Source organism: Pseudorca crassidens, chromosome 3, assembly GCF_039906515.1.
Source record: "Pseudorca crassidens isolate mPseCra1 chromosome 3, mPseCra1.hap1, whole genome shotgun sequence".
Taxonomy (NCBI): Eukaryota; Metazoa; Chordata; class Mammalia; order Artiodactyla; family Delphinidae; genus Pseudorca; species Pseudorca crassidens.
Genome location: NC_090298.1, coordinates 43,536,551 through 43,680,729, shown reverse-complemented (window position 1 = coordinate 43,680,729; position 144,179 = coordinate 43,536,551). Strand labels below are relative to the sequence as shown.

Below are 144,179 nucleotides of genomic sequence, written 5' to 3'. Positions count from 1 at the left end.
CAAGCCTGGCTGTAATGCAGGTCTAAATTCCAACTGATTTGAATATAAGGACCCAGATATAAGTGAGAATGACATGCCTTCTCCATGAGAGCACTTGCACTTATTGTTACAGGGCACACAAATACTGCTTAGTGCAAATGTAGTAATTGTGAGGGCTCCTTACATGAGGGCAGCACTCTGCAGGGATCCCAGCCCATGGATTCAGAAACCCTGGTTCAGCATAAGGTGCCATTGCAAGACAGAGAAGGAAAATCCCACCCATCCATTATAGACCCCACTTCCTCAGTTTTACAAAAGGGAGAATTGGGGTCATCATGCCAGCTCTTCTAAGGGAAAAAACCGTCTCCTCCCTCTTCCTCTGTGTCCCAGAATGGCAGAATCTGACCCTCATGATTACATTCTTGCCTCACTCGATTTCATCTCTTTCATTCCCCACCCCCATTCCCCCTTGTGCCAAATTCCTCCTCCTGATGAGTCAGGGATTAAAAATGCTTGGCATCCTTGCTGAGTAAATAGTATTTGTCCACAGTGATACTGGCCAATGGCAAACTGCCTTTGCTCTGTGATAAGGAGGTGTGAGCACAAAAGTTGACTGTTTAGGACTGACATGGCCAGGACAGGAGCAGGCCTCTGGTCCTATGTGGGCGTTGAACTCATGTCCTTGGCCTTGCTTAGACTCTGCTCCACCTAGCTGGGCTGCTTGCATAAAAGGGAAGGAGAAAATGAAGGAGGCAGGAAGAGGGAGAGGAAAGGAGTGGAAATGAATGTGCTGGTTTCATGAATCTTCTACCCCTTGATCATACCTGTGCTGTTGGATGATCATTCCCATTTTACAGATCCAGAGAAATCAAGTCACTTGCTAAGTTTGCAAGCAGCAGAAAAGCTAGAATTTGAACTCTCATTTTCTTAGTGGGAGCCTGTTGTCCTTTGTGCTGCATCAGGCCACTGACAGAAGTGAGCAGGCAATGGGCCCTGTTTCTGCCTGCCTCAGGGCATCTGGGAGATCTGCCCCAGGTGTAATGGGAGTTGCAATGGGCATCAGACAGCATTGGCCTCTTCCCTCTTGTCCTGGGGTCAAGCTGTCCCGGGGCGGGGGGGGGTCTGTTGCGCTTTAGGTAGCAATGGAAAACGCATTTCCCCTGGAGTGCTGGACACAAAAGCCACCTGCTACGCCTGCAGATCCCACTGGGGTGGAGGTGGGGGAGGGAGGGCAGCCATGACAGGTTCTGACGATCCTGGGTGCCTGTGTTAGCTCAGGAAGCTGCAGTATCCTTGCTGCCATGCAGACTTTTTTTAAATTTCTCTTCTTTTCAGAGCTTCAGGAACTTCTCTGAATGCTTTTTGAGACTCAGAAACTCTCATGGTTCATTCCCTCCCAAAGATTCCATTTGTGTTTGAGCCCAACATTTTACACACAGGGCGGCCAAGTTTCAGAGAAGTAAAAGGACTTCCTCAAGCTCACGCAGCTGGTGAGTGACAGAACCAGGGCCATTATTTAGTCAGTCATTCAACAGATACTCCCCGAGGGCTGATTATCCACTAGGTACCATTCCAGGCCCGGATGCTAGGTGTTTCATTACAAACATACCATGCTGCTCTCGCTGGCTCTTCCCTGCTCCCCTCTCCTGGATGTTTTCTATTCTCAGCCCCAGAGTCTAACCCCAAGACCACCAGGGCCACTCACCATGGCTTTCTTAAAGACAGACTCGGTGCCTTTGTGTGCTGCCTTTTCCTCCAAGACCCTAGAATGCACGTTACAGGCCTTGCTGATTTATAGCCTTGTTGCCTTTCAGAGAATTCCCTGGCCTGCGTTAAGTCAACAGATATGAGAAAAGGCTTGTTACAAGTTCTGTCCCAGGAGCCAGTTGTTCCTTGTGTTAGCAGGATGCTTTCTTTAACCCCCGCCCCTGAGGCCTGTAACAGCACACCCTGGTCCTACAATGAACTGCTCAGGATCTGCATGTAAACATGGAAACTCCCTGCAGTATAAATTTATTACCTGTCTCTCCAGCCTTGCCACTCCTTCCAACAGCCCTGTGTCTCTCTTCTCCCATTTGCTACTTTTTGTTTTTTTACAATTCTGAACCGTCTTCAAGGTTTCTGTGATTACGTTGGCCTATTTTCTATTTTTACACTCTAGTCATTCTGCTTGCCAACTGGGAAGGGTGGCTGCATCCTGTCTGTGCATGCTGACCTTTCTGGAAAGGAACTCATTCCTTCATTCGTACACTCATTTATTCATTCATCCACCCATCCAGTCAATAATTCTGACCCTGTTCTGAGAGCCGGGGATACAGCAATAGACAAAGATCCTGCTACAGTGACTGCTGCCGGGATGCACTGCCCAGATCCACCATTCAGGACCATGCTGCAGCAAGAGGACCCACAGCTGAGGCCTCCTAGGAATTGCCATTGGCCTAAGGCAGCTGTGTCACCCAACATAATGCCCCTTCCCTGGTGCAGCCTGCATCCCATGACCGGTTGCTCTGTGGCTACAAAGGCGCAGCCCCCTTTGTCTCTATTCAGGACATCGCTGAAGCACTGTCCCAGCTTCACGGCTCCCCTCAGGATTAGCTGAGACCTCTGTTGCAACTGCAACTCCACTCTCTGCCCAGTCCTGCTGCCTCAGTCCCTTGTGGCTGCTGTTCCTGAGATCAACATCCCCTGCACACAAATCTCATCTCAAGAGTTTTTTTCTCAGGGAACTTGTCCTACAACACCTGCCATTATGAAGTTTATCTAATGGAGGAGAGAGACAGAAAATAAACACAATAAACAGTAACACACGTGTGAAAAGTAACATTGCTATGGGGAAAAGGTGGAATAGGGTCAGAGGACCAGGGATATGGAATGGAGAGATAATTAATTTTCATTTTTGATAGAGTAATCAGAATAGCCTCTCTGAGAATGTGACCTTTGAAGAAAGACTTAAAATTAGCAAACTAAGTGATCAAAAGCTTCTGAATCCGAAATTGCTGCTGTATCAGTCAAGGTTCTCCAGAGCAACAGAACCAATAGAATATGTGTGTGTGTATACATACACATACACAAATGTGTGTATGTATATGTGTGTATACACACACACACACACAAAGGGATTTGTTTCAAGGGCATGGCTCACTTTGGATTTGTTTTCTGCCTCCTCATGATTGATTCAGGTGTGTTTATGCACTTTTGGCAGGATGATCACAGATGTGATGCTGGATCTTTTCACTGCATCCCATAATATGACACATGGTCTTGGTTTATCCTATCACTAGTGATGTCAACTTTGATCTCTTGAGTAGTATGGTATATACCAGTGTTCTCTGCTATAGAGTTATTCTTTTTTTCCCCTGCAGTTAATGTTTTGTGGAAAGATATTCTGAGACCACGTAAATATGATATTCTTCATCTGACTTTCACCCACTACTTTTAGTATCTATTGATACTTTTTGCTTAAAATAATTTCACTATAAGTCTCAAATTATGCTTTTCTAATTCCATAATTCCTTCAACATTTATTAGCTGGAATTATACTGTAGGGAGGAATATTCTTTTCCCATTATGTGTTCATTTACTTATTTTTTTTAAATTTTTATTGGAGTATAGTTGCTTTACAATGTTGTATTAGTTTCTGCTGTACAGCAAAGTGAATCAGTTATACACATATCCCTTCTTTTTTAGATTTCCTTCCCATTTAAGTCACCACAGAGCATTGAGCAGAGTTCCCTGTGCTATACAGTAGGTTCTCATTAGTTTTCTGTTTTATAATATAGTAGTATATATATATGTCAATCCCAATTTCCCAATTCATCCCACCCCTGCTCCCCTCCTCGGTATCCATAAGATTGTTCTCTACATCTGTGTCTCTGTTTCTGCTTTGCAAATAAGGTCATCTGTACCATTTCTCTAGATTCCATGTACAAGTGATATCACATGACATTTGTTTTTCTCTTTCTGACTTACTTTACTCTGTATGACAGTCTCTAGATCCATCCATGTCTCTGCAAATGGCACTATTTCGTTCCTTTTTATGGCTGAGTAACATTCCATTGTATATATATACCACATTTTCTTTATCCATTCCTTTATTGATGGACATTTAGGTTGCTTCCATGACTTGGCTATTGTAAATAGTGCTGCAATAAACATTGGGGTGCATGTAGCTTTTTGAATTGTGGTTTTCTCTGGGTATATGCCCAGGAGTGGTATTGCTGGGTCATATGGTAGTTCTATATTTAGTTTTTTAAGGAACCTCCATACTGTTCTCCATAGTGGTTGTACCAGTTTACATTCCCACCAACACTGCAGGAGGCTTCCCTTTTCTCCACACCCTCTCCAGCATTTATTGTTTGTAGATTTTTTGATGATGGCCATTCTGACCAGTGTGAGGTGATACTTTATTTACATGAGGATAAATTAATGGATGCCTATTTTAGTCAGTGGGATATAATCTGATATTATGATTTCTTTGACACTCAAATCATCCCATACTGGACCAGTTGCACCTCTTTGAGCTATCTTTTGTGTCCTTTGGACATGTCTCCAATGCTTTTTTTTTTTTTTTTGGCTGTGTTGGGTCTTTGTTGAGTGGCGAGCGGGGGCTACTCTTCATTGTGGTGCACGGGTTTCTCATTGTGGTGGCTTCTCTTGTTGCGGAGCATGGGCTCTAGGCACATAGCCTTCAGTAGTTGCAGCATGTGGGCTCTAGAGTGCTTGGGCTCCAGTAGTTGTGGCATGTAGGCTCAGTAGTTGTGGCTTGCAGGCTCTAGAGTGCAGGCTCAGTAGTTGTGGTGCACAGGCTTAGTTGCTCTGCGGCGTGTGGGATCTTCCCGGACCAGGGCTCAAACCCGTGTCCCTTGCATTGGCAGGCGGATTCTTAACCACCACCAGGGAAGTCCCTCCATCGCTTTTTGATTACTTGCTTATCTCCTAGAATAATGAGATGTTCTGAACTTGCCTTATATTTTTCCTACTTCATCCCTGGAGTCAACCGTTTCTCCAAAGAACCCTGTTTCCTTTTATTGGAGAATGGTATCTAGAAACCAAGATCTGGGCTCTAGGCAGGCTCATCGTTATTGGGGTTTCACTATTCCCAAGCTCAGTCAGGGACAGAGCTAGGAAATAGATGTATTTATGTATGTGTGCACATGTGTATGCATGTGCATATGTATGAAGATATAGATGTGCATACTTACACAGAACTGTACATCAGTATTTATTTCTGCATCTAACTCTCCGTATTAAGATCTCTAAGTTTAAACCAAAACTTCTGGTTCTAATCCTATACCACATGGCTCATTCCAGCTTTCTCTCTTTCTATATTCATACTCGCTTCTCTTAGTGAGAAATCTGGCTCTCATTACCCCATTATATTGACTTGTTTCCTCAATCTTCCTTGTTCCCTGCTTTTTCTTTCTTTATTGACGTATAGTTGATTTACAATGTTGTATTAGTTTCTGGTGTACAGCAAATTGATTCATATATATATATATATATATCCACAAATATATATATGTATATATATACAAATACTATATGATATCTAAAAATATAAATGTGGAATCTAAAAAATAATACAAATGAATCTATATACAAAACAGAAACAGACTCACAGACATAGAAACAAACTTATGGTTACCAAAGGGGAAAGGGAGAGAGGGATAAATTAGGAGTTTGGGATTAACAGATACAAACTACTACACATAAAATAGATAAGCAACAAGGATTTACTGTATAGTATAGGGAATTATATTCAATATCTTGTGATAACCTGTAATAGAATATAATCAGAAAAAAACTGAATCACTATGCTGTACACCTGAAACTAACACAATATAGTAAATCAACTATACTTCAATTTAAAAAATAGTAATTCAAAAAAAATAATAAGTGAAGAGAATCACACCAAGGGCAGAAAAAAAAGAGTCCTGATTTGCAGCATTTGCTTCTTTCTGTGGTGTAAGTACTCCCACCATGGCCAATGTCAAGCTACCAACATGATATCACTTAACTTGGTGGTAGGAAGAAATGTACACAATTAGCTCTCATGAGTATGTATGAGCACTTCCAGCCTGGATACATACACCCATAAACTAGTTAGATCACCCACCAACTTAAGCATTGTCTTCAGACTGCCACTGACTTAAAAGAGATACAGGTTGGGGAACTCGATTAGACTCCATGCTTCCGAGTGTCCATAGACTTGACTTTAAGAGACATGACTGCCTTTATCCATGACCAACAGGTTCTTGTTGGAAGCAAGTGGAATGGAAAGAGAGCAAGTGCAAGAAGATAGAAAACAAGCAAATTGTTTCCAAGTCAAAACCAAACTTTATGGTGAAGCATCTGAGATCAGCCACCTCCTGTTTTCATGGTCCTGCTCTTCCTGGAAAGAAGTTTGAACTCCAGGGGAGCTCCAGCTGGGTTCCCATTAGCAGGATTTGTAGGTCTTGAGGTTAAAGGTGTCGAACAGTAGACGCAGCCTGAACTCTCTCTAAAACATAGAACACCTCTGACCCCCACTGGCTGCTAGGATGTGTTGCATCTCAGAGATGGCCAAGGCCCCTTCAGAGCACTGCCCGTTCCCTGACTGCACAGGAGTCCTCCTCAGGGGTTGCCTAATTCCATGTTCGCTGTATTGTCAGAATTTCCTACCTGATGCCATCTATTTCTCATTGATGTTCCTTAAATTTTTAAAACTCTTCATCTGTTTCTCCTCTGGAGTGGTAGATATTTCTACTCTCATTATATTGCATATGGATTTCATTTTGTTTGATCAGAAAATGAACCAAGAGAAGGTTTAAGGTTGTTACCTGGGTGGTTGGTTTTGATTTCCATTGTTCTGGTCCTTTGGGTGACAAACACTAGGCCTTCCTCCTTTGTTTATAAGAAGCCCTTCAGCCACCTATCCTGGGTTGGCACCTGAGCCCATGTTTTCTTGTTGTCTCTCTAACAGAGCAAAAGCACCAGCCACAGCAACAAAGTAGGCAGAGGCCAAGCCCTAAAGCTCTGTAGGAAGCTAGGGCGGTTAACAAAACGGACCACAAAGCCCAGTCCATAATTAGGATGTTGCATCTATTGAGCACGCTGGAGTGTCCGATTCCATCCATTCACTTTGGTATTTCTATGGTACTTCTCACCATGGTACCTTGGTAATCTGACTCATGAATTAGACTAGACTGAAGCAAGCTGGGGGAAGGGCAGAGTGCTTGTAGGTGAGCAGCACGCCTTCCAGTGGGTTTACACGAACAGATTGAGCAATGTCTGCTGATTTCTGATCTTGCACTGAAAACGAACTACAGCTGTACATTACAGGTATTCCTCAAAGGAGATTTTTTTTTTCAGTACTCTGTATTAGATTAATTTTTATTTTTGGATTGAGACCTGAATCCAGTTGTTAGTCCTTTTTGTGGAGGGAAACTTGTGTTGCTATTGCTAGCTCGGTCTTCTCTCCTCATTTTATACCATAACCCAAGTACGACTGTCCCAACCGAACAGGAACATTCTTGTCTCTATGTATTACCTTCAAAGACAAAATTCATAGTTTCTTATCCCAAAGAACTGCTTTCTGCTCTTGTTTCTCACAGCCAGCAGAGGGACCCCAGGGTAAGGCTCAGACCCAGTGTGAGATCAAGCTACTTTGTTGTGGTGAAAGATCCCCTAACTCTCTAGAGAAGTGACATTTCACCCTAGGGTTTCCCAGCACACATACAAAAGGCTTGAGAAATAGAGCTGAATCTCCTGAGACCACAGGTACAATCATCTTCATTTGGGGCTGAGAAGAGCTTTGCAACCATATCCACCCCTGGCAGGGAAAGAAAAAGCAGTTTAGTGCTTCTTTTGAGAATCCTGGAAACTAAAGGAGAAAAGCAGCAGAATCCTGGACCTGGGCCATTATTCATCACTGACATCACAAAACCCCAGAGCTGGGGTGTGGGGAAAGAAGATATTCCACTCAATCTCATTATCCTCTCTTGGTAAACTGTAAAAATATCCTATTCTTCATCAATATCATTTGGTCACTTGTCACATTTTTCTCCTTTTTCGCTTCTTTCCTATCCTACAGATAATGCCAAATTGTGTAGAAAATAATCTCTTTGTTTTAATTAAATGTATATTACAGTTATACAGACTGCTGTATGGATTTTGAATGGCCAGTGTCTAATGATCAGAAGACTCTGTAGAGATTCTTGGCATGTGGCAATGGCATCTTCAACCAGTATCTACGTGGCTTTGCGAAAAGTTAACTTGAGGATCAGTTTTACTTCTTACTATAAGGTAAGACTGACTGAGCAATAACAAGTTGTGGTACACCTCTCTTGTTAAGGGAATGCACAGGGCAATGCCAGGGCCACAGAGAAACATAAAATATGGTCTCTGAATACAGGAAGCTGACAGTCTTCCTAGGAGGAGGAGGCATAATCCAAAAAGGCAGTAAAGAAATATCAAGTAATGTGTTTAATGATAATAATGGTAATCGTAATAGCTACTGTGTACTGAGTCCTTACTCTATTCCAGGTATTGTGTCGAATGCTTTATATACATTATCTCATTAAATCCTCAAAACAGCTTTATGAAGTAGGACTATTATTATTCTTATTTTAAGGGTAAGGAAACTGAGGCACACAAAGTTTATATAACTTGGAGGATTTGATTCCAGGATGTTTGACACCAAAGACCATGTCTTTAAATATTCAGTGACCTATACTGCCTCATAAGAGCAGTGGGAGTTCTAAGGGGGGAGATCAATGTGGGCTAGAGGAAGCCTTCTTGGAGGAGAGATCGTGAAGAATGAGTGTGGTTCGGGGGGAAAGAGAAGAAGGAGAGAGAGTGAGAGCACACACAGGCAGAGATGTGAACATGCACAAGACAAGCTGGGGTTCCCAGAGTCAACCTGCTGCAGATGCTCTGTGCATGGACATGAGCGGGTGGGAAATGGTGGTCAGAGGGGAAAGCAGACTGAAGCTAGGTTATGGGAGGACCTCCTGGAATAATACCTTTAGAAACTTGGATTGAGGAAGGTAGAATTGGAGCCAGGACAGACAATAAGTATCAATAGATCACTTCAGTGATTCTCCATGTTCAGTGATGAAGATAAGTACTTGAGCTGTGGGCAGGAAATGACAACCAGAGGTGAAATGTCCCTAGTGGGGTCTGCCTAAATTCTGGTTCCAGGTACTTTATATTCTAATCCCTATGAGAAAGTATCAACCACTAATATATTTTACAACTTTGCCCGGTCACCTAAAAGTAACACCTATCTCTAACAGGTGCTTTACAAGTCCTTTTCATATGCCTTTCATTCTCACAACCAGTGAGCTTAAGAATTATCATCATCATCACCAGCATCATTATCCTCAGTGTGCTGCCAATGAGGAAACTGAGACTTAGAAAGCAAATGACTTACTAAGAGCCTCCCAAATAGGAAATGACCAAGTCAAAGCTCAAACCCAGATCATCTTACTTCAAGTAATTCACAAATGTACTCTACAAATACCCAGCACGGTGCCTGGCGTTGGGTGCCCAAAGGTAAGTAACTCCTACCCTCTGCTTTAGGAAGCTCATGGTGATTAAGTGAATAAAACGATAGAATTGAGAACAATAGCTGACAATATCTGTCCTAAGGATCTTAACATTTGTAACTGGGATGAATGTGTATGAAATATATGAGAGCACCTTTCAAAAGTAAAAAGGTGAATTCAAACGCAGTTTATTTCATCCCTCAGTTCATACATGACAGCAGCTGAAAAGGGTCAGCTGCTCTTCCTACGGAGTGGGACCAAAAAGTGATGAGTCTGATTTCTACAGTTTTCCAGGAAAATCATTCTCACCCCTTTATCGCTTCCTCACAAGTAAAGAAGGCAAGCGCTGAATGATACCAACCTGCCACCTGCTGGAGCAGAGCAGAACTAACCCAACGTTCCAGGGCAGCTTGGTGACGGGTGTGGGCCAACAAACAACAGACAGCTCTTTCCTGCAGATCTTAGAGTGTGAATTGACACCTTGCAATGGCTCCCAGCCACTCCTTTTTTCAATAGGCTAAGCTTGGTGAAAGAGAACACCAGGAAGCTTTCAGGAAAGGAAGTCATAAGAGATTTGCAAAGAGTGGAGTCAGACAGACCTAAGCACAAATCTAATTTCTCCACTTACTAGTTGTGTCACTTTGAACATTATTCAACCTCTCTAAACCTCATTTTCATTGTCTGTAAAATGAGATTACTGGCAATCAAATATATGTTGACTGAGAGAATAAATGAAGAACATGCATGACTACATTTTTGTTAGCAGGATTAGAAAAAAATATATGTAAAGCACCTATTGTATAATATAGCACCTGAGATATTATCAATACTGTAGACCTTACACCAAGGAAGAGAGACTGTTCTACCCACTTGACTGTATACACTTTGATAGGACTTTGCCATCCATTAGTGTGTGTCTATGAGATACTCAGAGACTTTAAAAACAAGTCTTGGGGGAATTTTTGGAGAAATAATCTATGGATTATTCTATTTAATCCTTATAACAACCCTATAAACCAGATGCTATTATTCCCACATGCTGCACATAAAGAAAATGAGGTTCAGCAAATTTAAGTGTAGTGGACACCAGTGGTTGTTTACCCAATAAGCTCCTTCCTTGTTGGCAGAGTTTAAATTTAATTCAAATGTCCATCCCTCCCCAGGTGACTCTGGCTTGTACACAGATTTGAGAGGAACCCCATTCTCCTTGCTGGGGTTTGGCTTAGGTGGGAACAAGTGACCTAGTTATTTTCAGTAATTAATGAGATGAGGTCTCCTGGGGGCTTCTGGGAAAGGATTACTAGCTAATAAAAAGAGATAAGCAGGAAGAAAATTTTCTTTTTCTTCCATTGGATGTTGTGTCTGGATGTGACTCAGGGAACCAAGAAAAGTAGCTAAAGATGATACTGATACATAAAGATGACAGAGTAGAAAGATGGAAAGAAGATAACATCTTCATGATGTTATCGAGACAATTAACCCACTCTAAAGATGTTGTAACTTGGACTTCTTATTATTTAAGATAATAAGTTACTCTTCTTGTTTAAGCCTTTGAGACTTGGTTTCCATTTACTTGCAATCAAAAGGTTCTTAACAGATTCATTAAGTAACTTGGTGAAGGTCACAAGCCAGTAAATGGCAAATCTAGCTCTTAAATTCCACACCCTCTGTCCTAGTCCCCTTGCTAACAACAGGCCTGGGATCACAGGACTGGGAACCCTGAGTAGCATCAGGACCCTAGGTGCCTTGGGAGGGTCACTGCGTAGAAGGGGAGGAGACACAGAAAGCTGGATTGTATCATCCCTGGGATGACTCTTACAGCCACTCCTGTTCCCTATATCAATGCTCTTGCACATCTGAGAAACCCACCACCTTAAGAATTTATCTACTCTTTTCCTTTCCACTTCACCCTCCCTACGTTGCCTGTACAAACGTTCTTGCCATACCTCTGAGTTCTTAAGAGTTCATTGTTTTAAGTAACTTTTACCTCAAAGTTTTAGGTCAGTTATGGTTATGTGTGCTTTTCCTTTTAACTCCCATTGAGCCATGTGAATTTGCCCAACTAAAGTCATGACAAGTTATGTTTTAAAATAATTTTCAGCAGAAAGTGCTGGAGCCACATGTGGTTTCATGTTTTTCCCTTTGAAAATGAGTATGAAGAAGCATGAGTTTGATTCATTGTTATCAGGGTTAATCCTTTAAATTTAATTTTCATAATGTTTTCAAAGGTTAGAAAGTCATTTATGTACTGCCTGAGCTTCATCCTGAATGAATAATAATTTATCTTTTCTTCTTTCCCCTTACGTCCCACCCTAACCTCAGATCTTAGATGAGTTGATGCATCTGAAAAAGGGATTTAGGGCAATTTTTGTTATATTTTTCCACAAAAATAGTCCTGCAATACACAGCCATGGTGGAATAGCTGGCATCATACTAACCCTGACTGAAAAAACAACTTTAAGTGTCAGACAAAATACATAAAACAATTGTCTGAGGCATTGGAGACAACAAACACAGACAAGACTTGAAGGAAAGGCCACATTTATCTGAGCTATTTCCCTGAAGACATTTATAAATGGGGGTATAGAAAACAACAGTCTTACTGGGCTGAAGAGGCAGAAGTCAGAGTTTGGAGTAGTTTAGAGTTTGCTACTAGAGAGCAAAGTCCCGGAAAAATGAGAACATCAGAGAAGGAACCTAAAATTCTGCATACACATTTCCCTAAAGTGATGGATTCCTAAGCTGAGCTTGCACAGGGTGAAACTAAAAGGCAGGGGTGGGGTGGGGGCGGGGACGGGAAGAGAAGAAAGCACCTGGATAGCTAAAGAGCTGATCCAAGATTTCAGTAGTACCAGGGAAGCAGAAATCATAATTAAAGCCTTGCTAAGGGGGAAGTATTTTGGTAAATATCCCAGGCTTTGAACTGAAACCTCAGAAGGGTCATGCCCTAAGAGTAAGAGCCATTCCTTAGGAATAAAAACCAATCTATAAAAAGAGGGGAAAATTGAAATAAATTAGCCCCAAAAAGCATGAAACCAGGTTTTCACAAGACTTGTCTATTTGCCTACAAGAAGAAAACAACCTTGGAAGAAAACATCATCTCAAGTCTCTATAATTTTTCATTAATGACATCTGGCATTTAACTAAAATTTTCAATGCATGCAAAAATATAATAAAAAATTTAAAAACTGAATTACTGAAATCCAAATGAAAAATATATTTAATGGAGAAAGATTTATAGGCAAGTTAGATATTGACATGAACTGACAGGGAGTTTAAAATAACCATGATTAATATGTTCAAGAAAATGTAGGAAATGTTAGTCAAAATAGAAGAAAAGTTGAAGAATTTCAACAGAGAAGTAACTCTATTTTTGAAAAAGCAGGCCTAACACAACATTGTAAATCAACTATACTCCAATAAAAATTTTTTTAAAAAAAAGAAGCGAGCAACTAGATAGTAAAATTTTGAAAGCACCAAAAGCATCAGTTATGTCGAATAAATCAAATGAAAGATGACCAGAAATTCTACACTGAAATATATGGAAAATTGCTGAGGAAAGTAAAAGAAAACCTAAATAAATGAAGGAATATACCATGAACATGGAATTCAAAGATGTAAGATTTTTAAGATATCAGTTCTCTCCAATTCATCTATAAATTCAAAGCAATCCCAATACAGATCTCAGCAGTTTTTTTTAATTGGTGGAAATTGACAAGCTATTTGTAAAATTTATATGGAAATACAAAGGACCTATTATAACTAAGGTAATCATGAAGAGGAAAAACAAACCAAATATCAAAGCTAGACTAATTTTAAAGTGTGGTCTTGGTACAAGAATAGACAATAGACCATGGAATAGAATAGAGTTTAGGAACAGATCCATACGTATATGATCAATCACTTGATTTACAATGAAGACATTACAGAAATTCAGCGGAAGAAGGATGGTCTTTTCAGTAAATTGTGCTGGCTCAAATGGATATCCATATGGGAAAAAAAGGAAACTTGACCCTTTTTCACACCATACACAGAAATTAACTCAAGATGGATCATAAAAGTATAAAGTAAAACAATAAAGATTCTAGAAGAAAACACAGGAAATATTTTCAGGACTTTGGGGTAGGCCATAGTTTCTTAAACAGAACACAACAAAATATCGATAAGTTGGATTTAATTGATAAATTAAGAAATTCCATTCAATGAACGACACTATTCAGAGAAAAGAAAAAGAAAACTTGAGACTGGCGCATGCGCGTGTGCACACCCACACACATATACATACACACACCTGGCAAAGCATTTATATCTAGAAAATACTCTTCTTTAGAAATTCTACACAATTTTTTAAATTGGGCAAGAATCCTGACCAGGTACTTCACAAAAGAGGATACCAAAATAGTCAGCATACAACTGAAAAGATTCTTAGCAACATTACTCACCAGGGAAATGCAAAATAAACCACATCTTGATACCATATGTTGCTTGTAGTCCAGAAACATCAGTATTTCTCCTAGAGAAAGCAGTTGCAAAACCACAGCTCTGAATACCAGAAAGTGAGTTAGAGTAGGTGTCAATAATTATAAACAGCCTAGTTTAATTTGAAGAGTGAGGTTTCTATTAAAGATTTTCATCATGCAGTGTAATGAATTTTAATTCCCCATTGTCATTATGTCAGTTACATTTGCCAGCCTAGTACAAAATGTGAAAAGCTATAACAGAAACCTCACTCTTGAAATTAAACATTACTGTTCACAATTACTGAAATATGTCCAAATTCACTTTTTGATATTCAAAGTTGTGGTTTTACCATTGCTTTTTCATGAAGGAATATTAGAGAGACAAGGCCACACGATCTTGCAAAATAACCTCTCCCAGATGCAGGAATTTAGTCCCATTAGATGTGATAACATGGCAAGAATGTGTCTATTTAGTGAGCAATGAGAAAGTCTATTTATTACAGAGCAACACGAAGAACTAGTATGTGGAAATACATAGCACAATGAAAATACATATGGAGGTTCCTTAAAAAACTAAAAATAGAACTACCATATGACCCAGCAATCCCACTACTGGGCATATACCCTGATAAAACCATAATTCAAAAAAACACATGCACCTCAATGTTCATTGCAGCTCTGTTTACAATAGCCAGGACATGGAAGCAACCTAAATGTCCATCAACAGAGGAATGGATAAAGAAGATGTGGTACATATATACAATGGACTATTACTCAGCCATAAAAAGGAACAAAACTGGGTCATTTGTAGAGATGTGGATGGACCTAGAGTCTGTCATACAAAGTGAAGTAAGTCAGAAACAGAAAAACAAATATTGTATATTAATGCATATATGTGGAATCTAGAAAAATGGTACAGATGAACCTATTTGCCGGGCAGGAATAGAGACGCAGACATAGAGAATGGACATATGGAAATGGGGGGGAAGGGGAGGGTGGGATGAATTGGAAGATTAGGATTGACATATATACTACCATGTGTAAAATAGATAGCTAGTGGGAACCTGCTGAATAGCACAGGGAGCTCAGCTTGGTGCTCTGTGGTGACCTAGATGGGTGGGATGGCAGAGGGTGTTGGGAGGGATGTCCAAGAGGGAGGGGTCATATGTATGCATAGAGCTGATTCACTTCATTATACAGCAGAAACTAACACAACACTGTAAAGCAATTACACTCCAATTAAAAGTAAATACGTAACATTTACACTCTCTGGGACTGAGACATTGGGTTTGGAGAGCTCTGGAAATGAGAAGCAGTTTGCACTTACATCCACTTGGTTTCCTACAACTCTGGCCCCTCTGTGCCCACTGCACTTCTCCTCCATTGTCACTGGTTCTCAAAGTGGCGATCTCTATGATGTCTTATGACCTGATAACTTCAAAAAGAGACTTTTTCCATTACCATATAGCTGGAGACTACTTTCCAAGTTCATTAGTACTGTATAAGGGAACATGCGTGGGACTGAGAAACTGAAGAGCCAGCAGAAGCATGGGTTAATTCATTGTGCATCATTTAGCAAGCCATTACTCTCTGCCTAACTGTAAAATGGCTTAACGATATCTGCTCCATCCTGTCACGTGCTACAACATGGTGAACTGTGAGGAACTTATGCTAAGTGAAATAAGACAAATATTGCATTATTCCACTTTTACAACATACTTAAAGTGGTTAAATTTATAGGAAAAGAAAGCAGAACGGTGATTGCCAAGGACTGAGAGGAAGAGGAAGTGGGAGTTAATGTTTAATGGATATAGAGTTTAAGTTTTGCAAGATGAAAAAGTCCTGGAGATTTGTTACACAGCAGCGTGAGTATGCTTAACACTACTGAATTTTACGCTTAAAAATGGTTAAGATAGTAAACTTTATATGTTTTTACTGCAATTAAAAATAAAAGAAAAATGGGGCTTCCCTGGTGGCGCAGTGGTTGAGGGTCCACCTGCCGATGCAGGGGACACGGGTTCGTGCCCTGGTCCAGGGGGATCCCACATGCCGCGGAGCAGCTGGGCCCGTGAGCCATGGCCGCTGGACCTGCGCATCCGGAGCCTGTGCTCCGCTGTTCATGCTCAGCCCTACTTCAAAATTACTGTAGTTATCAAAGCTACCGCTAAATCATGCTATGTAATGTGTTAATACAGATGCTTATATACTACCATATTACAACATTTTAAAACTTTTTTTTTTACTATATTGCTGTATAATTGGTTTTCTTTGCAATTGTACACTTGTTCTTTTATGCATTTATCCTAATAAGGAGTCTATAGGTTTTACTAGATTGCCAAAGAGGTCCCTGGCACCAAAAAAAAAAAAAAGAAAGAAAGAAAAGACTAAGACTCTCACCATAGCCTATTATTGACTTATTGTTTTGTCATGCTCATCATACAATGTGTCACTGACATGTGTTATGTAAATGTCCAGACACCTCATCTAGACTGGAAGCCCCATCCTTCATAGAGCCTGGCTGAATGTCTTGCATATAGTCAATGCTCAAAGTGTTTTTGTTGATTTATTAATAGTACAATTCAGAGCTTAGGTCTGCAGTTAGGCTACCTCTGTTCAAACTCTGACTCCTGAACTTTGGGCAAGTGACTTAACCCCTCCAAGCCTTACTATCCCCATCTGAAAATGGAGCTATTCATGCTACCTATCTCCTTGGGTTCTTGTGAGAATTAAATGAAACAATACTCATAAAGAGCCTAGCATAGCCTCTGTCCCATCATAAACTCTTAATACAAATTATCTGTTCTTTATAAACATATTATTATCCATGGGAGTTGTGATTGAAATCATGAAAGCAAGATAGCAAGGGGGGATCATGGACATTAAAGGGAGGTGAAAGGTAGGGGAGAGGCAAGGATTTGGGTTGGCGCCTTCAGAGATTATTCAGACTCAGGGGGCCAAGCAGAGCAATCAATGCTTATAGGGGTGACTCGCACCTGGTGGTAAACAGATCTGTGTGTTCAAAAGTGTAATAAGTGATTCGTGTCCCCTCATAGTGCCCGGCTCTTAAAGTCACAGGTCCTCATATAAGGTATCATCCCCAGAAGTCACCTGTGATAATAAACTAATGTTGATTTCCACTCACAGAGCAAGAGACCATAGGGAGCAGTGGAGAAAGCACTGGCTTGGGTCAACACACCTCTGTGGTCTTGGTTTTCTCCCTTCTCAGAATGTGGGACTGTTTGCCCTTAAAGTTCTTTCTACTCTAAACCTCTGTAATCATCTGAAGGAATCTGTGTTTATTTGAGAGGATGATTGTATCCACAGAGCTGGGTCTTAGAATACCTAACCACTGACATCTGACTCACAGGTGCTGGCCTTGAAGGGTAAGTATACCTGTCCAAGGGGCAGGAAGGCTTCTGAGCATATAGGACTTGTTCTGGAAAGTGGTCCAGGGAGGTCAGAATGTGTGAGACTCATGAGCCAGCAGAAGAGGTGAATAAAATTGAAAATAGGACATCAGAAGATGAAAGATGGACAGGGGGTGACCAGAGACAGAATGTATACTTAGTTTATACCTATCCATGCATACAAAACTGGATTTTTAAAAAGAAAAAATATTTCTCATTTCTGATTATTGGGGGGGTTAGAGGTGTAGTAGGTCATAGAATAGCAGCTCATTTACAAAGCACGTTGGGATAGTGAATCAGGCCAAGCACTCAACGAGTGCTCGATACCCATTTATTGATCAGTAGTCAATGAATGATCTTCTCCAAGTCAGCTATTTGGTTTTTCACTAAGAGAAGAACTTAAGAATTCTGATTTGGATCTCTATTTGCACATGACAAGCATAGAATTTAATACACATGAGTCTGTCTCATGCAAACAGAATTATGTAAACAGCACTTATAGAGGCTGATTTCCTCTTGTGGAAATCTTCTATCATTGCCAGAAGGGGATTCAGAAATCACCAAAGCCACCTCTTGTTCCCATCAAATATTATTAGTAGGCTAATAATGAAAATCGCTTCTCTCATAGCCCGTCAAGCAGATAGCTAAAGGCTTCCCCAGTGTGTTTTTTGTATCTTGAATTATAACAGAGAGAATATGACACTGATACTCCTATGCCCGTAGAATTTCAGTTTGTTTATTTAACTGGGTGAAGGAAAGCTTGAGCCTGTTACCTGGAGAGTCAGAGATGAATTCAGATGTAGCCCTTGAAAACAATTGTTTTGTCTCCCTAAACCTAGCCATGCCAAAAACTTCATGTTGCAAATTGAGTTCTCCTTTCCTCCTCATATCTCAGTTTTGGTTTCAATACAGTTTCTTTCCCTGAGGGAAAGAGAGGGAAATGTCAGAATATAAGCTCTGGAAGCTTAAATCCTTGATGATAGGTGAAATATTCCATCAAGCTAAACTTGCCTAAAGACTGATCTATTGCTGCATGTATAACTCCTTCAGCAAATTTCTCACAGACAAATAGGACAAATCAGGCCAAGGAAGGATTCAGGCATTGTTTCTCCCAGAAACATATGAGTTGGGTCTGCATGATACCAAAAAGATGGTCATGTTAGGGACCCAAAGCCTGTCATCAAACAAGCTGTTTAACGTAATGTAGATCAAATAAAATACACAATGGCTGACTAAAATTTTAATTTTCTGCTCTGTAAGCTTAATATAAATCTGTTCACCCCAGCACTATTTTCAGGGGGAAGAAAATAAGATTTTTGTAAAGTTGTGTCTTACAAAAAGACTGTGAAATCAAAAAAGGGATTGCTGTTAACACACAGCATTGCAAAACTTATCTGGCAAAACCTCATGTGAAAACATCCTTTTGGACAGGATATAAAGGAAACCGCCAAACCCTTGATGTCATTAAATTGTTGATGCTGTATTCATGCACCACAGTGTCGCCTCAACCAGCCAGGCAATAATCCAAACTTCCTTATTTTTCTTCCTACAAATAAAAGAAAAATGTTTTCTCTGATGATTACTGGTTTAGTTATCAACTCCCTTGTTCTGTTTGTAAAAGAAGGATGGTTAAGATAGCTTTTTGTTCTAATCTGGTTTATGCTTCTCTGGACAGTGAGATTTCTTTTTTGCAAGACATATGACAGGAAGAATTCAAGAGTTAAATTTCTCCCGAGAGGAAAAGGAGATTAGAGGCAGAGCTAAAGAGAGAAGAGATATATAAATGATACCTGAGAAATGCCAGACTGGCTTCAAGCAGGAGAGGATTCCATCTGAACCCCATTTCTCTATTTAAGGGTGGAATCTGGGTCCTGTGGCCAACTTCAGCCCTTCATCTCCCTGCCTTAATCTCCTTCAGAGAGAAAATCCTTTTAAAGCCCCTGGGTTTATTCATTCCAGCACGTAGAGGCCTGAGTTACAGGTCCAGACATCCAACCTCCGTTCAAGCTCTGTCACGAGTCAGACCCAACCTGGACAGCTGGTGTATTAGGATAAAAATAAGAAGGCAAGAGTCCTGAGTGATTTGCTGAGCAAATAATTCATTTCAGTTAAGTACTGACAGAGTATCTGCCATGTGTACAGAAGAAGGAGAACTTGAGCCCAGGTCTTGTGACAGCAAAATTCACCATTATTTCCACCATGCAACATTGCCACGGCTAAACTGCCAAGGTCCCACCTCCATCCCTAAAATAATGCTGATGCTTAAGTGGTAAAAGCCCTGAGATTTAAGGAAAATATTATTTGAGCCTGTATGTTTTTCATAGCAGATATTCTCAATCAACTCCCCCAGCCATTGGAAACCTAAGTGTGGTCACTGGTGAAGTAAATCCTAACAGGTCCATCAGAACAAGTGCTTATCAGTGCTTATCTGCGCAGCAGTGCCTGCTCTCAGCAGCTATAGAGCTGAAATTGGACCAAGGAGAGATAGGGTAGTCAGGAAGGAAAGAACAAATGTAGGCTTTTTTTTTTTCCCTAAAATTACATCAGGAAAGGAAGAATAGACCTGTTTGAAGAAACATCACAGTTTTGTTTTTATATTGTGTTTGTTTTTAAGAATTGAAAGATATGAGCGTACATATAGGCTAGGAAAAAGAATCGAGAGAAAACTATGAAGTTGCAAAAGAGATGGAATAATTGATGGAAAAAATAATAGGAAATGTACAAGAGAATTACTATGGGTAAAGCATTGCTCTCAGAGCTTGACATATTTAAATCAATTTAATTCACTCCAAAATTTTATGAGAAACTTGCTAGTAGTATTCTGATTTTACAGATAGGAAAATAAGCCATAGCTTGAACAGTGTCAAGTTACAAGACTGGGGTTTAAACCTAGCATTCAGGCTCCAGAGTCCAAACTCTTAATGCTTGTGCAAATCTGCTTCTCTAGGGAAAGTTTTTATGTAGGTTGAGGTGAACTAATGGTAGCCTAGCAGAAGGAAATAAGGAGAGGCTAGGGGAAGGAACAGAGAAATTTAGAAGCATAGGAGAGAAAAGTTGAGGGCATTCACATTAGGTGGCTATGCTGATTCTTAAGGTCCCTTATGTTCAAAATCAGGCTGTCAGCACAAACACACAGAAGAAAATCACCTCCTCACCTACTATGACAGGGTTCATTTTCCAATTAATCTACCAGCTACAATTACTTAGACAAATGTGTGAAAACTTGTGACTGGGCCACAAATCTAGTCTATAGAGCTCATATATATTCTGTTCCTACCTGTTCTGATTCAGGCATACTTATCATTGGACATATTTTGGAAAGACATTAATATCCTGGGATCTACCCTGAGATTGTTCAGTTTGTTCTCTGATGTTTCCTGTGGAGAGGATCAAAGCTGTTAGAGCTGTGTATTCCAAAAATTCTGAAAGTATGCTCAGTGTTTTCCTTGGAGAGGTGAAAGAGCAAGGCATTGATCAGTCATGAGATGTGACAGAATATGGTCACACCTTTGAGAGACTCTATAACTCTTGAGAAGAACTCAATTACAGAATTTTTTAAAGAAGGAGCCTGGCATGGAATATGCAGTGCTAAATGATGTGTTTCAAATGACAAGTGCTGGAGTAATTCAGAAAAGGTAGCTAAGATGGTAGTAACTTACATTTATTGAGCTCTTTTAGGTACTTTACACAGAGGGATATGCTGGTAAATCAGTGCTCAAAAAAAAAAAGAGGCCCCGACTTGTAGCATTTGCCAGTTCCCCTGGTGTAAATACTCCTACCACAGCCAATTTCAAGCCATAGAATTCCTGACTGTCTTTCAGTCAGCCGGTAGGAGCCGGTAGGAGCTGACTCCAGCACACCATCATTTTGTTATCCCATTTCATCCTCACAACAACCTGTGAAGGTGGGTACCATTATTATCTCCAGTGTACATATTAGGAAAAATATTCAGAGGTTTCATAATTTGCACGGGTGCGCAGAGCTACAACGAAGCAGAGCTCTGAGGGAAGCTCAGACTGTGTGACTCTAATAACATCTAGCCATAGGCCTACCCCTTCTTTACCCTAAAAATAGCCATGGAGATTCAAGGTGGTAATGGCCACCAGTCATTAACCAATCTCCACCTCTGGCTCACTTCTGTTACAGGTAGATTTTCTGAGACCCCTTGGGGACTGAGTTTATATTTCTAGGTTTTTACTGTTCAGTAGAGAATCTCTGGGTAAAAGTCCATAAGTGTATATTTTACTTAATATTAGAAAAATATTCTAGCCCCTTGCTACACAAAGGATGAACCACCTACCTGCATCATCTGGGTACTTGCTAGAAATCCAGAGTCTCTTGTTCCTACCTAGATCTACTAAATCAGAACTTGCATCTTAAGACAATCCCCAGGTGATATGTGTGCCTGTTAAAATTTAAGAAACTTTAGCCTACAGGATCATACTGGGGCTTTCATGTACCAAGAGTGTCTCACATTGTATGCTGTTCTTCTTGCAGTTGGCAGGGACTGGCACTGATACAACAATACACTCGAACTTGTCCTGTCCCTTTTGTGGCTGTTAAGGGTACAGTCTATGGTCATAAAACAGAGTGACTCTATCGAGTGAGACTTCGGCCTCCTCAGCAACATTTCTAAGCAAACAGCTAGAGGTTTCTCTTCCATTAACCTGCTTAGTAACCTCAAATTTTGTTTTTCTAACTGTACAAGAAACTTTAGAGAGCCAAGTTCAACTAGATTTCTCACAAGGATTTCCTCTCAGAAAAATTAATGCAATGAAAATTATCTTCTAAACCCTCCAGAGTCTGCCAGGAAGGGGAGGAGGAGAGCAGTGAGATTGCTGGAGCCAGGCCTCTATGACGTGTGCCAATTTAATTCAAACCACAGGGCTTCATTTGAACTTGGCCAATAATTCATGAGTTGAAAATAGAAGGAAAGGGTATGTGGCCAAAGTTAGAACTTTTTAAAAATACTTTTGAGATGTTCAGCAAATTCACCATCCACAGATATTTAAAAGCACTGTGGGTTGGGCTTGTATCAGATTTTCTTTTCTGTATTTTCCCAAATCCATTGCATTACTGAGGGAGTGGCCACAATCCAGATGCAATTGAATGTAAATCCTCCACTCTTTCCAGTTGAGGTGGAAATCTAAAAACAAAACAAATGCAATTCAGAGAACGAAAAAATTTCAAAAATATCAACTCTAGATTTCAAAAGTAAAGACCAAAATTATTCTAATGTGTGGACACCTATGGTAAGAGCATGTCTACCAGCTAATACTAGCTTAAATACATTCAACTGGAATAACAGGGTGAGGAATCCCTTTACATTTTTCATCTGGGCAAGGTAGGCTAGAAAACTTGCCTCTTAGAGAGGCAGGGAAGAGGGATAAAAGGAAGAGCATTCTCCCTGCCCAGACGTTGGTCATTCAGAGATATTTCCTCAGGCTTCTGGTGACCAAGAATAGCATCCAAGGACTCTGAGATGCCAGAAGACCACAGAAGAAGGCCTCCTAAATCATCCCTAAACTGAAAGCTTCTCATGAATGGGGATCACATCTCTATTTTAGTTATCATATGACTGATGAATAAATAAAGCCATTGCTACAGATTAACCTGAGCATGCTAGAAATACCTGATACTCACCAAATTCCCATCATGATATGCATGAAAATAAAATTTAAAGTAGCCTGAAAACTAAAAATAAAAGGAAAACATAGGACAAAGTCAGAAATGGGGGTGTATGCACTAACCAGGAATGGGATTGTGCAGACTGGGAAGGGGAGGAGGAAAGGAATACTTACTGTGGTGTCAGAAGGCTTCCATCACCTGCTTCACCATTTTGCCAAAAGTTGGATTTGTCCATTTGGGCACTTGACATTTAGTGTTTAACAAACCAGTATCTGTTACTGGCTACTGACTATATGAGTAGCACTGTTTTGGCACTGTGAGAGACAGAAGACATATCTTTCAGATCATACCTTCTGGGAACCTAAAACTTGGTGATGGACTCCTGGGTTATATAACAATGATGGTAACAATGAAAATAATGATAATGGCTTCTCTGGGTGCTTCAGTATTCCATGCTCTTCAGTGTGGCCATGCTTCCTTTCCTCCTCCCCTACCCTCTTTCAAACTGTGCCCCATCAATCCTGCTGAAAGTAAGGAATATGGCTCAGCCAGTCAGCTAAACAGCCTTTCCTAAAGATCACTCCAAGATCTTATAAAATAGCACAGTCCAATAGAAATAAAATGCAGTCCATGTGTGTAGTATTAATTTTTCTAGTAATCATATTCAAAAATAAGTAGAAAGAAACAGGTAAAATTAATTTTAGTGATATACTGTATTTAACACAGTTTATCTAAAATATTATCATCATCATATAAAATTAACATAAAATGTATTAAGGGGACATTTTGTGTTGTTTTTTCATACTAAGTCTTCAAAATCCAGTATGTATTTTACACTTAAAGCACATCTCAATTTGGAGTAGCCACATTTTAAATGCTCAATAGCCACATATATTAGCTGATAGCTACCTTATTGAACAGTACAGCTCTAGAAGCTCTGAAATGACCACTTAAAAGGATCCAATTAAAATCTCAAAAAAAAAAAAACAGTCTTTTTAAGAGCACTAATCCTATTTATGAGGGCTCCACCCTCATGACCTAATTACCTCCCAAAGGCCACACCTCCAAATACCATTATACAGGGGACTAGGTTTCAACACATGAATTTTGGCGGAACGCAAACATTCAGTCTATAGCAAGCACTGTGGAAACATGAAAAAACCTGAATTATTTAAGTTGGTATTGATTAAAATGATAATTGAAATTAACATATCATGAATCTTAATGAAAAGTTTTAAATAGAGAAGATATTGACCAAACTACTTTGAGAATGCAAAGTACTGTTTAGTTATTGGCCTTTATGTCAATTTTAAAATAAGAAGGTTCAAAAAAATTATGTGCCAGTTACCATAAAATTTAAATTTAATCTACACTTACCTGTCACCTTAGCATTATAGAGTCTGCTTAATAATGGGAAAAGCGATAGAATATTGAAAGTTTTATTTGGTAGATCCAAGAACTTCTGACTTTACAACCTTTTATTTGTTATAAGAATTTACAGATTTTAGAAAGTTTGTGGTAGAGAACTATATTTGTTCACTTAAAGTTGTAACCATGTTTGTTTTAAGAGATTGATTTTTCTCGTGAGTCTTATGAATAATTAACCTACTAACTGATTTCTTTGGTCTCCTTTTAATTAACCAGGAAGAAAGACTATGCATATCCTTCTAAAATCAGAAACAAACCTAAAGGCATTTTTCAGTAAAATAGTTAAGTGACTTCAACAGATTGCTTTAAAACCAATGCATAATCTCAGTTTTTCACAATAGCACTTTACATATATTACTGGGTTTTAACTCTTACAACAACCCTACGAGATTAGTATTTTTTATTCTCGTTTATAACTGTGGTTAAGTAATTTGCTCAGTATCACAAAGCTAGAAATGTGCTGAGCTGGAACTTAAACTCAGGGCTGTGTCATGTCCAAGCCCCCATCACTGCCTACATAGCCGCCATTATAGTTCCCACTTCCGTAACTTGAGCACGTTGCGGAGAAGCCTCTGGTTTCACCCGAATAAAATGTAGGACTACATAAAACCTCTCTGTAAATGTACGCTAGGTTTACAACACTATCAGAATATCATTAAAACATAGAAGCACATCTGAAATTCTCAAATATATGGTTTCTTGTTTACATGGGAAAATGTCAAGGTCATCAGAAGTCCTCACCAGAAAGTTCTTAATAAGGAATTACCCCAATAAGTGATGGTTAATTGGGTCCTAATGCAACATTGTCAGTGAACAAATCATCAACTTTGGCAAGGAAAGTCCTCCAGTGAAGTCCTTCTTTCACTAAATATTTATTAGCACTTCCTCTGCTTCATTCTGAATTGGACTGGAGTCACAGAGTGGGCAAAGCAGACAAGGGCCCTGTCCTTACGAAGTTTACCCTCTACTGGAGAAGTGTCTTAATTTGAGTTTTCCCAGAAGCAGATCCTGGAACAATGATTCCAATGCAAGTAGCTTATTGAGAAGTGCAGGAAATACCATGGGGTAGGAAGGGTGGGTGGGGAGATGTCATACAGGTAGGGAATGGCAGCCCATAAAAAGTGTGTTATTAAACCAGTTATCACAGGTGGCAGTGGAGCTTATTTCTTAAAGGGTAACATTGGGAAATGGAGCAAAACAGCACACCTCAGAATCATTACATCTAAAGGCAAGGCAGCTGGTGTCTATAGGCCAGCTCCCAAGGGTCACTGGTTGAGGGTTGCTGTGGGTTGGGGAAGGGGGTGATTAGCTCCCTGGCACTTCTGGCCTAGCCCACAGAGCTGGCAAAGTGACCTTCTGTATTCTGGGAAAATGCCCTCAGACCAAGACACAGACACAGATATTTGAAAGGCAGCTGAAACACATTGAAAAGTCTGGGGAACAACAGCATAGACTACAAGGAGACAGATAATGAAGATATAATGAAGTACAAGTTAATTACAGAGAGTGACAGTTACAAGAAGGGAACAATGAGGACATTTTATTAACTGTAATTAGGGTTGGGCTGGGAGGCAACTGCTGCTTTACATGGAATATAGAGGTTGGGTAAGGCCTCTCTGAGCCGAGACCTGGATGGTAGGAGGAAGCCCGCCATGGGAAGAGTCAAAGGAAGAGGAACTTAAACCAGCCCTGTGCAAGGTGTGGGCCACAGCTGGTGCCAGTCCAGGAACTGCTTGTCACCAGTTCGAGACAAGGTATGTTCAAAAACTGAGAGTACTTCTAAACGTAACCATTTAGAAATTGTTACAGCAATTAGACATTGCCACACCTCCAAGCCTGTGGTAATGGACTTGTCTCTGTGAACGTGGTGTAGACCACTTTGGGTGCTGTCAAACTTGTGTGGAAAGTCAGGCACAGTAGGATAGTGTTAAATACATGATATTTTAAGGTTAGTTCATGCACTATAACCTAATTGTGTATACAGATCTCAGAAAAATAAGCACTTATTTATTTTTCTTTCTTCTTTCCTTCCCCAACCCCCTTCCCTCTGGCAACCACCTGTTTGTTCTCTGTATCTGTGAGTCTTTTTCTATTTTGTTACGTTTGTTCATTTGTTTTTTAGGTTCCACATATAAGTGAAATCAATACAGTATTTGTCTTTCTCTGTATGACTTATTTCACTTAACATAGTACCCTCCAGGCCCATCCTGTTGTCTCAAATGACAAGAGTTTTTTGGTTTTTTTAAATTTATTTTTGACTGCGTTGGGTCTTCATTGCTGCACTTAGGCTTTCTCTAGTTGTGGTGAATGGGGGCTACTCTTTGTTGCGGTGCACAGGCTCTAGGTGCGTGGGCTCAGTAGTTGTGGCTCATGGGCTCTAGAGCGCAGGCTCAGTAGTTGTGGCACACGAGGTTAGTTGCTCCGCAGCATGTGGGATCTTCCTGGACCAGGGCTCGAACCTGTGTCCCCTGCATTGGCAGGAGGATTCTTAACCACCACACCACCAGGGAAGTCCTCAAATGACAAGAGTTCATTTTTATGGCTGGGTAATACTTCATTCTATATATACCACATCTTCTTTATCCATTCATCTGTTGATGGGCACTTAGGTAGTTTCCATATCTTGGCTATTGTAAATAATGCAGCAATGAACATAGGGGTACATGTATCTTTTCGAATTAGTGGGGGTTTTTTTCCTTCAGATAAATACCCAGGAATGGAATTGCTGGATCATATGGTAGCTCTATTTTTAATTTTTTGAGGAGTCTCCATTACTGTTTTCCACAGTAGCTGTACCAATTAACATTCCCACCAATAGTGTACAAGGGTTTCCTTTTGTCCACATCCTTCCCAACACTTGTTATCTGATGTCTTTTGGATAATAGCCACTCTGACAGGTGTGAGGTGATATCTCATTGTGGTTTTGATTTGCATTTCCCTGATGATTAGTTATGTTGTGCATCTTTTCATGTGGCTGTTGGCTATCTGTAAATCTTCTTTGGGAAAATGCCTATTCAGATCCTCTGCCATTTTTTAAATAGGTTGTGTGATTTTTTTTTATGTTAATTGAGTTGTACGAGTTCTTTGTATATTTTGGATATTAGCCACTTATCAGATATATCATTTGCAAGTATCTTCTCCCATACAGTAGGTGACCTTTTCCTTTTGTAGATAGTTTCTTTCACTGTGCAAAAATTTTTTTAGTTTGATATAGTCACATCTGTTTATTTTTGCTTTGGTTTCCCTTGCCTGAGGAGAGATAGCCAAAAAAACAATACTACAACCTTTGTCAAAGAGAGTACTACCTATGTTTTCTTCACCCTTATTTATTTTTAAAACTTGCTATTTTCAATCATTTTAATTTTTAACAAGTGTGTTTTAAAACATATTTTAGGATAATATTATTAGTTAAATTATAGAAGTAAAATTTATATTGTTTGTTCTTTCAGGTTTATTGAGGTATGATTTAGTAATCTTCTCCTTTTGGAGGGGTTTTAGTTCTCTGAGTTTGTCAAGTGAATAGAGAGTGTATAACCATCACCACAGTCAAGATAGAGAGTATTTCCATCACTCCAGAAGTTCTCTCTGGTCTCTTTGTAGTTTATTCCCTCCCTGCTGGAAAGCACTCCTCTGGTTTCTATCTCTGTATCTTTTGCCAGGATGCCTTCTAAAGAGAATCTTGCGGTATGTAGTCTTTTGTGTCTGGCTTCTTTCACTCAATCAAGTGCATTTAAGATCCACTCATTTCTTGCATGTATCAGTGCTTCATTCCTTTTCATTGCTGAGTAGTATTCCATCATATAGATGTACCACAGCTTGTTCATTCATTTACCGGTTGATGAACATTTGGGTAGTTTCCAATTTGGGGTGATAATAGAATTGCTATAAACATTCACATATAGGTATTTGTGAAAACATATGTTTTCATTTCTCTTAAGTAAATGCCAGGGAGTTGGATTGCTGGGCCATATTTGTGTTTACTTTATAAGAAACAGCCAAACTGTTTTCCAAAATAGCTGGGTTATTTTGCCTTCCCATCAGCAATGTGTCAGAGTTCTATCATCACCAGCACACAGTGTGTTTTTAGCTTTTTTAAAGCCATTCCAATAGGTGTGTAGTGGTATTTCATTGTGATTTTAATTTATACTTTCCAATGAGTAATAATGCTGAGCATCTTTTCATAGACTTATTTGCCATCTATATGTTTTCTTTGGTGACATGTCTGTTCAAATCTCTGTGCTTTTTAAAATTAGGGTTTTTTTATTACTAGGTTTTGATAATTCTTTGTGTATTCTGGATACCAGTCCTTTATCAGATATGTTTTACAAATATTTTCTTCCTGTCTGTGGTTTGTCTTTTTGTTTTCTCACCAGCATCTCTTAAAGAACAAGAAGTTTTTAATTATGACAAAGTACAATCACAGTGGCTGCTGTGATTGAGGAAATAAATTTTTTATTTTATTAAATTTTAACTTAAATAGCAATATGTAGCTAGTGATGACCATATTGGACAGCACAGCATATTAATGCCTAAATGTACTTTCAATGAACAGCGTGTACATTTTAAAAATTCTTTGATTATTCTATGTTTTGATTACATCTTTTGATGTAACTTTATGCTTGTTTGAATCTAATAATAAAGATTGGGGGTTGCATTCTGTAAATCTTATTTTTTTCTTTTTCAATTATTAATTTTCATTATATTTTATTAATGTATCAGTTCCATGATGCTTTGGAAATTTAAAAACCTGGTCCTTCACCACAGGTAGTCTGAAAAGCCCTGAACTAGACAGATGTTGTACATAGGCAAAGTCTCCTGTCTCCCTGATGGGGATATTCCTCATTATTAACCCACAAAGTGGCATTCTAGAGAAGGAAGTGACAGATGGGGTAAAGGAATGAAAGACTATTTTAGAAAATGTGGTCAGAGAAAGCCTCTGTGAAATGGTGACGTTTGAACTGGGGAAAGAACATTCCAAGTGGTGGGATATAATAGCAAAGTTTTGGGAGTTTGGGAAAGGGCATGGCATGTTCGAGGAACAGAAAGCAGACCAGTGTGGCCGGATGTGAGAACGGAGGGAGGGTGGTGAGAGATGAGCTGGAGAGGCAGCACAGAGCCCGATTTTGCAGTCACACAGACCTTCTCCTCTCTTCCCCTCCTACGTTGTAGATAAGAATTAATGAACCACAGGCACCTGGTATGTGTGAAAAGTGTGTGAATATGTCTGAATAAGGGCCTTATTCAAAACGCACTTGAAAAAAACAACCAAATGTTATCTTACACTTGGCTTTGGTTGTATAGAAAGAATTATCTCTATGTTTGCAGCCTGGGAAGTGGACTGAACAATAATAACTCTCACAAGAATTTAGGGGGTGGGGTCCCCATACCACAGATTAAGACACTGAGGCTCAAAAAGTTATATAATTTGCCCAAATCACACAGTTAACAAGAAATAGACTCAAACTCATGTCCTCTCCACTCTATTTGACTACCTTTTTTCAAAATGAGTCCAAAACAGCCCTTTTACAAGTGTGAAATTGTCTACATTTTAATTTGGTTTTGGTAATGATATAAATGGGCACAGAAATATAACAGTTATAGAGACTGCATCTATTTTGAGAAGTCCTCCTCTGTGTTAGTTTCTTGAAGCTTCTGTAACAAATTAGCACAGACTTGGTGGCTGAGAACCCAGAAATTTATTTTCTCACAATTCTGGAAACCAGAAGTTCAAAATCAAGGTGTCAACAGCACCATACTATCTCTGAAGGCTCAAGGGGCAATCTGTTCCTTGCCTCTTCCAGCTTCTAGTGGCTCCAAGTGTACCTTGGCTTGTGGCTGCATCATTCCTATCTCCGGTCACATGAGCTCCACTTCACTATGTGTGTCTCTTATAAGGACACTTGTCATTGAATTTAGGGCCCACTCAGATAATCTAGGGTGAGTTCAACTTGAGATCCTTAATTTGATTACATAGGCCAAGACCCCTTTTCCAAATAAGGTCACATTCACAGATTCTGAAAATTAAGATGTGGATGCATCTTTGGGGTGGAAGGGCACCACTGAACCCACCACACCCTCCCTGCGCTTCAGCCTGGAAACTCTTCCCAAGCAGTCAGTTGGGGACTCATCAGGCTCAGCTCTCTTGTTTCTTTTCTCCCAGGGATCTCTGGCCTGGACTGCCTGCTGTCTGAAAAATATCATTTCAAATATTTTGCTTAGTTTTCTAGCTGTTTAAGCAGGAGGGTAAATCCAGTCCCTATTACTCCAGCATAGCCAGAAGCAGAAGCTGCACCAAAGTGAAGTTCATTGAGCATAAAGACCTTTCCTGTCTTACTGATGGCTGCATCATCAGTGCCTATCAAAATGACTGGAGCATAGTAATATTTCCATAGCAACTGATGAATTAATGAACAAATGAATTAAAAGGAGGTTAATCTATTCAGTTGGCGGAAAAGTGCCTTTGGTTTTTAAGTAAAAATAAAAGACACATTTTTCATTTTCACCAAGAACTTCATTGAACAACGTATTCACCCTTTTGTTCCACTACCTTCTGCCATTTTTCAGGCAACTTCATAATTCCATCTTCCCAAAACTTTTTATCTTTTTTGAGCAAAGAACTGTTCCAGGTGCCTTTTACAGTCTTCCAGGGAATTGAAAATTTTTCCATTAAGAGAATTTTGTAAAGAGCAAAATAAATGGAAATCCAAAGGTGCAATGTTTGGTGAATATGGCGGATGAATCAGAACTTCCCAGCCAAGCTGTAACAGTTTTTGCCTCATCAAAGAAACATGCGGTCTTGCGTTATCCTGATGGAAGATTATGCGTTTTCTGTTGACTAATTCTGGACGCTTTTCTTCGAGTGCTGCTCTCAGTTGGTCTAATTGGGAGCAGCACTTGTTGGGATTAACCGTTTGGGTTCCCAGAAGGAGCTCATAATAGAGGACGCCCTTCCAACCCCACCATTGACACAACATCACCTTTGGATGAAGACCGGCCTTTGGTGTGGTTGGTGGTGGCTCATTTCGCTTGCCCCATGATCTCTTCTGCTCCACATTATTGTACAGTATCCACTTTTCATCACCCGTGACAATTTGTTTCAAAAACAGAACGTTTTCATTACGTTTCAGTAGAGAATTGCATGCGGAAATACGGTCAAGAAGGTTTTTTTCGCTTGACTTAGGTGGAACCCAAACATCAAAGCGACTTACATAACCAAGCTGGGGCAAATGATTTTCAACGCTTGATTTGGGTATTTTGAGGACGTCGGCTATCTCCCGTGTGGTATAACGCTGATTGTTCTCAATTAATGTCTCAACTTGATTGCTATAAACTTCAATTGGTCTACCCAACCCTGGAGCATCGTCCAGCGAGAAATCTCCAGCATGAAACTTCGCAAACCACTTTTGACATGTTTGATCAGTCACAGCACCTTCTCCATACACTGCACAAATCTTTTTTTTTCCTTTTTTTCCTCTGTTTTTACCTTTCTTGAAATAATAAAGCATAATATATCGAAAATGTTGCTTTTTTTCTTCCATCTTCAATATTAAAATGCCTACACAAAAATTCACCAACTTTGAGAGAGTGGCATGGACATATATACACTACCAAATGTAAAATAGATAGCTAGTGGGAAGCAGCCGCATAGCACAGGGGGATCAGCTCGGTGCTTTGTGACCACCTAGAGGGGTGGGATAGGGAGGGTGGGAGGGAGATGCAAGAGGGAGGGGATATGGGGATATATGTGTACGTATAGCTGATTCACTTTGTTATACAGCAGAAACTAACACCACTGTAAAGCAATTATACTCCAATAAAGATGTTAAAAAAAATTCACCAACTTTGATGTCTTTTTTTAAATGCACGCTGATAATGACAGCTGTTACAATACAGTCTAACAAAATTGTTTCAAATAAAGTTAAAGACAACTAAGTGCTGCTAGAGCCATCTTACGGGAAAAAACGAACGAACATTTTGACCAACCAAATAAATCCTTGATTTTGCTCGTGTTTGGGACCAAGTGACCACAGCTCCTCTTACCTCAGTCAGTTGGGTGAGCTTAAGCCATCTCTCCTTAACTGAATATCTGCTAGTGTAAGCCAAAGTGTCTTCACCAATTCACTCTCGGCCTCCAAAGTCTGGCTTTCATGGTTAATGCAAAAAAAAAAAAAAAAAAAACCAGCCCTGGGAAATTTAAGAAATTTATCTACGGAGCACATTTTGCGTAATGATTTATAAGAAGTAGGTTCTGCCCATGTTTTAAATAAAATGAACACAGGGTGTTTGTAGGGGAAAGGCTGATGTGAGGAAGGTAAGTGGGTCCTAATATTGTCACAAGGGAACTGAGCCCAGACTGTCTGTTGATGGGGAAAATATGAGAGGCAAGAGATAAGAAAGAAGGCTGTCTATGGAAAAACACAGTCCATATCAGTAGATCAAAACAAATGTGGCCATATACGAAGAAAAATGGTTTCTGCTTTTATTTCCATAGTCACACACTAATTAAGTTAAAAAAATTTATTATCATTATCAACAGCATTTACAAGATCATCTTCTATATGACTATTTGACTTATCCAAAAACCTGATTGTCTTGATTGTAGAGCTTTGTTTTGAATTTATTATACCAGATTTTTAATAACAAATATAAAACAACAGGCTTGTTTTAATAAGCCTAAAAATACAGAGGTAGATAAAGAACAAGATAGAAATCTCCTACTTTAATTGCAATCCCCTGAGGTAACCAATATTAACAGTATATCTTCATACATCTTCCTCTGTTCCTATGAACATACATGAACATATTTACATATACCGTGGGTGGTTGCTGGTTTTATAAAGATGTGAACAAATGAAATATATAACTTTTTTCATTTAATAATAGATTAGAGTCATCCTACCAGATAAATTCATATAGATTTACTTCAGAGTTTTAAATCTAGAGTATGAATTTACTACCATTTATTCAACTGCTCCTCAAATGATATACATTTGGGTGATTTGAGGTTTTTCCACAACATATAATACTGCACTAAACACCCTTGTGATTGCACACTGTTTTAATTTTATCGCCATGGATATCTGAGCCCTGAAATCCAACCTTTCAAACGCTACTTCCTTCCCCCCATCCTCCCTGTCATTTGGAGAAAAGAGCTGAAGGGAGACTAAAGATGAGCTGTGAAAGCCAGTAATTATTCCATACAGCACATGGCCAGCAGCCTCCTGCTACAATATTTACGTGCTATTCCGTTGAGATGGCACTCTGCTCACATGACCCAAATGCAGTTCTCACTCCACCAAGAACACAGCTGAATCCAAACTGCATTGGCAGCTTTGCACATGCTCCGTCTGGCCCTGTGAATCCTCACTCACCCATTGAGATTTCTTTTGGTTTAAAACAACACACCAGCTGCTGAGGCTCCGTTACCTCCAGTATTTTCCTGGCCCAGATCCAAGGCAGGTGGCCCTCTATGAAAACCATTTTTCAAGGTTTTAGCTTTTTTTTTCTGTATTTGTTGGGGGATAGAGTGTGTATAATATTTACACGTGGGTATAGCTGATGAGTGAGACCATAGGAAGTAACTCTTTTTCCTGTCAGGTATTACAGGAATAACATTTACCTATTTCCATCATTTGCCTTGACAAAGACCGGCAGCTCTAATGCACCCTTAATTCTCAAACAGAGGTCTTGGCAAGGGATGCTGTAACTGACTGTTGTGTTGACTGTAATGTGTAAGATGGTGTTTTCTCCTCTCTAGAGACCTGGATGCTTTTTGCCATTCTGGTGGTAAATGATGAGACAGGCAACCATGGATTTCAGCACTCCATCTGTGTTTGATCAGCAAAAAGGTAAAAACGCTGCTTTAACTCACCCTTCGTTCTTTGCATCTTTAGTCCAACGGTAGGGATTTGCACTTGTACAGGGAGAGAGAGTAATGTGTGTGTGTGTCTGTGTGTGGGTGTGGGTGTGTGGGTGTGATGTGGGAAGAGGATTTCACATAGGAAACAAACCTGTTCTAAATGTTCACTTCTCATTTGATAAGCATTTAGAAGGGAAAAATAAGCTTATGGTCTATTAGTCTTGCTAAAGTGCTCCTACTACAAATTTTAAAAATTGGGTTTCAAGCACACCAGATATTTCAGATAGTATCATCTTTATTCTCATTAGCTTTTTGTTCAAATCTTTAAAATATATACATTATAATAAGTAACATAAACCCAATATCTCATTGCTATAGTTTCATAAATATCTCTTGATTCCCTTCAGGAATATATGTTGCCCAGATTTATGCTGTAGTTGATATATTATCTCATCCGAGGTTGTGTAATGACTTATCACTATGTTATTATTTGCAGTGAAAGGATATATCTTTCTTACTCATAATTCCCAGTGTGGAAGTAATTTTCCACACAAAACGATTGCTGTGAAATTGATCCATCCTTATAAAAAACATGTATTCAGCCATTCAGTCTGTGCCTGTACATTTTGCATATGAAGTGTGTGTGTGTATGCATATATATGTATATTATATATATACCTATGTGTAATTATGCATCTTTTCTCTGTAAGTACAGAAAATTTCCATTCTTTAAATGTAAGTAATATTTTAGGAGATTTTTTAAAAACATATCTGATATCTAAACCACTTGCAATACCCTCTGAGTATTCCTCAGAATCCTAAGATCCTTTGGTCATTTACCTGTTTTGGCTACACCGTGAAAATGGTGGTCTGCGAAAGCCTCATTAAGAAAAGTCATTGCTTCTTTCCTTTTCCCTTTTCCTGCTCTAGGCCATAGTGTGTTTACTACCTACCCTTCAAGCTACATCTGGTTTCATGGGTGAATTAGTTCAGTGCTTTGTCAGGTTACAGACTTACATTTAGATTTCTGAGTAACTACTGTGTGTGTGTGTGTGTGTGTGTGTGTGTGTGTGTGTGTGTGTGTGCGCGCGCATCTTCAGGATGTGCCAGTTTACACAGCATTGGGCTAGGAACACCATAGAGAAAGTGATTGTTACAGTTGTGCCCACCACATCCTTTGTACAGTTTGTATCACTGACGGCAATCAGCAAAAGTGAAAATATGCTTAGATCCAAAGACCTCATACTGGCTAAAAAATGACATTTTTGAGCTGTGCAGTTCAAAGAGAAACACAATGGGTTTATTTTTTAAGACTAATTTGAGGGAGCTAGAACTGACTGCAGAGAACTAGCCCCTTGTAATGAATCCATCTGTTCCAGTGTTGTGTCTCCTAACAGGACTGAGCCCAAAACATAGTTAAAATATTAATTTATAATATTTATTTTCTTAAAACACCTTTCATGTGAGCAATTCACAGCTATTTCTCCACCCTAGACCTGATTCTTCCCCTTGTAAGTTAACCCTCTCCCTGACACGTCCATCTCTATTTTTCAGTCATTTCTCTCCAGAGGTGCTGTGGTATGGTGGAAATAGCATGGGCGACGTAGGTTAGAATGGCAGAATAACTACTTCTTAGCTGTGTGATCTTAGCAAGTTACCTGACCTCTCTGGGCCTTAATTGCCTCAGCAGTAAAATAAAGGAAACGATGCTCACCTAGCAAGGTTGTTGTGAGAATCTAAAATAATGTACAAAAAGCACCTGTCACATTGCCTGATATGCATTAACTGCTTTCAAACTGTGGCTGCTTTTGTTATTATCATTGCTGTTTTAATTATTACCACCCTCGACTGTGAGTTCCTCAAATGTGAAAGACTATTCACCTCTCTATCTCTAGCTTGAATTTAGCAGTCCTCAGAACAAATGAGGGTTTAGTTAAGGCCAGTTGACTATACTACATTAATTATTTTCTTTAGAACTCCAGAGTACCATTTAGAGCAACCCCTAGAACAACAGTTAACTAAATGATACCCGAATAGTTCTATTATCACATTAACCCTTCCACCTTCTTAAAAGCATGAAAGGCCATAATAGGTTTAGACCATTGCATAGATTCTAAATACCATATTGTTGGGCAAAACCATGGTGAAGTGACTTTCTCCTGAAAAGTTGAGTATGGGTAGGGCTTTAGTAGAGGATTTTCCTTGAATTCCTAATATCCGGGGAATCAAAGCTCTAGTGTCCACTAGCTTTACATGCAGATGTTGACGAAAGACATTACATCTGGAAAGATCTTAGAAGTCTTGTAAGACCGCTGCGACGGCATCGCCTTTATGGAATGTAGATATCGGCATTTAGGTATGACTTTGTGTCCTATTTTACTTTGCCTTCAAAAGAAAAACACTATCAAAAACCAAGGAAGTCCATGGTGTTCTCCACAGCTGGTTGGCATTTGACTTGTTTGAATTATGTATGGAAAGTCATTGACTGTGGATTGTTCCCGAGGTTGGCTTGATTTTTATTTTTGATTCTGAGCCATTGCATCCTCTACCAGCTGTTAATTCATCATGGGAGTGGGGGGGGGAAGGAAATGTTGCATTGCTGTCCGTAAGCTTTTTAATTATTTTTTTATTAGAATTATTAAAGACTTGGCTTTCTCCTTTCATCACTGTGAGATTACAGATCTACCTGAAATGTAACACTGAAAAGAAAAACTTGGCCACATATAAAAATCACCTAGGCAGTTTTTGAAAATCTTGATGCCTGGATTCCACCACTGGATATTCCAGTTTATTTGGTGAGGGGCATGGCCAGACAAAGCTCCCCAGGAAGTTCTAATGTACAGCAAAGATTGAGAACCGCTCATTCCATCCATCCCCCTAAGATCTCAGATGGGAAAAGTGAAGCACTGAGAGGTTAAAATGGGGGCCAATTTATGATCATAACACACAGCTAATTAGTAACAGAGGGGACTGAGACCCAGGTGTTCGCTATCCAGACAGCAGACTAAGAAGTTTCTTTCCAAGGGCAATCTCTGGTCTTAACAGCTACTTTTAGGTGGAGGTAGGGCTCAGGCAGCTCTGGCTTATGGTTGCCCAGAGAATGGTCAGGAACGTGCACTTGGAAACTATGATGAATAATGACCTTCAGTTTGGCTCAAACCAAAACCAGGTGGATTTGGTAAGTCTGAGTCCCTCCAATTGCATTTTTCTATTTTTCTCTTTAGCAGAGGTAATAAGACAACCCCATGCCAGGGGCTTGGGGACAGATAGACATTTGCTCTAGTCCAGTCTCAGTCCTCATCCCAGTTGCACGGACTTGGACAGACTGGTTGATCTTCTCATCTGTGAAATGTGGATAATATTATACATTCACAGGGTTGCTAGGAGGCTTAAAGATTGTGTTATCTTCCTGGCCAAGAGGATTCGGCTGTGTCTCTGGCTTGCCCTGTGAAGCTGTGAGGGAGGAAGCCTGGGTCTTCAGAGCTCTCCACTCCGGCTTTGTGCTTCTTACTTTCACCACGGCAACATCTCTCTGGTCCCACGTGTTCTCCCTGGCTGTCTTCCCTCTCAAAGCCCACACGCAGAAAAGGACCTGTAGTAAAATCATTTACTACAGAACACAGAGGTTCCTACTGAAGTTGAGACTTCAGTTATGTAACCAAAGATCCCTGCATGAGGAGGAACCCAGGCCTCAGAGAGAAAATAGAAACGACAAGGGAGGTCCCAAGGGCCTCACCCAGCCCAGCCCTGCCCCAGCTCTGTAAGAAGGGTTTGAGGAAGCTGAGCGGTGTGTCTGCAGGCACCTCTGGGGGGTGTGGCCCACCCTTACAGGTTTTTCTCTGGTAGAGCTGTTGTGAGAATGCGAGGAGGGGCTCGGCCCTCCAGCCCAGATTTATACAGAGCATCGTGTCCTAGGGCTGCTCTAACAAATTACCATAAACTGAGTGGCTTCAGACAAGAGAAATGCAATCTCTCACAGCTCTGGAAGCCAGCAGTATGAAATCAAGATGTCAGCAGGGCGTGTGCTCCTTCCGAAGGCTCTAGGGAAGAGTCCTTCCTTGTCTCCTCCAGCTTCTGACTGCCGTGGCTTCATCACCCCAATCCGCCTCCATCTTCACGTGGCCTTTTCCTCTGCATGTGTGTCTGAGAACTCCCTCTGCCTCTCTCTTATAACAGTACATGTGCTTGCATTTAGGGCCCACCCAGATACGCCAGGATAAGCTTCTACTCTCAAAATCCTTAACTCAGTCTTTCAACATGTGAAGTGACATGCACTCTTTTGCCATATGAGGTCATAGTCACAGGTCCCAGGGACTAGGACATGGATATACCTTCAAGGCCACCATTCAGCCTGCTACTTGGCATGAAAAAAGGTCAGATCTCAAGTTCCTTCTCAGAGGTATACAGTCTCATGGCTGGGTTTTTGGTAAAATCTATTCTCATTTAAGTCAGAAGAAAGGTTGGCATTTGGGGGGTGGGATGGAAAGGGCATAAGATAAAATGGCAAAACTGAGGTTCAAGCCTAAACCTGTCTGACTTCAAAACCCATCTTTTTTCTACTGCAATACTCTTCCTTGATCAACTATACATTTTAATGAAGAAATAAGCCATTAACAAAAATTTAAATTAATGAAGCATATATTTTTACAATCAAGCTGTTAGCCCTTGTATTGTGGATTTTTAAAACTCCCACATGCATATGTGCTGGTTTTAATTTCCAACTTTTCATCCAAACTGAGAACACCAAACAAAAAGAATTTAGAGTGCACAGATATGCACTTTGCTGAAAAAGCAAAAGTTAAAATTCTGATGTGACAAAGGAAGAATGCCTCCAAAGGAAGAATAAGCAAATTTTCAAAGGGGTTTGGGAAGAAAGTAGAGAAAAGGCAGGCAAAGGAGACAGGAAAGAGAGGGGATGACTTGGGCTCAGTTGATTTGGGGCACAGACCTTGAATGGGATGAAACCCAGGAACACTGAGAATTCTGTGATTGATTTTCAGATTGGTTGGTCCAGATACAGGAAGATTAGCTGGCAGGTGACCATTCCAGAGGTTCAGAAGCAGATTATCTGCTGCCTGTGGGAAAGTGCTCAGCCTTCTCCCTCTCTTGGCCAAGAAAGAGGAACAGAGGGAAGAAGTAACAGGAGAAGAATTCTTTTTGCAATTTTCTTGCCCACTCAAGACCTAACCCGGGCAAACACGTTGCCTGGAAGCCTGCCCCTCCCCCTCCTCTGCCTCCTTCTTTGTCCTCTTTCCAGCACACAGGACCTTCCCTTCCATCAGCCAGCTCCTGAGAAAGGTTGTGACACATCAATCCACTCCCAGCCCCTCTTCTGGACCTAGCTAGAGGGAAGCCCCTGACTGATCTTATCCAATTACCATTCACTGGCTTAGAGAACCATGAAACCGAAAGTGATTCAGTGGATTGGGGTTGAGGGGGGTGGTGTCGTTGTCAGCATTCTCCACCATAGGACAACTACAGTGTTCTCGGGAATGGGGCCTCTTCCCTGACTATGCTTCGCAAGAAGGAGAATCTGGGAGTGGTACGCAGAGGGAATGAAGGCCCACCTGGTGAGCCAGATCTCCTGAATCAACCCTGATGTTATGTCCCACAACTTGGCTAGATCAACTTCAGAAGGCAAATCCTCAGCTTAGCCCCTTGTCTGGAAGTCAGCTGGGTCACCACACTGAGCTTTTCCTACCATCTCTATTCATTAACTCCATATTTCTTCAGTAATTATTAAACAACTGTGTTGATGAACTGATATCCATAGATTTTCCCTTTGAGGCAACCATTTGGAATCAAGGATATTTTAATGGAGCCTAAAGGAAGAACCACTAAACTTGTAGCTATTTTTATTCCCAAACAAGTAGAAAAACAAACCTCTCACCCATCCGCAAATATAGGACAAGGTGAGGAGGTAAGGGTCTAGATGCACTGAGGCCCAAGGTTGGTGTAAAAGATGGGTATGGGCTAGACACCGTGTTGCAGAAAGACCACATCCACCCAGGAGTCATGTTTAGCACACTTGTAAGCCTAATAAATAGGTCCGTGTGCTTAATAAGGGCCCTAACTTTGTTTTCTCAATGTAAAATTTTAAAATGTCAGTTGCTTATTGATGAGGCCACTCTTGTTTTATTGGGTCCATTGGGGGAAGAAGTGAAGGGACAATGTTCCAATCTACATGGGAACTATTTCCATTCCTAAAAGTATCCTCAGAATTTAAAAAATATACACATATAACATTTAATAGCATTCTAATGCTTTTTTAACTTTTTGTTTGAAAATAATTTCAAACTTAAGGAAACATTGTAAGATCAGTATAAAGAACACTGTCTTTTACCCAGATTCACCTGTTAACATTTTACCCCATTTGCTTTATTGTTAGCTCTTTCTCTGTGTCCATCTCTACACCTCTTTGTATCTCTCTGTTTCTCTGTCTCTCTGCCTCTTTCTCTATATGTATGTATGTATATGCTTATTTGTGTTTGTGTGTGTGTGTATACATGTGTATGTACTTTTATCTCATCTGCCTGCATTCCAATTTTGTCTATTGATCCAATAATGTCTTTTATAGCATTTTACCCCCAGTACAGGATCCAGTCTAGGATTAGGTACTACATTTAGTTATCAGGCCTCTTTAGTCTCCTTTAACCTGGAACATTTCTTTAGACTTTCTCTGTCTTTTATGACATTGACATTTTTGAACTTATAGTCTCTCTCTTTTTTTAATACCAAGTTCCTCTTTATGGGTTTGTCTGACGCTCCCTCACAGCTAGATTTAGATTATGCATTCCCAGCCAGAACACCACATGGGCGATGTGTCCGTCTCAGGTTATCACAATATGGTTTAAATTCTTTTAGATGGTAATTTGATGTTACAGGTGTTGCACTATTAGATATCAACTGGTTCTTACAGAGTTTTTTAAGTACTGGGGTTTCTTTCTAAATGTAAAATTAGCATCACCTTCTTCAAAATATTCAAGCAATACAAAAAAGAATTCAGTATAGGAAGTGTTGTATTCTCTTAACTAGCAAAGGGCTCTGTTCTTCAGAGTCTCTTAGCCCCAGCCTGTTCCCAGCTTCTCGGCTGCCAAGATAAACCCTAGCAACTCAACCTCCATGCGGGGATGGGGAGTAGCTTCCAAATGGAGACAGATCAGGCCAAGAATATTAACCAGTAGTAATAATCAGAAGAAGAGCGATAACTCTGGTTTATTAAGCAGCTCCCATTTATTAAACCAGACACTGTGCAAAACTTTCACTCCTATCATCTCACTGGATCCTCAACACAGCCTGTGAGATAGATTCCATTTCTAGTCCATCTGAGGTTACATGACTTATCCAAGGCCACACAGGACAAAGGCAAAGCTCCCATTTTTAACTCTGGTTTCTGACCCCCAAGCCTTCCTCACACTCTTGTTCACCATGAAGTTATACTTTTTGGATTCTTATAACCCACCTCATCAATCCCTTCCTTCATGACTCCTAGCACAAAAGAAAATAAAGGTGATGGCAGCTAGGTTTGCTCAAGTCTCCCCAGGGCTGAGCTTCCATTTGCAATGAGTTCTGCCCAGTAGGCTCAGCTTAGTGACAGGCCGACCTCTTCCATGGTAGGAGTGGATCCAGTCTTATAGCAACCTGCCTTTAGAGCAAAGAAAGACACCAGAATCCTAGGAGGAGGACGAGGTGGCTAAAAGGGTAGAATTCACTGGAATTTGACCTGTGGAACTGATGTGATGGGAATTGGGAATTTGTAAGGTCAGGTCTTGGCTTCCACCCCAGAAGCTTCTGAAGCCAGGTTCTTTATCATTTTCCTACTCAACCTATTTGTTCTGTGCAGCAACGGGTTAACATTTCTCCAAAAGACATTTCAGAGGGCCCCGACCCTGTAATCAAGGTCACAAATAAATAGCAATTGATAAAGAGGAAAGAGAATTATTTTAACCTTGACATCCTAAGCTTTGATCCTGGGTGACCCCAAGATCATTCCTCTGTTCTCTAACTCACAACAGTAAATCAGAACACAGTTTGGTGTTCAAAAAACAACAACAACAACAAAAACACCTTACTTTTAAGAATCATGAGAGGAACACCTGAAATTCATCTGAAATGACATTTTTATCCTTCTTACTTAGTGCTATTCAAGTCAGCTGACTCAGCATGACCACTACGCAGAGGTCTGGGGATGGGCTCGCAGCTGTCTGCTTTCAGGTGGTCACTGCAGAAGCCGGTCCAGATCCTGGAAGTGTTTTGTCTTAGAATAGTAGTAACTTGTAGAATTGAAAGGAACTCAGCGAATGTGTAATCCAGCTCCCTCACTTTTTACATGTGAACGCTGAAACAGAGGGGTTAGCAGTGGTACAGTGTACTGGACTGTAATGGCCACTGGAGTCACACCAAACAATTCAAGTCCCAGTGCTGCCACTCTTTTTACCGACCCTTTCCAGTCAGGCCCCAGCAAGGGTCCTTCTGCTGGTGTCATTGGAGCCAACAGAATGAGCCTGAGTTTGGTTCAGAAGTAAAGGCGAGTTTTCTTCTTTGCTCAAAGAATGGAGAAACACGAGCTCACTCTCTAGAGGACCCGCTGTCCCTACAGGCTGTGGGCGGGGCTGCTTTATAGGATCTCCTCAGCGGAGGGGGCGGAGCTCTCCCAGGGCGGGCACAGCCGTACCGCTCAGGCTCCAGGGCGCAGGCCCGGAGCAGCGTCTCTGCCCGCGGCCGGCGGCCATCTTGAATTGAGGTGGTGTGTGCCGCAGCGCTGAGGCGTCTCGCAGGGGCGCTTCACCCGAGGAGGAACTCTGAAGAGCCAAGTACCAGTACGAGGCCTCTGCTCGCGGCTCCCTGTGAGCAAGTGAAACCAGACTAATCACAAAGGAACAAGAAAAAAGGTTAGACTGTATTTTAATACCCAGATTCTATTTTTCCATGAATTGTTAGTGGGCTATGCTGGTGACACTTACTGTGTGACCCAGCTGTTTAACATCTCTATACATCACTTTCCTACCTTGTAAATTAAGATGGTGCTATTACAAAGGATTGTTTATAAAGATTGAATTAAGGAATACATGCAAAGTACCTGCAACCACTGCTGGCCCATAGTAATCACTCAGTAACTGCGAGAGGGTGTTATGGGTTTGTTATAAAGGTGGTTATAACAGTCTTCAGAGGATTGTTAGAAAGATTCAATGACATAATACATACAAAGCACTTGGAACCATGCCTGGCCCAGAGTAACCACTTAGCAAGTGCTAGTGATTCTTACAGATGACTTACCTAAGGTCATATGGACAACCGGTCTTCCCTGGTCAAGAGAACATCCAACCCTCAAGTTACCCCCCCCCCCCGGTAATGAATTCATAGCATAGCACTCCTTTTTTAAATTTTATTTTTTAATTTTTTATATAATTTTTAAAGGTTAATTTCCATTTACAGTTATTACAAAATATTGTCTATATTCCCCATGGGTACAGTATATCCTTGAGCCTATCTTATATACAATAGTTTGTACCTCCTACTGCCCCCTTCCTCCCTACCACCACCCACTGTTAATCACTAGCTTGTTCTCTATATCTGTGAGTCTGCTTCTTTTTTGTTGTATTCACTAGTTTGTTGTCTTTTTTAGATTCCACATATAAGTGATATACAGTCTTTCTCTGTCTGACTTATTTCACTTAGCATAAGGCCCTCCAACTCATCCATGTTGCTGCAAATGTCAACATTTCATTCCTTTTTATGGCTGAGTAGTATTCCATTGTATATATACACCACATCTTCTTTATCATTCATCTGTTGACAGACACTTAGGTTGCTTCTGTATCTTGGCAATTGTAAATAATGCTGCTATGAACATTGGGGTACATGTAGCTTTTTGAATTAGTGTTTTTGTTATATTCGGATATAAACCCAGGAGTGGAATTGCTCGGTCGTATGGTAACCCTGTTTTTAGTTTTTTGAGAAACCTCCATACTGTTTTCCACAGTGGCTGCACCAATTTACATTCCCACCAACAGTGTAGATGGGTTTCCTTTTCTCTACATCCTTGACAACATTTGTTACTTGTGTTCTTTTTGACAGTGGCCATTCTGGCAGGTGTGAGGTGATGTCTCATTGTGGTTTTGACTTGCATTCCCTGATGATTAGCGATGTTGAGAATCTTTTCTTTTGTGTGTGTGTGTGCAATTGCTTTTATAAACAGATTTTAGGCTGGAATAAGGAGCTCCTAGTTCATCATGTTGGAGATTGTCCTTGCTGCCATAGGCTGTTGAAGTGTGCCTCCCTTATGATCTGGTTGATGTGGGAATAAGGACCTTGGCATACCGCATTCTCCTCATATAAGGACTGAGGGGTACTCTTGTTGAGTTCAGCAATGATCTGGTTTAAGCTGCTTTCTGATACAATTCTGTTTCTGGGGAATTAACACTGCTGCTCCTGTCATTATCATTGCTTGAACATGCACACACTTTGGTTCCTCTTAGTGGTTCCTTCCTTATTGTGTTTCGTTGCATCCTGAGACTCCTGAAAAACAGGGTTTCTCTTACTCCTTTTGGACTGGGGAGAATGGTGATTGTCCTCTTTATTATCATTCCTTCTTCTTTTCTGCTTATTGTTCAGTGACTGTGTTTCTAATTCCAACAGCATGTCGGTAATTGGGTCTACATTCATATTTAGGACAGAGAATACATTAGTACTGGCCAAAGTGGCCCTGGCAGAATTGGCTGAAGAAGCAAAGCAGGATGATGGTGAGGACCAGAGATGGACCAGTACAGGCCAAAGTTGCCCTGTAAAAACATTCTGGCATGGCATACCTCCCTAGTCCTGGCCCCAAAAGCCTAGAAACCTTGAGTATCTTTTCATGTACCTGTTGGCCATCTGCATTTCCTTTTTGGAAAAATGTCTATTCAGTTCTTCTGCTCTTTTTTTTTTTTTTTGGCTGCGCTGGGTCTTTGTTGCTGCGTGTGGCCTTTCTCTAGTTGTAGTGAGCGGGGGCTACTCTTCATTGCGGTACACGTGCGTCTCATTGCAGTGGCTTCTCTCATTGCAGAGCACAGGCTCTAGGCACTTGGGCTTCAGTAGTTGTGGCACATGGGCTTAGTTGCTCCGCAGTATGCGGAATCTTCCCAGACCAGGGCTCGAACCCGTGTCCCCTGCATTGGCAGGCGGATTCTTAACCAGTGCGCCACCAAGGAAGTCCCTTCTGCCCAGTTTTTAATCAGTTTTTTTTTAATGTTGAGTTATGTGAACTATTTATATATGTTGGATATTAATCCTTTATCAGTCATATCATTTGCAAATATTTTGTCCCATTCAGTAGATTGTCTTTGTCGATGATTTCCTTTGCTGTGCAAAGCTTTGGAGTTTAATTAGGTCCCATTTGTTTATTTTTGCTTTTATTTCCTTTACTTTAAGAGACAGATCCAAAAAAATATTGCTGTGATTTATGTCAAAGGGTGTTCTGCCTATGTTTTCCTCTAGGAGTTTTATAGTATCCGGTCTCACATTTAGGTCTTTAATCCATTTTGAGTTTAGTTTTGTATATGGTGTTAGAGAATGTTCTGATTTCATTCTTTTACATGTAGCTGTCCAGTTTTCCCAGCACCACTTACTGAAGAGACTTTCTTTTCTCCATTGTATATTCTTGCCTCCTTTGTCATAGATTAATTGACCATAAGTGTCTGGGTTTATTTCTGAGCTCTATATTCTTTTTTTTTTGGCTGCATGCGGGCTTTCTCTAGTTGCAGTGACCGGGGGCTACTCTTGGTTGCTGTGCACAAGCTTCTCATTGCCGTGGCTTCTCTTGTTGAGGAGTATGGGCTCTAGGTGTGCGGGCTTCAGTAGTTGTGGCATGCGGGCTCAGTAGTTGTGGCTCACGGGCTCTAGAACACAGGGTCAGTAGTTGTGGTTCATGGGCTTAGTTGCTTCGCGGCATGTGGGATCTTCCCAGACCAGGGCTCAAACCCGTGTCCCCTGCATTGGCAGGTGGATTCTTAACCACTGCGCCACCAGGGAAGTCCCATCTGGGCTCTATATTCTTTTCCATTGATCTAGGTGTCTGTTTTTGATAGCACTACTTTTTGTTTGGAAATTGGAAGGGGCAGAATTTGCCTAGCAAGAAAACCACATCAGAAAGAAAATAATTCCCAGAAAAGCTCACAGGTCTTGTAGTACTTCTACTTTCCCTTTCCTCTTTTTCTGGAGTTCTATCCTCTCAGTCTAAGACTTGCCTTCTAGATATAACTCATCCCATTGCTTAAAAGCCAGGCCTACCTGTTAGCTTCCACTTTCCATGCTGGTGCCAGGCAGGTTTCTAGACTTTCTATGCTGTTCTAGGAATCGATCTAGTCTTGAAGCACAATCTTACTTTTAAAATTATTATAGTTTCATAATGTTTTACGATTTGATAGAGAAATCCTCCTTTGACACTTTTTTCAATTTTTTTTGTTTTTTTTTCAATTTTTTTTTTTTGTTTTCCTCTTTTTGTTTGTTTTTGCTTTTGGTGTAGTAATACATTCACACAATTTCAAGGTATAAAACAATGTACAGTGAAAAATCTCCCTTCGCACCAACCCCTCCAGCCATCCAAATCCCCTCCTGGAAGCAAAACAATGTAAGCAGTTTCTTATATGTCCTTACAAAGAGATTCTATGTATAGATAAGCAAATACTTAAGTATATTCTTTTTTTCTTCTTCAAAGCATAAATGTATCCATTTATTTTTACAAATGAAAGTCAGTATCATTTTTCTGAGCCCGCCCCCCAAAAAAACTTTTGGAACTTTCACTGAAATGACATTAAACTTAAAAATGAATCTGTATAATAATTAAAATTAGTTATACTATTTAGTTCTCCTATCTGGAAACATGGCATGTATCTTCATGAATCCAACTCTTTTCTTAGTTCCTTATTTAGATTCTGAATATTTATTACTGGGTATTTTATATTTTCATTTTAGTGAGTTATTTTCAATGTAAGGAGGAGTTAGTTTTCCTCATATTATTTAATATAGAAGAACTATTTAGTTTCATATTTATTTTTAAATCTGGCTAACTTATTAATTCTAATGGTTCTCTGGTTAATTCTCTTGTGCCATCCTGGTGCACAGGATGAAACCAGATGCACTGGTTTAAGATCCTGCTCTGCCATTTAATAGCTGTACAACTTAGGGGAAATTATTAAAGCTCTCTGTGCTTCAATCCCCTCATCTGTAAATAGGGTAAAGATACTACCTACTTCATAAAATTGTTGAAATAAATAAATAGCTTAATTCAAAGGAAACTGTTAGGACAGTGCAAAGAACATGAGTAAAAGTTAGCTTTGATTAAACTTTGATAATTTTGCTCTTTATGATTATTATCTCATTTCTTTTTGCTTCATATATTACTGCATTAGATAAAATTTGTCTTCTTTCTTTCCCTGTTTTTTCACTATTAGGTGTGGTGTTTGAAATTGATTAGAAACAAATGTAGTTAATCATATTGATAATGAAATCTTTTATTCCTAGTTGTTAAGCTTTTTTAAGGAACAGAGATCAAATTTTATTAAATGCCTTTCTATTCTTTATTCATATAATCATATATTTCCCCTTTGTTCTACTGATGTGATATATTTTATTAATAGACACCAGAAAATCAAAACATCTGTATTCTAGAATAAACTCTGTTCAGTCATGGTGTATTATTCTTTCAACATCCAACTTAATCTGACCTCGCAGAATTTAATTTAAAACTGAGTTTACAAATTGGGTCCATCTATAGGTGCCTGTATGCACATGTCTTTGGCAGTTTATGCTAGCCTTAGAAAATAAATTAGAAAAATTTCATTCTCTTTCTGTGCTTCAGTATGAGAACTATTTGTTCCTTGGTTATTTGACATTTATCTTAATATTTTAAAAGAATTCGCTCAACCTCATATTAGAATCCTTATGCTATTACCACTAACTTTAATTCTCTCCTTGGTGTACAAACAGCTTCTCATAGATGCATTCCCAATTTTCAGTTAATGTGTAGATTTTATTTTTTCTACAAGTGAGTATAAACTCTAGCACAATGATGTCTCTCCAGCAGAATAATGAGCTGCACAGCTTGTGGAGTGTAGGATATAGGCTGCTGTGAGTAAGAGAGAATGGAATGTGGAATACTGTCCAGCACCAAGAAAGGTCACAGTTTCACTGGAATATATGAGGGCTTCGCCACCTGAGTGAATGGGCAGCGATAGACAGTAGTGCACATTGGTCAAGAGAGTTGAAGCTGAGGCCTGACAGCCTGCAGGCTTATCTGAGTTTCACCACTTACTAACTGTGTGACTTTGAGTAAGTCACTTTCCTGCCCTATGCCTCAGTTTCCCCATCCATACAGTGGGAATAATTCTCATAAGGTGAGAATTAAATGAGTTGATTTCTAGAAAAGGTTTAGCACAGTACCTGGTGCATAATAAGCGTGGCATATTGTTGACCATAATTATGATTGTTATTCAGACAGTGACAGAGACCCCCTGGAACAGTGGATGCTTTCATAGCTACTGGGAGACATTGTTGTGCCGTCAAAATGGTTGTATTGAACTTTTTGCTAACTTTAGGATTGTTCTGAGTTTAATTCCTTCAAATATGCTACCAAAAATTCTAGAATTCAAAACTGTGCAGGAAACACAAAAAAGCTAAGAACCTTGACTATAGACAGACCACAAGACTCTTCGGAATGTGATTGAGATGCACTTTGGCCACATTCCCACATTCATGCGTATACCGCTGCAGAGAAGTTACTTCTGGGATCCATGCTTTCCAAGCCGCAGTTCCAGTGAATGGGCTGTAGGAGGAGCCTCCTCCAAGGTGTTATTGAGTTAGTACCATATGATAAGGTTGCCCTTACAAATTAGTGAAGAAAGGAGAATTATACAATATTGGGGGGAAAAAAAGTAATTGTGGCATGCAAATATAAAGTTTAAAATTTCCATATTAATTACAGCTAAATGTCAACACATAAGTATAAGGTTTCACGGGCAATGAATCATAAGTGCAATATCCATAGATTTTGTTGGTTTATTTTTCAAAAACCAACAAAACAAACTGAGAACTTAAGTGGCAAACAGGGAAAAATAACTGCAGCATAGATAGCAGATGAAGAGTTGGTGTCCTTAATGTACATAGAGCTCTTTCAAATCAATTAGATAACGACAAATGCCTTGAAATAATATGTAAAGGATACCAACAAGTAATTCATGAAATGGCCATAAACATGTGAAAAAACTTCTCTCTTAGGAATAATAAAAGAAATGACCATTGGAAATGATATACTCTTCCTTCTTTCACATCAACATTATTTTTTAAAAAACAATAAATCACAGTGTCATTAAGAATGAGGTAAATGTATGCTCTCAAGCCCTGCTTGGGAAGGGTGTATTGGGTCAACCTTTCTGGAGGGCAATTTGACAAAGCGTCAAATTTATTGATTCCCAAGTTCATTTCTAGGAATGTGTCCAAAGGAAATAAAGATGCACACAAACGCATATATGCAAGAATGTTATAGCATTATTTGGAATAGCTACAGAATTAATAATTCCTCCCAAAAGAGAAGCAATTTAAATGTTCAATAGTAAGAGAATGATTAAATCAGTTGTGCTAATTCCAGTCAATGGGATATTATGCCACATTTTGTAAATAACATTTTCAAATCTTACCTATGGCATAGGAAAATATTTGTGATCCAATATTAAGTGTTTGAAAAAGAGCAACAATCAAAATTATATGTACAGCATGATCTTTTTTTTGTAAAATGTAACTCCAGCACCATGCTAAGAACTATTAGTCACTGGTTGTTACAATATTAAAATACCTCTGTATCCTCAGTCAATAGAGATTATTCCAGCCATTCCCCAGGAACATACACAGCCCACAGTCCAGCAGCTAAAAAGTTATCAACCCTGCTCCAGCTGTTAGGCCTGCCTCCAGTCTGATGGGGGACCTGTCAAGCCAGTCATTAGATCCTTTTAATATTACCCTTCATCTGGTCCTTTACTGTGGGAGGGGAATTTGGAGTGGGAGGAGAAACGGAGATTCACTTAATAAATGAGTAGCAAAATGGCCTTAGTGTTAGCCAAACTCACATTAGATCTCAGAAAATTTCAGTCATTTTCTTCAAGTTTTATGATTGTATTCTCATCCACAGAAGATCACAGTGTGGGAGATTTGAGATTTGCGTTGCCACCTTGGTCAATGAATCCTGCCCCACCAGCAGCCACTGCCCCCAAGCTTCAGCCACAGGCAGGAGTCCACTGTCCTAGGGCGCTACCCACCCCAAGCTACAGCACATTCCAGAACTCTCTCCCTCCAGTTCTATGCCTCCTGACCTCACAGCTTTTTGCACCTTTTAACCATTATGCTTGCTCCTTAGGAACTGGCCTTCTCTTTTATACAGCCTTTGGGTTGGGTTACCACTTATTTTCAGCCATGTCCATTTTGAGTGCAGGATAGGGGACAGGAGACAGTTTCGATTTTAGAGGGGGAAGATGGAAAGGGCAGAGGCTCACAACTGCACATTCTGAGGCAACTAGATCTTTCGGGTTTCCAAGCTTTCCCTCCTGCTAGCACTTCTCCCCACTCCCATATTTACATTATACAGGCAGGTGGAGGAATGAGGGCTCCAGGATGGGTGGGAAACAAGCCTATAAATCAAGTATATACAACATACCAACATCTTAATAGTGATTATCTTTGAGTATATATTTCCTTCTTATCTGTATCTTCATAATTTTTGTAATCCAAAATGAAATAACATGAAATGACGGATCAATTAAATCAAAATATCTGGGGTTAGCACTTAGGTATCAGGGGTTGGTTTTTTTTGGTTTTTGTTTTTTATCTCCCCAGATGGTTCTAATGTTTAGCCAGTTTTGAGACCCAGGGATGTAGTCAACCTTATTTTACAAAATAGAGAACTGAACCCAGGGTGGTTCATAGTAATACACTTGGCTAATATTTCTGTTGTTCAAAAATAAAGTTCTTTATGAGATTCAGATTTAATTGAGAAGTCATTTCTGTTGTCACCTGTTTTCTTTGCATTTTTTAAATTGAAGTATAGTTGATTTACAATGTTGTGTTCATTTCTGCTGTACAGCAAAGAGACTCAGTTATACATACATATACATTCTTTTTTATATTCTTTTCCATTATGGTTTATCTCAGGATATTGAATATAGTTCCCTGTGCTATACAGTAGGACCTTGTTGTTATCCATTCTATATGTAATAGGTTGCATCACTAACCCCAAACTCCCAGTCCATCCCTGCCCCTCTCCCCCACTCCCCTTGGCAACCACAAGTGTGTTCTCTATGTCTGTGAGTCTGTTTCTGTTTTGTAGGTAAGTTCATTTGTGTCATATTTTAGATTCCACATATAAGTAATATCATATGGTATTTGTCTTTCTCTTTCTGACTTACTTCACTTAGTATGATAATCTGTAGTTGCATCTGTGTTGCTGCAAATGGTATCTTTATCCATTCATCTGTCCATGAACATTTAGGTTGTTTCCATGTCTTGGCTATTGTGAAAAGTGCTGCTGTGAACATAGGGGTGAATATATCTTTTTGAATTATAGTTTTGTCCAGATATATGCCCAGGAGTGGGATTGTTGGATCCTATGGTAATTCTATGTTTAGTTTTCTGAGGAACCTCCATACTGTTTTCCATAGTGGCTCCACCAATTTACATTCCCACCAACAGTATAGGAGGTTTTCCTTTTCTCCACACCCTCTCCCACAATTGTTATTTTTAGACTTTTTAATGATGGCCATTCTGATCAGTGTGAGGTGATACCTCATTGTAGTTTTGATTTGCATTTCTCTAATAATTAGCGATATTGAGCATCTTTTCATGTGCCTATTGGCCATCTGTATGTCTTCTTCAGAGAAATGTCTATTTAGGTCTTCAGCCCACTTTTTGGTTGGGTTGTTTGTTTTTTTGTTGTTGAGTTGTGTGAGCTGTTTGTATATTTTGGAAATTAAGCCCTTGTCAGTTGCACTGTTCGCCAATATGTTCTCCCATTCCGTAGGTTGTCTTCTCATTTTGTTTATGGTTTCCTTTGCTGTGTTGTCACTGTTTTAGACCTCACAATATTACATACTCACAGCTCTGATGATACAGTTTAAATCAGCCTTACTTAACCATATATCCATAATCTATGAGAGTCGAGGGAAGCTATTCATTTACTTCAACTCTACTTGAAATGCTAGTGATAATGCCTTATGAAATTATTTAAAGGAACAGAAGACTCCTTCTTCTATCACTTTTCCTAATTCTGTTCCCAAGGATTGGAAAGAATGAGACTTTATTTCGTATATGTACTCTACAATTTGCCAGTTGGAAAAGAATATGCTAATTAAATCAATCAACATATTTATCAAGTATCTACAATGTATCCAACACTACTCTAACTTCTCCTATCTAATGTTCAAGATTTTTTTTTTCTGCAAAAAAAGCAAAGCCATACTGCCAAAATTCTAGTGGGGTCGTATGAAGGGTGATTATTCACCAGGTTGGGTTTTATTCTGTACCTTTTATAAAGCAACAACTCCAAATAGTAAGAAGGGATTCCATTTCAATTACCTTAAGGAACCCATGAGACAGTCATGAAGAGAGAGAAAACACAGCCAAGACAATGAAGACAGCCATGGAAGCCCAGCTGACAGGATGACTACGAAAGGAGAGATGCAAATCTAAAGGACTACAGAGAGATAGATTGGTTCAATCTCTGACACTTGGACAAGCCACCCAAATTGCATTTGTTTTCTTAAACTATTTTTAGGTGATCGAGGCACTTGGGGCAGTTTTACAAGTGGCCACAGTGGAGGGCCACTAGGAAGGATACCTTTTAAAGGACTCAAGGAAAACCCACTTCTCCAAATCCTTTTCAGCACAACAGTCATTGTTCATCAACATTAGGTGATTCATTATTTGGTTCTACACAGATATGAGAAAGACACATAGAATATTAATCACAGAAGGAACCTTAGAGGTCAACCTTCTACTCAATACAGATATCTCCTCAAGAGCATCCCAAGATATGCTTGATCAGAACCTGCTTAGAGAGGAGTAGTGATGAGGAGTACACAGCTCACAATATAATCCCTTCTAGTTCTGAACAGCTCTGGTTGTTAAAAATCTTAATTATTCTCATTTCTACCCACCAATACTAGTTCTTCCCTCTGGATCTACAGAAAACAATCCTAAACTCTCTTCCAGCTTTTCCAACAGCTGTCATGTCCAACTAAGTCTACTATTCTGCTAACTAAACAAACCCCGCTTCTTCACCTATTCCTCTCCTTCCAGAGTCCCCAGTTAAAATGGCAAATTCCTGACACGAACACTTCCCATTTCTTAAAAGTGAAAGAGGTGGGTGGTGTCATACATTTGATTAAGAAGAAAGTAAGGAAGATCAAAGGAACAGTGTTCAGAATAACACTTGTCTTACTTTTTAATTTCCAAAGACTGGCTAGGCTAGCATAGTCCTTCGTAAAATCATTTAAGATTTATACTTGCCTACTTACCAAAGAACTTCTTGACACAATATTTTTAGCATCAAGGAGATTTCCACAAAACTCCAATGGGTGAGAAAGCTATTGAACATGAATACTACATCAATCAGTCCATTTATTGCACACATACTAAAGGTCCTATGCATTGAAGATTGAGTTCTTTTTAAGAATTAGTAGCATTAAAATGAAAGTTCATTTTATGAAAATGCACTCTAGGGAGGCATCATCACTGAAGTTTAACACAGACATGTTTCTTAGAAGAGCAAATTCCATTTCCCAGCACTATCCCCCACCCCATGTCCAGCAGAGATGCGAGCCATGGAATGGCATTCACCGGTCAGAAGAGTCACCCCGAGGAACACAGTGATGCTGAGATTCAAAGAAATACAGCATGTGTTGCATCACAAGTTTGGTTATGAAGAAAGGTCTGATTGTGGCCAGATACTTACCCTTGAGATCATATTGTTGCAAGACTTCCTCCCCAGAGAATGAAATCCCTTCTTTTCCACTCCCAGGGCATGAAGGTTGCTTTGAGTATTTGTCCTCAGCTGGCACATGCAGAAAGCTTGGAGCTATTTTTCTCTTTAAAATGTTAGAAAGAAACTCCTTTTCCTCCTCCCATATGACTGGCACTTTATAAAACACTCTTAAAGCCTCAGCCAGTACACCCGGAGGGACTGTAGGAGAAAACGCGAGAAATAGCAAAATGTTTCAGCTCACAAAATCGCTGCAGCCTGTTGAGCAAGGCAAAGGGTCTCTTTAAGGGGAAAGAAGACAGAGGTTCCTATCTATGTCAGAGTAGTAATGGTGGTAATATATTATTGTTGACATACCTTGAATACTTTGTGCCAGGCATTGTACTTTATGTGGATGAACTCCTTTAGCTCTCAGAACAACCCTGTGAGGTAAATACTATTCTTACCCATTTGACAAGAGGGGAATGAGAACAGAGAGGTTAAGTAACTTGCCCAAGATCACACAGCTCTCAGGAAATTGGCAGTGCTAGGATTCAAACTCTGGAGGCTGGGCTCTTACTGTTTTTCTATATTGCCTGCATGTGTGCATGCTGTGTATCATATGATGTATATGATGAGTCACATGACACTAATTTGCTTTCAATGGCAGCCAACTGTATCAGTGACCTTAAACTTGTTCCTACATGGCCAGAGTGTTCCAAACTGGCTTTTAATTCTGTCCAGCAGAACTGGCACCATCCTGGCTCAGGGCCCAGGTCAAGGCCCAGAGAGACTCTTTATCACCAGTGGGTGGCAATATTGTTACATGGAGCCATCAGGGTGCAGTGAAGGCCTGGCATCTTCCCTAAAAGTGGGAAGACCTCACCACCTTATGGATAGATCATTCCAGGCAGCTCCCAAAACACAATTTCTCTACTGTCCCCAAAGCACCCAAGATAATCCTGAGGGAGGATAGAGTGATCTGGATTAGGAGGATGGCCAGGAAACTATTCGTTTAAATCATTCTTCCTCCTGTCCTGCCATAACATCCCTGGTATATCTCAATCATAAATTACATACTTCTTTTCCCATTAGGGCATGTTTTTCTTAGGAACAGAGAGACTCTACAACGTTTGTACCTGCAATTTCACTAGCCCATGGTAGATGTTAAGTAAATGGATGAATGAATAAATTTCAGTTCTTCAGATGCAATCAATTCCGCTCCAAAAAACAATCTAAGAAATATCTGTGGAATCTTCTGTAGTTGTCCAAAAATGAATCCAGACTTCACTAGTGAGTCTAGGCTGCATTCAGCCACCCAAGGATTCTCAGAATAGAATGAACCAAAGAAATCCTCCCAAGACCCTCTGGTCTGGACTCTTGAAACTGCAGTACCCAATCTATCCTTACATTGACCTGGCTGTTCCACAAAACGGTCTCAACTTAAGCAGAACAAATGCCAAGCTGACCTCTGGGTAATTTCAACAAAGTAGGCCCAGTAATTGATGCAGTCAAGGGCTTTCCCAAGGAACTCTGCAGTAACCCAGAGACAGAACCACTATGTGAAGGAACCCAAATTTGTGTAAAATGTGAGAAGCTTTGAAGAAGGTCCTCTAATCTAAAACATTTCTAGCAGCCTGTCATATTTCTGCAATCCTACTATTAAAAAGTTGGGCCCTTGGAATTAAGTTGATAATTTATGACACATCCAGAAAACTGTTTACAAGGTTTTTAACCATGAAAAATGAGGAAAACAGATGATTTCCAAAAAGCCTATCCTTCCAATTTTTAGGTAAAAATTAATAAAAATTTAAAACATGTACCTGTTTTAAAAAAAATCTACTAGAGTATTTATAAAGGTCAGAATTTTTTAAATACATGTATGTTTTAACTTTTTCAGCACTTTGTCAAATATCAAGGACTTGTTTTCTCTATTACAGACACACAAGGCTCTGTCTTCCCTTCTAGTAGTAACACATTAATATAAAGCTAGTAAGACACACTCCTCTCTCACCACTTAAAACTTGATTTATCTTGATGATTATAAAAAGTATATAAATTCATTGTAGAGAATTGGGAAAATATAGAAAGTACTGAATAATATCTAAAAAATTATCTCTATTGATGTTTGTTGCATGTTTTCTTATCTTTTATATTTTTCATGTATACATATACATAGATAACTTTTTATAAAATATAATCTGTATCTGTTCACATGCTTCTTTCTTCCTATTTCCTTTATGTCTGTTTTCTATTCTCTCTACTTTCAGTCTCTCTCCCTTGGTGAATTTTAGAATTTTTCTTTCTGCATCCATATATAAGTCTATCTGTTTAACTTTCACACAGTTAGAGAGGCAAAAGCCATTCAAACAGTGCTCCTCCTCTGAAAGCTGAATGGAAAGAAAGATAAATAGATGATAAATAGATGGTAGATAGATAGATGATACCAGATAGATAGATAGGTAGATAGATAAAAAAAGTAGATAATAGATAGTGAGATGGATAAGAAGGAAGGAGAGAAGGAAGAATTTATGTATTGTTTGTTTATGTAGATCTTCTGCATATCTTAAATGATTTTATCACCTTTGATAGAAAAAAATTTTTCTTGCCTCTATTTTGGATTCCACCAGGACCATCAGTTATCCTTCTCCTCATTCTTGTTACTTCTACTTCACCCTTCATCATTTCTACAGAAATTCTTTGTACTATCTTAAGTTTAGGCCTAATTATTTGCATTGACTACAATTTAAATTGACTGTTTCTATACAACTTCTGTGGAAGCTCCTTCATTTCCTATTTCCTAATCACTCTATAGTTTAGTATGGTATCTTAGGGTTAGAAGAAACCCTGAAATACATCCTGTTTTGCCTCACACATCTTCCTTTCCCCATACCTTGTGTTTCACTCTGTGTCTGAATTCCTTCTGCAACACACTCCCTTGGTGACCACCTAGCCAAGACTGACATCTTATTTTTTTTTAAGATTTTTCTTTTCTTTTTGAGGTGGACTATTTTTAAAGTCTTTATTGAATTTGTTAAAATAGTGCTTCTGTTTCATGTTTTGTTTTTTTGGCCATGAGGCATGTGGGATCTTGGCTCCCTGACTAGGGATCGAACCCACAACCCCTGAATTGGAAGGTGAAGTCTTAACCACTGGACCACCAGGGAAGTCCCAAGATTGACATATTTAATTACAGGAAGTTCACTACCTCTTGAGGAGACCTAGGACATTTTTACAGTTCTCTGACCATTAAAATACTCTTCTGTCATTCTCACCCACTGCTATTTCTAACTGCTGGAATTTCACATAAAAGTTTAACCATAAACTTGGCTAAAAGCTCTTTGAAAAATAATCCTGTTTACAGTAGGATCAAAAAGAATAAAATACTTAGGAATAAAATTAACCAAGAAGGCAAAAAACTTATACACTGAAAACTACAAAACATTTTTGAAAGAAATTAAAGAAGACACCAATAAATGGAAAGATGTCTTGTGTTTCATGGATTGAAAGACAATATTGTTAAGATGTCAGTACTACCCAAAGAGATTTACAGATTTGATGCAACCCCTAACAAAATCCCAGTGATGTTTTTGCAGAAATATAAAAATCCATCCTAAAATTCATATGGAATTTCAAGGGACCCAGATAGCCAAAAAAAAAATCTTACAAAAGAAGAACAAAGTTGGAGGTCTCACACTTCCTGATTTCAAACCATACTACAAAGCTACAGCAATCAAAACAGTGTAGTACTGGCATAAAGACAAACATATAGATCCATGGAATAGAACTGGGAGTCTAGAAATAATCTCATATATCTATGGTCAACTTAGGGGTCAACTGAGGAGTCAACAAGGGTGCCAAGACCATTCAATGGGGGAAGAATTGTCTTTTCAGCAATAGTGCAGAAACAACTGGACAGCCACATGCAAAATGACTCAAAATGGATCAACGATCTAGTCATAAGAACTAAAACTATAAAACTCTTAGAAGAAAACATAGCGGGGGGCTTCCCTGGTGGTGTGGTGGTTGAGAGTCCGCCTGCCGATGCAGGGGACACAGGTTCGTGCCCTGGTCCAGGAAGATCCCACATGCCGCGAAGCGGCTGGGCCCGTGAGCCATGGCCACTGAGCCTGCGCGTCCAGAACCTGTGCTCCGCAACGAGAGAGGCCACAACAGTGAGAGGCCCGCATACTGCAAAAAAAAAAAAAAAAAAAAAACCATAGGAGGAAAGCTTCATGACATTGAATTTGGCAATAGAGTAAGTCCCCTACATACGACCTTCAAGTTGCAAACTTTCAAAAATGCACATGTGAGTTTGCATGTCCAATCACGTAAGTTAGTTCACATGTCTGGCTCACATTGTCACGTGTGTGCATCCTCTACAAGTGGTTGTGCTTTTGTGTACCATACAGTACTGTATAAAGTTCAGTAGTACAGCATCCTTACTGCAAGCCCAGGATGTCTGGAAGCAAGCGTAAAAGCAGTGGTGATGTAGCTGGTACTACTGTACTTTTCAAGGTACTATACTGTAAGATTAAAAATGTCTTCATTATTTTTTGTTTGTTTTTTATGTATTATTTGTGTGAAAAGTACTGTAAACCTATTACAGTACAGTACCATATAGCCAATTGTGTTTGTTGGGTACCTAGGTTAGTTTTGTTGGACTTACAAACAAATTGGACTTACAAACACACTCTCAGAACAGAACTTGTTCATATGTAGTGGGCTTACTGTAATTTCTTAGATGTGATGTCAAAAGCACAGACAGCAAAAGGTAGACAAATTGAACTACATCAAAGTTAAATGCTTTTATACATCGATACTATCAACAGAGCGATAAGGCAACCCACAGAATGGGAGAAAATGTATACAAATTATATATCTAATATAGAGTTAATATCCAGAATATACAAAGAATTTCTACAACTTAACAGAAAAACAAACAATGGGCAAAGGGAGCTTCCCTGGTGGCGCAGTGGTTGAGAATCTGCCTGCTAATGCAGGGGACATGGGTTCGAGCTCTGGTCTGGGAGGATCCCACATGCCACGGAGCAACTGGGCCCGTGAGTCACAACTACTGAGCCTGCGCATCTGGAGCCTGTGCTCTGCAACAAGAGAGGCCGCCATAGTGAGAGGCCCGCGCACTGCGATGAAGAGTGACCCCTGCTTGCCACAACTAGAGAAAGCCCTCACACAGAAACGAAGACACAACACAGCAAAAATAAATAAATTAATTAACTCCTACCCCCAACATCTAAAAAAAAAAAAAAATGGGCAAAGGACTTAGACATTTCTCCAAAGAAGATATACAGATGGCCAAAAAGCACACGAAAAGATGCTCAGCATCACTAATCATAGGGAAATGCAAATCAAAACCACAAGATATCACTTCACACCCATTAGGCTAGCTATTATTACAACAAACACACACAAGAAGCAAAAACAGGAAATAAAAGTGTTGGTAAGGACATGGGGAAATTGGAACCCTTGTGCATTGTTGGTAAGAATATAAAATGTTGCAACCACATTGGAAAACAGTACAGTGGTTCCTTAAAAAATTAAAAATAGAATTATCATGTGATCCAGCAATTTCACTTCTAAGTATATACTCGAAAGAGTTTGCAAGAGTTATTTGTATACCGATGTTTGCAGCAGCATTATTCACAATAGCCAAAAGGTGGAAACAACCCAAGTGTCCATCAGTAGATGAATGAATAAACAAAATGTGGTACATACATACAACAGATTATCATTCAACCTTTAAAAAGAAGGAAATTCTGACACATGCTACAATGTGGATGAATCTCGAGGACATTATGCTAAGTGAAATAAGCCAGTAACAAAAGGACAAATACTGTTGATTCCACTTAAATGAGATATCTAGAGTGGTCAAATTCATAGAGACAGAAAATGGAATGGTGGTTTCCAGGAGATGGAGGGGAGGGAGGAATGGGGAGTTTTTGTCTAATGGAAACAGAGTTTGAGTTTTAGAAGCTGAAAAGAGTTCTGGAGATGAATAGTGGTGATGGTTGCACAACAGTGTGAATGTACATCAAGCCACTGAACTCTACAGTTAAAAGTGGTTAAAATGGCATATGTTATGTATATTTACCACGGTTTTTTAAATTTAAAAAACAAAACAAAACAAAAAAGCCTCTTCAAATATCTGAAGGCAACCATCATGACCACACAGAGTAATCTTCAGAGTGAACAGATCTGTTTCCTTCCACTGTTCATCAGGTGACATGAAGTCCAGTCATACTCTGGTCACTCTCCTCGGAATGTTCTCCAGCTACCTATAGCCCATTTAATCCATGGGCCATAGACCTCAACATAACACTGACCAGTTAAGAATGGAAAAAAAACTCTTTCCGTGCCTAGCGCAGCCATGGCTCGTGGTCCTAAGAAGCACCTGAAGCGCGTAGCAGCTCCAAAGCATTGGATGCTGGATAAACTGACTGGTGTGTTTGCTCCTCATCCATCTACTGGTCCCCACAAGCTGAGGGAATGTCTCCCCCTAATTATTTTCCTAAGGAACAGACTTAAATATGCCCTAATAGGAGATAAAGTAAAGAAGATCTGCATGCAGCGTTTCATTAAGATTGATGGCAAGGTCCGCACTGATATAACCTACCCTGCTGGTTTTATGGATGTCATCAGCATTGACAAGACTGGAGAGAATTTTCATCTGATCTATGACACCAAGGGTCGCTTTGCTGTTCATCATATTACACCTGAGGAGGCCAAGTATAAGTTATGCAAAGTGAGAAAGATCTTTGTGGGGACAAAAGGAATCCCTCATCTGGTGACCCATGATGCTCGCACCATCCGCTACCCTGATCCCCTCATCAAGGTGAATGATACCATTCAAATTGATTTGGAGACTGGCAAGATTACTGATTTCATCTAATTTGACACTGGTAACCTGTGCGTGGTGACTGGAGGTGCTAACCTGGGAAGAATTGATGTGATCACTAACCGGGAGAGACATCCTGGTTCTTTTGATGTAGTTCATGTGAAAGATGCCAACGGCAATAGCTTTGCCACCCGGCTCTCCAACATTTTCGTTATTGGCAAAGGCAACAAAGCATGGATCTCTCTTCCTCGTGGAAAAGGTGTCCGCCTTACCATTGCTGAGGAGAGAGACGAGAGACTGGCAGCCAAACAGAGCAGTGGATAAAATGATCTCTAGGTGACGTGATTGGGAAAGTCTTTGTACTTAGAGATAATACTACATAATTAAAAGCCTCTTTAGTGTTAAAAAAAAAAAGAATGGAAAAAGCCTATTCTCTCCCTCAGTCTCATTACTAGACTATTATTACTGCAGCCAGAGATCTACTAGTTCACTGTCACACTGTTAATTCCTATAGTGTTAATTGCCCAACTAAATCCCTAAATGCTTTTTAATGTGCCACCACTAAAACCTTCTGTTAGTTAGAACTCTTGCAGTGATTAAAAAGAAAAACAAACACATAAAATCTATGCAAACTGACTTAAGCAAAAAAAGAAATTTATTGGGACATGTAAATGTTCCAGAAATGGTGCTGGCTTAAGGTATGGCTTGATTCAGGAATTCAAATGATGTCATCAGGTCTCAATTATTTCTTTCTCTTAGCACAGCTCTGCTCTTCTTGTGTTGTCTTCATTCATAAGCTCTCCACCCATAAGATGTCCCCCCCATAACTCCCAGTTTCATGGGTGGTAGAACAAAACTTGTTCCCAGCACTCCCCAAATATCCAAAATATCATTGCCTTTTATGGGCTCTGATTGAGGCACATCCCTGAACCAATATCTGTGGCCAGGATAATGCTGGTGCTGAATGGCTAGTTCTAGGTCACATGTTCTGGCCCTGAGCAGGAATGTAGTCAACCGCCTGTGCTGAAAGTGGAGAGGAAGTGGTCCCTAGAGAATAATCAGGTTAAGGTCACCAGCAGGATGAGGGGATATTGAGGAACGAAAACTACAGGTTCAACCACCCTTCACTTAGTTCAACTGGATATTTCACAGACTAAATGTTTATCCCTATTAAATACAATGTTATTAGAATCCTTCTGGCAAGTTGTTTGGAATTCTAATTCTGTCAGGCAATACTAGCCATCATCAGAGAGACCTTTTCCTCTACATGTCCCAGATTTCAAATGCTCTCTAAATTTGCACACTATCAGAAAAAAAAAATGGTAACAGCAGTAGTACCAAAGTATATACAGCATTAACTACACACTATGCCCTGTCCTAAGAGCGCATAGGATTAAGTATTAATTCATTTACTCCTCACAGCAACCTTATGAGATGCATGGTGGTCATCATCATCATCTCCATTTTAAAGACAAGGAAACTAAGGCCCAGAGAGGGTAACTGGCCCAAATTTACACAGCTAATTAGTACAAACTAGGAATTGAACCCTAGTGGTGTGGCTCCAGGGTCCTTACACTCACACAGAAGTGGCATTTGCCTTTCACATCCCTCACTGCTCACCTCCAGCCCTCAGACAAATGTAAAGGTGAGAAGGCTTTAAAAGCAACAGCTACAGTAACAAACCTATCATGGATAAATTAGCGAGCAGCTACTCACTTTACAATGGAGTTTGTTGTTGTAAGTGAATCATTTTTAACGACAGGCTTCTCCTGGGACAGGTCAACTGGTTAAAAAGTCATTGGTGACTTCCCAGAAATACTGGGACTGAGAAACAAAGCCCAACCCTTCCCAACCAAAGGGTTAGGACCACTGCCAACTAAAGATCAATTAGAACTGTAAAGTATCTCTAGCATAATGCCTACACTAGTAGAAAAACGCAATTTTAAAAACTTTTCTTGTACACATATATTTTCCCTGAACCATGTCCATGTGTGGGAGAAATTAAGTAGAGGGGCTTGGCCCAGCACCTCACAAGGGGTGTTCCTGTAAACAAAGCTTGTCTCCCAGCCCTTCCATTGCTCCCCTGGGGTCACTTGACCCACAGTTCTCTTGTCACCTTTGGTAATACTATTAGTTGGTTCAATCATGCACAAAGGTATGATACAGGTGGCTACCAAATTCAAAGGACCTGCATACAGCTGTTTCTTCTGGGAACACCGTGTCATGAAACCTCAGATGGTTCAAATGAAGGGCTTCTGTGAAGGGACTACATACAGAGATGAGCAGGGTTGAAAGGACAATGTTTGTTTCCACAGGGAGCCCAGTGAGGGCTGGTTCTGGGGAGGAGGACCCGCCTGGTGGGAGAGAAGCAGCTACTGCTAGACCCTGAACTAGGGGAAAGCAGGAGGAAATGCCCCATCTCTCTTCTCCTCACCACTCTCCTACCAGTGCCTCCCATGGACACTGAGGGCCAGGGGGCCTGGGTGATGTGATCAAAGTTAGCCTTCAGGGTTCAGAGCAAGAGGGAAAGGGTAGAGAGTCCAACTAGAGAACAGAGAATAAGGAGCACAATATCTCCTTCAAAGGTGAGTAAACTGGGCTTCCCTGGTGGCGCAGTGGTTGAGACTCCGCCTGCTGATGCAGGGGACACGGGTTCGTGCCCCAGTCCGGGAAGATCCCACATGCCGTGGAGCGGCTGGGCCCGCGAGCCATGACCGCTGAGCCTGTGCGTCTGGAGCCTGTACTCCGCAATGGGAGAGGCCACAACAGTGAGAGGCCCACATACCGCAAAAAAAAAAAAAAAAAAAAAAAAAAAAGTGGGTAAACTGAGTCATTGAAAGGGAAAGTAACATATTTCAGATCAAAAAAGAAACCCAGAACCAACATAAGGGCTCCACTTCCCAATCTGGTCTCACTGATTTCAAATACTTGGAGAGAATCATTAAATCTCAGAGGACACCTAATCCCTCAGGCTCCTTCCCAATACATGGTGATGTTACAGCCCACAGTGGCCCACCTTTCTTCAGAAGTGGTAAGGTGCATGTGATCAGGATGACTCAGCCTTCTGCCTGGATTCACTAGAGAGATTTTCATGAATCACTTGTGTGGGTGACGCTTTGGGTGTTGTTATTCTTTCAGTGAATTCTCTCCACACAGTAAGTTTGTCTCTGTTTGATTCATGAAGGTGATTCATCTGAAGAAGTTGACCTGACCATGGTTTATCAGGCAGCATCTAACGGAGATGTCAATGCTTTGACTGCCGTGATTCGGGAAGACCCTTCCATCCTAGAATGCTGTGACAGTGAAGGTGAGCTATTTATGCATTTTGAATCCTGCAGAATGTTCTGATCTATCCTTTTAGAGATGGCCTCCAGAGGTGAACAATGTTAATAAAATTATATTTGACAAGCTACTTTGATACTAGAGGGTCAAGGAATATCCTACCTGTAGCCGTGTGCAGGTTCCTCAGTATTTTATTTAATGAGAGTCATGGACACAAATCTTCAAATTCTTTTACATCACCTCTTCTCATGAAGTTATTTGGTTTGAGTTTGTCTTCAACTTATTTGTATGAGTGACTAAAGTAGATAGGCCAATTAGTTGAAGTTAGAAAACGGGTATGAAAAGAGGAGGCTATTTTTGGTAGCAGTGGATGTTGGGAAAGTGCAGCTATTAAAGCCAGAGAGCAAGGACTTCTGCTTCTGGGAAGATGGAGTAGAAGTAGTACTTTTTGCTTTATTCCTTCTGCGAAATACAACTAAAACTCCTGGACATGGTATATAGCATAAACATAAGAACACTCTGGAAGGTGGAGAGGCAATGACAGACTAGCTAGTACCATGGGACCCAAGGAATGACATAGTGGTGAGTTTCCTGGGCTTCCTTTTTGCCTCATACTTCCCAGACTTGGAGCTGAAGAAGCTGACAACATAGGAATGCCAGTGGACAGAGGTCAAAAAAGCCCCCAACAGAAGCCTGCTCTCTAGCCAAAGAGCAAGAAAGGGACTGCATAGCAAGACAGAAAACTTTTAGACAATAATGAGTCTACTCCATCAAACACTACCACCAAAAAAACCAAAAAACTATGACCCCAACCCCACTCATTCCAGCAAAGACCAAGTGTGGATCCTGGGCCTCCACCTTCACATGGTAATGAAGTCTCCATATCCCCACTGCTGAGGCAGTGTCAGAGGAATCCTTCTTGAGAATTAGGACTCTCACTACCACACAGTAATGAAGAGTCTTCTCCCTTAGATGTCAATGAAGACTAAGTAGGGGACTTAGACTTCTAATCCCACCTGGCAATAATGAAGTGGCACCTGCCCCCCTTCACTTACCCTTTGGAGCAGTATCAGAGAAAACCAGCTAAAATGGAGGATTTAAGTAAGATTTAGACAACTTATAATGCAATACCCCAAATATCCAAGTTTCGGTAGAAAATCACTTGACATACCAAGTATCAGTAAGACCTCAAACTGAATGGAAAAAGACAATAGATGCCAACACTGAGATGACAGATGTTAGAATTATCTGGCAAAGATCTTCAAGTAGCCATGAAAAAATGCTTCAATGAGCAATTACAAATATGCTCAAAACAAATGAAAAAATAGAAAGGCTCAGCAAAGAAATACAGATATAAAGAAGAACCAAATGGAAAATTTTAAAACTGAAAAATACAATAATTACAATTAAAAACTCTATGGCTAAGCTCAGTAGCAGAATGAGGAAGCAGAGGAAAGGATCAATTAACTCGAAAATAGAACAATAGAAATGAAACAAATCTGAACAACTGAAAGAAAACAGACTGAATGAAGATGAAGACAAAGAAGAACAAGGAGAAGAAAAAGGGGGAGGAGGAGAAGAGGAAGAAGTGGCAGCCTCAAGGACCTATGGAACTATAACAAAGGATTTAGCATCGGTTTCCCTATCCTAGTATTTCTAGGAAGTCATTAATGATTTTTAACCAGTTGACCTGTCCCAAGAGGAGCTTGGGATTCCCTTATCATGACAATAAAATGTTTTGTAAAGTGTGTGGGCGCTCCCTAATTTATCCATGGTAGTTTTTTGTTCGTTCGTTTTTTAAAGCAGAATTATCTGTACATCTGCCTTGGGGTTAGAAGTTGGGAATGAGAAGAGTCAAAGGTTAAACACCACTTGTGTGATAAATACAAGAGTCAGACTGATTGCATTCAATCCTGGCTTGTACTAACTGATTATGAATGGAAACAAAGATACAACATATCAAAATTTGTGGCACATATCTAAAGCGATGCTAAGAGGGAAATTTATGGCACTAAATACATTCATTAGAAAAGAGGAAAAGTATTGGTCAATAATCTAAGTTCTCACCTCAAGAACCTAGAAAAAGTAGAGTAAAATAAACCCAAAGCAAACAGAAGGAAAGAAGTAATAAAGAGAAGAATAGAAATCAATGAAATTGAAAACAGAAAATAGAGAATACCAATGAAACAAGAAACTAATTCTTTGAAAAGATCAATAAAATTGACAAACCTCTAGCAATAATGACAAAAAGAAAATGTAAAAAGACACAAATTATCACTATCAGGAATGACCCTGCAGATAATAAGAAAATACAACAAGCCACTCTGCACACATAATTTGAGTATTTAGATGAAATGGATCAATTCCTCAAAAAAGATAAACTACCACAGTTCATCCAATAGGAAACATTATTTGAATAGTCCTATAACTATTAAGGAACTTAAATTCATAATTTTAAAATTCCCAGAAACAGACATCATCAGGCCTAGATGATTCCACTGGAAACTTCTACAAACTTTTAAATTAAATTCATATCAACTCTGCATAATCTCTTCCAGAAAAGATACGAGGAGGAAACTTTTCCTGGTTATGATTATGAAGCTAGTATTACTCTGATATCAAAATGTGACAAAGATGATACAAAAACTGAACCTACAGACCAATACTCCACATGAATACGGATACAGACATCCTTAGCAAATATCAGCAAATAGAATTCAGTAATATATAAAACTAATTATATACCATGACCAAGTGTGATTTGTTCTAGGAACGTAAGTCTATTTCAGTACTTGAAACTCAATCTGTGTAATCCATCATATTAACCAGCTACAGAAGAAAAATCACATGATCTTATCAGTGGATGCAGAAAAAGCATTTGACAAAACTTAGCACACATTCATGATTAAAAACTCTCAGAAAATAGGGATAGAGGGGAACTTCCTCAATTTGATAAAGCGTATCTACAAAAAAACTCTAGAGCTAACATTTTACTTACTGGTGAAAGACTGAATGCTTTGCCCCTAAGATGGGCAACAAAGCATAAAGGCCCTCTCTCCCTCATATTCAGCGTAGTACTTAGCCAGTGCAAAAAGGCAAGAAAAGGAAATAAAAAATGAAAAGCATACATATTGAAAAAGAAAAAGAAAACGGTTCGTTTTTTGCACAGCTTAATTGTCTACATAGAATATCCTAAGGAACCTACCAAAAACTCCTGCAACTAGTGAGTTGAGCAAGGTCACAGGACACAAGATCAATACACAAAAACAAATTTATTTCTATATATTAGAAATGAACACATAGACACCAAAATTAAAACCACAATACCAAGTAAAATCACTCGATAAAGAATATTTAGGTGTGAATAAAACAAAATACATGCAAGACTTCTATACTGTAAACTATAAAATGCTGATGAAAGAAATCAAAGATCTAAATAAATGGAGAGACATACCATGTTCACGGATTAGAATATTCAATATAGTAAACATGCAGTGCTCCCCAAATTCTTATACAGGTTTAATGCAATTTCTATCAGACTCCAGCAAGATTTTTTTTTTTTGTGGATATAGACAAGATTATCTAAAATTTATATAGAAAGCAAAGAAACTAAGATAGTTAAAACAATTTTGAAAAAGAAGAATAAAGTGGGGGCTTCCCTGGTGGCGCAGTGGTTGAGAGTCTGCCTGCTGATGCAGGGGACACAGGTTCGTGCCCCGGTCCGGGAAGATCCCACATGCCGCGGAGCGGCTAGGCCCGTGAGCCATGGCCGCTAAACCTGCGCGTCCGGAGCCTGTGCTCAGCAACGGGAGAGGCCACAACAGTGAGAGGCCCGCGTACCAAAAAAAAAAAAAAAAAAAAGAATAAAGTGGGAGAGAATCAGTCTACCCAATTTCAAGGCTTACTATATAGCTACAGAAATCAAGACTATGTAGTATGGGCTGACGGATAGACACATAGATCGGTGGGAAAGAACAGAGAACTCAGACTCACACAAATATGCTCAACTGATATTTGACAAAGGTGCAAATGTAATTTAGTGGAAGAAAGCCTCTTCAACAAATGGTGCTGGAGCAATTCAACACCCGTAAGCAAAATATAAATAAATAAAGAGGAAGGGAGGGAAGGAGGGAGGGAGGGAAGAAGGAAGGAAGGAAGGAAAGGAAGGAAGGAAGGAAAGAAGGGAGGGAGGGAGAGAGGGAGGGAGGAAGGAAGGGGGAGGGAGGGAGGGAAATAAGGGAAAAGAGGGAGAGGGAAAGAGAGAAGAGAAGAAAGAGAAGGGGAGAGAGAGAAAAAAATTTTGCCACTATTTAAGACAGAGCACTTCATTGATGCTTTTACCCAGTACAGACGCCTGGAAGAATATTAGAAGGGAGAAATTTGGAGAGAAACTGGTTTGCTGGCTGCAATCTTTCAATAAGAACAGTAGTCCTGGAATTTATCCATTCTCAGGGATCACTGAGGTCATAGTTTGCAGTTCACCTGGAGAAGAATTATAACCTCTACATGAATCTCCAATCAAAAGACATCTAAACAAGTCTCAGCTGGGAAAGGGATATGTTTTACATTGGTTTCTTCATCTGAAGGAGTGTGAAACACCTACCTGGATTCTGCCTCAGCAGTATGGCTTGTTCCAACAGCCCTGCGAAGTTAATCGGAATGTGTAATTTCATCTCTGTTTTTACTCAGGAAGAAAACACACAAAAACCAAATGTGGCCTATACTGACTCCAAAAACAGAAAAGTATTTCAGTAAAAGTGGCCACTTTTAGCAAGGATTTGTACAACCCAAGGCTAGGCTACCATCACTGCCCTATATCACTTACCACCTCCAATAAATGTGTGCTGCACCTGTCTGCCTGGCTGGCATTGCTTTCCAAAGGTACTTCCAGATTCTGCATTGTTCAAACCAAGTCAGGATAAACCTGCCTGTTATGTCCCAAATTATGGTGATTCCCAAGGTAGTAGTAAGCAAATTTTATGATCTGCACAAAATGTTTTAATCAACCAATTACAGCAAAATTACAGAAGATTTAATAGGGTGTGAAAAATACATAGTTTATATAAATGTAGCAACAATCATCATCTCTCTTCAGCTCAACAGCTGAGTTTGTGTTGAGGGTAGTTCATCTGCAAAGAGCATAATAAATGAACAGGAAAATAAAGTCTACTCATAAATTTTACAAATCAAACATTTTTTTCATAACATGTTATATTTATTTTATTTTTTTAACATCTTTATTGGAGTATAATTGCTTTACAATGGTGTGTTACTTTCTGCTGTATAACAAAGTGAATCAGCTATACATATGCATATATCCCCATATCCCCTCCCTCTTCCGTCTCCCTCCCACCCTCCCTATTCCACCCCTCTAGGTGGTCACAAAGCACCGAGCTGATCTCCCTGTGCTATGCGGCTGCTTCCCACTAGCTATCTGTTTTACATTTGGTAGTGTATATATGTCCATGCCACTGTCTCACTTTGTCCCAGCTTACCCTTCCCCCTCCCCGTGTCCTCAAGTCCATTCTCTATGTCTGTGTCTTTATTCCTGTCCTGCCCCTAGGTTCATCAGACCCTTTTTTTTTTAGATTCCATATATATGTGTTAGCATATGGTATTTGTTTTTCTCTTTCTGACTTACTTCACTCTGTATGACAGACTCTAGGTCCATCCACCTCACTACAAATAACTCAATTTCATTTCTTTTCATGGCTGAGTAATATTCCATTGTATATATGTGCCACATCTTCTTTATCCATTCAACTGTCGATGGACACTTAGGTTGCTTCCATGACCTGGCTGTTGTAAATAGAGCTGCAATGAAGATTGTGGTACATGACTCTTTTTGAATTTTGGTTTTCTCAGGGTATATGCCCAGTAGTGGGATTGCTGGGTCATATGGTAGTTTTATTTGTGGTTTTTTAAGAACCTCCATGCTGTTCTCCATAGTGGCTGTATCAATTTACATTCCCACCAACAGTGCAAAAGGGTTCCCTTTTCTCCACACCCTCTCCAGCAGTTATTGTTTGTAAATTTTTTGATGATGGCCATTCTGACTGGTATGAGGTGATACCTCATTGTAGTTTTGATTTGCATTTCTCTAATGATTAGTGATGTTGAGCATCTTTTCATGTGTTTGTTGGCAGTCTGTATCTCTTCTTTGGAGAAATGTCTATTTAGGTCTTCTGCCCAATTTTGGATTGGGTTGTTTGTTTTTTTGATACTGAGCTGCATGAACTGCTTGTGTATTTTGGAGATAAATCTTTTGTCAGTTGCTTTGTTTGCAAATATTTTCTCCCATTCTGAGGGTTGTCTTTTCATCTTGTTTATGGTTTCCTTTGCTGTGCAAAAGCTTTTAAGTTTCATTAGGTTCCATTTGTTTATTTTTGTGTTTATTTCCATTACTCTAGGAGTTGGGTCAAAAAGGATCTTGCTGTGATTTATGTCAAAGAGTGTTCTTCCTGTGTTTTCCTCTAAGAGTTTGATAGTGCCTGGCCTTACATTTAGGTCTTTAATCCATTTTGAGTTTATTTTTGTGTATGGTGTTAGGAAGTGTTCTAATTTCATTCTTTTACATGTAGCTGTCCAGTTTTCCCAGCACCACTTATTGAAGAGGCTGTCTTTTCTCCATTGTATATTCTTGCCTCTTTTATCAAAGATAAGGTGACCATATGTGCGTGGGTTTATCTCTGGACTTTCTATCCTGTTCCATTGATCTATGTTTCTGTTTTTGTGCCAGTACCATGCTGTCTTGATTACTGTAGCTTTGTAGTATAGTCTGAAGTCACAAGTCAAACATTCTTAAAAGCTGTTGAAATGTCTCGTTCTAGGATGTACACCCTTAATGCACGCGGTTTCTGGACGTCAAGTGGACACAGTGAAGCTGCTGTTGAAGATGGGAGCCAATATTAACATGCAGGACGCTTATGGCCGCACAAGTCTATGCCTGGCAACCTATCTGGTACCAACTGTGTCTGTGGTGGCTGTCAAGGAGTGGGGTGGACTAAATGTGTTGTTATGGGGCCCCACTTGCAGAAGAGTGTTCTTAGATTTGTGCAGCTGGCCAACAGAAATAGAACTTAAAAGTTTTGCTTTAATAATGTCCAACATTTATATAATGACTTAGAGTTGGTTTCATGGATTGAAGTCATTTTGGATCTTCCTAACAATCCTCTAAGTTAGAGGTGATATTGCCATGAGAGAAATATTCTTTTCCATCTTAATTGCATCAGAATTTCCCTTGGGGCATTTCTCAGCACAGTTGGTACTCCTTCTACGAATGCCCTCTGTTAATACCCTCAGTGGGTGGTAACAATTGAAGCTGCAGTTAACCTCTTTGGGGTAGGATTAGTTGAGTGGAAGCTGAAGGATGAGCAAAGTAGAGAACAATGAGAACTGGGAAGAGTGGTGGGTAGGGAGTAGGGGAGAAATACCAGTCTCTTAAGGACAACACCAAGCATAGGATTCAACCCACAATCAGTGCCTAACTTAAAAATTACATAGAGCCAGTCCTCAACACGAGATTTCAGTCTGGCATTTCCCAATATTAGCACAAGCTTGGTAAAGCCTTACTGAAAATCTTCAAACCTCTCTCCTCTCAAATCTTCCCTGTAATCCTTTCGGGAGACTCCAGGGCTATCTTGAGTCCAAGTCAAACAAGTCCTCCTTGTTGCCCCACGAAGGTCATCATTCTCCCTCCTCTCCAACGTGGCTCCTGCAAATCTTCATCATAACCACTGTTGCTGCCGATGCAGCTTCTTGCATTTGCTGTTGCTGCCCATTGACAGTGGTGGATTCACCCACGGTGTCCTGAAGCTGCCCTGGACAAGTAGAACACTTCCCTTCCCCAAACACTACACCTTCCTGCTTGCAATAAAGCATTGCCCAGTCCTCACAGAGATTTTCTTTAGACACTACTCTTTCATTTCTTATTTGCATGCCCTCTTTCTCTAGGACTCACACATGAAACTGGGAAGAATTTTTCGAAGTGTTGGGGTGCTTATTTCAAATGTGGGTTCCTGGATTACACCCTAGACCTCCTGAGTCAGACACTCTGGGAGCAGGACAGGGGTTATGGGTGGAGAGAGAAGTGCCTGCATGTTAAACAAATCTCCCCAACAATTTTTATGCCCATTCAAGTTTGAAACACACTGATCTGTGAGTACTAGGTGAAGTCCAGTGTCTCAGACAGACTTATGATGGCCTTTCCTAGTCCTCCTCCCTTCTGGCACATGCCCTAATAACTGCTCTTGCTGTAGGGATTTTTGGTGTCTGAGATGAGGATCAGGGGATGGAGGAAGGGAATAGAGATGGTTTCTAAATTTAACTGCCAATAGCATACAGAATAGAGTGAAACCAAGCAACACTTCTTTCAAAATTCTAAAATTCAAAATTTCAAATTTCTTGGGCTAGGTAGCACTTAAGGGACTGGGAAGAAGTTCTCCTCTAGATCACAGTGAACAGTGAGCCTAGCGAGGTGCCACCGTTGCATACAACTCTTTCTAGGAGCGCATTCTAAGGAGCTGCATAGGGAAGTACGCCGGCATGACAGCATGGGCATTACCCTCTTACTGTTGACCCCACCTCTGTCTGGCAGCCCAAAGCAGGGCCCCTCACTGGCTCTCCTGAGGATCCCTGGGAAGGTGAGAGTAGGTGGTATCTTAGTGATTACACAGTGAAGCCCACCACTCCCTCTGGCAATGTTTGTATTCAAGTATTAAAGAGGAACTAGGCAAAGGGAGCACTCAGAAACTGTCTCAGTCACAGCTTCAAGCTCAGTATACAAATAAACTTACCATAGATGTGTGATCCTAGGCAAATTTCTTCACCTCCTTATGCCTCTTCCTCATTTGTAAAATGTAGTAAAAATAATACCCTAAGTTTATTACTGTTGAAGGAGAACCACATGCAGAATCACTCAGAACATAGTAGGTCCAAAACATATTTGTTGGTTCTGAATAGTGACCATGGGTTTCAGATGAAGTCAATGGTTTTCTGATTTCTTTTCTGAAGAAAAGAAAGAAAACCACATACACCCATAGTTCCAGGAAATGTTGCAAAATGATAAAAATGTTTCAAACCCTTCCACATCAGAAGATTTGTTTTTCAAAAACTAAAACTTTGGCCACTCAAAAATTTGGCAACTCTGAAATTTGTCCAGCATGCCTTTCTTTTGGGTCTCCTGGCCATATTTTTCCCTTTTAATCAGAAAACTTGATGACGGGCATTAGGAACTAAAACCAGATTTAATACATTAGTAAACTATGAAAATTATTTGCTTCTACTTAAGACAGATATTATTGGTCAGTTCTACAAAGCCACATTCAATTTTAGAACCTATGAATTTTAATGTGCTTTTGTAGAAAGATTTTTTTTGCAGACTTTTCAGAACCAAAAGGCCTTTTCTGATGATTATCTTTTTTTCTCCTCCATGCATTTAGTAACATTTTTATTGCTTCCAGTACTGCATGGGAAAATCTTCAGTAATCTTTCTCTTGTTACTGGGTAATCTTGAGGCTTAACTATACAAGAATGGAAAAAGGCAGGAAAAAATAGAGCTTTATTATGTTATTCTTCATAATAATAACTTCAGTTACTCATAAGTTATTATTATACTCATATACTTCATATAAGTATACTTATATACTTCATTTACTTATAAGTTTACTTTTAATTAGGTGAGTAACCCAAATGATTCTGGATGAATGTAGGAGGTATTCTCCTTGGCATGTGAGCCAAACTCAGTTATCAGCAGGGTTGGGTCAGTTACTTAAAGAATTAACAAACAGAAAGGGAGGACTAGCCTGCAGTTATATTTTCCCTTTGAAACAGGAGAGACAGTGGAGAAATGACCCAGCTGTAAGTGCTAACCAAGGAAGGACAAGCATCAGATGTGGCAATATCAGGTCTCAATCTGGTGAATTAGTAGACAACAGGGAGTTCAAAGGAAGTTTCTTGGGGAATTCATAGGGGGATAAAACACAACAGTGGGGAGCCCTTAGAGGGTGCTGGTGATAGCCCCATATTCAGCAGCAGAAAGATCAGTCAACAGGGTGGCAGGGTCCCAGCCATTGGAGTAGGGCTTAGTTTAGAATTCCAGGCATCAGGAAGGGGACTGACTAGAATAAGCAAGATATTATCTTTGTGGTTACTAGAAAAAGAACTTGGAAAAGAGGACGAAGGACCATTTATCAGATATAGATGAATTGAGGCATCGAGTGGAGGCTGTGACTCAAGAATGACATAGGAGCCCAGTTTTGGACAATGACATCCAGGTCAGACCGTTGACGAGCATGATTTGGAGCTAAGCCCATAGAATTAGGGTCTAGAGCTGATTAATCACCCCCATCACATTGCCACATTTGGCTCTAGGAACTGGGTATAAAAGTGGAATGCCAGCAAGTGGCCCTAGAAATGGGGAGGCAGACGCAGAAGAGTCTAGGAATCAGTCTGCATCTTACAGGGTAAAGGTCTCAGAAGACTCAGGAATCCACACCTCAAGACCTTCAGCCCTCTGTTGTCTAAATGGGAGTTATGGTCCTTAACCAACCACTTCAGGTCCAGTAGAACATGTTTTTAGCCAAACCAAAGAAGAAAGGGAAAGAAAACTGGAGAAAGTTTGTTGGACTCTGTTACTATGTTATGCGAGATTGTGTTATATAACGATGCTTTTGCTTTTCCAGGGTTGGCTGGAAGGCTGTGTGAGTCTACTAAGAAATGGTGCCAAGCACAATATCCCTGATAAAAATGGCCGTCTGCCACTGCACGCTGCCACCGCTGAGCCCGATGTGAGGTACGTAGCCAGGTTCACACGACGCTCAAGTTGGGAGGCACCCAACTTGGATTAGAAGGTCACCTAATCCAATCCATGTGGCAAATAAAAACAAAATCCATCCATTTTTTTGGTATTTGCAGCAGACAGGACCCCATCTCAGTGAATCAAAATATCCTGGAACAATCTCAACTCTAGTCTCAATCCCAATTTTATTTCGATAAAACCCTTTTCTCCTAGTCTCTGATTTAAGAAGAAGTGCTGTTTGTCATCATCTGAATTTCTTATATTCATTCATTCAATTAATCAGTCAGTTATTAACTCAATGACTATTTATTGAGTGCTTATTATGGGCCAACCACCGCTCTAGGCCCTAGAGTTCCCCAGTGGGCAAGCCAGTGTCTCTGACCTCACAGAGCTTACTTTCTAGTGCAGGAGTTAAGTGGCACACTAGTAAACAAATAAATAGGATAATTTCAAATAGTAACGAGTGTTGTGATGGAAACCAAACAGGGTAAGGGAAGGTTAATGTATGAACCCAGAGTCATGCCAATATTTATGGGCTGGAAGGAGGCAAAGACCCAGCAAAGGAGACTGAGACAGGGGGACCAGTGGGTGAGAAGGCAAACCAGAAGTGTGAGCTGCTGGAGACCATGCAAAGAAAGCCCTCAAGTAGTTGGATGATTGAGGTCACCTTTTTGTAAGACGATTGAGCAACAAAGGAAAAAGCTTTGCCCAGACCAAGTGTAGCTACCCCAGGCCTCTGTATCCAAGTGGCCTGGGTCCCCAGTCTTTCGAAAGCCCCTCCTGGCAGCTTGATGACAGCACACTTCCCACTGTGGAATCAGCAAGGTTCCGTTCCAGGCACTTCCTGAACCTCTGCTGACAGAGCAGGCCTCTGACAGGAACTTCACACTCCCCAGAGCTAGGCTGCAGGCCAGCAGCACGGTGGGTGCATTCTGCTGCCTCCTTCAGACCCTGTGTTCAGAAGTAAACTGAAGCCATGCGGGGGTTGAGGAGACCAAGGCCCCTTCCAGGTTGAGAGGTAATAGGATTTCTTCATTTCAGTCTGTTTACACTAAAGTTAAAGGACTTGGGAAATTCCAGGACTATTCCCAACCAAGCCTTGCCTCTTATTATCATTGGATCATATCCAGGAATAATAGAAAACTAGGATTTACTCAAAGCCCAACAAAACAAGGAAGTTTAGAGAAGAAACAGCAATCCCAGAGCTAACAATCAGTAGACATCATAAAAAGATGACTACCTTTTGATGAAAAAAGAGTGACTTTTCTAGACAACCCACAAAAATATTTAGTCACAAAATCATACTGTCTTCCCAAGAGTAATCTTTAGAAAATACATTTTAAACGTACCTTTTAAGACTCTTCTGCCCCAATTTACTCCACTTAGATGATTTTTACCTGCCTCACTCAGAGTAGTCATTTCAAAATCTACCTGATTCTGGAAAATGAACACCTGCTTTAGTTATGGTAATCATAGCTGTTGTAACAAATAAAACCCAAAGCTTCAGCGTTTTAACATAATAAAAGTTTAGTCCAATATATGTTTCCTGGATGGGGGCAGGGAGCCTCCCCTCCACAGGTAATTCAGGGATGCAAGCTTGTGGCTTCATCATCTCCTAGCATCACAGAATCCTTTTTGTTTGGCCTGCAGATAGGGTAAGAGGAGCTTAGATAAGCCTTACTTATTTCTTTAAAATCTCAGCCTGTGAATGACACAGTTCACTTCTGCTCACATTCCATTAATAAGGATGAGTCATTTGGCCATAAAGAGCGGTGGGGAATATAGTCCCTGACCAAGAATCCACCTTCTGGTGATGATTCCAATCCAAGAAAGGGGGACAAGAATTTTGGTGAAAACCTGGCTCTGCCGTTAAACCATTGCACCTGCAGGGTGAACTAAGCCTTGGCAGTCAGAATCGCACTCAGGATCAATTTGGTCAATAGATTTGGTTCATCATCTGAAATCACTACAATAATATATTAAAAACTAAGTGTACTTCCTCTTTTGTGGACTTATTAGACTATTTCTTATTATGCCCAGCAGTGCCCCTAGACTCTCTAGGATTTACATTACATCACTATAACTGAGATAGCACAGAGCTGTGGCTTCCCCTTCTCATGAAATTGTCCCAAATGACCCAGTCACCACCTTAGGAAGAGCTGAAGCCAGAAAAATAAACATCCTCTGTGTGCTGATGATATAGTTTTATTGTCCTAAATGGACAGTTAGCTGATTCTGGAAGATAAAATCTGCTTTTGTTATGGTAATGCTAGCTGCTGTAACTAGTAAAACCCAAAGGTTAAGATTAAATATTCCAAAACCAAAATTATCATACCTGTTAAATGTTCTCCGAAAATGAATTGGGTTAAACCTTAACAACTGTCGACTGAAAAAAAAAAAAAAAAGCACGACGTGAGAGTTGTGAGTTAAGTTTTATTTGGGGCAAAATGAGGACTTATAGCCCAGGAGAGAGCATTTCAGATAGCTCTGAGCAACTGCTGCAAAGAGGTAGGGGGGAAGGTCAGTATATATGTGATTTTAGTGAAGGGGGAGCACACAGTTTTGCAGAAGGTTGCTGCTGGTCACAAGGAGCAGACGTCACCATGAAAGATTTTAGTGCTTTTCTAGATATGAGGAGATGCAAGAATTGGGCTCATAAAATCTTCTCCTGAAAATATCTAACTATCTGAAGGCCCGTTCTGCCAGTTTTTCCCACAGCACAGAGTGCCTCATTCCTGATCTCCACCCTGAACTCCTTTCAGGGGGTGTTGAAGGTCAGCAGTCTCAGCAGCTTGTGATTTCACCCTTGTAGGGATAGATGGCAAGTGCCAACCTTTAGTTTGACACAAACCCATGTAGCAAATCAACTGGCTTTGTTACCTAGAGAACATTTCAAAACTAGCTTGATTGAAAGGATTCCTTATGGAATTACATTGCTTAAAATTAGATATTTTATCATTGTTTTACTGAGAAATTTTATGGCCATGGCAGAGTTTGATAACATCGGCATTAAATCCTTCAAGCCGAAACTAACCGCACCAGAGAAGTTGGACTTCAGTTGCCCATTTGTTTGTGTGTCTGCATGAACTCAGAATCGTTTTCTGAGAAAAAAAGTTCTTGGTCTGTCTTATGGGCACTTTCTAATCCTAAAATCATAACGCAGAAGGGAGTGACCTTCCATTAGGCCATGCATACCTGTTTGACTATTTAATTTTCCTAAGTGAATACAACTTTAGGCCAGCTTGTCTGACCATTAAAGCATATAGGTCTGTAGTTACAAAAAGGATGACGATGACAAACAGCACTCATTGTTTATCATGTTCTGAGCAAAGTTCTTAGTGCTTTCCACGTACTATCTCATCTAATCTTTACCACACCTCTGTGATAGGTAATATTTCTATCCCCATTTTATAGATGAGAAAACTAAGGCATCAAGAAGAAAACTAATTGCATAGTGCATGTGTGAAGATAAGTAACCTGCCCAGTGGGTCTGCTGTGCTCCTGGAGTCCACGGCTGTGGACTTGTTGAATTTACTTTAATAGCCACATTTTATCCTTAAGCCCTCAGTCTACACTGAGAGGCCTTATAAGAAACAGCCATACAAACTCCTTATTGTCTGATTGTCAGGAAATTTTTTTTTTGTTACAGTGTCCAAAAAAATCTTTTCTGAAAAACCACAAGAAAAATTTCTACTAAAGGAGGAATTCCTGTGCTTCTCCTGATAAATTATTTTTTATTTTTACTATGTGGACACTGTGACTTATGATCATGTTTCTCTCTTTGCATATTTAGAAAACTCAAAGCCCAATTTGTGTCTCACCTCTGGCATGCACATAGGACCATAATTATGTGTTCTTTATCCTGCCCTCATTTTCTCTTTGCCTAGTGTTTTCGCCTGTGATCTTGTTTTACTATATGTATCTGAAAACCACCTAAATTCCTGTTTTTGGATTGAGGTAAAGGGTGGCCAGGAGTGCCAGCTCAGGAGTCAGACTGACTAAGTATGAATCTGGCTCCGTATCTTACAGACCACATTATCTTGGGCAAGTTAACATGTCAAGGTTCAGCTAGCTTTCTTTTCTAGAAAGTAGGAATAATACAGTACTTACCTCATAGGTAAGTAGGCAAAAGTAAATGAGAAAATATGTGGAAAGCACTGAACACTGTCAATTGTCCATGTTCAGTAAGTGTTAGTGGTGATGATGAGGGTGATGATATCGATGAAGATGATGATGGAAGATAGAAATAAAGTACCGTAGATCAGCACTAAAGAATGAAACCCTGCTACGGCCACCCACCAGCTCTCACCCTGGCCTTCTTCATCTTAGCACACACAGGTCCACAAAAAATATATCTGCACACACAGGTGCATGCCCACACAGTCCTGCACCCACTGACATGAGCATACATTTACTGTGAAGGTCATCAGGGTATGAACAGCGCTCCCATTTGTATTAACCTTGGGACATTGTAGAGCATTGCAAGATTTTAGAACCCAATGAACATTAGACTGAACCATTCAGTGTACATGCATCTATATTTTTCCTCTAATCATAAGCATATGTACCAGCCACTTTGTGGCCTTGTACTCAGGTATTCATACTCCTTTTAAAATCCACTAACTCCTATATTTCCAAACAGCACACTCCTTCCACTCGGTGCTTGCTGGAGACTATTTAGAGTGAAGTCTCAAACTGAAGCTGCTTATAAACAAGCCAAGGGGACACTTCAGTTAGCCCTTTGCCTCCAGAGAAATTTTGGTTCTCTGATGGAAACAACTCACTAGCAAACCAACCAGTGGCAATATACAGCCTTAGCTAAGCTACATCTCTGTGGGAAATCTAAGCTGCTGCCGGGATGAAGGACCTATAATTAAGAACACGAAGGCAAGCTGGATGTACAAAAGCAAAGGAGCACAGGTTTCATCTCACGAGTCCCCTTCCTGCTTTGAATGCTCTGCTTCTCAGCAGGTCCGAGTTTTCTCCCTTTCAGCTCCCCATTGCTTTTCTTGCTTCCTTGGCTGGGACATTCAGAGGGCGTCCATGTGAAAGAGGGGGCATGATCATTAAGACAGAGCTCCAAAGAGCACGCAGTTGTGTTTGTACAACACTGCGCATGCTAGAGTTGCAAGGCGAGCAGCGATTTCCTCTGAAAGCAGCCACAGGGCTCTCTGAAAGTCTTTTTTATGGTCTCCATGGTTACCAGCAGATTTTTGTTTTTTTTCCTGCCAGAGTGCCAGCAGCTCTGCCTCTTTTCATTGCTCTTGACTACAGCCAGAGGGAGGAAGGAAATCATTTCTTTGGGGTCCTATTCTCTAGTTTCCAGGTGATGCATTCTAACCTGCAGTGGATGTTTCAGGCAGCTTCAGGGACAGGAGAGCAGATGACTGGCTTGGGGACCCTTTTTCCCAGCCATCCCTGGGCTGAGCCCCCTCCAGGACTGTGAGCCCAAGGGGCCAGCAAAACAGAGAAGCTCAAGGAGACAACCCTCCCCCCTTTCCTGGATACATCTAGCTGAGCTCTCTCTGGCCTACCAATCACCTAATGGCAATCACGGGACCCCAGAATATAAAGGGCAGGAGCCTTTTAAGAAATTAATCATTATATAGAATTTATTATAGTATGTAAAGTCCATGTTAAGTGCTTTATATGCTTTGACCCATTTAAAGTTACAACAAATCTTTAAGAAGTAGGGTTGTTATGTTTATTTTAAAGATAAGAAAATGTAGGCACTGAGAGTTTTATACCTTGTCCAAGGTCTGGCTGATTGGTGAGGGAGCAGGGCTTCTAATAGAGGCAGTCTGGCTCCAGCCTCCATGCACTTATCACTCACCACTCTGCCTGTCTGGGAAAGCTCCTGCTGGGGACCTGTGCCTGCTGTCCTGGCAGCTGGGATGAGGTGAGCCTTATGCTGTGGCCTGGAGATCTGAGAGCAGAGTTTTAGCTGGTGCTAATAGGAAATTGGGCTGGGGGGTCATGGGAGAAATACTCCTGGGTCACCTTAGCACAAAACAGGAGCTCTGAGAAAACAAAACTAAGAGGTCTGCAAGTCCGCTGTTAATTAAGACAGATGTGGGACAAGTATCTTGCAGATGACCTCTGAACCACGGAACGGAATGGGATAGAAGCACAAGGCTGGAAAGCAGACACCTGGTTCCTAGTCCAGGCTGGACAACCAGGGCAACGTGTGATGACCTTGGCAAGTAGTGTAGTGCATCAGGTCATTTGCTCTCATAAAATGAGAGAAAGAGAGAGAGAGAATACTCATGTGTAAATTTGTACCAGCTTTAAAGATCGATGAGTCTCGGTGACCTAGGAGCCAAATGGAGGCAAGCAGTGTAGATTGGCATATGTCACTCAGGGTCGTGACAGGGAAGACATGAAATAGTAAACGAGATGACCAAGAAGGTTTAATGAAAGACTATTTGAAATTAACCGGCAAGAGATGGTGACAGTCTGCCACCCCCACGCCCCTCCAAAAGCAGGAAAATGTTCCTCCCCTAGGCCACAAGAGGTGAGGAAGGAAGCTGTTACTGGAAACCTGCTGAGAGCTGGGCGGTAGTTGTAGTGTAGGAGAGGGGCCACCTGGCAGGAGCCAAGGCCTTTAGTAGAGGAAAAAAATCATTGTCAGAAAGGAGAGTGGCTTCTCTCCTTCCTCCTGCTGGTTCTCCCACTGACCAAACCCAGTGGGAGGTCAGAGGGCAAGGGACCTGGAGGATGAATTATTGGAGGTCAGCCTCAGAGTAGGACACTGCAGGGCAGAGACTGGATCTGAGAGACAAACAGAGGACTATCCAGCACAGGGCTCACCCTGTGACCCTTGGAGGCTCACCCAGGATGTGAGAAGAGGTCTTGATCTCCCCACCCCCATTCTCATCTGGTTAGAGCCCACTTCCCCCAATGTGATCACACTGCTCTAGAGGAGCCCCAGAAGATCCTGTCCGACTACAGCTGATCTCAGTCTGCTCAGGGTTAGCCAAGGATAACCAGATTGGACCACCACTGACCTCTGCTCACCCTCACTCTCCCTCCCCCAGCACTTTGGACCACATGTGCCCGAGAGATTAGACAATGGCCACTAATGAGAGAGAGAGGGGAAAGAGAGAGAGAGAAAGAGAGAGAAAGGAAAGGGAAGGGAAGAGAAGAGTAGAGGGCAGGGTAGGGGAGGAGAGGAGAAAGGAGAGGAGAGAGAGAGAGAGAGAAGGAAAGAAAGAAAGAAGAAAGATAGTCACCCATTACCCTCCCCCCCATAAAGCAGCTATAAGGGAAAATATAAAAAATAGCATTAACCAAAATACAGTTATTTTTGTAGCATGTTCCCACCTGACGGAGAAATTCTAGAATTCAGAAAGGATAAAGAGATGTGCTGTTCACAGTCATAGACACTGTTCCTTTAAAATCTGTATACTAGGAGTTTTACACCTGTTATGTTATTTAACCCTCACCACCACCGCCGCTGTTATTATCCTTGTTAGAGAAGTGAGGATACAGAAGCTCAGCGAGGTCATGCAGTGGTGAGGCCAGAATTAAATCACAGCAGTATCCTGGCTCCCCAAAAAACAGTGATAAGACTAGATTTAAAACCTAGGCTTCTTGGTTATATTCCCCCCACTGAAGAAGTCCACCCCCATTTAAGTTCTCTTTGTAACACTGTATGATCAATCCCTCTGATTAATATTAAGCAATTTACTACTTAGGACTTTAGATGTCTTCTCAGCTGAGAGACAGTGAAAATCTGATTCAGGAGGAGGCTAAGCCATCTTATTTTTCAAATAACTGTTCCAAAGTAATTGCCGAATGTTTTCATTGTCTGCCCATAGACAATCCTTTATCATCTCGGTGAGTATATTAGTTCGCTGGGGTGACTGTAACAAAATACCACAGGCTGGATGGCTTAAACAGCAGAAATTTATTTTTTCACAGTTCTGAAGGCTGCTGCTGGAAGGCCAACATCAAGGTGCCAGCAGGGTTGGTTTCCTCTGAGACTCTCTCCTTGGCTTGCAGATTGCCATCCTCTTGCTGCCTCTTCACGTGGTCTTTCCACTGTAAGGGTGTGCCTCTGGCGTCACTCTGTGTGTCCTAATCTCCTCTTTTTATGAGAACACCAGTCAAATGGGATTAAGGCCCGCTGTAATCCTTCATTTTAACTTAATTACCTCTTTAAAGGCTCTATCTCCAAATATAGTCACATTCTAAGGCATTGGGGGGTTAGAGCTTCAACATACAGATTTGGGAGGGACACAATTCCTTCTATAACAACGAGTATCCATTGATTTATTCACTCAGCACCTTTCTCAGTGGTTTCCAAATCTGATTGTTTACCAGAATTTTCTGAACAGCTTATTTAAATGGTAGAAGCTATGCTTCTCTCCAGACCTCCTGCATCAGAAACCTTGAATATACAGCCCAGGTAAAAAAAAAATCTCCCCAGGGAATTCTGAGATGGAGCCAGGGTTAAAACTTCTAGGGTTAAGTATTCTAGAAATAACACTTACTGTGTTCTAGGCATGCTTTAAATGCTGTATGCATGTTAACTCATTTAATCCTCACACTGATCTATAAGGTAGGCACGGTTTGTTACCCTCATTTTATAGATGAGGATGCATAGGCACAGGGAAGTGAAGTTACTTGCCTGTGGTCACAGAGCTGGTCAGTGACAGGACTGGGATGTGAACCCAGGTAGTCTGGCTCCAGAGTTTGGGCTCCTAACCACTGTACTCAACTGCTTCTCTCCCACATATGGAGTACTGACCTCAGTCAACCAAGTATTGGGCCCAAGTGGGATAAGAACTTGAACTTGAGAATCATTGGCAGTTGTTTCACACTGTTAACTGCCATTGCATGCTTAGGTATTTGTGCGTTTTAGAAAGAATAAGCGGAAGTTGTAAATGCTGACTGCCTCCAGTACATTTAGAAGGCATGACACGTGTACCTAGTGGTGAAGCAATTTGAAAGCACTCTGTAAGTTTATGGAAAATGAATAAAAAGTAAGCACTGGAGGACTTTGCTTCTTAGAGTGAACGCAAAGGGATACCGTTCTGGTGAGTAATAAGTGTGAGGATTCGCTTCCTCCGTTCTCTTTGGCTGCTCCAGAAGCACTAAGACAGAGAGGAGGTGGGAGAAGAGATAGAAGTCTTCCTCCTACCTGCCTTCTTGTGCCTTCTTACCTATCACACTGGCTTTTTTTCCGTGGATCTTTCCCCTAGTAAATGCAGAGGGCATATGGTCATTTGGAGGCCTTCAGCAGACTGTATTTCTAATGTCATGTTCGCATTCAGACTCTGCTCTTTTAAGCCACTTCTCCTGTTTTTCTTTACAGGCTCCTAACAGTCCTGCTACAACAGTCAAGCCTCAACGAGATTAATCAGCAGGACAGTGAGGTGAGCCTGCCCTCTCAAGGAACAGTTGGCATTGTGCATGTTAGGATGGGAATAAGGGCCTTTCTGAACCACAGTGCTTCCTCTCTTAAAGGTGCAAGGAGGGGGTGGAGCAGTTCTGTGTTCCTACCCTGAGAGGGAAGCCTGTGTCTCCGCTATTAATTCAGGAAGAAATTCATCCCTCTGTGGGTGTGGGTAAGCTTTTAATAGGGAAGGATTTATTGCATTAAGTATTTAAGCATTTATCATACCACTGAAATTTTATAATTTCCCTTTGGACATTGAGAAATAAATATTGCTCTTTCCTGTCTTCTCAAGTACCAGAAACTTCGATGGCTGCCGACGCTCTCTCTTTGAGTGAAAGATGACAGATAGATGATAATTCTAGGCTCCCTGCTCCAGAAGCCACATTATTATTATTTTTTTAATTTATTTTTGCTGTGTTGGGTCTTAGTTTCTGTGCAAGGGCTTTCTCTAGTTGTGGCAAGTGGGGGCCACTCTTCATCACCATGTGCGGGCCTCTCACTATCACGGCCTCTCTTGTTGCGGAGCACAGGCTCCAGACGCGCAGGCTCAGTAGTTGTGGCTCACGGGCCCAGTTGCTCCGTGGCATGTGGGATCCTCCCAGACCAGGGCTTGAACCTGTGTCCCCTGCATTAGCAGGCAGATTCTCAACCACTGCGCCACCAGGGAAGCCCAGAAGCCACATTATTAATGCCAATGATCACAACTGCTGTTTGCTTTACGTTGCAAGGCAATCCTGTACAAGGCTTCCAACAAGACAGCACAGCACTCCTGACTAAGTTCCTGAGGGAGGGTGGGTCAGACCAGGCAGAGCTGCCCCAAAGCAGTTGAGGGTCTTTTATCTACTTAACTCTTCTAAAAACCAGGTCTGATTTTTATTAGCCAGCCTGATGTCTTTAATAGTTTCTTAAAACTGATTTAAATACCCGATTTTTCAAGGAATTTTTTTTAAAGTAAGCTTGGTTTGACTGCACTAAGAATGTCTGATAACTTGAAGAAAGTTTGATAGCACTGAAAGTGCACATGCCTCAAGATGCCAAGTAACGCTGTTTTCAAGACGACCTGGCCATAGGCAACAGGATGGGAGGAAGCCCTCTAACAGGGGCGGGCCCCCTACCCCATATTTCTCCTGGGCTGGGCTCCCCATCTTTCTTGAGCCTTCTGAACAAAGGCCTCCTTCCAACGGGTTTGGCAGTAATGACCACACCAAAAAGCCCCTACATCACAGCCTGGGTCTGAGGTTGGACACCTCCCTGACTCAGTGGGGACATGCTGCTTTCACCCACCCATGTCTTCAGTGGTTTAAAGCAAAACCTCAGATGAGAGAATATTGCACTGTTTTAAACTTCTGCTTTAAAAACGAGAACCAGAGATGAGCAAGTACGCTCTGATCACTCTGCCCATGGTGTGAAATCAGGGAGCTTGGGGGCTTGCAGTTTATGTCAGCTGATCAAGAACTTCTAGATTTTGGGCAACTTGCCAACCACTTCTTCCACTTCCAACTCCTACCTTCACTCCCTCCACTAACTGGGACTTATTAGAAAGGGGGCAAATTCAGTCATTCACACCCTAAAGCTAAATTCCTCTTACAGACATCCAACTCTGTCCCCTCCTCAGTGGAGCTGAACATCCCCTAGCAAAGTGACAGTTCCCTATTTTTTCCCACCCTGGGAGGCCCTTGGCTGGTGGAGACAATGAATGTAGACAAAAATCTTTCTAATGGTGGTAATTGTAACACTTCTCAGATAATATGTGGTAAATATTGGAAAAGTCTCTAGTTCCTTCTCATGCAAAGCAACCTCTCAGAGAACATTCCTCCTGCTCTTACACCAACATTCTGACCTGTTGGCATTTTTGAGCAGGAGCTTCAAAAAGGACACTTCCCCCTAATGTCGCAGCTTCCTCTTCGCACCATGTCACAGCATGTTTGAAATCCATCTGAAGCCAACTACTAAGTCTTCCCTGTGTGTTTCATTAACATATATATTGCTGGTGTGAGTCAATCCACATAAATTTGCAAGGGCTAATTTGCTCTTTGCCATTGGACAAAGGACAGTTCTGAAATGGAAAGAACACGGCCCAGGCTTTGTCATTTGTTACCTTGGAGGAGTTCCTGCATTTGGCTTCTCGGTGTTCTGAATAAGCAGTTGCTTACTGAACCCCGCCCCTCCCACAATCACTTTTCCAGTGACTTCCAAGCACAATGTAGTCTCCATCATATATGAGGGGGTAACAGTTAACAGTTAACAGTTAACACTCTACATCTGCTAAATAACAGGAAGCTAAAAACAGCAAAGGCAAAAGAAATCAGGGAAAAGGTAAGCTATTGCTGGCAGAACATTATGGTTTCCTAGCGACAAGAGGAAAGAGCAAGACACAACCCCTATATAGTGTGAATAAAATTATTTTCCAATAACTGAAGGACTCCCAAGCTTATCACAATAATGGTTAAAGGTTAAATGATCAATTAATAGAAATCTAACTTCATTAAGAGACATATTAGATTGTTAACTGAAACTAAAGAATGGAGAGAGGGAGAGAGGAAGGAAAAAATCTGTTTCTGAAGCCGTCCTCTTAACTGCTTACATAAAAAAAACATATCTGCCACTTTATATCAGAGAGATGAATCTCTCTCTAGAGGCTGTCCTGATCTGAGCTCAGTGACTTAAAACATTTCTTGTGTTGTTAGTTTTTACTTGTATAAGCAATACATGAACACATTTGCTTCTTTAAAAATTTAAATATTACAAGTAATACTAGAAGTCCATGATTACTTCCACCCCACCACCTTAGCCCCCAATTGCTATTTGATGTGTCTCTTTCCCAGTCTTTTGTCTTTTTACACTATGTGTGTATATATATATAGACACATAGGCACTATGGAGTATAACATGAAAGATATCTCATGTTATATGTTGTTCTGCAACTTGGATTTTCACTCCAGAGTATGTCTTAGAGTGTCTTGGATATGTTGATGCATATAAATCTGGCTCGTTCCTTTTAATGGCTTCATGATTCACACTATGAAAATACATCCTTATATTTTCTGTTCCCATATGAATATTTAGGTTGTCTCCAATTTCTCACTGTCACAAACACTACTCTGAAGGGTGTTTCTGTAAGCCTCCTTGAGTATTTTATATGAGCATTTCTCTAGAAGAAAAATTGTTGGGCAGTAGAGAGTATACATGTGTGGGTGTGGGAGGGGTTCTATTTTTTTTAATTGAAATATAGTTGATTAACCATATTGTGTTAGTTTCGGGTATATAGCATAGTGATTCAGTACTTTTGCAGATTATATTCCATTATAGGTTACTACAAGAGTATGATCCCCTACACTATGTAGTATATCCTTGTTGTGTATCTATTTTCTTTTACATCTTTATTGGAGTATAATTGCTTTACAATGGTGAGTTAGTTTCTGCTTTATAACAAAGTGAATCACTTATACATATACATATGTTCCCATATCTCTTCCCTCTTGCGTCTCCCTCCCTCCCACCCTGCCTATCCCACCCATATAGGTGGTCACAAAGCACCGAGCTGATCTCCCTGTGATATGCGGCTGCTTCCCACTAGCTATCTTACATTTGGTAGTGTATATATGTACATGCCACTCTCTTACTTTGTCACAGCTTACCCTTCCCCCTCCCCATATCCTCAAGTCCATTCTCTAGTAGGTCTGTGTCTTTATTCCCATCTTACCCCTAGGTTCCTCATGATATTTTTTTCCCCTTAGATTCCATATATATGTGTTAGCATACGGTATTTGTCTTTCTCTTTCTGACTTACTTCACTCTCTATGACAGACTCTAGGTCCATCCACGTCACTACAAATAACTCAATTTCGTTTCTTTTTATGGCTGAGTAATATTCCATTGTATATATGTGCTACATCTTTATTCATTCATCCGATGATGGACACTTAGGTGGTTTCCATCTCCTGGCTATTGTAAATAGAGCTGAAATGAACATTTTGGTACATGACTCTTTTTGAATTATGGTTTTCTCAGGGTATATGCCCAGTAGTGGGATTGCTAGGTCATATGGTAGTTCTATTTGTAGTTCTTTAAGGAACCTCCATACTGTTCTCCATAGTGCCTGTACCAATTCACATTCCCACCAGCAGTGCAAGAGTGTTCCCTTTTCTCCACACCCTCTCCAGCATTTATTGTTTCTAGACTTTTTGATGATGGCCATTCTGACCGGTGTGAGATGATATCTCATTGTAGTTTTGATTTGCATTTCTCTAATGATTAATGATGTTGAGCATTCTTACATGTGTTTGTTGGCAATCTGTATATCTTCTTTGGAAAAATGTCTATTTAGGTCTTCTGCCCACTTTTGGATTGGGTTGTTTGTTTTTTTGATATTGAGCTGCATGAGCTGCTTGTAAATTTAGGAGATTAATCCTTTATCAGTTGCTTCATTTACAAATATTTTCTCCCATTCTGAGGGTTGTCTTTTGGTCTTCTTTATGGTTTCCTTTGCTGTGCAAAAGCTTTGAAGTTTCATTAGGTCCCATTTGTTTATTTTGTTTTTATTTCCATTTCTCTAGGAGGTGGGTCAAAAAGGATCTTGCTGTGATTTATGTCTATGTCTTCCTCTAAGAGTTTGATAGTTTCTGGCCTTACATTTAGGTCTTTAATCCATTTTGAGCTTATTTTTGTGTATGGTGTTAGGGAGTGTTCAAATCTCATACTTCTACATGTACCTGTCCAGTTTTCCCAGCACTACTTATTGAAGAGGCTGTCCTTTCTCCACTGTACATTCCTACCACCTTTATCAAAGATAAGGTGACCATATGTGCATGGGTTTATCTCTGGACTTTCTATCCTGTTACATTGATCTACATTTCTGTTTTTGTGCCAGTACCATACTGTCTTGATTACTGTAGCTTTGTAGTATAGTCTGAAGTCAGGGAGCCTGAATCCTCCAGCTCCATTTTTCATTCTCAAGATTGCTTTGGCTATTCGGGGTCTTTTGTGTTTCCATACAAATTGTGAAATTTTTTGTTCTAGTTCTGTGAAAAATGCCAGTGGTAGTTTGATAGGAATCACATTGAATCTGTAGATTGCTTTGCATAGTATAGTCATTTTCACAATGTTGATTCTTCCAATCCAAGAACATGGTATATCTCTCCATCTGTTTGTATCATCTTTAATTTCTTTCATCAGTGTCTTATAATTTTCTGCATACAGATCTTTTGTCTCCTTAGGTAGGTTTATTCCTAGGTATTTTATTCTTTTTGTTGCAATGGTAAATGGAAGTGTTTTCTTGATTTCACTTTCAGATTTTTCATCATTAGTGTATAGGAATGCCACAGACTTCTGTGCATTAATTTTGTATCCTGCTACTTTACCAAATTCATTGATTAGCTCTAGTAGCTTTCTGGTAGCATCTTTAGGATTCTCTATGTATAGTATCATGTCATCTGCAAACAGTGACAGCTTTACTTCTTTTCCGATTTGGATTCCTTTTATTTCCTTTTCTTCTCTGATTGCTCTGGCTAAAACTTCCAAAACTGTGTTGAATAATAGTGGTGAGAGTGGGCAACCTTGTCTTGTTCCTGATCTTAGTGGAAATGCTTTCAGTTTTTAACCATTGGGGACGATGTTTGCTGTGGGCTTGTCATATATGGCCTTTATTATGTTGAGGAAAGTTCCCTCTATGCCTACTTTCTGCAGGCTTTTTATCATAAATGGGTGTTGAATTTTGTCGAAAGCTTTCTCTGCATCTATTGAGATGATCCTATGGTTTTCCTCCTTCAGTTTGTTAATATGGTGTATCACGTTGATTGATTTGCGTATATTGAAGAATCCTTGCATTCCTGGAATAAACCCCACTTGATCATGGTGTGTGATCCTTTAAATGTGCTGCTGGATTCTGTTTGCTAGTATTTTGTTGAGGATTTTTGCATCTATGTTCATCAGTGATAGGGGCCTGTAGTTTTCTTTCTTTGTGACATCCTTGTCTGGTTTTGGTTTAAGGGTGGCCTCGTAGAATGAGTTTGGGAATGTTCCTCCCTCTGCTATATTTTGGAAGAGTTTGAGAAGGATAGGTGTTAGCTCTTCTCTAGATGTTTGATAGAATTCGCCTGTGAAGCCATCTGGTCCTGGGCTTTTGTTTGTTGGAAGATTTTTCATCACAGTTTCAATTTCAGTGCTTGTGATTGGTCTGTTCATATTTTCTATTTCTTCCTGATTCAATCATGGCAGGTTGTGCATTTCTAAGAATTTGTCCATTTCTTCCAGGTTGCCCATTTTATTGGCATAGAATTGCTTGTAGTAATCTCTCGTGATCTTTTGTATTTCTGCAGTGTCAGTTGTTACTTCTCCTTTTTCATTTCTAATTCTATTGATTTGAGTCTTCTCCCTTTCTTTCTTGATGAGTATGGCTAATAGTTTATCAATTTTGTTTATCTTCTCAAAGAACCAGCTTTTTGTTTTATTGATCTTTGCTATCATTTCCTTCATTTATTTCTGATCTGATCTTTATGATTTCTTTCCTTCTGCTAACTTTGAGGGTTTTTTTGTTCTTCTTTCTCTAATTGCTTTAGGTGCAAGGTTAGGTTGTTTATTCGAGATGTTTCCTGTTTCTTAACGTAGGATTGTATTGCTATAAAATTCCCTCTTAGAACTGCTTTTGCTGCATCCCATAGGTTTTGGGTCATCATGTCTCCATTGTCATTTGTTTCTAGGTGTTTTTTGATTTCCTCTTTGATTTCTTCAGTGATCACTTCGTTATTAAGTGGTGTATTGTTTAGCCTTCATGTGTTTGTATTTTGTACAGATCTTTTCCTGTAATTGATATCTAGTCTCATAGCGTTGTGGTCGGAAAAGATAGTTGATACAATTTCAATTTTCTTAAATTTACCAAGGCTTGATTTGTAACCCAAGATATGATCTATCCTGGAGAATGTTCCATGAGCACTTGAGAAAAATGTGTATTCTGTTGTTTTTGGATGGAATGTCCTATAAATATCAATTAAGTCCATCTTGTTTAATGTATCATTTAAAGCTTGTGTTTCCTTATTTATTTTCATTTTGGATGATCTGTCCATTGGTGAAAGTGGGGTGTTAAAGTCCCCTACTATGAATGTGGTACTGTTGATTTCCCCTTTTATGGCTGTTAGTATTTGCCTTATGTATTGAGGTGCTCCTATGTTGGGTGCATAAATATTTACAATTGTTATATCTTCTTCTTGGATCGATCCCTTGATCATTATGTAGTGTCCTTCTTTGTCTCTTCTAATAGTCTTTATTTTAACGTCTCTTTTGTCTGATATGAGAATTGCTACTCCAGCTTTCTTTTGGTTTCCATTTTCATGGAATATCTTTTTCCATCCCCTTACTTTCAGTCTGTATGTGTCTCTAGGTCTGAAGTGGGTCTCTTGTAGACAGCATATATATGGATCTTGTTTTTGCATCCATTCAGCCAGTCTGTGTCTTTTGGTGGGAGCATTTAATCCATTTACATTTAAGGTAATTATCGATATGTATGTTCCTATTCCCATTTTCTTAATTGTTTTGGGTTTGTTATTGTAGGTCTTTTCCTTCTCTTGTGTTTCTTGCCTAGAGAAGTTCCTTTAGCATTTGTTGTAAAGCTGGTTTGGTGGTGCTGAACTCTCTCAGCTTTTGCTTGTCTGTAAAGGTTTTAATTTCTCCCTCAAATCTGAATGAGATCCTTGCTGGGTAGAGTAATCTTGGCTGTAGGTTTTTCTCCTTCATCACTTTAAATATGTCCTGCCACTCCCTTCTGGCTTGCAGAGTTTCTGCTGAAAGATCAGCTGTTAACCTTATGGGGATTCCCTTGTGTGTTATTTGTTGTTTTTCCCTTGCTGCTTTTAATATGTTTTCTTTGTATTTAATTTTTGACAGTTTGATTAATATGTGTCTTGGCGTGTTTCTTCGTGGATTTATCCTGTATGGGACTCTCTGTGCTTCCTGGACCTGATTAACTATTTCCTTTCCCATATTAGGGAAGTTTTCAACTATAATCTCTTTAAATATTTTCTCAGTCCATTTCTTTTTCTTTTCTTCTTCTGGAACCCCTATAATTCGAATGTTGGTGTGTTTAATGTTGTCCCAGAGGTCTCTGAGACTGTCCTCAATTCTTTTCATTCTTTTTTCTTTATTCTGCTCTGCAGTAGTTATTTCCACTATTTTATCTTCCAGGTCACTTATCTGTTCTTCTGCCTCAGTTATTCTGCTATTGATCCCATCTAGAGTATTTTTCATTTCATTTATTGTGTTGTTCATCGTTGCTTGTTTCATCTTTAGTTCTTCTAGGTCCTTGTTAAATGTTTCTTGCATTTTGTCTATTCTATTTCCAAGATTTTGGATCATCTTTACTATCATTATTCTGAATTCTTTTTCAGGTAGACTGCCTATTTCCTCTTCATTTGTTAGGTCTGGTGGGTTTTTATCCTGCTCCTTCATCTGCTGTGTGTTTTTCTGTCTTCTCATTTTGCTTATCTTACTGTGTTTGGGGTCTCCTTTTTGCAGGCTGCAGGTTTGTAGTTCCCGTTGTTTTTGATGTCTGTCTCAGTGGCTAAGGTTGGTTCAGTGGGTTGTGTAGGCTTCCTGGTGGAGGGGACTAGTGCCTGTGTTCTGGTGGATGAGGCTGGAACTTTTCTCTCTGGTGGGCAGGTTCACGTCTGGTGGTGTGTTTTGGGGTGTCTGTGGACTTATTATGATTTTAGGCAGCCTCTCTGCTAATGGGTGGTGTTGTGTTCCTGTCTTGCTAGTTGTTTGGCATAGGGTGTCCAGCACTGTAGCTTGCTGGTCGTTGAGTGAAGCTGGGTGCTGGTGTTGAGATGGAGATCTCTGGGAGATTTTCACCATTTGATATTACGTGGAGCTGGGAGGTCTCTTGTGGACCAGTGTCCTGAAGTTGGCTCTCCCACCTCAGAGGCACAGCACTGACTCCTGGCTGCAGCACCAAGAGCCTTTCATCCACACGGCTCAGAATAAAAGGGAGAAAAAGTAGGAAGAAAGAAAGAAAGAAAGAGGATAAAATAAAATAAAATAGAGTAAGATAAAATAAACAGTTATTAAAATAAAAAATAATTATTACGAAACAAAAATTTTTAAGTAAAAAAAAAAAAAAAAAAAAACGGACGGATAGAACCCTAGGACAAATGGTGAAAGCAAAGCTATACAGACAAAATCTTATACAGAAGCATACACATACACAGTCACAAAAAGAGAAAAAGGGGAAAAAATAATATATATTTGCTTCCAAAGTCCACCTCCTCAATTTGGGATGATTCATTGCCTATTCAGTTATTCCACAGATGCAGGGTACATCAAGTTGATTGTGGAGATTTAATTCGCTGCTCCTGAGGCTGCTGGGAGAGATTTCCCTTTCTCTTCTTTGTTCGCACAGCTCCCGGGGCTCAGCTTTGGATTTGGCCCTGCCTCTGCGTGTAGGTCACCGGGGGGCGTCTGTTCTCCGCTCAGACAGGACGGGGTTAAAGGAGCAGCTGACTCGGGGGCTCTGGCTCACTCAGGCCGGGGGAGGGAGGGGTGCAGATGCGAGGCGAGCCTGAGGCGGCAGAGGCTGGTGTGATGTTGCACCAGCCTGAGGGGCACCGTGCGTTCTCCCGGGGAAGTTGTTCCTGCATCCTGGGACCCTGGCAGTGGTGGGCTGCACAGGCTCCCCGGAAGGGAGGTGTGGATAGTGACTTGTGCTTGCACACAGGCTTCTTGGTGGCGGCAGCAGCAGCCTTAGCGTCTCATGCCCGTCTCTGGGCTCCGCGCTGGTAGCCACGGCTCGCGCCCGTCTCTGGAGCTCCTTTAAGCAGCGCTCTTAATCCCCTCTCCTCGCGCACCAGGAAACAAAGAGGGAAGAAAAAGTCTTTTGCCAGTTTGGCAGGTCCAGACTTTTCCCCGGACTCCCTCCCAGCCAGCCGTGGTGCACTAAACCCTGCAGGCTGTGTTCATGCCGCCAACCCCAGTCCTCTCCCTGTGCTCCAACCGAAGCCTGAGCCTCAGCTCCCAGCCCTCGCCTGCCCCGGCGGGTGAGCAGACAAGCCTCTCGGCTGTTGAGTGCCGGTCGGCACCGATCCTCTGTGCGGGAATCTCCCTGCTTTGCCCTCCGCACCCCTATTGCTGTGCTCTCTTCCGCGGCTCCGAAGCTTCCCCCCTCCGCCACCCACATCCTCCGCCCGCGAAGGGGCTTCCTAGTGTGTGGAAACCTTTCCTCCTTCACAGCTCCCTCCCTCTGGTGCAGGTCCCATCCCTATTCTTTTGTCTCTGTTTATTCTTTTTTCTTTTGCCCTACCCAGGTACGTGGGGAGTTTCTTGCCTTTTGGGAGGTCTGAGGTCTTCTGCCAGCGTTCAGTAGGTGTTCTGTAGGAGTTGTTCCACGTGTAGATGTATTTCTGGTGTATCTGTGGGAAGGAAGGTGATTTCCGCATCTTACTCTTCCGCCATCTTCGCCCTCTCTCCCACGTATCTATTTTATATATAGTAGTTTGTATCTGTTAATCCTGTACCCCTGATTTGTCCCTCTCCCCCCACCCACTGGTAACCAAAGATTTGTTTTCTATATCTGTGAATCTGTTTCTGTTTTGTATATATATTCTTTTCCATTATTTTTTAGATTCCACATATAAGTGATATCACATAGTATTTGTCTTTCTTTGTCTGACTTATTTCACTAAGTATAATATTCTGTAGGTTCATCCACATTGGTGCAAATGGCAATATTTCATTCTTTTTATGGCTGAGTAATATTCCATTGTGTGTGTGTGTATATATATATATATATATATATATATATATATGTAATATATACACACACACACACACACACACACACACCCCACATCATCTTAATCCCGTCATCTATTGATGGGAACTTGGGTAGCTTCCATGTCTTGGCCGTTGTAAATAGTGCTGCTATGAACATTGGGGTGCATGTGTCATTTCAAATAAGTGTTTTCATTTTTTATGGATATATACCCAGGAATGGAACTGCTGGATCATATGGTAGTTCTATTTTTAGTTTTTTAAGGGACCTCCGTACTGTTTTCCACAGTAGCTGCACCAGTTTACATTCCCACCAACATTGCATGATGGGTCCCTATTTTTATTTTTAATATGCATGCCTGGTTGTTCTTCAAAACGACTGCATCAATTTATAGCTCCACCCATAGTGTAAAAAGGTGTTTATCACTGTTTTCCTATTGTTGTATTTTCTTGTTATTGTTTTAATTTGCATTTCCCTTATAGCCAGTGAGATCGAGCATAATTTCATAGGTGCAATGGTCATTTTTAGATCTCCTGTGACTAGCCTGTTTAGGTCCTTTGTCCATTCATCTGTTGTGTTACTTCTAATTTTCTTACAGATTCATAGGAGTTTATTTTATATTCTGAGCATTAATCCTTTGCTGTTGGATTGCAAATAGTTTTTCATAGTCTGTTCCTCATTTTAGAACTGTTTATGATGTCTTTTCATGTACAGAGAATTTAAAATATGATAGAATCAAAATGATCATTCTTGTCCATTGTTGCTTTTGCATTTGGTATCTTTTTAAAGAAGGCCTTCCCTACCCCTAGGGACATAACTACACTATGCTAAGTTTTCTTTTACTTTGTTACAAGATTTTTTTTTAATATATGGTTCCATTTCTGAACTCTTTGTTCTCATTCCAGTGATGTTTGTTTTTCCTGTTTCATTAACCACACTGCTTAGTTATAAAGTGACTTATTTAGAAGCTATTCACACTGTAAAGTTTAACACTGTGGGAAAGGCAAGATGGGTCAGATGGGTCAGATTGTCCTTTGTGCCTTTGTTCTTCTGGTCCTCAGGGGAATCGCTGACAGAGAGGCTTGTCTGTTGCAGCTACAGAGCGTTAAGTTGCTAAATTCCTCAACCTAACCTCTCCTGCTTTCATTTTAGCTTTGACAGGAAGAGCACCCCATCAAGAGTGGCTATGAAATGTTGGCATCTGGGTTAGAACTTTGAATGCATTTATCCAGAAAAGCTCTGTTATGCATGGTATTTAGGATAGATTGTTGATCCTATATTAAATGTGCATTCTGATATAAGTAGATTTTTGTGAGTGGCTTGACAATCCAAACTTCCATTACAACAGCACTCTCAGAAAATAAATCCAAGTTGCAAAAACAGATGTGAATCTTTGGATATAGTTCTTAGCACTAAAATCCACTTACAACATTCCTAAGATACAAGCATAAGCAGAGACTGTGCACTATAAAGGCAAAATCAGTAGAAATAGTCCCGGACCCTAGAAATCTTTTTATTTTACAGTTGGCAAAAGGTAAAATAATAAAGCAAAAAAATTTTAATGAACCAGAATTTTTATCCTAAAAATGAACACCTTAACAAATGGAGTAGAGTCACTACTACTTAGGAGCCCTCACTTTCCTCTCTCCCCCAACCCTCCTTTCCCCATAATTTTCTAGGGGCAGTATTTTTTATCTTTGTGTCCCTAGAATCTAGTTCAGTAACTTGCACATAGTAGAGTCCCCCCAAAAATACATGTTTAGATAAATAATTACATTATTAAATTCAAGAAAAAGTCATATAATTTTATTTTGTTGGCCTTTTCTCTCTTTGTTTTGTTGACCCAACTCAGTGACCCATTTTATTAACCAGGCTTGACTCCAGGTGACTTTTAATTATTTCCAAAATCTCCTCTCAAAAAATTAAGATTTTATATTTTTCTAGATCTTCAAAAATGTACTGTAGATTCTAGGGCAGGGGTCCTTGTCCATTTTCATGACATGGACACATCTGGTATGTTGGGGAAGCCTATGGATCCCTTCTCAGAAAAATGTTTGAAATTACATAAAATAAAATATATAGAATTTAAAAAAATTATACTGAATAACAGATATCAAACTATTTTAAAGAACAAATTTGCAATATTAATATGCAAGGCTTTTTTGCTAATGCACTACTAATCTTTGTGATCTGTAATTGTAAGTTTTTTCCCAAATAAATTTGAAGAAAATGGCTTTCATTACAGCACTGCTAACCATCTAGGTTTTTTTAGAATCTTTTAAAGTACATCATTTATTCCAATCTTTTGTACACAGAAGACCCTCTATAACTTTTGTGAGAGGTAATCACAACATTAATAATGTGTGGATATTAAAATGTCAAACAGAGCCAAACTGGACTTCTGTGAAATTCTAGATCTTTCAGATGATCTAGAATTGTTTTGCTGATCTTTCAAACACCTGCTAAAATTCTGCCCCCAGTGCACCAAGGCGAGGGGTGAACCAAGCACCCAGCCACATCACATATTCTCTCTCTGTGTCTTTTGGCGTCTGCAAGAGCTGGTCTAAAAGTGCAGTTCTGAAACATGAAAACTGCTAAGCACTTCATCAGATTTCTGCTTCATAAAACATAAAAGTTACAGTGGTTTTGGAAAAAAAGAAAAAAGGTCTGAGAAGCTAATAGGACTTGAAAGCCCTTAACTGAAATGTTGGTAGCACAGGCTCAAGGCACAGAATTACTCATCTGTACAAGAGTGTGTTCCAAAACAGCCCCGCTATGCACCCAGCAGTCACCACACACAGTCCTGTCAGCTATCTCGAGATGGAGCCTAAGTCAACCAAAACTTAACATTTCCCTCCAGAACATTCTAGAGAGCTGTGTTCTTAAATGAATGTAAGTTACTCTTCACTGTTTGAGCCAATACTCCTTCTTTTTCAAGAAAGTGGAATTCTACTGTTACAAGAGTCATCTGGGTGTTTGTTGTAATATATCTTCAGGTAGCTCCTAGATTTTCAGCCCTTAGATTCTTTGAAGGCCCAGTTGAGTCCTCAGTGACTCAATGAGGAGCCTCACAGTTTGGATGCAGGTGGCTAGCTTGCATTCGACAGACTCTAGTATCTTACACTCCCCGTTAATTCAAGGAATCCTGGATAACCTGCAATTCACTAATTAATTCTTCCTATGAACACTTCTTGAACGCCTAATGTGTACTTGGGCATATCACAGTGAATGAGCCACAGCCTCTGCCTTTAAGTGCATCACAGCTAATCTTAGTCCCTATCACAGCTCAGTGCAAATGCCAATTGCCAAGCCTGAAGTCTGACCCTTAAATGGCCACCAGAGTCCTAACATAACACAACTAAGATGTGTTAGCTGTGTTAATAGGAGCTGAAGGAAGGAGGAGGCAGTTGTAGGAAAAAGTTCCTAAACAAAGTGTGTTGTGCAATACAAAGGGCTGTACTTGAGCTGATTCTAAAAGTTTTGGTTTTCATATTACTAAGAGGATGTATTTGTGTTTCTCATTAGCCCAATTGAAAAAAATAGCAACAGGAAGTTTCCCTTGACTTGAGTGAATGTTTGAAACCTGTTTATATTGTAATATAAATATACAAATTTATATTCTATAACATTATTATTTAGAGAAGTAATGGAGTGTTTCACGTCTTGATTTGGGGCCACTCAGAGGATCAACAGTTATTATAACACTGATCCCAAATTCTAGGGTAGGGGAGGAGTGGGGGGAGAATATGTATATTTCAATACCTTACAAAAATAAATATTTGCCAGCTGCACTTTTAGAAGAAAACTAGAGGTGATGCCAAACGAAACAAATAATAGTAAAGGGTGGCAACCCTTATGCTACTGAGAATCACCATTCTAGACAGTGAGAAGACCCTGAATCTAGCTAAAATCACAAAGAAAAAAATTGTCCAGCAGCTGAGCTCATTTCCAAAATTGAAAGTCTACTAGCTTGATGTGTGGAACGAGCATTTTCCTCCAGAGTTGGAGAGACCTGGATTTGAATCCCACCTTTGCCTTGTACCCAGTCAGTGGCCTTAGGGAAATTATTGGGCTGGCCAAAAAGTTCATTTGGGTTTGTCCATAGCCCAAACGAACTTTTTGGCCAACCCACTATTTAACCTGTGTTTCAGTTTCCTCACCTGTAAAATGGGTCTAAAAATACCTATCTCTTAGGATTGTTGTAAAGATTCAGTGAAGTGAATAAAGTTCTTGGCACCAAGTAGGTATATGAAAAATGGTAGTGCCCCTCCCCACCATTTACCATAGCATGCAGGAGGTGGGGAGGGTTGTTTTGTTTTGTTTGTTTTGTTTTTTCTAGCAGTGGGTTGGGGAGGGGTGGTTGTTGTTTTAAGAGAATAACTCTTAAAGCCTAGAAGCTATATTTAGGAGACAAGGATTAACAGTGCATAATGACAGTTTAATTCACAATTTCACACTGAATTCTCATATTGCTAAATCTATATCTCTGCATTTAGTGATTGCCATCTACCTCATTTGGAGCGCTCATCAAGAATTCTAACAGGTTTCAATTGAACAGTTGGTAACAATGATCGTATCAGACAAGTTCATTTTCTATAAAGAAGTCATGTTCTGTCTTTCTTCTGTGAATGATTTTAGAAAGCAAAGCCAAAGTTTACAAAAGCAAAAAATTCAATCAAGAACAGTAAGAAGTCACTCAGTCATTTAATAAGCCTTTGCTTAGCATCCACAATGTGCCTGGCACTGTTCTAGGCTCTAGGGATTCAGACAGGCAGACAAGGGCCCTGCCTTCTTGGAGCTTAACACCCCAGTGACTTCAAAATTGTCTCCAATGTCTTTAACCCTGGATACAGGTGGCACTTCATAAGGAAGCCAATGATTCTGAAGCACATGGGACTCAGCACTGGGAATAATCCTTGCACAGTAAAAAGAATCTCATTCCTTGGAGTCCAGATGTCTAATTCCAGTGGGTCAAATTAAAAAATGAAGAGGACCCATTGAAATGCTTTGAGCTATTCTGAACCCAAAGTAACATTCAACTGTTGGAATAAGAACAAGACATTCCACTGTTTTTAGACCAGCATTCTTTTCCATATGAAACCAATTTCTTGAAATATCCTTAAAAGTATCTGGAGGCTCAGTGTTATGTGACACTTGAAACTTGAAAGCAGACCATAATGTAATGGTTTAGAATATGGAACTGGTCAAGGGGGGTTAACATTCTAATCTCACAGCCCCACAAACATCACACCCTAGATTCAGCTCGATCATAGACTTGTAAACTTCCCTAGGACTTAGCTTCCTCTTCCACAAAATGGGAGGGACAGTGGCACCTGTCAGAGTTGGCCAACTGCTATAGCAAACAATTCAAAATCTCAGTGGCCTGACATAATAAAAGCTTAATATTCCTGATTGCTTCATAGCCCAGTGCTGGTTGATGAGGTGACCCTGTCCTACCTCATCAGTCAGGGTCCTGAGTTGATTAATCACATGATTCCAGCACATTCTTGAGCCTTGTCCTCCTCCACATTCCGTTGTCAGGTGAGGAGAAGAAAATATGTCAAAGACAACATAGGTTTTGTTTTCTAGACAGACCTTGGAGGGGTAGGGGCTTCCATCCTTCCATCCTTTCTGTCCACACTGCAATGTTCAGGAATCAGTCTCGTGGCTACATGTATCTGCTGGGAGGCTGGGGAGTGTAGACTGACTATGCGCCCTGGAGGGAGAGGAAGTAGAGTTTGGTGAGCACATAGTGGACTTCACCACAATGCTAAATCCAAAAAGCTGTTTGGAGGATTAAGTGAGATGATATACATAAGAACTCATAAAGATCTCTAGATCAATACATATTAATTCTGGAATAATATTAGTTCTGCACTCCTAGCTAGGCTGAGGCCCATCTTCTCCACTCAGCTCATCTTGGATGAGCAGAGGAGGGCAAGGCGGTGACATTATCTTTATGTTACCTGCAGAGACAGCTCCAAAAAGAGAAAGCTACCTACGTCCTCTGCTCCCTTTACCAGGCATCTTAATCTAGAACCATTTTAGATACATTTCATATTATTGAGAGCCATCGTCAAGGAGAAGAGGCCATCTTTTCATAGTACACTCCCAAATAATACTGGTTCTTTTTGGCAAATGTTTCCCAGAAAAGCTTATCTTATTATTAAATGATGCCTATAGTGTGTGACCTTAAGCTCTGAAAGAAGGTGGGATTCACCAGATTGACTCATCCAGATCTGTTCTCCAAGCTGCCACAGAGTGATTTCTTCTAAACAATGTAAATCAGATCATGTCAACATCTGCTTAAAATCCCCCACTGTCTTTCTATTGAGTTTAGAATAAAATCCAAAGGCCTTATGCAGGGTATTCCCCATCCCACGCTCCCAGGATCAGCCCTGCCTCTCTCTAACCTCATCTCACATCTTTCTACTCCTCTCTCTATTCATTCATTCTTTCATTCATTCATTCAACAGCTGTTTATTTAGCCTTGGTTCAGTCCCTGGGGATACCGTAGTAAAATAGACAGGCTTACGGGCCCAGCCACTCCGCGGCATGTGGGATCTTCCCGGACTGGGGCACGAACTCTCAACCACTTTATAGCATTCAACAATCTGGAAAATCCTTTTGATTGTTTGCATGCATTTATTTATTATCTGTCTTCCTCTACCACAGTGTAATTCCCATGAGGACAGGATCTTATTTCTCTTATTCACTGTAGTGTCCTTAACATCCGTTTGCCTGGCACCAAGTAGAAACCAAATACGTATCTGTTGAATGAATGGCTCAAGGAACGAATGAACTGACAGGCGGCAACCAGCACATCTGGTGACGCCCTCAGGCCTGAGGAGAAAGTGTGCTCCGTTTTCCTTCCTGATATCCTGTGCTCATCTGTGTCCCTCTGATTGTGGTTTTGTAGGGGATGACACCACTCCACTGGGCAACTTTCCACAACCGGCCTCAACACACCCAAATGCTGCTGAAGAAGGGGGCAGACCCCACCCTTGTGGATAAAGACTTTAAAACAGCTCTCCACTGGGCTGTGCAGGTGAGGAGTTAGCCAGTGGGCTTGTCTCAAGTATAAATGGTGTAAAGCAATGTTAACAATTCTGAGTATGTCAGACCTGAAAGATGGAATTTTCAAAGGTACAGTCCCAGCATTGATATGGACTTTATATGTACAACAGAGCAAGTAGGATACATGCTGCCCTCTTCCCTTCATTCATATCCAGAGCAGCAACAGCAAACCTGTCACTTTGGAGGATTTGGGTGCATCAGTTGCTGAGAAGAAATCCTGCCAAGGTAAAGAGGGGGAGGAGTTACAGAATATCACCCACCTCGGCTGACACACACACACACACACACACACACACACACACACACACACACACACACACACACACACACACACACACACACACACACACACACACACACACACACACACACACACACACACACACACACACACACACACCCTCTCACTCTCTCTTTCTCCATCTCAATGATTGCTGCTGGCTCACAGTGTACCAGGATAACCCTTCAAAGAATTATTAGGAAAGTCCCTTCAAAGTCTTTGGACCATGACTGTCTTCTTCCTTCCAAATCCTCTGAAGCAGAGTAATTCCAGGTGACCCTGAACAGTGGTACTCTGACCAGTGAAAATTGTGGCTCATAATCCTACCTCACTATCCCAAAAGGGAGTCTGTATCAGTACACATGGCCAGAGAAATCAGAAATCTACAGTCCAAGGCGGGGAAAACTGGGACTTCCCGGTGGTCCAGTGGTTAAGACTCCACCTTCCAATGCAGGGGGTACAGGTTTGATCCCTGGTCTGGGGTTCCACATGCTGTGCGGTGCAGTGCAGCCAAAAATTTTTAAAAAACACAAAACCCAAAGAGGGGAAAACTGAGACTAAGGTGAAAGAATGACCATAGCTAACATTTATTGAAGTGTCTTCTAAGGAAATCATTCAAAGGGAATGATTAACTAAGAGTTATCTGTTCTGTCCTTGAGAGGAGAGCGATACTATGCATCCTTTCAACAAACTTGCTAGCCCATTCTGTCTCTTCATGCCTAACCTAGACATCCCCACTGTTTATTTCTATCAGCCCAATAAGGGCACCCTTGCGGAACTGCCGCCAGGATCCCTGTGATTCTGCACGCCCTGATGGTGGTTTCACTCAGGTGTTTTCACATGCCACACACAGCAGAGAAGGGCACCTGGAACTTTCAGGGTTGGCATGTGTGCCTGAGATAAGGGCAAAACAGAAGTGATTTGGAAACTACTCTGTTTTTGTTCCTACAAATTTGGCTTCAGTTACCCTGTAGCAGGGCCAGCCCTGCAAAGCTGTGAAGTGAACAAAGCATGTTTTTGTTATCCTCACCTGCCCTTAGCACCCTCCTCCATACTTTCAGTATCTAATCAGCTGCCCTCGTGCCAGTCCCTGCCCAGAGCCCAGTCCTCTGGCTGGTCAGGGGTCACCATTGGAGCAGTGGTCCCAGGGCAGCCTGGCTGGGCAGCCAAGATGTATCCCACATGTGTTGGCTCTCAACTAAGGTGAGAGTGGTATCAGAATCAAGCATTTTCTGTATATTCACTCCCATCGCCCCTGTTCTCTGATTTCACAGATCTGGGATGGGGCTCATGCATGTGCATTTTAAAAATCTCCCCAGGTAATTTTGACTGATATGCCTCCTCTGCTCCACCTTCCTCTACCACAGCCCAGTTTAGAGCTGCTGCTTGGGAGATGGCTTTGCAATCGAATAATCAGCAGTGCTTGTAAAACAACAGGTTCCCAGACCCCACTCCAGACCCCTTCTGGGTTGGGCTCTCCATGGGTGGGAACCCTTGTTTTGATCCTCCAAGAGGCAATTTGGCAAAATCCAAAGAAAAATGTGCCCAACTCAGAAGATCTGAGTTTGCATTAACAGACCTGGCTTTGTTCTGCAAAGAGTCACCTAAACCTGCTTGGCTTAACTGTAGGTGTACCTTTGGGGCATGAATGAGACCATGCGCATGACAGTGATGTGTAATATTCTTTGTAACTGGAAGAGATTATCATTTTTATGATGGCTCCCAATTTCCTCCATGAAAGCTTAGTTATCATACCCACATCTACATACTGCGTTCTTTCTCTTTACTAAATGTTATAGCTTTTAACCTGCTACATTGATTTCAGTCCTGTCTGCACATTAGAATCATCTGAAGAGCTTTTAGGCAATACTGATACCCAAGCCCCACACCCTTAGTTTTTCAGTCAGTTTGTCTGGGGTGGAGCCTGGGTGTCAGTAATTTTTAAAGTTTTCCCTTCCTCCAGGAGATTGTAATGTCCACCTGGGGTTGAAAACCACTGTGATAAATGAATTCGTATTAATGGGTTCTAAAACCTTAGCTACTTCTACCTAAGATATTTACATTTTGACCATGATTTTATATAATAAGCTTAATGCCTCACACATTTATGGACTCAATAACTTAATAAATATTTCATGAGAAAAAAAAATTTCATGAGCACCTATTCTGCATCTGGCATTGTGGGGGGCAAGATTTAGAAGACAGGTTCCTTCTAGGACCCCTACAGTTTTATGTAATATTGCATGTGCTTATGTGTGAGGATGTTAGCATACAATTTTCTGAGGAAGGTGTTCACAGTTTCTTCAACTCTTCAATGAGGATCTGTAACTACCCCCCACCCTCGCCAGAAGGTTAAGAATCACACTCTGGAGGAACTGTACACCGTCTCCCTCCCTGCGGTTAGCAGTAAAATTCAGAAGTGGTGTGTTCTGCCCTTAACTATGCGAAGAAGACTGAGGGTAATTCCAAATGTCAGCTGCAACCGGGATTATACTTGCCACCATTAGCCTTCTTCTTCATTTATAACTCAGGGCCAGCACTGTGTTCCTCATAAAGTTTTTCCAGATAAATGAGTCTATTTCCCATTGTCATTAATTCCTTTCACTGAACTTCCTGCTTTTCTCTTCAACTATATGAGACTATATTTAAAGTTATAGCACTTTGAACTAATAAAGCTTCTGTATTTGACCCAGGCAACCAAAGCAGTAAAGATTTGAAACATTGGGCCCAAAAAGTAAACTAAGTTTCACTTCTGCCCCCATTTCTTGGGTCCCTTGGTAGCTGGTGGTGCCCTCCTGTGGGCCCATTGCCCTTGTTCACCTCCCCCATCTGCCCAGGAGACCAGATTGCATGGCTCTCTCTGGGCTAACGCTGAGCAGAACTCTGTCCCTATCTGCATCCAGTCTCCCTTGATGGAATCTCAGCCTTTCGGGGCATGTTCTTGCCTATCTGTGATGACACTAGCTTATCAGGACTCGACACAGGTATCTCTCGGACTCATCTTCCTCTCACTCCTCAACACTGCAAAAATTTAGTCATTAATCTTTTTCTCATTCTCCTTTCCTCAGAAAGCCCATCGGTTCCTAAGGCTTCGACTATCATTCTACTCAGAATTTCCTCAGATCAAAATCCAGCTCTGACCTCTCTCTTGGACGTTAAACTCACATTTCCAGCTCTACCAGGCATCTTCCCATAATTTCCCATGGACACGTCAAACTCAGCACGTTCAAACTGAATCCACGATCTCTCCTTCCCGTCACATTCCCATCCACCCTGGTAGCCCAAGCCAAAGGCCATCATGTGGCCCATGGACACTGCTTCCTTATCATCCTTCATGTGTAATTGGTTATCAAGACCTCTGGATTCCACCTCCTCAGGCCTCACATCTCTGTGTACTCCTTTCTATCCCCACTGTATAGATCAGGGCCCCAGCAGGAAACAACCCACTCAGATGGGATTATTTGAGCATAGATTCATAAAGAGGCCTATTTACACACAACAGCAGGTTGCCATTAGGGCATCTGGGAGGGCATGGGAGGGAATGGTTACTAAGACACAGCAAAGGCTGTAGCTGTAGGAAAGGGCCTAGGACTGAAACTGTAGACTTTGATGGAACGGTCAAACTGTGGCCTAGCAGGGAGGGAACCGGAGGATAAATGCCCCAATCGCCCTTTCCTCCTACATCCATCTCCCGTCAGTACCACTCACTGGCCAATCCCAACCAGAAGCCAAAGGGCAAAGGGCCCATTTGATGCAGTTCATACATGCTAAAGGATGAAAAGCAGGATGAAAAAAGATGGAGAGTTAACCGGGAAGAACAAATGGAGACAATTTAGTACACCTACCATCAGTGCCTTAGATCAAGCTTCCCCTGTCTCCCACCTGAACAGTTTCAGTATCTGTATTCCTACTTTCAGCCCTTTCCTTCTCCAATCTATTCTCACATTGCACCAAGTGCTCTTTCTACAAATCACAAAGGAATGTACTAACGTAACTGTTACTACAACAAAACAATTATGGTCACTGCTGGTTCTTGGCTCAAAAACCTTCACCAAGTGCCATTTTCTGGTAAAGAACAAACTCCTTGACTTGCACTTACTGCCATGAACAAGCTCTCTGCAACCCACCCCACTCCCTGCCCTTTCCTCTTCAAGCCATATAGGCTCTACTCCAACCATACTAGAATATTAGTAATCTCCTCAGTACATCGTAAAGATTCATCCTGTCTTCCCCTTGGTCATGCGCTTCCCTTTTGGTGAAATACTTCTTTCTTCTTGCACTCCCTGCATCATCCCTTCTAACTGCAGAGTTTATACTTGTTCTTCCTTATTTCTCAAGGCCCAACTAAGTTCACCCTCTTTGTTGAGCTCCCTTTCAGAATTTTTCCCTCCGTCTAGCACTTCCTTACTTCTGTTACTGGTGTTAACAATCAGTGGGGTGCCTATGTCTCCTCTTCTAGACTATGTGCTTAAGGGCAGTGTGCCTTACTCATCCAGACGTCTTTCAAGATCCAGAACAGATCTTTGTGAACACCAAAAAGGTGTTCACTGAATTCAGTTCAATAAGCTTATCCATCCCAAGCCAGTGGGAATAGTGGCTTATTGGATTCTTTTTGTGAAATACCATTTTCAGCTTAATCAAAACTTCTAGGAATGCAATACCTTAGTTTTTTTTTTTTTTTTTTTTTTTTTTTTTTTTTGGCTGCATTGGGTCTTTGTTGCTGCGTGTGGGCTTTCTCTAGTTGTGGCAAGTGGGGGATACTCTTCGTTGCGGTGCACAGGCTTCTCGTTGTGGTGACTTCTCTTGCTGCAGAGCATGGGATCTAGGCACATGGGCTTAAGTAGTTGTGGTGCACAGTCTCGGGAGTTGTGGCTCGTGGGCTCTAGAGCACAGGCTCAGTAGTTGTGGCGCATGGGCTTAGTTGTTCTGCCGCGTGTGGAATCTTCCCAGACCAGGGATCGAACCTGTGTCCCCTGCATTGGCAGCTGCCTTAACCAGTGCACCACCAGGGAAGTCCACGTACCTTAGTCCATGTGGCTTAGTATCAAGGAGTTTTTTCTAATGATAGGAATTCTAGGATAGATATGATGGCAGGTCAGTGAGAAGGGCAAGTGTCTACTGCCCCTCAAATCTCACCTCTAGCTCCTTCCTGCTAAACCTAGAAAATGTGTTTATCTGGAATCTTCCTCAGCAGTACTCTTCTTTCAGTGCATTTTTCAAGGGAGGTTAGAAAGAAAAGAACTGCAGTAATATAAAACTATTTCATGTTTGTTCATTCAGTATGTGGTTATGTGGTTAAGGAAATTATACACATACACATACCCTTGGAGCTCTTGAATATAACCATCAACCCCAGTGCCTGAGACTGATTTGGTCCAGCATGGAATCCTCCTCCTTCCCGTGGTGGCCAAAATCTGTGGTCAACTGTTTGAACTGTATCAAAATCCTGTAAGTATACTTTAAATATATTCAGAGTGCCAAAGGATAATTACAAATGTCATAGACCAGTGGATCCGGTTCATAGATGGAAGAGCCTTAGAACTGGAAAGGACCACACAAGTCATTTAGTCCAACCCCTCAGTTCACAGGTGGTGAAACTAGTGCACAGGGAGGTTATCATTACCCAAACACACCCCATGCCCACAGAAAGCCCAGAGTAAACAAAGAGAAAGTCAAATTTATGAAATCAACCCCATTACCCTGGGAGCAAAGACTGAGCTGTCTTGAAGGGTAGCCTAAGTTAAAGTGGCCTGCATGTGTCAGCTCCCCAGTGCTTGGTTGCAGAGAAGAAGGGGATGAGGTAGACAGAGAAGAGACAGGAACTCACCTAGGAGTAGACATAAGTGAGGAAAGAAGCGAAAAGAGAGTGAAAGGCGGGAGATAGTGAGAAGAAGAAAGGGAAGCTAAGAAAAGGATGAGTAAAATTCTATTTCGTTTGGCTTTGCCCATAGTTGGTAAGGCTTGTTTTTATTTATTTATTTATGCATTGTTCAGCAAATATTTATTATGAGTTACTCTTTGCTAGACTCCATTTCAGCAGAAAGATTCCCAGTCATAGGTGTGGCAAGGGCAATGCAAAGATGTCCTAGAGACTGTCACCTTGCCAGACAGCTAGAAGCAGAAGCTAGACGCTGTCTACACACTAACACAGCAGGGAAGGAGGTTTCATGGGGGGCTTTTCCATATTAATCATTAGAGCACCTGTGAAATGAAGTAGTTCAGCAGCTGAGGGTCACCATGCCTCACTGCCCCACCCCCACCCCCCCATTTCTAACTTCCACTAGCTCTCTAGGAGAGTCAGCCCCAGGCTTTGGGATACAGCAGCCTCTGGAGTCAGGCCAAGCAGAAAGCCTGGGTCCAAAGGGGCTAACCATGAAGATGGTCCTGACTCCAAGCCAGGATATTGGGCCCCTTTGTCCTCTAGTTAGCCCCAAACCCTCAACTCTCAAGTGTTCACGCTATACAAACTAGTAAAACTTCCCCTCCAGCTCCATTCCAGTCTAACACATCTGGCTCCAGCTGAACTTACGGGCCAGTGTTCTCATAGCACAAAACCACCCAGCCCTTTAAAAGGGCCATGTGACCTAAAACCCTTACGTCTGCTTTGTACAGTCACTGTCATGTGACAAACAGACCCCTACCTCCAAGAGAAGGATGGAGATTGGAGTTCCCTCCCTGAAGAACCCACCATAGAATTAATGCCGCCAACACGTTAACAAATAAACAACTAGTCCTGAATCTTGCGTTAAGACTCCTTGGGAGATCACCTAGAATAAAAAGAGTCTACAATCGGGACTTCCCTGGTGGCGCAGTGGTTAAGAATCCGCCTACCAATGCAGGGGACACAGGTTCGAGCCCTGGTCCGGGAAGATCCCACCTGCCTCAGAGCAACTAAGCCCGTGCGCCACAACTACTGCGCCTGAGCTCTACAGCCTGCAAGCCACAACTACTGAGCCCGCGTGCCACAAGTACTGAAGCCCGCACGCCTAGAGCCCGTGCTCCACCGCAGTGAGAAGCCCGCTCACCGCAACAAAGAGTAGACCCCGCTCGCTGCAACTAGAGAAAGCCCGTGCGCTGCAACTAGAGAAAGCCCGTGCACAGCAACGAAGACCCAACGCAGCCAAAAATAAATAAATAAATGAATAAGAGTCTGTGATCAAGATACTGGAATCTTGTTTTTTCTCAGTCTCCTGTAGCAAAATTCCTGTACGTTAATTCAACTTCCTTCTTGGCAAGGCTTCTTGCGAATTCCCCTCCCTCATGAGGTATAAGAGAAAATGACTAGGACTCGGTAGTTCCCAGCAGTTTTCAGAGTACATGAAGGCACTTTATGGATTACCCATGGACAAAAAGAACAAAAATGCAGCAAAAATAAGTAAATCCACAATCTCATTTGGCCACCCAATGTAGATTTCTAGAGCTCCATAATATCTATACAATATGCTTCCCCTGTTGAATGATATTCCCACCAAACAGAAACCCACTCTCCATTCTTCCTAAGGGCCCTTCTGGGCAGCATCCCATTTCTTCTCTCCTGGTGCTTCCTGGTGTCTGTGACCAAGGCTTCCCAGGCCTGGAGACTCCCTTTGACTGACACTCAGCCCATTTTGCCAAGAAGGGAATGCTGTTACCAGGAGACCACTGAGCCAGGGACTCAGCTCACAAACTAATACTCTCCAGGGCTCTCTCAAATTCTTGTGAGGGCGCACCGTGGCAACCCTCCTAGGAAAGGTTTTGAAAGCACCTAATGTTGGAAGAAGGTCTCAGTTGGCAAGGCGCACTTCATTGCTACTGATGTTGCTGATCCCAACAGCAGTTTTCGCTTAAATTCCTCCCATATGAACATGCAGGATCAAATAAATAGACCGTACTTTTAACTGGAGACAAAATGGTGTAGTGGTGAAATACAAGGTCTCTGCAGACAGTCAGTCCTGGCTTTGCCACCTCTTGGCTGTGACAGTGGGCAACTTAATCCCTCTGTGCCTCCAATTTCTCCTCTACGATATGGGGATGATAAGAGTACCGACCTGATGAAGTTGTTGTCAGGATTAAATGAGTTAGAACGTGGAAATGCAGTGCTGGGCACAGAACGTTCACTCGGTAAACATTGTTATCACCATTACTCCTGGGAGGATATTCTTATAAAGAAAAAAAAAAAAGGCAATGACAATGTTGTAAGTAAGGGCCAGGTTTAGAGACAAAGGAATTGTCTGGAAGATTCAGGACAAAAGGCATTTTGGAGGAAAAGTGTAAGGGGGTGGAATTTCTCTTATCCAGAAAAGCCATGTAAGACTCCAGCTCGCAAGGGAAATGCTGTCTGGGACTGTCTGGTCAGGAACTCAGAAGAGGCCCACTGAGATGTGCTGGGCCGCAGCCTCTATCTCAGCTGGCTGCTTCCAGAATGGCTCCTCTGTGGGTCAGGCAAGGAGAGGGGAAGACAGTGTGTAAGAAGTAAGTTTTGTTTTTTCCATCTGTGCTTGACACTCCATCCCACACAGAAGGAGAACCGTGACAGAATGTTTTGCTGTTTGAATCACTGTGGCAACCTGAATTCCTTTGCTCTTCCAGGAAACCATAAACAAAATCAATTCATTGAGTGGACACTCTTTTTTGCTTCTGTTTTCCTTCTCCAATGGCTAGTGCTTCTTAAAAGGGGAGAGGGGTCTCTTGATTGTTTTAAATATACCGTATTTCAGACCCCTCAAAATATGTTTACGTAACATCAGGTGAAAGAACCTTAGAAAAGCTGATAAAGCAGGCATGAAAGCTTAGATGTGTTCACTGTAGCCACCTTTTGATGACAGGCATGCCATAGAACTAAAGTCATTGATCTGAATTATTTAAAAGTCATTGTGAGACAAAGGAAGAATGGAGGGAGAAAGAGGATGTAAGGGGGAAGGTGAGAAGGAAAAAAGGAAAAAGGTTGCAGGCAGGGCCCACTTTATGGGTGTGTGACCAGTAAAGCCACAGATGCCCCACACTCAGCAGGGAGCTCTGTGCTCCGGGTATAATGCTCTGTGGCCATCTGAAAATTCTCAGTAATTCTGTCGTTGAATCTGTGTTTTGTATGTTAAGTCTAATAGGACACTGGAGCCTCAGCTCACACAGTCCCACCTCCCTGCTGCCCTGGGACAGATGCTCAGGCCCCAGCTCCTTAGTCCCCTGGCAGGGGTCTGGGCACAGACTCAGGGAGGGTCAGGATTGAGCATGTGCTGAGTTGCAAGATGGGGCCCTAGGCACCTGTGAGGGTTTGCAATCACCGTGAGAATGCCCAGCCCAAGGGAGTGTGACACTAAATAGCAAATAAAAATCGCAATGACAGGTCCAGAGAGACACCATAGAAGAAGGGAATACATTATTCCTTTGCCATGTGAGCAGGGGGCTCCACATTTCCCCTGGGCCCCATAAATTATGTAGCTGGCCCTGGTTGTAACATTTAAAACCCACTCAGCACTCTTGCTGGGGCTCAAAGTTGAGAGCTTTGAGTGCCCTGAGCCTTTGGTCCTGCAAGAGGTTGCAGAACTTGTATCAGCTGCGGTCCCCTGATACAGTGGGAGCACACTCGAGGGTTCACTGTGTAATGGTTCCCTGTGAAGCCACGCTGAGTAACGGGATATCCAGAGAGTCCTCCGTGCAAACAGGGAGAGGGGAGGAAAAGGAAGAGGAAAAGCAAAAATGAAAGGGTGCTGTTCCACAGAATTGTGCAAACTGACTCAGAGGTTCTAAAAGACAACTTTTATTTGGGGTGAAATAAACTGGGATAATAAAGTGGGAGGAATGCCAAAAGAAATGTTACATGGGAAAATTTATTAGGAGGTGGCTGTGGAATAGCACTTGGAATGTATTAGAATTGCAGCTTTAAAAAAGTTCAACACTCTCAGCTGATTCACTTTGTTATAAAGCAGAAAACAACACACCATAGTAAAGCAATTATACTCCAATAAAGATGCTAAAAAAAAAAAAAATGTTCAACACTCTTTCTGCCCAGGACCCTGAGCCTGGCACGTGACCTGGCTCCTGGCCCCCAGAACTAGAGCGTGTCTCTGCCGTTTCTGTAACCTGCTCCTCACGCCTCCTAGAGACCTCCATTCTTCCCGTGAGACCTGCTGCGTGGAGATGCAGTGTCTCTATAGAGTCACTGAGAAAATTAAAATGCTGATGAATTATTTGGACTGTTTTATAATCTTTACACAGATATCAGGAGAAATCTGAAAGATAAGACTTTTACACTGTGTGAGATAAAACTAGAATTTACTGGCCATTGAGGATTTATTGTCATCTAAAATTGCAAATGCTTATGCAGTGTTTTTTGTATTTTTCAGTACAATGAAAGGTAACGTGCACAGCATTTACTTACTCATTTGTTCAAGCTGAAGAGATGTAGGACACTCTCAAGAAAGAGCTGGTGACTTTTAAGGCTGGGACAGGTTACTAAAAAGAGTGTAGAGTAGCCTCCCTTCAAAGATAAGATAAGGGCTTCCCTGGTGGTACAGTGGTTGAGAATCCGCCTGCCAATGCAGGGGACATGGGTTCGATCCCTGGCCCTGGGAGGTGCCACATGCCACAGAGCAACTAAGCCCGTGCGCCACAACTACTGAAGCCTGTGCGCCCTAGAGACCGTGCTCTGCAACAAGAGAAGCCACCGCAATGAGAAGCCCGCGTACTGCACTGCAAGGAAGAGTAGCCCCCGCTCACGGAAACTAGAGAAAGCCCATGCACGGCAATGAAGACCCACAGAGCCAAAAAAAAAAAAAAAAAAAGATAAGATAAAAACTTATTATACACCTACACAGAAAGAAGAACCCAGTTTAGATGGTTGCCTAAAATTCTTTCCTTTTCATACTTATTTGTTTTTATTTCTTTTTATCGATTAGCTACTAAATTATGACCCACTTCTTTTCACAAAGGATTTTTGACAATTAGATTACATGCAATTTATAGCAATTTGACCATTACCAGATCATTCTGATCATCATTATGTCACTAGTCAGTACTCGTCATAGTCATTTTGTTAACATTAAAATTAACTCTGCCAGCTTCTCAGGGGTTAACCTCTACAGCAAGTGGGGGAAACAAAACGAATATATTTAATGAGGAAGTCATCTAGGTGGCCCACCCATTGTGCTAGCTCTGATGTCAGTCAATTACACCTGTATTTAAGTCCTCCTTAGTTCACTGATTATGGAAGACAATTTAGCTCCTACAGGAGACAAAAATCCCTGCAGTGACTTGAGACAAGTGGAAATTTGTTTGTGGGTTTGATAAAATGAATTTTATTTTTTTGTTGTTTTGAATTTTTTTGCTTTGAATTTTTATCTTAATTTGCATAGACAGGGAAGAGCACTGGATTGTACCTAATGAGCTTTCTTTGACTCTGTTTTCCAGAGTGGAAATAGAATTCTGTGTTCCATCATTCTGAGCCATCACCAGGGTCCGTCCATAATCAACTACGACGATGAGAGTGGGAAGACGTGTGTGCACATCGCCGCAGCAGCAGGCTTCAGTGACATCATCAACGAGCTGGCAAGATTCCCTGAGTGCAACCTGCAGGCTCTGGATGTGGACGACAGGTATCCATGGCAACTTAGAAATGTGGGGAACTACCAGTCATCTTTTCCAAATTTTAATCTCAAAGAAGATGTTTAAGGAGTTATCCTGTATGACTATAGCCTTACTGCCAGTAATATTTATACATGTGCTTGTGACAATAAAAGCTGCTCTATTTTAGTCAGGGCAGGAAAAATCATTGTTATGAAGAGAAACACCATGACTGTACAGTACTGTCAGACTTTCCACTTTTTGCTAACCGTTCTCAGTGTTCTCAGAAGGCCTTCTGTATATCAGCTTCCTGCTATAGGCGCTTTTTGTTTTTAACAGTAAGTCTTAATTCTTTTCCTTTGTTCCTAGATTATGTCATAAAGTCAACAAGCTCTTGTTATCCAGAGAAGAGCATAATAGAGGCTTTGTGTTCAGAACTAGATGTGACCTTATCAGGGTTCTGCTTTGGGTTTCTTCAGTAATTAAAAATATATTTGCATAGAAAAGGAAGCTGAGTCCAGAAAGGTAAAGAGACTTGCCTCAGAGGTATTTAGCATCTAACTGAAAACTTGTACCCTTGACTTCTAAACAGAGCTTTTTACCTACATGCCCTTCATCCATAATCAACTATTAGAACTTTTCAATTACTATGTGTATCTAACCTTTCTTTCAGTTAGGCATAGACTCAATGGAAATATAAGAATAATATAACAACAAATAAGACTATTGAAAATGAGTATAAGGCTTGTACACTACGTATAGTTTTGTTTACCTTTTTCTATTGAAGTGCAAATCTAGCCATCTACTTATCATGATTTTAGATGCCCCAAGAAGCACTTCCTACTTCCTGATATCTGAAATCCTTATAACACAGGGGGAAAAAATTCTTGGGTTCCAGTAAGTCTCAAAAGCTGAAGATGGTTAACATGATGACTTTAATTAAAATTAAGGTATAAATCATTGAAAGTAGACCTTTTCCTAAGAGCAGATGTTGAACTTGAGCAGGTAAGAAAGTAATAGGACTTAGTTACATGAGGAGAAAAGGTGAATGATCCAAAAAGAGAAGAAAAGAACACACCTAGGAAAAGAGGGCTAGAAAACAGTTGGCCTACTTCAAAATACTTGTAGAACCAGCTCTGAATAGAGTATTTCCCACTTTGCATTATCACATGCTTAGCAGAGAAAATTTAGTTCCCCCAGCCTCAGGGAAGAAAGAAAAACCAAGGGCAGAAAGAAAAGGCAAAAGATTGGGTCCTACAAGGGTTCAAAGTGAAGTAAAATCTCAAGAAAGGTCTAGTTCCTGCTCCAAAGTTCAGCTCATGTGTTGCATGCACTAATCAAATCCTGCTCTTCATTTTGTTTCAGTTTCTGCATCCTGCATTGTGTAGCTGTGCCTTCACATTGAAACTGTAAGCTTGTATTAGTATAGAATTTTTCAAAATTTTCATAGGTTTAAGTACTTAATGCATTTGCAACAATTGTGACTTTGCTTTCCTTCTTTTTTTTTCCCCCCAGTGGAGAGACAGTTTTTGAGGAAAGAGAAGAAAAATAAGGCAATGATTTAAAAAAAACAAAAACGAGGATGAGGGAAAATATGGGGAAACTAGTCCTCCTCGATATTAAAACACATCATAAATCTATGACATTTAAAACACGGTGGTACTAGCCTAAGATTGATGGCACAGAACACATAACTCATAAATAGCCTGTGTAGCTTAAATGTCCCAAATTTCGTCAGTCTATGAGGTCATACTTTCCTTTAGTACCCAAGTCATTTATTTTCAGGAGGGAGAGTCTTTTATCAAACTCTCCTACTTACACATATCTGGGAATTATCTAGAGAATGTTTGCATGTTCCATAAATCGTTCCTTGGCTTCTGACACTCCAGCCAACACTGCATTCTTGTACCCATCATCTCCTGCCCTTCAGAGACCACCTCATCGCCCACTGCTTGTCTCTGATGAATTTCTTCTGAATCATGGGCCCTGTTTCTCCAGCTCCTCACTGTGATAGCTGAGTCCAGTCTGCTATGTTTGTAGGGCTATCCTGAAGCTTAGAGATAAGAAAGGAACTACAGCTTAGATAACCTGAAATTGGATGCTACATATTGCCCACGAAGGCTCTATGTGTATTAGTTAGAAGTTATCTATGCTTCTCCTGTTTCTCTGCAAAATAATATTTTTCCCTGTGTCCTTCTGGACTTCTTCTTCCATGTTGATGGCCAGAAGAATTAAAACAGTCACTCTTAGCAATTGTTGTGAAGGAGTATTTCACAGTGCTCCAGAGAGAATTGTCACGTGTTGGTAAACCTGACTCCATTGATATCCAGCCCTCCATCTACTGAATTTATGGGCAATATATTCTCTAAGCAGGAAGGCATAATATGGCTGGTGCCTCATCTTGTTTCATAATAAATATTGTTTGGAGTCCTCACTCACACAGAATGGAATGAATCATATCTGCTACATGTTCAAATAGGCAGTGTGATTGATGACTGTGTTGAAAAAATATACGCTCCTATTAAGGGTTCTCAAATTTCTGCCCATATCATAACATGAGGAAAAGGATGCTTGATTGACAGAGGACACGATTTACCATGGGGACTGTGGTCGCACTGTGGACATGGCTACTCTCCGAATACTAAGACCCAAGCCCCTTCACAGATGCCCGGCCCGCAGGCTGCCTCCATGTCTGAGAGACCTCTTGGCTCTCCCAGGGGTGGCCTTCTGCCAGCGGTCAAGCCCCAGAGTAAAGCCAAGAAGAGGCCTTCCATGCCCTCCTTTCCTGCCTCAGGACTGATCCTTTCCCAGAGTGACTGACAGGAAGAGTAGCCACTCTCTTCACGGGAAACCCCATTCACAGGCATGTCCTCTTTCACTGTGCCCCTCCTTAGCCTCCCAGGGTCCCACTGCCCAGGCACACCACACAGACATCCGCCACCACCCATTTCCCAGCATCTCTGCCAAGGAAGCAAGGTTCGGGTCCCCTTTGCTCTTGGGTCCAGTGGTCCTTTATGTTCTTATCACCTTCTTGTCCCATCTGCCTTGATAGTTCTTTCTACAGCTGGGGAGCTAATTTACTCCAAATCTGCTCTCAGTTCTGGGCTTGGCTTTTGGAAACAGAAAGACACTGACTATTTCTCTTATCCACCCTGCTATATCCCTCCCCTGAGGTTGAGCATAAAATCAACCATATCCTTAAATGAGGAAAGAGGAAGGGTAGAAAAGTACATATATAGGTCAGGATCTCAAAATATGATCCCACTGCACTAATAAATGGTATTGAGAAAAGTTGGCTATGTAACTGGAAAAACGGTCAGACTGGCTCCAGGCCTCACCACACCTATCAAAATACACATACAGACACACGTGCAGTTTTTTTTTTTTAATCCAAATAAATCTAGAAGAAAATATTGGTTTTCTTTTTATTTACATTCAGTAAAATTTACTTTTTTTTTGATGTATAGTTCTATGAATTTTAACACACGCATAGATTCATGTAACCACCACAAGCAAGATTCAAGACAATTCTGTCACCTCCAGCATCAACTCAGGTTGTCCTTTTGTAGTCAAGGCCTCCCCCATCTCTAAGCTCTGGCAACCACTGATTAGTTCTGTCTCTTGGGTTTTGCCTTTTCCAGAATGTTATATAAATGGAAATATACAGTATGTAATCTTTTGAGATTGGTTTATTTCACTTGGTAGAATGACTTGAGATTCATCTATGTTCTATATATCAGTAGGCTGTTCTTTTTATTGCTGAGTAGGATTCAATTTTGTGGATGAACTATAGTTTGTCTATTCACCCATTGAAGGACATTGGGTTGCTTACAGTTTTAGGCAATTATGGATAACGCTGCTATAAACATTTGTGTATAAGTTTTTGTGTGAACATAAATTTTCATTTCTTTAGCTGTATATCTAGAAGTGAGATTTCTTGGTCATATGGTAAGTATGTTTAACTTTAGAAGGAACTGACAAACTATTTCCTGGTGTGACTGTTTCCATTTTGTATTCCCACCAAAAATGTATAAAAGTTCAGGTTACCCTGAATCTTCATCAGCCTTTGGTATTGCCAGGTTTGGGGGGTTTTTTTTCCAATTTTTTTTTTAATTGAAGTATAGTTGATTTACAATGTTGTACCAATCTCTGCTGTACAGCAGTGACTCAGTTATACACACACAGACACACACACAGACACACACACAGACACATACTATATATACATTCTTTTTATTTTTTCTTAATTTTAGCCATTTAAATAAATATGTAGTTGTATCCCATTGTGTTTTAATTTGCATTTCTCTAATGACAAATGTTATTGAGCACGTTTTCATGTGTTTATTTACCATTTATGCATCTTCTTTGATAAAGTGTTCAGATCTTTTGCTAATTTATTTTATTTTTTAAATTTATTTATTTATTTATTTATTTTTGTGGTACGCGGGCCTCTCACTGTTGTGGCCTCTCCTGTTGTGGAGCACAGGCTCCGGGCGCGCAGGCTCAGCGGCCATGGCTCACGGGCACTGCCGCTCCACGGCATGTGGGATCTTCCCGGACCGGGGCACGAACCCGCGTCCCCTGAATTGGCAGGCGGACTCTCAACCACTGCGCCACCAGGGAAGCCCCGCTAATTTATTTTAATTGGCGTGTGTATTTTTCTATTCAGTTTTGGAATACTTTACATATTCTGAATACAAATTCTTTGTTGAATGTGCAGTTTGCAAATATTTTCTTCCAGTCTCAGGCTTTTTTTTTTTTCTTCCTTAAGAAAATAATAGTTTTGCCATTTAACAAGGTTTAAATACTGATGAATATTCATCCACCTTCTGGCTGATGAAGGACTTTCTAAAACATAAAATCATGAAACAAACCAAAAATGAAGAGGTAAATAAATGTGATTATTCCTTAAAATTTTTTATGGAAAATCACTAAAAAATTAAAAGCTAAGGGCTTCCCTGGTGGGAGCCGCGGAGCGGCTGGGCCCGTGAGCCATGGCTGCTGAGCCTGCACGTCCAGAGCCTGTGCTCCGCCACGGGAGAGGCCACAACAGTGAGAGGCCCGCGTACCGCAAAAAAAAAAAAAAAAAAAATTAAAAGCTAAGTAACAAATTAGAGAAAATGTTTTCATAAACATAACCTAGAAAAAAATTGATACCTTAAATATTTTAAAAACCCATATAAATTAGTAAGAAAAACTAATAATCTAATAGAAAAATGGGCATAGGGCATTAAGAATCATTTCAGTGAAGAAACTCAAATGGCAAATAAACATATATTTCAAAAGTTCTTCCCCACTATTAATTAAAGAAATGCAGAAGAAAACAACACTGAAGTACCATGTTGCCTACCAAGTTGGCAAAAGTCTTTAAAGATGGTGATAATACAATATTGGGAAGGAGTAGGGACACAGCTAGTAGGAGGAGAGATTGAGCCAGTTTTTTTGGAACTGCGCAGGTTGGCATTATGTATAAAGAGCCTTATGATTGTTCATACCCTTTGACCCACTACTTCCTCTTCTAGGAAATTCTCAGAAAGACCAAAGCAGGTGGAAGGCCACAGAATATCAGAATTAGAGGAGAGGCCCTTACACACATACACCATCATCCTGAAGCCCCATTTAATACATACCATTTCCACACTGTAAATAGCAACAAGTCTTTCCTGTCATGACCCAACTTCAAGCAGGAGCTGTTGCCAGCTAAGTAACCTGTACCATTCATGTGCTCAGACACTTATGCTGTTCTCCTGTGGTCCCCCAGGACACCTCTGCACTGGGCTGCAGCTGCAGGAAAGGCAGACTGTGTGCAGTCACTGCTGGAGCTGGGCATAGACAGCAACCTGCGAGACATCAGTGAGAGCACACCCCTGGCCTATGCCCTGTACTGCGGTCACACGGCCTGTGTCAAGCTCCTCTCCCAAGAGAGCAGGTGAGCGCACCAGGAGGCACTCATTTTTTCTTCCTTTCAAAGATTTATAAAATTGGATGAAATTGTTTAAACTGCCAAAACTAGCAGAAAATCAGCAATAACTTAATAATCGTGTTTGCCATTATCTAACATGTAATGACATGTCCTTGACGCTGTGGAGCAAAATGATAGTAGTAAACCTGAATCCATCAGCCTAATATTCACTGAACTCTAATCTCTTCTTTCCTTCTTCTCCCTTTCCTCGTCCCTTTATGCCATATACTATTTATTTATTTATTTATTTATTTATTTATTTCTGGCTGCATTGAGTCTTCGTTGCTGCGCGTAGGCTTTCTGTAGTTGCAGCGAGTGGGCACTACTCTTCGTCGCGGTGCACGGGCTTCTCACTGCGGTGGCTTCTCTTGTTGCGGAGCATGGGTTCTAGGCGCGTGGGCTTCAGTAGTTGCAGCACGCGGGCTCAGTAGTTCTGGCACGCAGGCCCTAGAGTATGCCATATACCCTTAATTGTTCTTTTGCCTAAATCAGCGTTTCTCCAACTTTTTGTTCTCAGGACCCTTTTACACTTTCAAAAATTATGGAGGACCCTAAAGAGCTTTTGTTTATGTGAGTTACACCTATCAATATTTATGGCATTAGAAATTAAAACTGAGAAACTTTTGAAAAAATATTTTGTTATTAATTTAAAGTAATAACCCATTACATTTACAAGTTAATATTAATACCATATTTTTAGTTAAAAAATAACCCATCTTCAAAACAAACCAAAAAAAATGTAATGAGAAGAGCAGTTTTGTTCTACTTTGCTCTTTGAATCTCTTTGATATCTTTATAGAAGCTTAATAGAATACAGCTGCATTCCCACATCTGCTTCTGCATTCAATCCATTGCAATATGGTTGTTTTGACTGAAGTGTATGAAAACAATCTGGCCTCACATAGATATGTAGGTGAAAAAGGGAGGAGTATTTCAAGACCCTTTTCAGATAACTGTGGATACTTTTCCTTTGATACTACGCCAAAACTTGACAAGTAGTAGTTTCCTAAAGCTTAGTGGCAATGTGGACTCTGTCACCATATCAGTGAAGTTTTTGAATTCTGTTACATTAAAATCCATTCATCTCTCTAGCACTTTAAATGTGTCTTACATCTATGCATGATTTTATAATATCTTGCATTGGTCATTTGGAAAATATTGGTTTACTTAGTTATGAAGATCTTCCAAATAGTACATTTCATTATACAATACCAGAAAAAAAATCACATTTGTTAATATCACCACTGATCTCATCAGAAAAGCCTCTATGTATCAGGAAGCTGTCAAGCTCACAGTGTGCATACAAATTTTCCAAAATTCTAATTTTTGCTTGAAAGCTAGATTTTTGTCATTGGCAACAATTAATGTCAATTGTTTACCTTGAAATGACAGGCTCACTTTGTTCATTTTTGAGAAATCAAATGCCCAACTCCAAATAACCACAGCTTGCCTATAAGCCATAAAAATCATGTTTCATGAAAAAAGTGTCTAGTTCAGCTAGCAACTCAAACAACGGCACAAATGTTTTACCTCAGAACAACCATTGTACTTCAGTATATAGAATTGTTTATGAGTACTTCCTATTTTATCGAAAAAATGTACCTCAAGGATCAATATTTAGTAAAATTAATAACATTTACTGGACATTATTAAGTTTAATGGCAATTTTCTTAATGAAAGTCTATTGTTGTTACCACCTTGATTTGTGCCAAGGAGCCCACAGTTTCACCCACTTGCTCTCTTGCACCCTTGGTGTAAAAAGCAGACCAGTGGAAAAAACACTGGTGAGGGGCTTCCCTGGTGGCGCAGTGGTTGAGAGTCCGCCTGCCGATGCAGAGGACACGGGTTCGTGCCCCGGTCCGGGAGGATCCCACGTGCCGCGAAGCGGCTGGGCCCGTGAGCCATGGCCTCTGAGCCTGCGCATCCGGAGCCTGTGCTCTGCCGCAAAAAAAAAAAAAAAAAAAAAAAAACCCAAACACTGGTGAGAAGTGATATTATTATGAATATAGGTTAAACCTCATGAAACTTCTGAAGACTATCAGGGCCCTCACCTCCAGGTTCAGTGGACCATACTTTGAGACCCACTGACCAAAATCACAACCTTAAGAGGAGGAGGAGATTGTTCATAGAAGATGCTGAAGTAGCATCAGTTAGCACAGGGGCATATTCTGTATGGGGAAACTTGAAAGAATGCTAGAGATCTCCTGGGGTTCTCTCTGGTAGTATCAGGAGTCCAGAAGTTGTGTTTAATATTTCAAAAAGCCTATTGGAAGGTGAAAGGAGGATAAAAATATATCACAGGAATAAAGATTCATTTATACACTGTGTGACCTGCAGAAAAAAAACAAAAACAAAAACCATTCATTATATGCAGCCAAAATGAGGGGTGATTTTTTCAAATTACATATTACAATATCTCACTCCAAAGAATAATGTTGCAATCTGGCTTTTAGGGCATGAACACAGTCAGTTTTCATCATTAACTCATACCACAGAAAGCATTAAATCAATTGTGGCCTCAGAAGAGAACAACACAGAATTTTCCAAGGAACAAAAACAGAATAGTGCCTCAGGGAAACTCTCCACACAGGAAGAGCCAGCCGGACAGCTGCTGACCGTTTTTTCCTTTAGAAATTGCCTGCTCATTGGGCATTGCTCATTTTCTTCTCCTGCCACGCCCAACCTCTGGAATACACACTTCCTCTTCTGCAGCTGAAGCCCAGACAAAAGCTTCTCTCCTCGGCTTCCTTTAGTACACTTTTTCAATAGGAAATTTAGTAAAAGCTCAACAAGAAACAACACACAAACAGCGTAAAATGGGCAGGCTTCCTATCAGAGCTCTGCCCAGATCACCTGGGATCCCTTTCAAAGAAAGCCTAAAATCACACTCCCCCGACATCTGCAACCTCCGCCCTGCTGCTGCTAGTTGAAGCCTGAAGGCCAAATGTACTCCACATTTGGCCTTCATCTCTTTGACTTAAAGCTTGCACTCCTACTGACTGTCCTTAAGAAGTGAGAACAGTAATACTTTGAGGTATTTTCAGCTTACTTAATCCCTGGGAGAAGACAAATTTTGAAAGGATAGTTCCTGAGGGAGCAGGTGAAATTTAACTAAGAAATGTTCTAACTGGACAGAGAACTGACCATGGCAAGGAAGGGGATGGCCAAGGAGGTTGTGAGTAGCTCTTGCACATCACCTTTGACTTGAGAGGGCTTCGAGTGTCTGTGGATGATCTCAGACAACCTGCTCAGGTGGATGGAATAGAGGGAGGTCTGTTGTGTGGTTACTGCTGGTGTCTCCACTTCCTGCCCTCACATAGCATCCTTGTTATTTTATATTCCCATAGAACAGAGCCTACTCGACCCCTTCCTTCCCAGAAGAGTAGACCCCAGAAGAAGGAAGGACAATTCAGCATGCTCAATCAAATCTTCTGCAGGAACAAAAAAGAAGAGCAGAGGGCCTATCAGAAAGATCACTGCAGGGACTGGCACAGGGCGGAGCCCACCTCGGAAGTTGATGACATCATCACCACCTTTGACAGCAACATGGATACCAACTGCCAAGAACAGCCTGGTGATCAGGTGGCTATGGTTGACTTTAAGAAGAGGACCTCAGAGAATTCAAAATATCACTTGCCAGAAAAGAAGCCTCTGGCCCATAAAGGACTTCCGCCAATCAGAACGCAGAGTCTCCCACCCATCACCCTAGGCCATAACTTCCTGACAGCCTCCCAGGGGGCCACTTCCCATGCTGGCCTGAGCTCTGGTACTCATCATGCTGCCCAGCAATCTCAGAAAAGCCGAAGTGAGCAGGATTTATTGAACAACAGAACTGGCTGCCAGGTATTGCTGGATAACCAGGTGTTCTATAAAGCTTGGACTGTGTCTTCTTCTGATAAGCTGCTAGACAGGTTGCTTACCGGCAGATCCAGTCACCAGGAGGTGTCAGGGCCGCCACATCTTCCTCATCTACGTAATCCTTCATCAGGTAATGTCCCTGCTTCCTTCTTTCTCATTTCTGACAGATTCTATACAAGAAATGTGTTGTGTAGTCCTGGGTTAGGAACTGGAGTGACAGTAGGTGGCCTAGAGGACAGGGGCAGAATGGAAATGGGTGATTAGGCTACCTTTTTCCCTTGCGTGTACTGGCTTCAGGGTTTCCAGGCTATGGAAACAGTCTGCTTTTCCACCTCGAGAGCAATCATCAAGTAAAAGTATGTGCCTTCTCATCTTATCTCATCGTAGCAGATATGTGTGGTGACTGGCAGATTAGAGCAGGAATATTACTATTTCCACTAGCAAGTATTCTTAAGCGGGGATACTTGGCAATATCACCTACGAGGGGTTGATTTGTTTGTGTGATTGTTTGTTTTTAAATCATGTGTTCGATGACCACTCCAGGACTACTGAACCAAGATCTTGGTGAGGCAAAAGGGAAAATGGCAATGCCTTCTATGTATACGTGTAGAAAGAGAACACATTCACACATGTGTGGCTCAGGTCTCCATACACACCAAAGGGTCACGTGGCAATTCTCCCTCCTGCCTCTTGCCCCAGCTACCGAGTACCCCTCATCCAAAGCTATGTTATTAATTTTTTGTTTACCTTCCAGAGATATTTTATACATATTTAAATATATATGTATATATACATTTTAAATAAGTGTATCACACTAAAGAATCTATATTTTTATACACATGCAAGCAATATATACGTACCTATTTTCCCATTTAACATTTGTGTTAAACAAATGTATCACACTAAAATTTTTATTTCTTTGTTAACGGCCCCCAGGTGATTCTGATGTATACCAGAGACTAAGAACTATCGTTCTAAAGCAGAGGCTGCAAAACAACTTCCAAAATCAGTTCATTACTAATGCAGTAATCAAGTGAATTAATTACTAGTTTTTAAAAATCATGAAGTTTGACATAAAAATTTAAAACTCCAGCTTCTCTTGAGAAGTTGAAAAGTCTGGCAACACTGAACCCAAATTTCACTTGGCAGTAGCTGCCTGGATCTGAGTAACCACTATCCCCATCGACATCACTTGGACATCACTGTCCCCAGTTCAACCCAGTCTGCACCACTCTCCTGTATCTGTCCGTGGAGTGTCAGTTGTTCTTTATCAACAAGTTTCTGTTGTTGTTTTGCTTATAGTAGGGTTAAGAGGAAAAATGATATATTGCTTGAACCATGTTTATTTCAGAAGTAGAAAAATGAAAGCCCAAGGGGGCTATGTATATTTTAAGAAGTAGAGGAGCACAGTATATCTTTGGAAATAAGGAATATTCCTTCCCGTTTAATATGCAGTATGAGTCTGGCTCTCCTCACTCATCTTCATGTGCCTGATGCCTGAAACCTGTGAGGTAGAGTATGGCTTCCCTCATACATATTTATATGTTTTTAAGCACAGGATAGATAGGAATAAACACATGAAGGCTATTTCCTGAGAAAAACTTCCCTCAAGATTTTACTTCCTCCACTAAGCACTGAAGCGTGGGTGGTTTTTCCTTGTGTTCTGCAGAAGGGTGAGGAAGAAAAGATATTGATCTGCTGTCTTTGACACTTTGGTGGCCTCCAGGGCCTTGACTCAGCCTACTTTCTGGAGTTAGTCCTGTCTTGGCTAATATCTTCTTTTTGAAAATTTTTTGAAATTTGTGAAAGTCTTGTTCTTTTTCTGTTCCCAGGACAGCCTTGGGCTGTCTTTTCTATATCAGTTAGGATTGGGTTCATCTGCCTGTAACAGAAATCCAAAGTAACAGTGGCTTAAACAGCACAGAAGTTTATTGCTCTCATATGAAAGTAGTCGAAGGTGATGGTTCCCAGGTGCTTGGGGAATCCATGATCACCAGAGACCCAGGCTCCTTCCATCTGTATGCTCTACAACTTAACCTATGCCTTTCATCCTTTGCATCATTGCACATTTCATAATGTCTGACAGAGCAGGAGGAAGGAAGGGGGTGGGGCGGAAATGGATGTCCGCCAGCTGAATTAGCTCCCATTAATAAGTTATCTCCCATAAATTCCACAGTCTGCTTCCGTTTCGTTGGCCAGAACTTTAGTCACATGATCATGCCTATCTGCCCGGGAGACTGGGAATCGGATCCTTTTAACTGGGCACATGACCGTCCCTCCAAAATTGGATTTTTGTTTCTAGGAGGAAAAAGAGAATAGATATTGGATAGAGAGCTAGTAGATTCTGTCACATGTGCCATCTAAAACCTTCTATATTATTTAAAATAAAAAGAAATTCAATAAATTGGTTTGAGGATTTGTTTCACTTTTCCAATGAAGTAACTTGAAAAGTCCTATGGGGCAGAAAAGGAGAAGCAGAATTCTCCAAGGGAATGTCAAATAATTAGCCATGCCTGTACCAAAGCATTTATTTTTTCAACCAATTTTTTTTTTTGTAGATGTTGGGGGTAGGAGTTTATTAATTAATTTATTTATTTTTGCTGTGTTGCGTCTTTGTTTCTGTGCGAGGGCTTTCTCTAGTTGTGGCAAGCGGGGGCCACTCTTCATTGCGGTGCGCGGGCCTCTCACTATTGCGGCCTCTCTTATTGCGGAGCACTGGCTTCAGACGCGCAGGCTCAGTAGTTGTGGCTCACGGGCCTAGTTGCTCCGTGGCATGTGGGATCCTCCCAGACCAGGGCTCGAACCCGTGTCCCCTGCATTAGCAGGCAGACTCTCAACCACTGCGCCACCAGGGAAGCCCCAACAACCAATGTTTTTGAATGCTGATAATAACTAGGAGCCATCCTAGGTAACTGAGTCATGACGAGATAAACTCCCAAGAATCTTTAGCCTATAAATGAACTTTAAGGTACATGGATTTGCTAAACTGATTATACAACTCACTTTAAATTGATTTTATTCTCATGTTTAGATACAAAATCATAAGTTTTAAACGGAAAGGACCTTAGTTCTTTCACTCATTCTTTAAAGGATAATGTCTATTATCCTGATTTATGAAGAGGCAGCACATCCAGTGGTTAAGAAAGGGATTCTTTTTTTTTTTCTTTTTTTTTTTTGGCTGCACCACACAGCTTATGGGATTTAGTTCCCTGACCAGGAATCAAACGTGGGACCATGGCAGTGAAAGAGCCAGCTTCTAACCACTGGACTGCCAGGGAATTGCCCCAAGAGAGGGATTCTAAAGTCACACTATCTGGGTTCAAATTCTGACTCTCATTTACTTGCTGTTACTGAATCTCTCTGAGCCGTTGTTTCTTCATGTCAAAAATGGGAGGAAATACCTAACATGTAGGGCTGTGAGTTGCTGTTAAGATTAAACAAATTGATGCATATAAAATACTTAGAACAGTGATTGAGCATAGTACTATACACACATACACATTTGTGGGGTTTTTTTTTTTAGCTATGTGCCAGGCCCTATGCTAAGCGCTATGCCTTAGAGACAAGCTACAGATGGCCTTTGTTTAAAAGATGATGACATTTAAGTAAATGTGCTAGTCAGCTGCCTTTTTGCTCTCAGATCTAGTCTCTTCCCTCCAGCTCTACTTTGTATCTCAGGAAACTACACTTTCCAGGCTCCCTTGCAACTGCTTCCAGGTACTTTTGGCCAAGTACCAAGAGGCACTGGCAATAGAGTAAGAGCAGGAGAAAGAGGAAAATAAGTGTGGTTCTACACAGTGTCCCTCTGCTTCCTATGGATTCTCCAACAGGGCTTCCAATTCCTCCCACTTCCTCCACAAAGCCCCTCACTCTGTGGTTCTGGCTCCCACTAGCTTCTGAGCCTTGGTGATACCAACTCTTCCCCTTATCACTCCAGCCTAGACGTGGTTGCATCTTCCTGCTGTGGTTAATCTCTGGATTGTCCTTCTACCCTGTCCTCTGGCTTCTCACCTTTTCCACCAACCAGTATAACCACCTTTCTGTATGAAATTCCCTCTGTTTCAAGGCCTAAAGAAGTCTCTATTTTCCTGAATGAGCCCTGATTGATAAGGCAAGACATGTCATCTCTCTCGGCTACAGTTTTCCTACCCTCTAGATACAGAGTCTGGGACCATTTTGTTTCATGAGGCCCTTTCCAGTTATAATTTACATGGCCTAGAATCTGCTCAGTCTTACAACTAATTGTTCTGAATATGTCACTAAGGACATATTCAGAACTTGAACCCAGACCTCCTAAATAGGAAGTTATCCCATGGCAATGTACATATTTCTCTCTTTAAGTCTCAAAGTCCAGTTTGTTAGTATGCTTACCAAATTACCTACAATGTGATCTTCTTAGAAATTACACTGTACTCCCCAAAATAAAAAGATTTCTCTCTGCCTTATAGATTTTATTTTTGTGAATATTTTTTAACCCAATTTGAGGTGTTGTTTTTAGAACTGCTGAAGCTTCCAGAGTACAGTTGGGAGGGTTCACTTAAGGGGTTCAAGTTGTTAGTCTAGGCAGGTTGAAACTCGGTAGATTTCTACACTGAGCTCCCATACTTGATTTGAAACCTAAAGTAGCAAAGCATTTGGATACTATAAATCATACCACAGCACCACTGCCTTGAACTTGGATGGCCCCTTTACTTTGGATTTTCTCTTTTCCCACCCTGGGTTTAGTAGAAATAATATGGGCTAGCAGTGATTGCTACCGTTTGAATTCCAGGCAGCTAATGTCCTGTGCTTACATCAGCAGCCCTGAACATTTAGCTCTAATGATTATTGCTTAACATTTATTGAGACCTGTCACTGGGCTAGATGGAGAGAGATGCGGGATGAGGCACTTAACTTAATGAGGGAATTTGGAGCACATCAGCTTAATTCATTGAGAGCAGCTTTCAGAGAAAATTGAACAGAAAGCTCTGTGGTGTTTGCTACCAGCCTGGTTATTTGCAGGCTATCACAAGGAAGCTAACAAAGTGTTTGCTTCCTTTCTCCCTCAAGAGAGAACTTTCTTCTCCAGAATTTTCTAGAGTATCCCCCCAACAACGCACTCTCCTCCTCAGGTCTGATAGTAGGTAGGTCTGATGCTGTGACCACCTCTGTTTAAACCCATCAGAAGCTTTGCATCTTGACAGGACGAAGGCCAGATTCTTTAGCTGGCAAACAAAGTCCTCCCAACATGGCCTGGCCTCACTTCCCATTCTCAACTTCTGCACCTCCCGTCTCAAATCCTTTCCTCCCACCCCCCATCCCCTTGAACAGTTCCATGAATATCTCTCAGTTCCTATACAACTACATACCTTTTTACTCTATGACATCTTTGCCCATGTTATTTTTATCCACTGTGTGCTTGACAGATTCCTACAATCTTTAAAGAACCAGCCTAAAACTTGCCTCCTATGTAGAAGTTACCCTGACTGCTGTAGGAGGTGTGACCCATTTTTACTATCCATCATAAAGGAATATCTCTGCCTTATTAAGCCTCCTCTGGGGCAGTGAACCACATACTTCCCCTTCAACAGCACTGCTGGAGAGGAATTTTTATCCCCATTTTAGAGATGAAGAAATCGAGGAGTAGAGTGGTTAGCCCACCGGCCTAAGGTCACAGAGCTTGCTAGGAAGTAGCAGAGCAGATGGTCAAGCGAGGTCTATGGAATTCAAGACACACTGACCTCTGATACCCTCACAGCACTACTCATGGCCTTCGAAAGTACAACTTTACCTGTCTCTCTTCCCATCAGCCCCTCCTGAGCACCTTGCCTTCTGTTTGTACTCTAGGCTCTGGAATACAGTGAGTTTGCCATAGATGAGTGCTGAATTATTATTAATCTTCATTCACTTCTGTTTCCTCATTTAATGATGAAAACGTTTCCTGCCTTTTTATTCTAAGACAGTGGTCCTCAACCCTGTCCCCACAGGCTGGACACTCCCTGAAGGTGCCTACAGCACAGATAAGAGAACTTTGGACTATGCACATTCTGCCTTGTCCTTCAAAACTGAGCAAAATGCCAGTGTGGAAAAAAGTTTAACTCTCCTCCCACCTCCTCCCAAATCACTGCTGAAGTCCTTCTCTGCCACTTCTCCCATCCTATCAATATTGCTTTGGCCCCTAAGGAGGCAGGATAGTGTGGATTTTAGGTCCAGAGCCTGGCTGACACTTCCCATCATGTGATCTTGCAGACAATTTAGAACTTCTCCAAGCCACAGTGTCCTCATTTGTATAATGGGGATGATAATAGTCTCTATCTCACAAGGGAAGGTGATTGTTAGGATTAAATGAGACTATGCCTACAGCAGTTAGTCTAGCCCTTGACAATAGTAAGTGCTCAATATGCATTATCCATAATTATCATTATCTCATTTTTGGTTTTGCAAATTTCTGCTCAAGTGTTCATGGATGAATAATCAGGTATGAGCTGATATGGGTTTTATTGTAATTCTACTTAGGAATGTTTTCTTTTAAATAATGGCTTGTGAGGTTATTTAACCTTCAGAGTTCAAAGGAATAAAAATATAATGGCAAAATGTCCACCAAGGAGACTAGAAATTTTGCTTACTATTCATCAAATGACATCAAATGACACTGCTCAGATGACTGCCCCTGCAAATCTACCACTGGACTCACCGAAGCAGATGGGAGGTGGATCATGGCTAATGCTTTTTTTCCCCTGTTCTAAGGACTGCTTTACCCAAACGGAAGACTTAAACCCTATGAGTGTTGCTGTAGTGATTCTGGTTCCTACTAGACTACTAAACAAAAAGATCAAATGAATACGTGCCCCACTGTCCAGGAGATCATGTTAAACATGCCACAGAATAACACTGTAATAATTGCTAATGTTTATTGTTTACTCTATAAGCTAAATGCTTTACCTTTGTTCTCCTAATCTTTATGACAACTGAAAAAGACAGATAAAATTATTTTCAGCATTTTACATGTGAGGAAATTAAGATTTAGAGACAGAACATCACTTGCCCAAGTTGGGAATTAAGCCTAATCCTGTCTGACCCCAGAGCCCAAACTCCTATTTATTATACCATTTGGTCAACTTGTTAAATGGACTTAACTTTTGTGTAGTCCCTTCTATTTTCAGGTGTTTGGAACATCCATCTCTTGTAATCAGTCATGTGCTAATAAATGTTTAATAGGTGGCTCTTCAGAGAAAAATCAGTACTTGCTAATTTCCCTGATGTAAATATTCCCACCATGGCTGATGTCAAGCCACCAAGTATGATGTAAACCAGCTCACAAAATTCCTGAAAATTTAAGAGCTGTTATGCATAGCTCCAGCATAACTCTACTGGTCATCTAAATTAGATCATCCAGATCTCCCAAGTGCTTTCACTCAGCTCCCATCTTCTAGATCAGTGTGTTTCAATCCTGGATTCACAACAGAATCACCTGGGAGCTGACAAAACTCTGGCATCCTATCCCAGCCCCAGAGATACTCATTTATTTGGTGTGGTGTTTAGCCAGAGTAGCATCTTTTTTTAACTCCTCAGATAATTTCTCTGTGCAGCCAGGAGTAAGAAACACAGCTCTAGAAGAATATATCCTACTCATCACCCACTCATTCAACCCAGATTGACCAATATGTGATACACTAATACCCTATGTTATTTTTCAAACTTTTAAGTTTTGTAGAGTGCATGGCCAACTGTGCTTGTTTATAAAATTGTATTTAAATAGTTTACTCAAGAAATGATTTCTGATACCTTTTCCTTTCATTTAAACAGTGACTGGCATGTGATAGAAACTGAATATGGTAGAGCTATTAGTATTTTGTTGTTGTTGTTGTTAACATCATAAATTTCATGATCTATAACAACCTTTATGATTCTTTTATCCATTGGATTTTATAATTTGCCCTTGGTTGAGTCTCATATGATTGATGCAAATATGTTTGTCCCCAGGACAAAATTTTCAGCATCTCTCCCCAAACAGACCTAAAATCTGGGATCTTCCTTTCACCCGGAACAACCTGGCTCCCCTACCAGACCAAAAATGTAAGTATTTTGAATTTTCCTCGGCTTCCTTTGCAAAGGTTAACACTGTTAACACGTCTAGACAGGGCTAAATGTTATTTTGGTTTACTTTCATTTTTTTCAAGAGAACATCAGGCGCCCAACCCTGTACATTACAGGAAAATAAAATAGAGACAGTCTTCAAAGCTTCATCCAACATGGTAATGCTTGTTTAAAAATAAACTCCCTCCCTTGAGGAATTTTTATGTTTGGACTATAAAAACAATAACAGACGTTTATTTTGCTATGTACTATTTAATGTCTTTAATGCTTTAAAAATTCTTCTCTTAAGACTGGCTTCCTGACATTTACCTGTCTGGAAAAATTTAAAAATTAAATTCAAAAATTTTAAAAATTCTTCTCTTAAGACTGGCTTTAAAAATTCTTTAAAAATTCTTCTCTTTAAAAATTCTTCTCTTAAGACTGGCTTCCTGACATTGTTTTCCTTACTATGTTGGACAGATAGAAATGTGTCTTACCTCTGCACTCACAGGTTAATGCATTCCTAAGCAGAAAGGAATAATCAAGTAGATGCTGTTCATCAGTTTTACTGTTAGCGTTATTTTATGCAAAACTTCTCACAATATAAACTGTTAATATATTCTATTCACCAAGTGATCAAGTTTGCCTGTGCCTAAGTATTATCTGGGGTCCTTGTTATAAAGGGGATTCCTGAGCCCCATGCCTAGAAATTTGGAGATTGTAAATCCTTATATCTGTACTCTGAGGCAGTAGAGATGAGAAAACTGAGTCCAGAGAGGTCACATAACTTGCCCGTTATTTAGGTAGTAAGTAGCAGAGCCAGAAGCAGAATTACAGGATGCCGAGTCAGCTGTCACATGAAACAGGTGATACTTATTGGATTTTTTTTTTTTTTTTTTTTTTGGCTGCGTTGGGTCTTCCTTGCTGCGCTCGGGCTTTTTCTCTGGTTGCAGCGAGCGGGGGCTACTCTTCATTGTGGTGCACAGGCTTCTCATTGCAGTGGCTTCTCTTGTTGCGGAGCATGGGCTCTAGGCACGTGGGCTTCACTAGTTGTGGCACGTGAGCTCAGTAGTTGTGGCTCGCGGGCTCTAGAGCGCAGGCTCAGCAGCTGTGGCGCACGGGCCCAGTTGCTCCGCAGCATGTGGGATCCTCCCAGACCAAGGCTCGAACCCATGTCCCCTGCATTGGCAGACGGACTGTCAACCACTGCACCACCAGGAAAGCCCCTACTCACTGGATTTTAATTTCCTTCCTTCCTGTTCTTCCTATCCCAACCCACTCTTTTATAACATGTACTCAAGCACTTGTGTGCACATACACACACACACACTCTCTCTCTCTCTCTCTCTCTCTCCCTCCCCCCACATCTTCTTAATTGCAGAGGTTAGATGATTTAGAAGCTGCCCTATTTAAGACAAGTTCCTTAACCTTTCTGTACTTCAGTTTCTTCACTTAGCTTATAAGAGAAGTTCAACCTGATAAGACTGTTGAGAGGACTAAATGAGATAATGTACATAAAACCCTTTGCAGCTGTTTGCACAGAGTAAACATCCAATATATTTTTTATGCCCCAGGCTACAGTTCAGATGGGACAAAGCAAGAGTTCTAGAACCCTTTAGGTACAACCCTGTCTTCTTTCAGATAAGGGAAGGGAGAGGTAGAGATTTGTCCAAGGTCACACACAGAGTTAGTAGCACAAACCAAGATCTCTGCCTGGACAGATTATTTCCTTTGCCCTTACTAATTTGTCTAAAGGGAGAGTTTTGGATGGTGTGAATTCAATCATTGAATGAAATTCAAGTCTGACCTTGTCTTTAAGCAGAAATGTAGTCACAAAGACATCTGATTGTCTTTGTAGTCACAAAAACATCTAACACTCATCTAAATGTAGTCACAAAGACATCTAACACTCAGCCTTGAATCCTGGTGTGGCTTGGGGAAGCCAAAGTAATGGGATTTTCTTTGGCAGAACCCAGGGGCTTTGCTTTTCACAATTAAATTTAAGGAGACGGGAAGATAAAGATCTTTGATCAACTGTAGCTCTATGAAAACGAAGTGGAAAGGTGCAGTGCTTTTCCTAAAAGAAACCTGAGAACCTTTTGACTTTTGCATAAAAGCACAGTACAAACGTCTTGGGGCTTATTTAGAGCCTTGTGCTGACCTGGCCATCAAGGGCTACACCACCCTAGGAAAAGAAGGCTCTGCTAGGCACGAACAGCCTGATCATGTTTTGATCAAACTTGGCCCCACCTTGTATTTGTGCATATTTGGCATCCCTGACTACATGTGGTAAGCCTGAATAGATAGATAGATATGGCTTTCTCCTGCAGTTTAGCTCTCCCCAAGAAAAGCTTCTTAGAAGGGCCTCCATTCCTTCAGAAATAACACAGTTCTACTGCCATCATTCCTTGTGAGACTCTGAGAGATGCAAACCTTGAAAGTTTTTCATTCTATTCTTTCCTCCCAGTTCTATCTGGAGAACCTCTATGGACAAACCGAGTGCTTCCTGCTATTCCAAGCCAGCGGGGACACAGCCCACCAGCTGAAGAGAGTGAAAACTCTGCCAGTTCCACCAATGATGAAAATTAATCAGTGACTGTGGGTCACTGATTGTAAAAATATAGATTATATATATTTTCAACTGTCAAAGGATAAGATCACTTTGTAAGAACAAAGACTAATTTAGTAAATTGCATTCTGTAAGCCATTCATGGTTTTACAACTCAAAATTCTTTGTTCCAAATAAGCACTTAGAATCTTTGTGCATATATTGTGAGTTTCCATGACCTCTACATGCCAAAATAAAAAGTCACAACATGTTATCATCAGGGAAACTTAGCTGTGTTTGGTGGCATGTTTGCTGGTTTTATTGAATGATTTTATGTTTTTAAAAAATGTATGCTTTGCTGAATAAAAAAGAAAGCACATTCCATACATGTTTTTTACATTTATTGCAATTCTACTTTGGACTAACAAAACTTAATTAAAATTAAATTAGTAAATTTCTTTAATCAGTCAGTGTTTATGGCTTTTAAGTGTATAATCATCTGCAAAGTATTTTCTAACATTGTTAACTCCTGGCTAGAGCCCAAATCACTTAACAATGTTTATGTATCTTCTTTGTTATTTGATTATTTCCACCTATTGTCACTTTCAGATATGATTGATTGTTCTGATACTGAGAAGATCATGTGAGTTGGAAAGGTCTACATCCTGCCCTAACAGAATGAAATAGACATTCCTCATACATTCCTCAAATACTCTACATATTTAATCATTCTTTTTTCTGTTTCAAAATAAAGGTCTCTGCCTACTCAAGACATTCCCATACTTATGACGTAGCAAACTTTGAAAGACTACTACTAACTGCAGATCTCCCTACTAAGATGTTTGTGTATTGTTTGGATTGAAAGTTCAAGGTTTAGCCATATAAGATCATAGTCACTCCATGTTATTTCCAAGCCTGCATGTTATTCAGCAAATATCTCAAGTACAACATTACCATTTTATGTTAGTATTATTTATTTAGGGAGGTCAGACTGTGCCATTAACTAAATAGAGCTCCTCTGAGGTCAAATCACAGTTATTTGGCTTTGCACTTCTAGAAATGTGTACAATACCTAGAACATGCTTAGCCACTCATTCAACTAATTTTTTTTTTAGGAAAGAAGGAAGGGAAGGAAGTAGGGAGATAGGGAGTTGGCAAGGTAGAGAGATGTAAGAAGTGATAATAGAAGAAGTTAGTAGTCCACAGTCTCATTTTGCTAATGATAGTTATCTGAATCGGGGATTATAAAAGGGAAAGCCTATGGATCAACCTCCCAAGCTAGACAGTAGCTAGAGGCAGAGCAAATCCTGGTGCAAATGGAAGAGCTCTCAGGACATAGATTCTGAAGGGTTTCTTTTTCTTTCTTTCTTTCTTTCTTCCTTTTTTTTGGGGGGGGGGCTATTTTTATCTTTGAAGAATCATTCTTTGTAAGTATCAGTTAGGCTGTTCAGCTGTGTCACCTAGCTACTTCTGAATCCATGTCCATCCACAAGTAGATACCTGGCCCTACACTACCTAGACTAGCTGGTATAGCTTAGCCTCTGCTTTAGTAATAAACCCCAAAATCTCATTGGCTAACACGATTTTTTTTCTCATTCACGATACATGTCCCATTTCCAACTGGCAGAGTTGGCTGATGTAGATTCCATTTCAACTTGTACTTCCTTCATCACCAAAATAGAGAAAATCAGAGGTGAGTCTCATTACTTCCTCTCACATTTTATTTGCCAAATTAAGTCATATGGGCATGCCTAACTTCAAAGGGGATAGAGAAATGCAATCCTTCCGTTTGTGTCAGGAAAGGGGAGAATTAGAATATTTATGAATTATTCAAAAGATTACCACACTAACAAAAGCTCAGGCCCTAAGAGATCACCAAGTGTATAGCTAAGAGGTCAAAGCAATAAATCAAAACAAAACGAAACACCCCTGTATAAAACCCACTATTCCCCCAACACTTGCAGTTATATATACGCACACAGAATCTTCTAATGTTGGGCCTTTCCATCCAAGTTGATATAACAATCTTTGCTTAGCTACGAAAAAGTAATGTACTGCCCACTACCACCTCTTTAAATAGAGCAGCTATCCTTTTGTCTCTAGGTAAAGTTGCTTGTTTAGGGTAGAGTCTTCCTTGGCCAATATTTTACTAACCAAATCAGAGGTATTCACCAAGTTGTGCCCAACTTTAAAAAATTATCAAGCAACTTTTTCTTCTAAAATGATTTTTTTTGTTGTTCTTTTACCACTTATATTTCCCTTCATTGCTAAGGATCATAACTTTGCATACATTATTTCATTTGGATCTTTACATCAACCTATATCCCCCAAGTACAGACAAGGAACCAACGCAGAGAGTAATAAGTAATTTGCCCAATGCAACACAGCTAATGCAGGCATACCTTGGTGATATTGCAGATCCAGCTCCAGACCACCATAATAAAGTGAATATTGCTCTCATTTTTCTTAGTCTGTGGACCACTAGCAGTTGCAAGGTGATTTACCATTCACTGTTAATAAAATTTTTGCTAGGGTTTTATTAACAAGACATTTCCTGTTTTTTACATATTAATGTGATAGCTACCTTTGTCCTTCTGGTGACAGCTATGCCAGACGAACATGCTGACTGGAAACTCTTCGGCTTTTGATACAATTTATTCATCGACTTCCCAGATTTGGCCTCTGGAGATGTCCTGGAACTCATTCAGCTGCCCAAAAGACCAAGGTTGGACTAAAACAGAGGTCAGAATGGGAAGGTATTCACTTTGAAGAACAGTAGTTTTGATAGCGACCTACAGTTTGTTGACAGTCTTCATCTACTGGTATTAGTATTTCTATCTCAATGTCTGGGAAATATGTGGTTCTGATAGAATTTCCTGATTTTAAAATATCATTTTCCCCTGAAAGCAATAAGAATGTCTAGCTACTGCATGTGAGAGCTGCTATCATGTTCCTTTAATTTAGTTTTTGACTTGAGTGTTGTATTTCATGCTAAGGTTAAATATGTTCCTTCTTAATTACCCCATTTAAGCCCATGGTGGATTCCAAAGGGTTGTTTTCAAAAGACCACTTTTAAAATGCCAGGATACACTTGCTTAGAGACATGCCTCAGTACACTCAAAGAGTAGGGGCAAAATCAAAATCAATGGTTATGTTTGCCTTTCTGGGAGGCACTATATTTCTAATCAGTCACTTGGCATGGGTTTCTAAAATCATATTGTATGTCAAGCTGTGACCTAGTAGAGTTGGAAGGGATAATAAGCTGGACTCACAGGAGTCTATTTATATCGGCTTAATTCTAGGAAGATGAGAGCCTTAGAGTTAAGTGTTTACCGGAAGGAATTACTGAAGGGAACTAAGGAAAATGAGGGGAAAAAACTGTACCTTCCAAAAACTCTGGTTTAGCACAGATTACTGGCTTGGTGGGCTCTTCCTACAAATATTAACTGTAGCTCCACTTTGCCTGGATGCCAGATAGTCTGAATAAATAAATCCAGAAAGGAGGCTATGCCAAAGGTATACCACACCTATGAAATTTCTGGAGCAGGAATACAGTTGTTGGGGAATTATGTATGTGGACCATGGGACTAGAGAGACTTCATTACTAAGCCCTGCTCTGCCATTGGTATTGTATTGAACCAAACACTAACTGTATTTGAAAGTATAACTTATTCAAGCTGCTGAGCTAGATGACAAGAGCAGTTTCTGAAAGTATGTAAGAAAAGAACAATAAACGGAAGGTGAAGTCAATCAACATTATAGTTTACAGCTAGAAGGAAGCTATGAGAGGAGTTTTTGCAGATCTATATGATGAAACCAAGCAAGCCTTTGAATTCAAGAAAAGCTGAAAATCAAGGCACTGTTCTCGCATGTCTAAGTAGTTTACTCTAAGATATCTATCCCATGTTCTCCGAACAAATGACTTGGGGCAAGGGGGAAGTGGGGGGCAAGGGGCATGTAATACAAAGAAAAAATGAATTGAAAACATTTAGGGTCTTTTCCCTCCCTTGAATCTCTAGCCCCTGAGAGCTAGCCCATTAAATCTCCATCATAGGGAGTTTAGCAATCACCGTCTTCCCTTTGCCACATCCTGTCTTCACCTATGGATGAAGATGCAAGCTTCCATAAAGCCCTTTGAATGATTCTAATAAAGGCTTATAAAATGAATAAGATTTTGCTTTCATGGATGTGCTGGAGCTAGGTCTTACCTGCTTGCAAGATTTGATTATTGAATCTAATATTCAGGAGTTTTGTGAACATTGGTGGCTTGGCACTGGCCATGGTGGGAACATTTACACCATGAAAATTGGCAAACACTACAAATCAGTGCTTTCTTTTATTTGAGATCTAGTTTACCAGCACACCAATAGGTGTAACATTTGGGAGGAAAGCTTTCAGGATTAAGAGCACTTAAAAAAATTGTTTTCTGCAAAATGCTTTCTTGTTTCTGTTTGGTTCACGACTTGGGAGAGAGCTTCAGCATGGTTTAAAAGCTGCCTACTGACTGCAGGAAAAGGCTCAGGCAGAAGCTTTGACACCAGAGGAATGACCAAGGGGCCCCTCCAGAAGAAGGCCACTGGGCTCCAGAGGCTCCTAGTTGTATTTGAGGGTGAGCCTTTCCAAGAGACACTCATCCAGCCTAACCTGGGGGCTGGCCAGCCTGTGAGGTTAGTCAGGTGGTTGCCCACCTTCTTGATGAGTTTCCCCTCCTCATCTAGGAATCGGCTCTCCAGGGAGTCAGAGAGATGGGAGCAGATCCAAAAGGGCCTGGTTCATGTTCTTCTCCAGGACCATGGCAGCTTCCATGGCATCTAGGGTTTTACTCATCTGGGGATGGCTTCTGCACCTCCTGGAAGAGGGTGCAGCTGTGGTGTTGGTTTTGCATCCTCAGGAGACACTTGGAGGCCTCAGCTTTTCCTCAGCCAACTCACAGAAGAAGTGGTCTCCAGAGCCACATAATTGCGGTCAAAATAGATGCCCAGAGAGAGGTAAGTGTAGGAGACCTGCAGATGCAGGTTGACCAGGCCATTGACGGCAGCCTCCAGCTCAGTGGAATAATTCTCACACATCTGAGAACTCATGGTTGATTCACATGCAATAAGAAACTAAGCTCAAAAAACAGCATTGGTTGACCTTGGAGGCAGAGGATGGCTGGCCGGGAAGATGGTTCAGAAGGTTGTGACTGGAAAAGAGGTTGGAGGGTGGTCAGAGGCTGGAACAAGGCACATCCCAAACACTGCTGAAGCAGGAGGCAGGCTGCAGGACTGCACGGTGCACTGCAGTAATATTTTTAAAAGATACCCCTTTGCTAACACTGATTCTGAGGAACAGAACTCATGCCTGTCTCAAGAGTAACCATGACTTGCCTAGGTTTTACTATACTAAATTGTAACCTTTCATGAGATATAAATTAATCCAAGGGTTAATGAAACCAGGTCATATATGCATGCATGACTCAACACTGCAATCAGAATGGGACTCCCCTCAGAGTTCACCTTGAGCCAAATCACACCTGAATGTGTACTCTTGGATGAATGCTGTTTCTCCCTGTGGCCTTGTGAGCCTAGTTAACAGTTCACTGCTCAATTCAGTCAGTTTTTCTGTTCAGATGGCCCAGTCTTTTTTTTTTTTTTTTTTTTTGCGGTATGCGGGCCTCTCACTGCTGTGGCCTATCCCGTTGCAGAGCACAGCCTCCGGACGCGCAGGCTCAGCAGCCATGGCTCACGGGCCCAGCCGCTCCTCGCCATGTGGGATCCTCCCGGACCGGGGCACAAACCCGCGTCCCCTGCATCGGCAGGCGGACTCTCAACCACTGTGCCACCAGGGAAGCCCAGGCCCAGTCTTAATGTAGGCAGCACTCTCTGTGACTTCACGTCTGATCTTGTTACCACCCCACACCCTGTAACACTCAGGAAATGCATGTGTCCTCCTTAACTGCCCTCCTAGCTAAGCAATAAACATGAACCCATGGTAAGGGATGAAAGGCAGAAAATGGGTGTGACAGTGCCATTCCTTAGGCCAACTCTCCCAGAGTCAAGGGGATAAACAAGCCTTTATTTATTCACGAGCCAGGCAAAGTATGTATCTTTTGTGCAGGAATGGATAGATATGGGTTTGAATTACTTGGCTAGTTGCATAACCAATCCCTATTGGTTGGTAAGGAGAAAGGTTGCTTTAAACCACATGACCCAAGAACTCAGACATCACTCAGATAGGCAGGAAGGCCCCTTAAGTATCCAGTTCTAATGTTGAGATCTGGAAACTATCTCCTTTTCTGGCATCTTCTCTCCATCCTTGCCTTAGCTTGTTGTGGATCAGCAGTCATTCATTCTTCCAACAAACATTCATTGATGCTTATAGTGAGGTAGATGTTGCAGGAAAAAAGAACATATAAAGGATATAACAGGTTTATATGAGGTTAAGTGATAAGGATTTTCCTATATTTCTTAGAGAAAAAAAGTCATTATTTAAGCTATATACTGTCTCTTTTGGCTCTTTATCTTTTTGTGATTTAAAGCCAGTAAATTATCTTTTAATAAAACAAAATATTAAGTCTCAAAATTATTTCTCTACTTTTATTCCTCCACTCTAAGTTGTAGTCCCAGAGTCACTCTCTCAGAGCCTAAAAGTAGATAAATAAAAAGACTCTTGACATGAACAAATTGGAAAAAAAAATTGAAATGATAATCCAGAGTGTCAACATTGTACCTCTTCAAGATCCTGACACTCAAAACCAGAGTCTTTTTGTAGGTGGTACAGGTCAGAGTAGGAGGAAATCTGGACTGGTTCTTATAAAATGGTAACCTTACTGGTTAGGCAAAAAGGAAATCTTAACATATTTGACAAACCTGCCCCAGTATCAAAAGTGTTAGCATCGCTAACTTTTTCTTTCTCAAAATGATACTTCATTGCTAATTTGACCTCATTTCTTCATCAGTAGACCTATTCAGGAAAGGAGAGCCAACTTCTGAGACTCTGTAGGAAGTGGAGAAGAGGATGGGGGTGGGGCGTGATGAAGCTGATCCGTTCACCAGCCAGTCCCACAGCCAGTCAGGAGTGAAGATTACAGTTTCTCAGGGTGGAGGGGCAGGAGGAACATGATCCAGCAATTTTCCTTTATGGGAATGACACTAGCAAAAGTGAGAGGCATTGATGGTACTCCTAAGGCACAGCATTTTAATGAATTATCCATTACTTTCTCTCTCCTCACTCATACCTTTTAACACAACTGCTCACAAGAAGCAAAACAAACTGATTTCTGTGTTCTCATTTCTCTTAACCATTTTCCCATCCTGTGGCCGTGCTCTTGAACTCTGGAAGGGGGAGAAGGAAGGAAAGAGACCTGGATCTTTCAACTTTCAAAGCAGTTCCCAGTAATAGAGAATTGGCTACGTGTAGCCCAGACCGAAATATGTGCACACACAGACATGGAGCATCAGGTAAAAATAATCCACCTCTTGCTATGTTTTCAGTGAAATGCTGGTTCTTATAAGAAACTTAAAACATAAAGAAGCTTCTCAAGTGTGTTTTATCTTTAACATTTGAAAGTTAACTTTACAAACCATAATAATTTAATGGAATGTAATGTTTGACTCTGATTTTTTGTTGTTGTTGCTTTAAAATTTCACCAACGTGTGGGGAGATAGGGATTGACATATACACACTAGTATATATATAAAATAAATAACTAATAAGAACCTACTGTATAGCACAGGGAACTCTACTCAATACTCTGTAATGACCTATATGCGAATAGAATCTAAAGAAGAATAGATATATGTATATGTATAACTGATTCACTTTGCTGTACAGCAGAAACTAACACAACATTGTAAATCAACTGTAGTCCAATAAAAATTAATTTAAAAAAAAACAGGAAGATGGCAAGCATCAAGATATTTCAAAGAAAAACAAAATGAAACTAATAGGATTGATGTGTTTGATTTATATCAAGAGGACATTTATAATTGTAGAGGAGATTTGGGGGACTTAATCTGTGATAGGTACATGGAAGACAAAGCAACTAAGAAAATGGGACAGGAATTAACTCCAAGAAGGGGTGGGGTGTTGTTAGAAGAAGTAGAATGTGATCATGGTCTATGCCTGACTTTGTGAATAATATTTATATTATTATAATGTAACAGTAAATATTGTTTTAACCAACTATTGTTTAATTACCATAAGGTGAGGATAGGAAACTATTGTGCAGAAAAGAGATAAATCCTCATCTTTCAGACTCGGAAGTCAATAGATAAGGTCTAAAATTGAAAATATCAAGAAATAGCAATGTGAGGTTTACATTTAGAAATATCATTAAATATTCATTAAATAGTAATGAAACCGTACAACTCAGGTTGGGACTTGAACGCATGGTCTTTTCATTAAGATCACACACCTGGTCTCAGGACTTAATGAAGCTCAGATTCTTAATGTCTCCTTACAGAAAGAATTCAGTGAGAGACAAAGTGATAGGTAAGAAATGGATTTATTTAGAGAGGAACACACTCCACAGACACAATGTGGGCCATCTCAGAAGGTGAGAGGCCCTGAAATATGGGGTGGTTAGTTTTTATGAGCTGGGTAATTTCATAGGCTAACCAGTGGGGGCATTATTCCAACTATTTTGGGGAAGGGGTGGGGATTTCCAGGAATTCGGCCACTGCCCATTTTTTGACCTTTTATGGTTGGCCTCAGAACTGTCATGGCGCTGGTGGGGGTGTCATTTATCATGCTAATGTGTTACAATGAGCATAAAACGAGGCTCAAGGTCCACTGGAAGTGGAACCTTCCGCCATCTTGGACCTAGTTGGTTCTAATAAGTTTTTGTCATGTCCTATGGCTATGTCATTCTTTTAAAGGTTGTGCCCTGCCCCCTTCCCTCCTGTTTCAGTAACAGCAAAACCTAAAATAATTGAAAGTGGCTGCCTTTGGGGTGTGAGAATTCAGTGTGTGTGTGTAAGAGTGTGACATTGGGCTTCATTTGAAGCTTTGAGGTATTATATGACATTTTACATGATTACATTTACATGATTAAAACTTTTTCGTATGTTAAGTTCTTCTAAAAGATCTTTTACAAGCTCTGAGGATGGGGAACCCTAGATATGAATACAGTCCCACACTTAACCAGCTGTGTGAGTGGGGATGGTTGTTACTTAATCTCACTGCTCTGCTTTCTTCTTGGGCGGAGATAAAAATAGTAGCTACCTCAGGGCATTGTTATGTATGAGATAAAATTAGTTAATGCATGTAAAGCACTTAACAGTGCATGGAACAAAGAAAACAACTAATAAATGCTGGATACTACTATCTTATTCCAGCTGTAGTGCCTTGGGTTCCACTTAGTAAACCTTTATATTGTATTTCATACAGGTTGGGCAAATTAGCCGTCATTATCTTTCTATTTTTTTGTGTGTGCTAAATTTCATGAGTTTTTTCCTTCTAAATAATTTAAGAATCATTTTATCTTCCCCACAAGAAAAAAAAATTTTCACCAATGTGCA

General features: G+C 40.8%; 2 protein-coding genes across 2 annotated transcripts; both read left to right on the top strand.

Moving 5' to 3' along the window:
- Positions 1 to 33,790: 33,790 nt before the first annotated feature.
- Positions 33,791 to 135,094, top strand: ANKRD55 (ankyrin repeat domain 55). The gene is made up of 12 exons (XM_067730073.1): positions 33,791 to 33,917; positions 34,187 to 34,277; positions 64,307 to 64,429; positions 71,235 to 71,365; positions 75,087 to 75,196; positions 84,522 to 84,582; positions 102,281 to 102,409; positions 114,104 to 114,288; positions 120,018 to 120,185; positions 123,566 to 124,206; positions 132,039 to 132,131; positions 134,599 to 135,094. The coding sequence occupies exons 2-12, from the start codon at positions 34,220 to 34,222 to the stop codon at positions 134,718 to 134,720; spliced, it is 1,821 nt and encodes a 606-aa protein (XP_067586174.1). The 5' UTR covers positions 33,791 to 33,917; positions 34,187 to 34,219; the 3' UTR covers positions 134,721 to 135,094.
- Positions 60,634 to 61,539, top strand: LOC137221301 (small ribosomal subunit protein eS4, X isoform-like). Its single transcript, XM_067730710.1, has one exon. It carries the CDS (start codon positions 60,655 to 60,657, stop codon positions 61,174 to 61,176), a length of 522 nt encoding a protein of 173 aa, XP_067586811.1. The 5' UTR covers positions 60,634 to 60,654; the 3' UTR covers positions 61,177 to 61,539.
- Positions 135,095 to 144,179: the final 9,085 nt, after the last annotated feature.

Bases quoted from the DNA above. Each gene is read 5' to 3' on its own strand.
- ANKRD55 (XM_067730073.1), top strand. From the start codon at position 34,220: ATGATGAGACAGGCAACCATGGATTTCAGCACTCCATCTGTGTTTGAT. The intron at 71,366-75,086 runs GTACCAACTGTG...TTGCTTTTCCAG, and splicing joins TATGCCTGGCAACCTATCTG to GGTTGGCTGGAAGGCTGTGT. The intron at 124,207-132,038 runs GTAATGTCCCTG...GTTTGTCCCCAG, and splicing joins TCTACGTAATCCTTCATCAG to GACAAAATTTTCAGCATCTC.
- LOC137221301 (XM_067730710.1), top strand. From the start codon at position 60,655: ATGGCTCGTGGTCCTAAGAAGCACCTGAAGCGCGTAGCAGCTCCAAAG.